The sequence below is a fragment of the Amborella trichopoda genome, chromosome 3 (genome assembly GCF_054954075.1).
Source record: "Amborella trichopoda isolate Santa Cruz 75 chromosome 3, AtrichopodaSantaCruz75HAP2 v2.0, whole genome shotgun sequence".
Taxonomy (NCBI): Eukaryota; Viridiplantae; Streptophyta; class Magnoliopsida; order Amborellales; family Amborellaceae; genus Amborella; species Amborella trichopoda.
In genome coordinates, this window is record NC_142338.1 from 14880723 (window position 1) to 15013693 (window position 132971).

A 132971-nucleotide genomic window follows, 5' to 3' on the forward strand; every position below is an offset into this window, starting at 1 on the left:
TCTGTCTTTATTCACTTTAGGAGGAGGTTTTATTAGGACTGATGTCTTTTGGACTTCCTTCTTTTCTATTTCTTGGGGTATTCTTAACATATTTTCTATTCTTGTAGTTTGTTTTCTTATAGCTTGCATATATAAATTTGTCTTTGGCATTATTGTATTAGACTTTTCAACATTTGTTTGGAAAAATATAGTTTTTCCCTTAGTATCTACTTGTAATACATTAGGGCATAAGGTATTCATTACCTTATAACAGATCCTATAAACTAAGGAAAAATTCTGAGACCCTGGATTCATATTGAAACCTTGAGTTTTCAAATTAAGTGTCAATACTTTTAAAATATTGGGATCACTCAGTGATACTGAGTAATCAGGAAAACAGCTAAAATAGACTGGTCCACTACATAAACTTGATTCTACTATGCCTAATAATGAATCTGAAAATTTATTATGTCTGTTGTCTCTTAATCATATTAATGTGGAATTATTAAGTCCTAATCTAGTTAAAGGTTTTATGGTAGGGTAATCCAACAATGAAATTTTTTTTCTAATGATCAAGATGACTATCTTCTCGGGTAAGTAATCTATAAAAGAAAACATCTTTATACCACTTATAGTGGGATAAAGTAGGATATCTTAAATTGGAGAGCAGATATTCAGATCTTGCTTCTAATAAAGCTGTACTGCCTTAAAAATGGAGAGTTATTGTATATATGAGAGTATTTACAACATCACTTTCGCTATATGGCATATCCTGATTCTGTTCATTTTTTACTACCCATTATCTAGTATTGGTGAGTATTTGATTTTTAATAGTATCATTTAATTAAAATCCCACCATCCTCTAAGCCATCATGTGAATCCACAGACTATAGCTTTTGTTACTTCTATCATGATTACCTGCCATTTTGCAAGCTGAAGCGTACATTGTCATATGTTGCATAGTATCCAATATCTGGTGTTCAGACATCCCATCTATATTCCAATTGACTATTATTCTTCCAGAATAGGAAGTTGTATGAGACACTAAATCTTCTTTGAATTGGATATCTACAGGGGTAGGCCTAGTATGGTACATTCAAGCATTGGCTACATGTCTCCATTTTGTTCCATTTGATATTCTATGAATATCTTGATTGGATTGATTAGTAGGTTGACTGCTTTCAGTAAAAGCAATTTCCATATTTTCGACAATATTCTCTATTACTCGTTCCTCTTGGAGGGTTAATGCCGCAAGTTCCTGAATAATAATTCCTTTATTTCTTTTGTCTTTATTTTTTGAATCTTTTTCTTTGAGCTCTAAATAGGACAATTTTGCAACTAATTCATCTAAAAGCTCTCTATGATCTTCTCTAACATTAAATCTGTCTTTATTCATTTCAGGAGGAGGTTTTATTAGGACTGATTTCTTTTGGACTTCCTTCTTTTATATTTCTTGAGGTATTCTTAACATATTTCTATTCTTGTAGTTTGTTTTCCTATAGTTTGCATATATAAATTTATATAATTATTTTGTTCTATTATATGGGGAATTTGTATAATTATTTTGTTCTATTATATAGAGTAATAGATCTAATTTATTGGTAGATTCTCCAGTAGTCATTTTATAAGGTGCTGCTTTGGTTCCAGAAACTATGGTTGTTTCTGTTTCTTTATCTTTATGAGATCCCTTAATTACAATACTTCTTTCCGGCGGATGTATACGGGTTATATTGTCTCCTTCTACTACTTGAAATGTTTGATATTGTTTTCCTAGAGTCTGTATCTCAAAGTTGGGAACAAGAATTTCTTTTTCTGCAAGTATTGCTCTTAGCCAACTAAAAAATCCTATATTTTGCTTTTCCTCTTTTTGAAATTTGTTATATTTTTTATGTAATAGATCTATTAATCTTTTCTCAAATTTAGCAAGATACCATTATCTGATTTGGGTATTTTCTTCTGCTAAGTAATCATTTTTGAGATAATCTAAGTCTATTTTTCTTTCTTCTTGTACGGTTAAAACTTGGAAATCTATTTCAGTATCTGAAAAGTCTGGATGACTACTTGCTGGCTTATATTGAGGTATATGAACAGTATTCCTGGTTCTTACTAATCCTTGAATTATGGGATTTTGTATATTTGATGTAGAGTGTCTAGCAGGTTCAGATTGTTTATTCTGTGACTTTATGTCAGAGTCATCTTTACTATTTATTTTAATTTTCTTATTATTATCAAATTGGATTTCTATGTCTCCATCTGGGTGTTCTACTATTTGATTAGGATTATTATTAGAGAGAAATTTTTATTGATAAAATTTAAAAACAAATTCCAAATTGGAACATACCTAAAGTTCCTGTATCTGATATTTATAGAAAAGGAAAATTTGAATTAAAAACAGGATATGCGATTAAGACTGTAGAACAAAGTCTATCGGTCACCAGTGACCAAGAGAATTTTCAATTATTATCTAATAAAGTAATTCAATCACACAAGGATAAAGACTATAAGTATTTACATATAGGTTTAATTCAAGTAGCCATAAAACCTTTAAACTAGATTAGGACTTAATAATTCCATATTTATATGTTTAAGAGACAACAGACATAATAAGTTTTCAGATTCATTATTAGGCATAGTAGAATCAAGTTTATGTGGTGGACCACTCTATTTTAACTGTTTTCCTGATTACTCAGTATCACTGAGTTATCCCAATATTTTAAAAGTATTAACACTTAATTTGAAAACTCAAGGATTCGATATGAATCCAGGGTCTCAGAATATTGCCTTTGTTTATAGGATATGTTATAAGGTAATGAATACCTTATGCCCTAATGTATTACAAGTCGATACTAAGGGAAAAACTATATTTTTCCAAACAAATGTTGAAAAGTCTAATACAATAATACCAAAGAATATTGATTGGTCTCAAATAGTATTACCATAATATGAAAAACACTACAAAACGCCTATATGTGAAGTTCTATAGTACTTCACCTATACCTTTATCATCATTTAAAGTTTATCACACGGTCACATGTATCTGATAATATAGTTATGTGTGCCACAGTGAGATGCACATGAATAAAATATAAAACAAATCAATTGAATGATAAAAATTTCAAAAAATTCCCCTATAAAGTTTCAAGGGTAATTTCATCTTATTTTATGACTTATTCCTTCAATATTTTATTTTGGTGCGACTTGGTCATAGACATTCAAATACTTTCTAACATTCAAATACTTTCGGACATTCGAAATACTTTCGGACATTCGAAATACTTTCGGACATTCGAAATACTTTCGGACATTCAAATACTTTCAGACATTTAATACTTTCGGACATAAAAAATAGATGAATCTTTGAAAAATATAAAATAAATATTTTACATGAAAAAATTGACCAAAATACCCATGTAAAATTTCAGGGGTATTTTCATCAATTTTTCTTTTTTACAGATTATTTTTTTTATATTTTTATTAGGTGTGCCTTGATGAGAAGAATATACACCTAAAATTTCAAGTAATTTGGATTTATAAAAAAAATTAAAATTCAAACACAAAAAGAGATCGTGACAATCAGATCGGCTCATATTCAATCTGGGCCATTGGCGTTTATTGTAGTGATCAGCTAGTGGACGTACAGAATCCACACCCATATATATATATATACTACGCAACACCTATAGGCAAAAATGAATAGTGATTTTACCTATGCTCAGGGCCGTCCAAAGTTCATCGCACGGTCACAGTTGTCATGTAGTATTTTATTTTTAATTTTTTTATACAAATCAAAATGATTTGAAATTTAGAGCGTGGGTTCACGAAAAATAGGAGAATCTAATAAAAATATTAAAAAATAATTCGTTAACCAAAATACCTTTGAAAATTTATGGGGGTATTTTGGTCATTTTATATTTTACTACGTATTTTTTTCATATTTTTATTAGGTGCGCCTCACTAAGATATACACACGCTCCAAATTTCATATCATTTTGATTTATAGAAAAATAATGAAAATTGAAACACTACCATAAAATCATATCCGTGCGATGAACTGGACGGTGATGAACATAGGTAAAATCACTGTTCATTTTCGCCTATTGGCGTTGAAAAGAATTATATATATATATATATATATATATATATATATATATATATATATATATATATATATATGGGAAAAGTTTGGGGTTAGCCCGCTCGCGCACCCCTTTGAGATGAGACGAATGGTTGTGATGAAAAGTTCAAAATCAAACGGTTTATTTAGCAACGTCCCCCTTTTACAAAAAAAAAGGAGCGGATTTTGAAAAACGAGGTCTTTTTTTAAATAAACGCTAACCAACAGGTACACTGTCAACGATGTCGCACGCCTCTTGCTCTCTCTCTCCTTCCTAAAAAAGAGAATGCACTCTCTCTCTCTCTCTATCTCTTGGGTTTTTCTTGCTCTCTTCTACTTCCCCCAATTTCCTGACGCCCTCTCTTTCACTCTACATCATGCTCTCTCTCTCTATGCTCACGCCCTTCTCTTTCTCTCTGCTCACACCGTGCCCTGTAACTGTTGTGGTCCTCTCGCTGCTCTCGCCCTCTTGCTGCTCGCGCCTTATTGCTGTTCACCAATAGAAGCCGCTCGCAGCTCTCTTCAGTGTGCCTCTCTGCAGCCTAGCTCTCTTCACTATGCCTCTCTGCAGCCCACCCCATCTGTAAAGGTTCTCTCTCTCTCTGTATTTGTCTGAGATTTATAGTGTTGCAAAAACCCCAAATCTCTCTGCATCAGATCTCATTTCCAGACACACATCCGACCCCTAGTCTATAATGCATACCTAGTGGAAATAAAAAGGGAAACGTGTTATACAATAGACAAAGGGACATGAAAAACCGTCAAATGCTTGACAATAAAAGCATCATTGGAAACTTCAATATAGTATTGAAGGTTTATATTCTATGATGAGAAAAGCGTCAATCTTTTTTTATTTGTATTTCTTGTCTATTATTGATTCTATAATTTTTGCTCTGAAAATGCATAGATTAAGCTTCATTTGATTTTCTGTTTTCTCTGAGGTTGGGATTCTTTTTTTACTTTCATACCCTGTCTATTGTTTTTTTATTGTTATTTTCAATATGATCTTTCTCAAAATTGGATAGAATGAAAGAGATGGTTGAAGTTTTCATGTGTGCTGATGTTTCAAAATTTAGTGCTTTTTTATTGTGTAATACGAAGTCCCTTTTTTATGGCTGATTTTTCTGATTTTTATTCTGAGTTTTCTCATAACATGTTTTTGCTCTTATTTGTGTTTTGAAATTCCAAACTTATTTTTCTCAAAACATGTTTTTGCTCTTATTACCGTCACATACGCCTCCCAAGCTGACCTGATTGTCATCCTTCTCGCATCAAATCCAAAATCAGACTGGGCAATGAATTTTTTTATCGGTCTATAGATTACTGTTAATTGTTTAATTCCCCATTTTACCCTATCCTTACTGAACTCAGGACCATGTTGGGAAGACATAATGGAGCCTCTATCCATACATTCCTTGAGAACAACCCATCAATCCTCTTACCTTTATCCACTTGCTCTACCATGAGCTCCAGTAGGGTATCATTCTGTTGGGGAGTCCATTGGAGTGTCATCATGTTGGGAAGTTCATACATCACAATTTAACCAACAAACTCTCATTCAAATGACATGTAAGTGCTCAATGGTATCATGAAATATCATCAAATATGTTTCAATTAGCATTGGATGGCCTAATGCCTTTGGCAATATTTGTCCGCAGTTAAGTGCAGAGTCATCTATTTTGGCTGCGGTAGATGTGTATGCATGAGTTTTTTGCTCAGACTTATAAGGGGGCTTCTGCTTGCATACGAATATATTTGAGTATATTTGGTCTTGATTTCATAAAACGTAGTCCATGATCCAGAGTATAATCCTCAACATAATATTTGTTTGTTAATGAATAAGGTTTTTGCTCATAATAGGATTTTGCTCAGAATATTTCTTTGTTAAAGAATAGGTTTTTTGCTCAAAACATATCTTTGTTCATAAATAGGTGTTTACTCAAAATATTTCTTTGTTAATTGATATTTATGCTGATTTTTCTCATAATAGGTTTTTTCTCATAATAGGATTTTGCTCGTAATGTTTGTTTGTTAAAGAATAGGTTTTTCGCTCGGAACAGGTCTTTGTTCAAGAATAGGTCTTTGCTCAGAATATTTATTTGTTAATGGATACCTATTCTGATTTTTCTTAGAGTAGGTTTTTGCTCTTATTTGTTGGTTATTGATATTTATGCTGATTTTTGGAGGCTCAATAAGTTGGGTAAGTTTAATTTATTGGTAAATGATTGGATTTTACTAAAAAATGAAAATGAAGAGTGGTAAATGCTTTTACGAATGGAGCAATTTGACTAAATTGGTACTTCTTATTTTTTAGAAGAAAAACCGGTGTTTTGCTATATCACTTGTGTTGGTTCAGCTAGGAGGTAGGTCTTATGGCGTTTGATTTTCTACGTTTTTTTTTTTTTTTTTCCAGATAAGTGGTTTTCTATTTGTTCCACTTATTTGGTTATAATTGAATGGATTTTTGTCATAGCTTTTGAGTTGGTTCTGTGAGAGGTTTTTTACACATAGTTCTTATTGGTTGATAGTTTTATTGCTATGCCCTTTTCCTAGTAGCCACATAATACCGAATATATAAAATTTTGCATGTTTCATAATGTTTTCCTCTAAATCATCAGTTTAAACCCATTCCATTGCTTTGGTCACTTTGGATCCATTTGAAAGTTTGGTATTTTATATCGAAGCTATGATTTGGATCCTTATTGATAAAAAATAGGCTTGTTTAATAGATTTTTGCTCTGTATTTTGTGGTAGAGACGCCTGCATTTTGACAATGGTTAAGCCCTTTTGAGCTCAAGTTATCTTTTAATTACTAGGGAATTTTAGAAGAGAAACTGGTTTTTTGCTATATCACTTGTGTTGGTTCAACTAGAATGTAGGTCTTATGGTGTTTGATTTTCTACGTTTTTTTTGTTTTTTTCCCCAGATAAGTGGTTATCTATTTGTTCCACTTATTTGGTTATAATTGAATGGACTTTTGTCATAGCTTTTGAGTTGGTTCTAAGAGAGGTTTTTGACACATAGTTCTTCTTGGTTGATAGTTTTATTGCCATGCCCTTTTCCTAGTAGCCACATAATGCTGAATATATAAAATTTTGCTTGTTGCATAATTTTTTCCTCTAATTTGTCAATTGTCCTTATCTTGCGTCATACTTTCGCTTTTGTCTCTACTTTCATGGTATATCTTAAGCTGAAGGTTTGAATAACCCATCAATCCTCATACCTTTATCCACTTGCTTTACCACAAGAGGTTTTTGGAACATAGTTCTTATTGGTTGATAGTTTTATTGCCATGGCCTTTTTTTTGTAGCCACATAATGCTGAATATATAAAATTTTGCATGTTGCATAATTTTTTCCTCTAATTTGTCAATTGTCCTTATCTTGCCTCATACTTTCAATTTTGTCTCTACTTTTATGGTATTCTTAAGCTGGAGATTTGAACACATGTACTTTTGTAGTTTGCAGTTAGACATTGGGTAAGTTAAAAAATAGAGATGGATCCTACGAGTTCAGTCAGCGTGCCATCTAGCACATGCCCAAATGTAGGCAGCAATGATGAAATCCCAGATGTTGTTTGTGGCTCAGCCAACATAAGCCAAGAAATAGAAGAACCAAGTGTAGGAATGAAGTTTTGATCAGAGGATGATGCATATGACTACTTTAAGTCTTATGCATTGACCAAATATTTTGGTATTCGTAGGGGAGCACTCATAACAAGAAAGGTAAATGGATCGATAGGGTTTATGTTTGCTAGAAAGAAGGTTTTAAACCAGAAAAACTTAATAAAAGTGGAAGGGTTTACCTTGAGTTAAGGTGTGGGTGCAAGGTTAGGATGAGCATAAGTAGCCAAGAAGACGATGAGTGGAAAGTGACTAGCGTCGAGCTAGATCAGAATCACGATCTAGTTACTCCAAAAAAAGCTCATCTAATTCGCACACATTGATCATTGTCGAGTGCTACAAAGTCATTGATATATTCAATGAGCTCGGCAATGGTTAAGTCTAAACATATTCATAATATATTCATAGAGCGGGCTAGAAGGTTTAGTCATTATAGTTGTCGGTATTCATTAATACTATTCCACCTATATATGAGTAAACATTCTGAACATCACCAGTTATAATGAATAGTAGTATAGGTAGAATCCCAGTAATCAGATCTTCATCATGTGATTCAAGATGCATATTACTATATGAGTAAACCTTCCAAACACTGGCAACTATAATGAGTTGTAATATAGGTGAAATCCCAGCCGTCAGATCTTCATCATGTAGTTCAAAATGCATATCACTATATGAATTTTAATATTTTTTTCTAGGAATCTGATCATAATGAAATTTTAGACATGTCTACTAAAAAAAAAGGCGCACAATTGAAAATATATAAAAATATTTTTCAAAATATAAAATGACCGAATACTCCTAAAAAGTGACGAAGGTAATTTGGTCATTTTAAATTATTGAAAATATTTTTTTTATATAATTTTATACAGTGCAAAATAGTATTAGGTATATACAACCAAAATTTCATCTTAATCAGATTTATAGAAGATTTATAAAAAAATATTAAAATTAAAATAGTGATATATATTTTGAACCACTTGATGAAGATCTTTGCTCTCTCTCTCTCTCTCTCTCTCTCTCTCTCTCTCTCTCTCTCGCTATATATATATATATATATATATATATATATATATATATATATATATATATATATATATATATATATATATATATATATATATATATATATATATATATATATATATATATATATATATATATATATATATATATATATAGTTGTGGTTTCTATAAGGTGGCAACCTTAAACAATTCATTTAAGGCACACTTTCAAATTTTATCATAACATATAATTTTGATGTAAAATACTCTTAAGATTATCTCAAAATTTATTTTCAAATCTAATTATAAAATTTTAAACTCCAAAAATGATTAAAATCAAGTAGATCTATAAACATATGGAAATCTTGAAAATGGACAATCTATATAATATGTTGTCAGATGCATCATTTCTGGGACTCAAAATCCCTTTTTTTTTCCATAGTCATATATCTCGATGTCTAGATGATCAATTAGAGGGTTTTTCAACGTTGAAACAACCTTTACCGATGGATTTTTGAGGTGCATTCATAGTTCTACATTTCTCATTGATATATATATATATATATATATATATATATATATATATATATATATATATATATATATAAATAATTGTGCGTGGAAGATCTAAACCCGATGTGTTTATTTTTGGCAAATAAAGTATGAGAAAAAGAATTGACAAAAAACAAGCAACAAGTGGTATTAGAGCCCTGGTTTAGGGTTTTCGATATGATAATAAAGGTTTTGAATACAAAGTGCGAGGTAGAGAAATTTGATAGTACATACTATTTTTCAACAAAAATAATGAACAAGTTTGTTTTGATAAAAGATGAAGAATTTTAATCTTATCCAATGGAAGTTGGCATGATGAGCCCTTGATTTTGATATTAAGGTGGCGATTGCTTGATTTGATGTTATCCAAAATCCACCCATATAAGAAAATCTCATATTATGTGGGATTGAGATATTCTAATATTATGTGGGATTGAGATTGATATTGATAAGTTTCCTAAATAAATTGAAAATCCAAAAAAGATTAGGACTGCTGGATATATCTCTTTGGTTTGAGATATAAATAACATCTATAGGAAGTTTCTTTTTTTGTATAGATTTCTAACCTTATATATATAAGATGAAAGTGCAGAGAATTAGTGTGCCTAATTTGGGTCACCATATGGGAATGGTGGTTCCTCTAGAGAGAGGGAGGCATAGCCTCCCGTGTATAAGATGCAATTTCCTCTTAGAGAATAGGGCTTCCCATGAAGAGAAACATTGATGGTGCTTCCTAAAAATTCTTGGAGTTAGAGGTTGGTTTAATCTGTTTCTTATAGAGATTTTAGGTTGTTTCCCTTTTAGTTGGAGATAAAAAGAGGTTGGTTTAAAACAGTTCCTATAGAGATTTTGAGTTGTTTCCCTTTTAGTTAGAAATAAAGAGAAAGTCAGTTTCTCCTTGCTCTTACATCTTTATTTATTGTTGATAATAGTTGCTAGAAGTAATCACGTCTTTATTTGATATTGGTAATGGTCCCCAGAAGTAAAGAGAAGAAAGGGAGACTGGTTTATAAGGGTTTGGTAGACTGTATTTTTGTCGAGATTTGTTCCAAAATCTTTGATGGACTTTCATTGGTATAGTAGATTTTTGTTTGTCGTGCCCATGGATATAGCCCTTTTGAGGTGAACCACGTAAATTTTTATGTTGTTGTTGTATGTGTTTCATGCTTTATTTATCATACTTTATTTACCAAATATTAACCCATCGAATTTAGAACTTCTGCGTACAAGTGGTAAGTGATTTTGATATCAAGATGCAGATGTTGGAGAGAGAAATGTTAATGGTGGGTTTGGCTCTAATGTCTCCCCCGATGTCTCAAGGAAAGGTTGTTAGGATAAAATGACTTGTGATCCTACAATCGGCAATCCCAATAAAGAATTGGGTAGTCCCCAAATTGTTAATGATCCAGCATTTGGTAGTGTAGGTGCTGGAGTTGCAGATGAAGCTGGCAATAGTCATTCCAAAATTGATAACTCTCAATCAATTTTTGGGCATAATATGAGTTATTTCTAGTGGGAGTTTTTTTGGGCGGTAAACCACACAAGTTTATTGTTGTCGGTACTCTTATCATGTTTCTGGGCTTTGGACCAGGTTTTATTCTGATTTTGTACCTCGGCCTTTTTGAGGATCTAGAGTTTTGTTGATTAATTACTAGGAGATCAGGTCCCAAGGTTTGTAATGATGTATCAAAGGAAGGTTTTAATTAAGGGGTGCAGTTGGCATACAGGTGCATTCGTAGGTGTAAAGGCAAGGTGCACTTTCAAATTTTATTATGGTATATAATTTTGGGGTAAAATATTTTTAGGATTATCTTAAAATTTATTTTTATATTTAATTATAAAATTTTAAATTTAAAACATTGTTAAAATCAAGTAGATCTATAAACATATGAAAATCTTGAAAATGGACGGTGTAGATAATATATTGTAAAATGCACTATTATGAGACTTAAAATCTTTTTATTTTTCATAGTCATACATCTCGATGTCGAGATGATCAATCAAAGGGTTTTTCAACATTAAAACTACCTTTTCCAATGGACTTTTGAGGGGTATCCGTAGTTCTACATTATAAGGTAGCATCCTTATATAAACTTTTTCCTTAATTAAGAGATGGCCATGTAAAAGGACAGGGTTATTTTTAGTTTTTCAAAAGCTAAAATAAGATAAGGCCATTTTGGCTTTTGAAAAACCGAAAATTAGTAGTTTTATTTTGTTTTTTTTAAATTGTTATAAAATTCAAAAAATGAACATATGTGCAATAACATAAAGTTTTAAATATTTTTATAATAACCAAAAATAGAACCGAAATTTACATAATTTTCTCTATCTTTTAACTTCCTCTATTTCCCATTAAAACCACCGTTTCTCACTCCCCCATTTATCCCTCTAAACTCTGCCGCTCTCTCTGTCTCGTGGGATTTTTCGTGGTAATGGTGACCCTTTTTCTCTTCAACACTTTCACTCCCTCTCTCTCCTCAAATGATCCTTAGAGGTTCAAAGGTTACCAATCTCCTTATTTGCCTTGGTATCCCATGGTTCATTAGGAGATACTTGCATATCGACTCTATACAAGCATAAGATCGTGAAAGATTCGCCATGGCTGCAAATAATCAAGCTCGAAAAGGGAATTTTGTTTTTGGAAAAAGTAAGATTTTTGTAACATGCAACTTTTTGAAATTAATAACCCCAAAATTCCATTATTCATATTGATTGCATTGCAATTCTCCTATATTATGAAAACCCTAACAACGAAACCCAAATTCCCACATGCAAACTCAATATGCCTTACCGTGGATTATTTAAAGGAAAAAGTATATATAAGGTATTGATCTTATAATGTACGAGTAAGGTACACTTAAAAAACCTACTAGAGAAGGTTGTTTCTATCCTGGAAAACCCTTAAATCGATCATCTTGACCTCAAGATTCATAGACATGAAAAAAGGAGATTGCTAGTCCGAAAAATAGTTCATCTTCTAACACATTATTTGGACCGTCCATTTTCAAGGTTTTCAAATATTTGTAGATCTGCTTGAATGTCATCATTTCTCGATACTTCATAATTTGAAGGCAACAATAGATTTTTCATATCTTTGCAATGCAGCACTGAAACTACTGTATTTTCAATGTAGTTTTGAGATACACCTTACTTCAAGAGTATAATAAGGTTGGCACCTTCTACAAACCTCACCAAAAGGAGAAAAAAGGAAAAACAAAAAAAAAAATCTAAACCCCATAAACGTTTGTGGTCACCGCTTCATCCACCGCCATTTAATAAAGGCAAAAATGGTGAATTGGGATGTGGAATTTGGTTTACTCTTAGGGGCCGTTTGGATACCTGGAAATATATTGTATGTGAAATATATTGCTGGGGTAATACATTACTGTTTAATACATTACCTGTAAATGGATTGTCACTGTTTGGATAGTATTTAGATACAACCTGGGAAATACATTGTTACTTTTTGGCTATGTCCAGAAGTATGGGAAATGCATCACCAACAAATTTTTTTTTTTTTTTTTTTCATTTTTGGGTATTTTTCTTTTTTGGCTTTATACCCAAAACATGGTTGAACATACCACCCCTATTAGTATGTAGCTTAAACTTTATAAATGCATCATGCATAAGAGTTAGCCGCACCTTTGGTATGCCTTTGCGTCTTGACTTGGAATCACATATTTTCTAGATGTTAATATTTTGGAATAACATACTTTTATTATGATAAGCCATCATATTTTTTATGTTTTTTTTTTCTTGTGCTAAAGGCTTTCGATCATCTCTCTCCGGAAAACTTTCATGAGCAAATTTAAAAGAAAAAAAAAAGTTAGAGAGAAATTTGGGACAAATTTGGCTGTTAAAGGCTTTATGACTAAATGAGATGTATTAAAGGATAAATTATGTTGGGGCATTAGAGGAGATTAATGAAGTAAATTAATTTTAAAAAATTCTAAAAAAAAACAATTCAAGCACACTACTTTGACAATTCTCTGTGAGTGAACTCAAGTATTCAAATTTATCAGCAAACAATAGCAGTAATAAAGAAAAAAAAATAAAGCCAAAAAAATAAACAGAATGATTTTAACAAATAACCCAAATCTGTTTTTTTTTTTTTTTGGAACAATAACTACAGTTACTTAACCCAAAAAATAAATCTTTCATATCTAGAAATAAACAATAGCTATTAGTAGAAGATGAGGCTGGCGGTTGTACAATGCAATTGTCGGTTGTACAATGCAATTGTGATAAATGAAGATGGTGTTGTCGTAGAAGATGGGGCTGTCGCGTTTTAGCTGTTAGTAATAGAAGATGGGGCTGCCGGTTATTAGCTACTAGTAGAAGAAAATGGGGTGGGGCTGCAGGTTTTTAGCTACTAGTAGAAGAAAATGGGGCGGGGCTACAGGGTTTTAGCTGCCAGTAGAAGAAGATGAGATTGACTGGTTTTAGCTGTTAGTTGAAGAAGATGAGGCTGCTATGTGATTTCTGAGGTTTAAATATATGTAGAATTTGGTTTGCAAGAGAAGCTATTGGTTGGGGAAATGAATCACAAGAGTTTTGGGTAGAAAGAGGCGGAAAGATTTTACTCCGATTACCCTTACCCGTCTAGCACCTAATAGTGATTTTTGGAAAAATATAGCATAATCTTTTTCCATTTTCTTCATAGATTTTTCACTCTTCACCATTTCCTAATTTTTTGGGAAATATCAGATAATCTTTTTTTATTTCCTTACGTGTACCCAAACAATAAAAATATCATATTTTCGTCTAATCTATTATCATGTATTAGATTTCCATGTTTCCAAACGGCCCTCTAAGTTAGGGGTAAAACCACTATTTCGTCACTGATCTTGAAAAGTTTTTCTCGTACTCTTTCCGTGGTTCAATCGTTAAGCAGTTGTCTTCAACGCTTCATCTCGCTAAAAAATAGTACACATCGGATTCAGATCCGGATCCAAATAATTTACATCATATCCATATATATATATATATATATATATATATATATATATATATATATATATATATATATATATATATATATATATATATATATATATATATATATATATATATATATATATATAAATAAAAGTTTAGTATTTAAAAAACTAGATCTGTAACAATCCTAAACTTTCAAAAATATATATATACATATATAAATAAATAAATAACTCTTTATAGTGTGATGGTCCATATAAGTATTATGGTCTTTAGGGTCACCACTTTTGTTAACTTTTCCTTTCATTACCACGTCCTTTAGTGGACGTGGACTTTAAACGTCTCAGGTGTAATATAATTGTCACACTTCATGTATGAGGTGTAACTTAATAAAATAATATAATAAAGTATCTTAAGAATTTAAATAGGAGAGGCGAGGACTCCCACCCTAGAAAAGTTTTGAGAACTTTCTCTCTCTAGTCGAAACGCAGTGAGCTCTTTCTCTCTCTAGCCAAAATTTTATCGGAAGCTCCCTCTCAAATATTTTAGGTAAGTGACTTCATTATCTTGAAAAATAATCCGTTCTTTTTAAAAATGAAATGAAATAATAACTTCTGCATTATCATGAATTTTAGGCGCTATAAATTTTATGCGCAAGCAACTTCATTATTTTGAAAAATAATCTTTTAGATAAAATTTTGATATTTTATCTATGTTAGAAATCTTAAATGTTGTAAATTCTTAGAAAAATAAATTTATTTATTTTTATTGTCTATTGTTAGAAAATTTTAGATACTGTAAAATTATTAAAAATAAATGTGATATTTTTGCTTTTAGAAAAATTGTGAGATTTCTTTCTACTGTTTTTGAATATTTAGACATTGTAAATTTCATGTGCAAATGACTGCCTTATTATTTGAAAACTGATATTTTTGCAATTGATTATAGCATTGTCTGTGAAATGTTTATTTGCGAAATAACATCCCATAAATTGTGATAATTCTGTATTCTTGAATTTCTATAAGAGTTTTTCTATACATATTAGATTAGCAATTATGCTAGAATGTCTTTACGAATTGCTACCTTTCTAAATTTGAGCTCAAAATATTTGATTGGTTATTTTTGAAATGTTATTGAAAGTGACTGTATTAATGGTTTAAGTGAAATTCATATTAATAATTTCAGTGATATGTTGAGTACATGATATTGCTGCTTTCGAATGTTTAAAGAGATTTAGAAATACTTTAAATATGCAAGTGGACTCATCCGGTCCGCCGGTGAGGTATAAGTGGACCTATCCGGTACGTCTGTAGGAATTAAGTGAACTCATCTGGTACGCCGGTGAGGTATAAGTAGACCTGCAGGGATTAAGTGGACCTATCTGGGATGCCGATAGGGATTAAGTGGACCCATCAGAACGCTTATGGGGTATATAGGTGACCTACTTGGGACGCCAGTAGGGTAATTTGTGAAATCCTTTGAATTATGCACTTCCGTTAAAATGTTATATGCATTTCAATTATTCGGATTAGACTTAATTATGCATTTTTTAAAGTAAAGCTATTAATGCATTTCTGTTAATAGATCTCCTTTTTGAAAATATTGATATCTTTCAACCATAATTATTTTTAGGATTATGATGATCACTTACTGAGTAGCCAATTTCATCAAATTATGGTAAACATTTTTTTCAGGATAATTGCGGTTTCATTTTGAGTGCTCGTCAGGATCAACTCTGGAAGATATTGTAATTGTGCTAAAACTTTCTTTTGTTACTTTGTAAGAATTCGTCATTGTAAATTTATCCTATCAAGAGATGTATATATATTTTGACTATCACATCTCAGGAATATCATTATTGTAAATTCTTGGGGCGTGACAATTATAGTATCAGAGCAATAGGTTTAAGATTCTTAGGAAATTTAAAAAGAATGTACTTAAAATCATATTTATTACGTGTACAGACTGGGACGAAGTCAAGATCCAGAATAACTGAAGCTAATATAGAAGGAATTCACAAAGCCTTGAAAAATATGGTTTCTCTAATGCAACATCAGATGGAAAACAACAATTCACCCAGGCAGTTAGTTATGGGAAATAGTGGGAGTAATATCGAACAATTTAATATATTGAACCCACCTTCCTTTAAGGGTGTTGTAAACTCACTGGAAGCCGAGGGATGGATTATGCAATTGGAGAAAATATTCGAGGTAATGGAATGTCTTGATGATAGGAAGGTGGCCTTGGCAGTTTTTATGTTAGAAGGAGAAGGACAACAATGGTGGCGAATGGCAAAAGGAGTATTGGTCAAAGAAAATAAACCCTTGACTTGGGAGGTATTTCTAGAGGCATTTAATGAAAAGTATTTCCAAACTTTATTAGAGACCAAAAAGAAATGGAATTTATGGAATTAATCCAAGGAAATCAGACAGTAGCACAGTACGAGGCCAAGTTCACTGAATTGGCTAGGTTTGCACCACATATAATTAACAATGAGGCAAGAAAGGTGGAAAAATTTGAAAGGGATCTCAGACCAGCTATTAGAAACATAATATCAGTCTTAAAATTGAGAACTTATGCTGAAGTAGTGGATCGAGCCCAAATTGTCGAAAAAGATTTCGAAGATTACCAAAAGATGAAAAATCAGAAAAGTCGGGTTAGACCCACACCATCTAATCGACAACAGCTTGAAAGGGCAAACAAGAAGTCAAGGCTCTTGCCCCTTCAAAGCTCAATAGAATCATGTAAAAAATATGGGAAAAACCATAGATCAAGCCCTTGTTATTGGAATACTGGAGCCTGTTTTAAATGTGGAAAATTGGGGCACCAGATTAGAGAATGTCCTAGCTTATAAATGCAATAGCTCCCAAAGCAGGGAGAGATAACTCAAAAGCCTCAAATGAAGGGAAGAGTATTTACAATCACCCAGCAAGACGCCCAGGCCTCAAAATCAATGCTCCAAGGTACTCTTATTATCTTCTAAAAAGTAGCTCATGTTCTGATTGATCTTGGATCTACCATTCATTTGTGTCACCACGCTTTGCATGCCACTTAAAGGTAGAACCAGAACAATTAGAATACATTCTAGAGGTAGCCACACCGATGGGAAATTCAAGTGACACCAATATAGTGTACAAATCCTGTGTAATAAAGATAGAAGAAAATGAACTGTTGGTTGATCTAATACTCCTAAAAATTCAAGATTTTGATGTAATCTGAGGCATGGATTGGCTTTCTATATACCATACAAGTATTGATTGTTGCAAGAAAATGGTTACCTTTAGTATTTCGAATCAACCAATATTTTTACTTCAATGGTATCAAAGAAGACTCCCAATCATATTTAATCTCCTGTATTCGAGCTAATCGTCTCCTTCGAAAAGGGTGTCAAGGCTTTCTTGCCTATATCAAAGAAGATAGGAAGGAAGAGATAAATTTGGATACCACTCCGATTATCCGAGAATTTCCCGACGTTTTCCCTGAAGAATTGCCAAGATTACAGCCTGACAGGGAAATTGAATTCTCTATTGAATTATTGCCAGGGGTAGCCCCAATTTCTACGGCACCTTACAGAATGGCACCTGCAGAACTTAAGAAACGTAAACAACAATTGAAAGAATTATTAGATAAACGTTTTATAAAGGCCAATGTGTCACCTTGGGGTGCTCCGGTATTGTTTGTTAAAAAGAAAGATGGGTCCATGAGGTTGTGTATCGATTATAGATAGTTGAACCAAGTGACAGTGAAAAAGAAGTATCCATTATCGAGAATTGATGATTTATTTGATCAATTATAAGGATCACAAGTGTTTTAAAAAATTGATCAGCTTAAGATTAAAAGTGAAGATGTTCTCAAGAAAGCTTTTAGAACAAGGTATGACCATTAAGAATTTTTAATCATGCCTTTTGGATTAACCAATGCACCGGCTGCCTTTATGGATTTGATGAATCGGGTCTTTAAGCCCTTTTTGGATAAATTTATTGTGGTATTCATCGATGATATTTTAATTTATTCCAAGAATCAGAAGGAACATGAGCAGCATGTAAGAATGGTATTGTAAATATTAAGAGAAAAAAAATTGTATGCCAAACTTAGTAAATGTGAATTTTGGCTTAAACAAGTGACATTTTTAGGACATGTCATATCAAAGGAAGGTCTATCAGTTGATCCTTCAAAGGTTGAAGCCGTTGTTAACGAGAAACAATCAAGTAATGTGACTGAAGTTCGAAGCTTTTTGGGATTGGCAGGATATTATAGAAAATTTGTAGAAGGAATTTCTCGAATCGCAACCCCATTGACACGATTGACACAGAAAAATGTCAAATTTGAGTAGACAAGTGAATGTGAGGAGAGTTTTCAAGAACTAAAAGTTCGATTAAGTTCAACACCTATTTTAACTATTCTTGAGGGGAGTGAAGGATTTGTGATTTATAGTGATGCTTCACATAAAAGCTTGGGCTGTGTATTAATGCAATATGGAAAAGTAGTGGCATATGCATCCAGACAGTTGAAAGAATATGAGAAAAAATATCCAATTCATGACTTGAAGCTGGCTGCAATAGTATTCGCTTTGAAAATGTTGAGGCATTATCTATATGGTAAGCAATTCGAAATAGACACGGATCATAAGAGCTTGAAATACCTCTTCTCTCAGAAGGATTTAAATATACGGCAGATAAGATGGATGGATTCTTAAAAGATTATGATTGTACAATCCATTATCATTCAGGAAAAGCTAACATTGTGGCCGACGCTCTAAGTAGAAAATCTACGGGAGTCTTAATTTATCTAATGATCCAAAAAATGAGATTGTTAGAGGAAATAGTGGATTGGCATTCTGCTCCGTCCATTAATAGTGTGGTAAGTATGATTGTCAACATTAAGGCAGAACCCCAATTAATCCAACAGATTCGATCGGCACAAAAGAAAGACCCTCAGGTTATAACAATTATAGAAGAGGTGAAGTTGGGAAAGAGAGATGAATTCTTTATATGTAGTGAGGATTTGCTAAGATTCAAAGGTCGAATTTGTGTCCCAAATGATGAGAGTGTGAAGAAAGCCATCTTGGAAGAAGCACATCACTCTCGGTATACGATACATCCCAGAAGTATTAAAATGTATCAGGACCTGAAGAAAACCTTTTGGTGGAATAATATGAAAAAGAGGTAGCACTATTTGTGTCTAAGTGCCTAACATGCCAGCAAGTAAAAGCTGAGCATCAAAGGCCCGCTGGGTTGTTGCAACCTTTACCCGTGCTAGAGTGGAAGTGGGAGCACATCTCTATGGATTTTGTCTCTAGCTTGCCTAGAACAAATTCAGGACATGATAGCATTTGGGTCATTGTGGACCGGCTGACCAAAGCTGTCCACTTTCTACCGATTCGCACGACGTACACTTTGGATCGACTGGCCCAATTGTACATTAAGAAAATAGTGCGGGTGCATGGAGTTCCGGTCAGTATTGTATCGGACTGGGATACTCCGTTTACATCCTAATTTTGGGCTAGGCTACAGTCAGCCATGGGGACGAGACTCACCTTTAGCACTGCCTTTCACCCCCAAACTGATGGACAATCGGAAAGGACCATCTAAACCTTGGAAGATATGATGAGGGCCTATGTCATTGACTTTATAGGAAGCTGGGAAGATCATTTGCCTCTGATTGAGTTTGCTTATAATAATAGGTTTCAAGCCAGTATTCAGATGACACCATATGAAGCCTTATATGGAATGAAATGCAGGTCGCACATCTGTTGGGACGAGGTTGGTGAAAGAAAGCTTTTGAGGCCAGAAATTGTCCAGGTAACCACATATAAGATATCATTAATTCGAGAAAGGCTCAGGACAGCTCAAAGTCGGTAAAAGAGTTATACTGATAACCGAATGAGAGATCTTGAATTTGAGGACGGTGATCGATTTTTCCTAAAAATCTCACCAATAAAAGGCATTATGAGATTCGGCAAGAAAGAAAAGCTGAGCCCACGTTCCATCAGACCATTTGAAATCCTAGAAAGAATCGGATGTGTCGCTTATAGAATTACCTTATCACTCTAATTGAAAAACGTCCATAATGTCTTCCATGTATCATCACTACGAAATATCAGCGCGCCCCCAAACAATGTAACAATCCTAAACTTTCAAAAAAATAATAATAATATATAAATAAATAAATAATCATTTATAGTGTGATAGTCCATATAAGTATTATGGTCCTTAGGGACTATCACCACTTTTGTTAACTTTCCCTTTCATTACCACGTCCTTTAGTTGACATGGGCTTTAAACGTCTCAGGTGTAATATAATTGTCACACCTCATGTTTGAGGTGTAACTTAATAAAATAATATAATAAGATATCTTAAGAATTTAAATAGGAGAGGCGAGGACTCTCACCCTAGAAAATTTTTGAGATCTTTCTCTCTCTAGTCGAAACGTAGTGAGCTCTTTCTCTCTGTAGCCTAATTTTTATCGAAAGCTCCCTTTCAAATATTTTAGGTAAGTGACTTCATTATCATGAAAAATAATCTGTTCTTTTTAAAAATGAAATGAAATAATTACTTCTACTTATTATCATGAATTTTAGGCGCGATAAATTTTATGCGCAAGCGACCTCATTATTTTGAAAAATAATAGTTTAAATAAAATTGTGATATTTTATCTATGTTAGAAATCTTAAATGCTGTAAATTCTTAGAAAAATAAATTTATTTATTTTTCTTGTCAATTGTTAGAAAATTTTAGATACGGTAAAACTATTAAAAATAAATGTGATATTTCTGCTTTTAGTAAAATTGTGAGATTTCTTTCTACTGTTTTTTAATATTTAGACATTGTAAATTTCATGTGCAATTGATTGCCTCATTATTTGAAAACTGATATTTTTGCAATTGATTATAGCATGGTCTGTGAAATGTTTATTTGCGAATTAACATCCTATAAATTGTGATAATTCTGTATTCTTGAATTTCTATAAGAGTCTTTCTATACATATTAGATTGGCAATTATGCTAGAATGTCTTTACGAACTGCTACCTTTCTAAATTTGAGCCCAAAATATTTGACTAGTTATTTTTGAAATGTTATTGAAAGTGACTGTTATTAATGGTTTAAGTGAAATTCATATTAATAATTTCAATGATATGTTGAGTACATGATATTACTGCTTTCGAATGTTTAAAGAGATTTAGAAATACTTTAAGTATGCAAGTGGACTCATCAGGTTCGCCGGTGAGATATAAGTGGACCTATCCGATACGCCGGTATGGATTAAGTGGACTCATCTGGTACGTCGATGAGGTATAAGTAGACCTGCAGGGGTTAAGTGGATCTATCTGGGATGCCGATAGGGATTAAGTTGACCCATCAGAACGCTTATGGGGTATATATGTGATCTACTTGGGATGCCAGTAGGGTAATTTGTGAAATCCTTTGAATTATGCACTGCTGTTAAAATGTTATATGCATTTCAATTATTCGGATTATACTAAATTATGCATTTTTTAAAGTGAAACTATTAATGCATTGCTGTTAATAGATCTCCTTTTTGAAAATATTGATATCTTTCAACTATGATTATTTTTAGGATTATGATGATCACTTACTGAGTAGCCAATCTCATCAAATTATGGTCAACATTTATTCAGGATAACTGCGGTTTCATTTTGAGTGCTCGTCAGGATCAACTCTAGAAGATATTATAGTTGTGCTTAAACTTTCTTTTGTTACTTTGTAAGAATTTGCCACTGTAAATTTGTCCTATCAAGAGATGTATATATGTTTTGACTGTCACATCTCAAGAATATCAGTATTGTAAATTCTTGGGGCGTGATAAGATCAGATCTAGATTTGGATATAGGTTTAATCTGAATTGGATCTTCGATTGAATCCACCTAGATCCGATCCAAATTTCAATTCAAATCTGACTTTTGGGTTGAACCTTGTATAAACTTTTTCCTTCAAAAAGAGTGAATTAACGCTTATACAACTAGAGAGACAGTGTATTTACATAAGATCATTGCCCCAAAAAGAGTGAATTAACGCTTATACAACTAGAGAGACATTGTATTTACATAAGATCATTGCCCCTTAAACTATACCTGTAATTGTAGTCCAAAACTAAGACTTGGAGCCTTAACTTCATATTTTAGACCTCAAAAGTGCATAGTAGGCGCATTTTGCAATAAAAGACTAAAGAAAAGAAAAAAAAAGCAGAAAAAAAGGTATACACACAAAGTCAACGAAGAGAAGTTGCTTAGATGCTTCCTCTTAAAATCAATAAATACTAATAAAGAATGACTCCACCTGCTAGTGCTTGCCTTAACAAAATAGTAGACTTTTTGAATTATTCCATTAATTAAAGGGAAAGCTTTTTATGTTCCCCCAAGTTCTATCTCCCTCTATCATCCAGCTGTCCATTTTTTGTCAAAGAGCCACTCAACATTTGATCTTAGATCCGACATCTCAAAATATGTTATTTTTAATTTTTTTAATATAAATTTTTTGAATATGAAATTTGATATGTACCTTTTTTTCATTTTTATTGGGGTGCACCTATAAAAAAAATTAACAATAATTTTTTGATAAAAAATAATAACCAAAATACCCTTTGAAACTTTCAAAGGTATTTTGGTTATTTTATTTTATTGAAAATATTTTTTTATATTTTTTGTTTGTGTGAGTTTAATAGGGGAATGGATGACCAACATTTGGTGTCAAAATAGTTTATAAAAAAAAATTTAAAAATAAAAAAGTGTAAAGACGTGACATTGTGATTGGGGCAATCTTAGCCCTCCATTAAAAAATGGACGATTGGATAAGGGAGAGGATAGAACTTCTATGTTGTAGGGGCAACATAGAAAGCTTTCCCTTAATTAAATGGCATAACGAACACCTGAGTCTTTCTTGCCATAATTTTTATGTGCATTTAAAAAAGGGCAAAGATATATAGAACCAAAGTTCTAAACAATCAAATTAGAGCCAACCTCAAAACTTTCATTGTAAGAGGCTGTTTTGATGCCCAAATATCCTCAAATTGATCATCTCAACTTCAAGATGCATGGACATGAGAAAAAAATCGATTTTAAGTTTTGGAAATTGTGCATCTTGTGACGCATTTTTCGACTGTCAATTTTCAAGATTTCAAGTTTCATGGATCTGCATAATTTACACTATTTTTTATGCTTTAAATTTTATAACTAAATATGAAAATATAAATTAAGGCTATCACATGACTTTTCAGTATTAAAACTATATTTTTTAATACTATTTGAAGGTGGACCCTAATTAAATTGTTTAGAGCCTCGACTCTATACAAACCGCACCCTTTAAAAATTAGATATGAGGGACATAGCAGCAAATGCATATCATATCACATGATAGAAATTAGGTTGGTACAGATAAAATATGGTCATGAACATCTCTAGCCATTAAATGTAAAATCGAATAATCCAATGTGCCATTGGATGTGCTCAAAGTTTAATAAATGTTTACTCAAACTATGTGAGACATTCTAAATTACCCCATTATAAATTTTAGGGTTAGAGGAATTGTTAACTTCTTTATGGATATAATAGAAGTTTTCAGGATCGAAAACGGATAGCTAGAGCGGTTTTTTTGGGCTGTAATTATGCAAATATTTAAAAATAAAATGTAAAGAATTTTATAAAAAAAAACATGATTTTGAATTCTTGAAAGCCTAGGTCCACCAAATTAATAGCCTATGTTCAGAAAATAAAATTTTCTTCCATTTACCTTATCGCAGATATTATCACAGCAGGCTACCTCTCAAATCAGAGATAAAATATTTTCCACCATATTTACTCAATACAACAAATAACTGATAATATTTTCCACCACATTTACTCAATACAACAAATAATTGATAACCTCTCAAATGTCACAGCCATACATACTGTTAAATAGAAACAGGTAGAATCATTTTTTAAGGAGAAATTTTGTACTAATAATTTTATTATACAAAAAAAATGTTAAATGAACTAAAAAGAGAATTGCCCCGATTGTATTGGGTCTCTGGGGGACACATTATCTGCAATGTCAAGCACAATCATATCATTGGTGTCAGATCTTGCCCCGATTAATCCTTGATGTAGTATAAAATTTATCGGCAAACAACAATGGTAAAAGTAACCAAATTTATCGGCAAACAACATTGGCAAAAATAACCGCGTTTAAAAAAAGAATTAAAAATCGTGAAAAAAATCACACGAAGAAAAACAAAACCCCGTAGATATTTGCATATCGACTCGATACAAGCATAAGATCGTGAAATATTCGCCATCGCCGCAAATAATCAAGCTTGAAAAGGTAATTTCGTTTTTGGAAAAAGTAAGATTTTTGTAACATGCACCTTTTTGAAATTAATAACCCCAAAATTCCATTATCATATTGATTGCATTGCAATTCTCCTGTATTAGGAAAACCCTAACAACGAACCCAAATTCATACCAGCAAACTCAATATGCCTTACCGTGGATTATTTAAAGGAAAAAGTATTTATAAGGTATTGATCTTATACTGTACGAACAAGGTGCACCTAAAATTCCTACTAGCGAAGGTTGTTATGTAGAAAAGCTTAAAAGCAATTAATGAAAACAAAAAGAAAAAACAAACATAAAAAAAAGAGACAACCTACTACAACACAAAGATATACGTAGTTCGGCAACGTGCTTACGCAATGGAGAATAGAGTTATAATAGCTCTTTTCCACACGTCTCTCTGTTCTCTCTTATTACAAAGAAATTTGGGTTTTTCCCTTAACCCTAAAAAACCGTCCATGCAATGTATATAGTCCAAGGTAGATGGTACAAATTACTAAAAATACCCCATGTACGAACATTCCTCTGGGCCTTAAGCCCTTTGGGCTTCCTCATATTACAAGACATTAATCCTCAACATGTTTCTATTCTAGAAAACCCTCAAATCGATAATCTTAACCTCGAGATTCATAGACATGAAAAAAAAAGGATTTTTAGTCTTAAAAATAGTTCATCTTCTAACATATTATTTGGATCGTCCATTTTTAAGGTTTTCAAATGTTTCTAGATCTGCTTGATTCATCATTTCTCGAACTTCATAATTTGAAGGCAACAATAGATTTTTATATCTTTGCAATGCAACACCAAAACTGTATTTTTAATATAGTTTTGAGGTACACCTTACTTGAATGGTATAAAGTGGACACCTTATACAAACTTCATCAAAAAAAGAAAAAAAGAAAAATAAAAAATCCAAACCCCATAAACTTTTGTAGCCACCGCTTCATCCACTAAAGGCAAAAATGGTGAATTGGGATGTGAAATTTTGAGTCACTCTTCATGTGGCGACTATAAGTTGGTGTGTAAAACCACCATTTCCTCACTGATCTTGAAAGACAAACTGGGAATCACATGTAAGAAGGCCCCCTAAAAACTTCATTGTTTGTGCTATTTTTGTTTTTAAAAGTTTTTCTTATTCTTTCCGTGGCTCAATCGTTAAGATGTTGCCTTCAGCGCGTTATCTCCCTAAAAAAATAGCATACATCGGATTTAGATCTGGATCCGAATAGTATACATCGGATTCAGATTTGGATTCGGATCTAGATTATATATATATATATATATATATATATATATATATATATATATATATATATATATATATATATATATATATATATATATTATTTTTAAAAAATTTATATATAAAATAAAAGTTTAATATTTAAAAAACCAAATTAGATCCGGATTTGGATCTAAATCGAATCCTCATCAAATCCACTTGCACCTAGATGCGATCCAAATTTCAATTCAGATTTGACTTTTGGGTTGAACCCTGCATAAACTTTTTCCTTCAAAAATAGTGAATTAACTCTTATAAACCTAGAGAGACGGTGTATTTACATAAGATCATTGCCCCTTAAACCATACCTGGAATTATAGTCCAAAACTAAGACTTCGAGCCTTAACTTCATATCTTCAGACCTCAAAAGTGCATTGTAGGCGCATTTTGCAATAAAAGAAAAAAAAAAGCACAAAAAGGATATAAATGTAAAAAAAAAAAAACACAAAGGCAACAACGAGAAGTTGTTTAGATGCTTCCCCTTAAAAACAATAAATAATATAAGAATGACTCCATCCACTAGTGCTTGACTCTGGACTTTTTGAATTATTCCATTAATTAAATAGCATGTCTCTTTCTTGCCAGAATTTTTATGTGCATTTAAAAAAGGTAAAGGATATATAGCACCGAGGTTCTAAACAATCAAATTAGAGCCTACATCAAAACTTTTACTGGAAGAGGTTGTGTTAATGTTCAAATACCCTCAAATTGATCATCTCAACATCATGATGCATGGACATGAGAAAAAAATGAATTTTAAGTTTTGAAAATAGTGCATCTTGTGACGTATTTTTTGACCGTCACTTTTCAAGATTTTCAAGTTTTCATAGATGTGCTTGATTCACATTATTTTTTATGCTTTATATTTTATAACTACATATGAAAATATAATTTAAGGCTATTACATGACTTTCCAATATTGAAACTATATTTTTTTATACTATCTCAAGGTGGTCTCTAATTTGATTGTTTAGAATCTCTGCTCTATACAAACCGCACCCTTTAAAAAATAGATATGAGGGACATAGAAGCAAGTGCATATCACATGATGGTTGGTACAGATAAAGAAAATTATCTCTCTTATATAAGGTCAATGGCCATTAAATGTGAAATGGGAGAATCCAATGTCCCATTGTTCAAAGTTTAATAAATTTTTACTCAGACTTTGTGAGACATTCTAAATTACCCTATTATAAATTTTATGGGAACTTCTTTATGGATATAATAGAAGTTTTCGTGATCGAAAACGCATAGCTAGGCAGATTTTTTTGGGCTGTAATTATGAACATATTTTAAAATAAAATATAAATATTTTATAAAACAAAATGATTTTGATTTCTTGAAAGCCTAGGTCCACTAAATTAATAACCTATGTTCAGAAAATAAAATTTTCCTCCATTAAGTTACCTCATCGCAGATATTATCACAGCAGGCTACCTCTCAAATCAGATATAAAATATTTTCCACCACATTTACTCAATACAAGTAACTGATAACCTTTCAAATGTCATAGCCATACATACTGTTAAAGAGAAACATGTAGAATCACTTTTTAAGGACAAATTTTGTACTACTAATTTGTATATCAAAATGAAATGAACTAAAAAGTATTCTATAATTGGAATTTATTATTATTATTATTTTTCCAATTCACAATCCATTTTTAGACTATTCTTTGTAACCTTCATCTTTTATCTTTCATTGGGCTTAAGGGAGATACATTACCTGCAATGTCAAGCCCAATCATATCATTGGATCCTATAAAATTTACCGACAAACAACACCGACAAAACTAATCAAATATTTACCACATCCCTCTTAAAAAGATAACCATTACCAAGCCCTCCTAAAAAGATAACTATTACCAAGCCCTCCTAATAGATAACTATTACCAAGCCCTCCTAATAGAATCGATACCTTATTTTTCCCTAATAGATAACTACTCAAAAATATTATCTAAAAGAAATCATCCTAAAAGCCTTAACTGTATCTAATGCTTAGATGAACTTATCTATCACTTAACGAAAGTATGACTTGCTAATACTTACTAAAAAATGACGGACTTGTTTATCATTTAAAAAAAATGAAGAAGTTACTAAAAAATATTAAAGAAGAAATGTAACCTTACCTCCTAAAGTAAATATAATTTTTTAAAATTAATCTAAAATCTACTCCCATCTCCAAAAAAATAAAAATATAAAAAATAAAATTAGATTTTGAATCAACTCATTTTTTAACTGCATCAATCCCCCAAATGTACATTATTATGTGTTGGATCAGGCTTTAATAAGGAAAATAATAATCACATTAGAATATCAAAACACTATGTGTTTACAACGATTTCGAGAATGGCGAGCTTCCCAACCCTTATCTTACTTGGTCAATTCTGAGTTGGATCAGCAACTTTGGAAACACTGAACTCAATTTCAATGTATTTGTTTTAAGCATACAACTAATGCAACAGGTTCCTTGTAGCTTACGCGTCTTATTTTCAGTCCCAATATATATAGGTATATGTACAAACATCTTTCATTAATTTTTTAAGTATTTAAATTACGCAATTTTCTCATAACGAGTATCCAAGCACATAGAGGTAGGGTGGCAATGGACCGGGACTCGGCCCAGGATCCATCAAATATACCCGAATGGATCTAGGTGTGGGTCCAACATTTGGACACGGCGGGTCGGGTCAGGTCTAAAATCTAGACCCGAACACTACTTGGGTCCAGGTCTGGACTCCGTTGGACTCGACTCGTACCCATAAACTGTTGGAGATAAAATACTTCAAGCTCTATTTGTTTGGGTGTATTAAGAATCATATATAATAAGAATTCATAATCATATTTAGCTATTAAACAACAAATAAGGCGGATTGAAATCTAATAGCGAGTTGTGACCTTGTTGCAAATAATTTGAATATATGAAGATAAAAAAAAAAAAAAAAAAAGTTCATAATGAAGGTGGCAATAGACTCAACCAGACTCGAAATATGACGGAAATGGATTTGGGTTCAACTTTTGAACCCAATAGGTCGTGTTCAAATCCAAAATCTGGATCCGAATATATTTGGGTCCGGGCCACCTGTTGGCACCCCTATAGAGGCATAAGGATCCTAGGCTTTTACTCCATGGTGGTCCTTTGTCATTTTAATGAACTTGTGGGCAGTATAGTAAAGTATGCCAAAAATACTGCAACTTGTTGCTTATGTACGACTCAACCCTCACCGTACATCCATAAATATCAGAGTAAAGAAGTACATATTATACCCGTCTTCACAACGTCTTTTACATTTAGTAACCATCTTTTACAGCTTTATTACATTTACAACTTTTCCAAGAATTCCTTTCTCTGTCAAACGCTCTTTTTTTTTTACCACGACCAGAAGGAATTTTACAGCTTTAATACATTTACAACTTTTCGAAGAATTCCTTTATCTGTCAAACGCGTTTTTTTTTTACCAAAACCAGAAGAAAAATTTCCGTGGAATTCTTCAAAAAATTATAAATTGAGGAAACTCTAGAACTATTAATGGAAGAAGAGATGAACCCACTTTTGCATTGTCGGTTTCCTTTCTCTTACACACGATTTGGAGACAAAACCAGAAGAAATCTCAGGAGAATTCCTTATATATATATATATATATATATATATATATATATATATATATATATATTGCAAAATGAAGAAACTGTAGGGAACCTCGAATGGAAGAAGAGATGCACACTGATGTTCACCACCATCCTGCGTATGGTTATCGATTCGATGTTTTTCTGAGTTTCAGGGGTACGGACACTCGAGAGAAGTTCACCTCCCATCTCCACAGAAGCCTGGTTAAGGAAGGTATCTGTGTTTTCTTGGATGATGAGAAGCTAGAGAAAGGAGAGAGAATTGGACCAAGCCTCGACAAGGCAATCGAGGGTTCGCAAATGTTCATTCCTGTGTTTTCTGCTGATTATGCGTCCTCTAGGTGGTGCCTGAGGGAACTAGTGCAAATTTTCCAAACAAAGCGCGTGATTCTGCCTGTGTTCTACCGAGTCGATCGCGAAGATGTTCGAGAGCAAAAGGGAACATTTGCGATTTCATTTTTGAAGCATGAGAAGCGATACAGCAGAGATATTCTGGCGGCATGGAGGAAGGCTCTAAGAGATGTTGGAGAGATGCCTGGTTGGGAGACTGAGAATGTGGGAGATCTGTAAGTTGAAGCTCATCTCTCTCTCTCTCTCTCTGTTTTTTTTTTATTTCTTATTATTATTATTATTATTATTATTTTATTTTATTTTATTTTTTTTCTTTTTTCTTTTTTCTTTTTTGACATAAACTGTTAGAAACTTTATGAAATGGTAATCTATCAAGTATTAGATAGTTTAAAAAATATCATCACCACCTACCTTATTCGCATCATGAACAACATAATTTGCATTCAGGAATTTACAACAATAACACGGTTTTTGTATTTCCATCTTATATTATTGAATTTGCATGATGTATGCCTGTGGCAACGTTAATTATTCATGGATGTCTGTTACCCTGGAAAATTCTTAAAAATTAAACAATTTTACGGATTGTTAGTCTGAATCTATTTGCAAGCTGAACTAAATGTAGACAAATAAGTGTTATTTCATTTGGATCAAAACTTAGATCAGGATATAAAAAAACGCAAGGAGGAATTTTTGCATTCCTGTGACTTTCAAAATGTCATGAAATCGACAAGTGCATCTCAACTAACCAATGTTTCAAGACCCATAGTCCACCTTACAGATCTGTGTTGAATTGTGGGTATGGATCGGTACAAATCGGTAACCCTAAATATATTTAAAATAATTAAAAATTAACATAGGGGTTTGGAGGAGACCTAAGAAGACGTTAGGAAAACCTAAAAAAATAAAAAAATTTAAGAGTGGCCTTGATTGAAAAATTGTTGATCCAGATCCGTGAATCTACTCCCTGCTCCGATGTAATAATCAATCTATAAAAATTAAAACTTTGGAAAGAAAAACAAAAAACAGTAAAAAATAACAAATATAATGTGTAGCAACGGAGCATTCTAATCCGGATCAAGTGGGAACTAGGCAAGTTTATAGGATCCCGGCCAATTCTTGGTTCAACAAGGAATGAGGTCGCCCTAGACCAATTCTTGATCCGGCCCAACTGTTTTTTAATACATGTAGTGCAATTAACACTTTTTAAGTAGGAAAAAGTTTATATAAGGTTACAACCTTTAAATGTAGAATCACATATGCACCTCAAAAATATTTGTCTTTTGTTGGTGATGTCGGTGAGCATATTCTTGGTCTTGGGCATCCTTCAGCATAGTATAAGGGTCTTTGGCTGCATTCGTCTGGATCATCCTCTTCTTCTTCGAGATTAGTTTCTTCCAGTGGGAAGTATTTATTAGTACGGTCAGGTGATGATTGTACGTTCTCTTCTGATGAGACGGGCTTTCTTCCTGCTTCTGCAAAAATCTCCCTCATTTGTTGTTCAAGGGTTTCTTTGGTAGCATTAGGGTTTATTTGCAACATGTTTCGCACGTATGTGGGAAAATCAAAGGAGGTATTGGCAGTATTATATCCTGTTGGATTGGGATTGTATATAGGTTTTTGTGGAGGAATTCTTTTGGGAACTATGGTTGTGGGGTCCATGTTGAAAATGTCCCACCATTTAATGAAAATGGTTTTGCCAAGTCTAGGAATATAAGTATGGTCAGCTGTATTGTTCACAGAGATCGAATATTCCCATTTCATGATCCATGGGAGTTGGTATAGTGCAACAAAGTAAAGGTGAGGGTCTGTATTAATATCAATATTGTTAAATATAGCAAATTGCTCCTGAGCTTTTTGAAACGTAGGAGGCAAAATCTCAGTAGTTGATCCCCATATTAAAAACCAATTTTTAAACCAACTTGGGAATCTTTCGAAAATTGGTAACCTAAACTGGATATACCAGCTATGCGAATGATTTGGATTTTGATAAGAAAATACTTTATGCCATGCTTCTATGTATTCGGTATATTTATAATATTTATATGAAAAATTAGTATTGTTTAACTTTTTTCCATGAGTGGGATTGCAACCCCACTCCTCATAAGAAAGCAACTTCTTAATTTGCATTTTAGAGTATGCAATCACTCTTGTATTTTGTTGGTAATAATGGACAACAGAGATGGACCTTGTTTCCATAAGAATGGCTTCATAGTATTCACGGGTTTTTACTCCATTGGTAGGATTCAAATGGTTGATGAGGTATAAGGGAGCAAGTTTAACTGGATCCATATTTATATGGTGATCCTCTATAGTAATGTCTATGAGAAATGCTCTTTCGATAATGAAGATCGAGGAATATTAAGCCTTTGGGTCGGTCGTGATTGTGCACGAGTAAAGGCTGGAATGGATGTATTAGCTTCTGGATAAGTTATTTGGGGAATGGGTGAAATGGAAGGTGAAAGGGTAGCCGAAGGCGGATTTTCACCTTCAAAAGGTATTATTTCCAGTGGGCGTTTCTCATTGCGGGAAGAGTTGCTACGAGTGCCCATAAGAGTAGGTGGATTGGTCAAAGTATTATGTTTAGTAGCTGCAAAGAGCTGTAGTGCAAGTGAAAGTGGTGTTTCTTCGTCGTTGGCGTCAGTGTGGCCCCCCCTGCAAAAATTCACGGGTTAAAAAATCAGGAAGGGAATTGGCAGAACCGTGAAGGTGTTCAATAGTGAAATCAAAGGCAGAAAGAATGGCCTGCCAGCGAGCAAATATTTGTTTCGAAACAAGATTTTGAACATCTTTTTGCAGAATATCTTTAGCAGCTTTGCAATCAGTGCGTAGAAGAAAATATTGATTCAGAATATCACTTTGAAATTTTGTGACACAGTGGACAATAGCAAGTAATTCCTTTTTTACCGTGGAGTAATTCTGTTAGGTTGGATTCCAGGCTTTAGAAGTATACCTGAGTAGTTGTTCCTGACTATCCACTTGTTGTTTTAGGATTCCTCTTAAACCCAACTCTGTAGCATTACATTCAATGATTTTGAAAGCAGTAGGATGAGGAAGAGAGAGGCAAGGGAGAGTTTTGACTTTCTTTTTAATTATTCGTACTGCATTTGTATGAATGTCTGACCATGGTGGGGGATTCTTTTTTAATCTATTATGTAGAGGTCTTGCATCAATGGCAAGGTCTTGGTAGAAATCAATAACATAGTTAAGACATCCTAAGAACCTTTGGAGTTCTTTTTTATCTAAAATTTGATCAAGAAATTTATCAGCAAATTGTATTGATCTATCTATAAGAATTATTGTACCTTGATGGATATTATGGCCTAAAAATCTACTAGTTGTTTTGAATAAAGTAATTTTTCTAGCAGATACAACTAATCCAGCATGCTGTACTGCATGAATAAAAGTACGAATATGTTTTATATGTTCATCTATGGATTCTGAAAAGATTAAAACATCATGAATATAAACAATCATAAATTGATGGTAAGCATTAAATACATCATTCATTATTTTCTGGAATTCAGATGGAGCATTTTTGAGTCCAAATGGCATGACATTTCATTCCTATTGTCCAAATGGTACATTAAATGTTGTTTTATATTTAGCTTCTTCTTTTATTTGAATTTACCAGTATCCTGACTTCATATCAAATTTGGAGAAGATACAAGCATTTGCTACCCGATCTAATAAATCTTTTTATTAGGAATTAGATATCTTATCCATTGTAGTACTTTATTTAGTGGCTTATAGTTAATAACCAATCTTGGAACTCCTCGTTCCTTTTCAGCATTTTTATTGACATAGAAAGCTGCACAACTCCATGGTGATGAGCTTGGTCTGATCAGCTTTTTAGTTTGGAGGTCAACAATTTCTTTTCTACACATTTCTAGTAGAGTAGTATTCATTTGAATTGGTCTTGCTTTTGTAGGAATATGTCTTTCATCAAATCAAGGTTCATATGCGAGACTGATACTATGTTTCTTTCTTTCCCAGAAAGCATTGGGATGTTTAGTATAGATAGAGCTTTCTATCTGTTGTTGGAGTTGTTCGATTTTTTGTAGTATCAAGGGATTTTGTAATTGTTCTTCCACATGTTTATATTTAATTTCTTGTTTTAAAGTACAAAGAAATTTTTCTTCATTTTGTAATTGGCTTTTAACACTATTTATTTCTTTGAGTTTTGGTTTGCGAATGAATTCAAACTTTATAGGTACATTTTGATACATAGATGTTATTCTTGTATGGTCTATGGATAAGGGATATAATAATGTTAGGAACGGGACTCCAAGGATAACTGCTTGACTGAGTCCTTTGATCATGATAAATGGTGTTTGGATACATTGATGATTATTGCATACAGAAGAATTAGATAATTTATAGTTGATAAAGAGTCTACTGCCATCTGCAGTATTTAAGATTTGTGTTGTTTTATCAAAATATTTTGTAGGTACTAATCATTCATTGATACAGTTTAAATCAACACCTGAGTCTATAAAGGCTGATGTTTGAAACCTATAGTCTTCTGCGACTATGATGGTTACTTGAACAAACCATTTTTGTATTATAATTTTGTCTAAAAGGTTAATAGAAGAAGTATGTTCTGTGATCTGTAGTGGTTTCGTTTCTGAAGTTTCTGGATTATCTTCTGGTGGATCAGGACTATAAGTTGTGACTAAATGATTAAATTCAACTTCATCTGTGTCTGAATTTTGATTGGATATCTGTTGTAATTCTAGAATTTTAATTCTACTTCTTTCTTAACTTCATTTATCTCTTGTTTTAGATCTAAGATAGAAGGTTCTTTTTGTTTGGTGAGATGCTGTTCACTAACTCTCTTAATAATAGAGGCAAAATTATATTCATCTGGTGTTTTACTAATAGGAGGTGTTTTTGCTTTTGTTTTAGCTAAGTCTATAAATTTAGTGATTACAGATCTTTTTTCATCTGGATCTGTAATTTTTTCTATGAGATCTAAAATCAAATTATCTTCTTGTGTTAGAGTGTGAAGATTATGTGAGGGGATAGGACAAGTACAAGTAGATTCTTCCATTGGACGAGGTGATTCTGAATCGGTAGAAGAATCTGAAGATTCTGATGACTCTGTCCATATGAAATCATCATCATTGATATTTCCTATGAGTGAGTTCGTAGAATCTGTAGTGGAAGAAGATGTATTATAATTGATGATATTATATAATTTTGATTTTAATGATTCGTCTAGTTGTAAAGCATTAATTTTCTTTTTGACTTTACATTGGTGTTTATAGTGACCAAGTTTTCCACATTTATAACATACTGGTAGTTTCTTTTTATTTTTACTATTAGGCGAAAACTTTTTTATAAATTTTTGTTTAGACTTCTTATATTTTTTATGTCCTTTATCAGTCTTATATTTTTCGTTTTTATATTTTTTCTTTTTCTTATATAGTTTTTCAGGTTTATTTCTCCTATCTATATGATAACCAAATTGTTCACAAAAATCACCAAGCTCTTTCCGCTTAGTAATTTGTTGTTTATCAAGTTGTCGTTTAAGCTTAAGATCAGTACATAAGGCTAGTCCTTCAGCACATATTTCTCCTGATAATTCTCCAAGTGTATATGCAGAATATATGATAACTCCATTATGTTTCTTTCTAAGTCTTTCTTTGACTTTTTCTGCAAATAAGTAAGGAAGACCAGCTATAAATTTTTCTTTCCAATGGTCTAACTGGCAATCTTCTCTTATTAATAATCTTGAAAAGAATACATCTTTATACCACTTATAATGAGATAGGGTAAGACATCTTAGATTCGACAGTAGATCCTCTGATCTTGCTGCTAATAAAGCCGTACTACCTATATAGTGTAACATAATAGTATAAATCAAAGTGTTTACTGCATCACTTTCCGTATAAATTATTTCTTGATTTTATTCATTTCTGGCTGTCCATTTTCTAGTATTGATACGGATTCTATTCTTTGTTTCATCATCAACATAGAAATCCCACCAACCTCGTAACCAGCTAGTAAATCCATTTACTATTGCTTTGGCAACCTCTTGATCTGGTTTGCCAGTCATTTTATTTGCTGAGGCAAACATTGTCATATGTCTCATGACATCTAATATTTTTAGATTTGATAAACCATCTATTGTCTAATTAACAATTGATCTACCTGAATAGGAAACAGCCTGTTGTATAGCATCTTCTTCTAATTGTACATCAACAGGTGTAGGTCTCTTATAGTATGGTAAAGCTGTGATTGGTTTCCATGTTTTACCATATGCTATCCTATTTAGATCATAGGTTGAAGTATCTATAAAAGCAGATTCTTGATTTTGTAAAGTATCTTCTATAATTGGTTCTTCTTCTTGGAGCATTAAAGTCTCATGCTCCGAAATTTTCATTTTACCTTTATCTGATGATTTGGGATATTGGGTAAAGGTATCGAACTGCTAGGTATTGGTGTAGGAATACTTAGTTTTGGCGAAGGAATACCTTTGATATCTAATTGGGCTAATTTCAATATTAATTGATCCATAAGTGTTTTATTGTCTTCTCCTAAATGAAATTTGGTTTTATTTAATTCTGGAGGAGGTTTAAATAAAACAGCTTTCGGTATAGGAGGCTTACTCCCTTAGGTTGGGGAGTGACTAACCTTTATATTCGTTCAGCTTGTTTGCCTAAAGATTGCATATATAGGTTGGTGTAATTATTTTGTTCCACAATATGAGATATTAATTCTTGTATCTTTCCCATATCCTTGGGTACAACTTTATAAGGTGTTGCAATAATTTCATATAAGGATTGTGGTGGTTCTCCTTTTATACTTGGAGTTTTTGCACCTTTTAAGATAATACTTTTCTCAGGTGGATGTGTACTAGAAGTAGTAGTTCCATCTGTGCTTACATATGTTTTTTCTTCAATTGTTTGAATATTAAACTAAGGAATTTGAATATTATATTGAGTACAAATTTCTTGCAACCAGATAAAGAATCCTTTTGTTACTCTTTCTTTCTTTAGATATTTATTGTATTTTTTATGAAGTAATTCTATTAATCTGGGTTGGAATGCTTTTAGGTACCATTCCCTAATATATATATATATATTATATGAAAATTTATATTGTATGAGTTGGACCGCATTTCTACATATACGGTCCAGAAAATGTAAAGCATCCATCTTAAATATAGATGCAAGTAGGTGTTCCTTCTAAAAAAATGGAAACTAAAGGTCCAAAAGTTTTCTTACTAGAATTACTATTTCTAGTTTTTAAAATTTATTTATTTGTTCTTATTCGTGATCTCCATGTTAGAGATTACATGTCCTTAAAAATGAAGTCTTAATATCCATCTCAAAATTAGGTTTATTAAGAGGCCTGCATTTCTACATATGCAGGCTTGGCCGCATAGAAACTGAGTCCATATTATATTTATCTTGCTATTGCATAGCTATATGCTCGTGGGTAATAGCTTTGGAAACCTCTTCTTTTTGGATAGTTCAGTGGGGAAGAGTCCCCTACTGTGATAGGAATAAAACTCAAGATGTTATGCAATGTCAGTCAACATGCTACAAAGGCCGATGCGAATGCCCATTGTTATTGACAAGGTTTTTTCCATGGCTTCAACAATGAAAAAAGAAAAAAGAGAGGCTTTCCCACCACGGTCCACTCCCCATGAGACATGAAAATTTGAAGAAAATATACCCATGAGCTATAAAGAACGATGACACCACCTTAGGCAGCCTCTTTGTTATAAAAGTAGCATTGGAAGACTTATTAATCCACTAAGCAGAGAGAGAGAGAGAGAGAGAGAGTGAGTGGGGTTATCAATGAGAGAGTTCGAAAGGGCATACAAAAGAAGAGGTTCCTTTGGCTTTATCCATTAAATTTAGTAGTTTACTTGAAGGAATAAGTTTGTAACCTTATACTATTAAAGTAACGTGGACCTCAAAACTTCTCTAGAAGAGAGTGTTGTGTCATTGGAGAACCTTCTATTTGATAATCTAGACATCGGGATATATCAAGGGGAACAAAAAAAAAAAAATCAAATCCTAAAAAAAGTGTATTTTTGTAACAAGTTATCTGAACTGTTTTTTATAGATATACATGGGCTGTATCATTTTTAAAATTTTAAATTGTATAACTTTGAATAAAAATAGATTTTAAAGCTACATCTTCAAACAAATATTAGAGGTATGCCTTTACATCTAGGAGGTTGCCTTATAAAGACCTCACCCATACTAAAAAGACGGGCCCTTTTCAAACCTAGGCTTAGAAACATATGATATCTCCTACCCTCTTGAAGACGATGAAGCCCAGAACCAACTGGTTGATGAGCCCTGTAGACACAGTACACGGTCCACCGCTCATGTTGACAAGAACATGTGAATATTGCTGCAAAAGTCATCCAAAAACATATATTTCTTTGGAAAATTTGACATTTTTAGGTTAGGAGGTGTGGGAATGTCTTGAGTCCTAAGAAAGCTCGTAGGAAGTAAATCGTAGGTTTGAGGAATATTTTTGTGAGTGTGAAAATCCTTACCTTTAGAGAATCATTATTTTGCAGTATTTGACTTATTAAGAAGTAAGATGGTGATGGGTCGTATTTCTCTTTTAAGTAGGAAGATAGAGATGACTCCCATATGATTCTCATTTCGAGTCCTTTTTCCTTTTCTAGAAATAGTGCTATGGAGAGAGAGAGGGTTAAAAAAAGGTATAAAGAAACTTTGGTTGCAAAGACACACCAATTAAGAAGTTGAACTTGTGTTATTTGATTCTCTTAGGTAACAATTATTTTGTAATTTTCTTTCTATTGTGTAATAAAAAGATTGTCGACCAGCTTTGTCTATGGATGTAATCACAATTGTGATGAACCGCATAAAATATTTGTTGTCTATCATTTTTACTTGTTTTGTGATTTTTTACTTGTGCTGCTTGCTTGCTTATGACTATTTGATTTTTCTCACTCTTTACTTACAAAAATGAATTCATCGGGATTTAGAGCTTCTGCCCAACACAAGTGGTATCAAAATCAAGTTTAGTGTTGCCATGAAGGTTTCAAACACGAAGTTCGATGGCAAAAACAACACTAAAAAATCTGGTATGTCAATATTCAGGACTTTCTAACGCAATAAGGTTGGCAAGAAGCATTGAAAGGAAAGTAAAAAAAACTAGAGTCCATGTCAGATGAGGATCGAGAAGATTTAGGTTTGAGGATATAACATCATAAATGAGGATTCGACAACAAGCCTATTGATGCAGATCAAGAATGAGTCGATTAGAAATTTACTTTAATTATTTCTATTTTTAGAAGTTATGGGAGTATTTTATTTTTGTTTTGTTAGGGTCCAATTGTTAGTAATAGGTTTATAGGTTAGTTTGATAAATTTTTTTTTTATGAGTCCGTTTGAAATTTTTAATACAGTGAATTTGTTTTAGAAGGATAAGTCATTTCTTTTTTATAAGACCAATTTCTCCTTTTTGCAAGAGTGGGCGATCTTTAGGGAGGCTCACCATCAAACGGGAGGTTACCAATTTTTTTTGTCATCACGTAGGGACTTATCTTTAGAAGGGTATGTGGCTAGGATTTGTCTTGGAAAGGCTGAGTTAGGAGCTAACCTTAACTCAGCGCTTAGTGCAACATCCAAATCTGACTTATTGTGATGGTGGCAGTGAGTTGGACAATGTTTTCAAGAACCGTTCCAGACACACGTCTGAGTTGGGAGCCTTATGGTCGAGAGATTGATCTAGTTAAGTTTGAAGAAGAACTAATAGGTTTGGATCTTCAATTGGAATTATTATTTCAAAGTGATCTCATCTTTGATGAAGGTCCCATTTTTTATGAAGAACAAGATGAAAGTAGAGAAATTGGCCATGAAGCAGTAAAGATAACTAACTTTCTCATCAATAGATAGATCTATGAGCAAGATATCGACCCAAACCCAGAGGAGATTGAGCTTATACAATATTTGACGAAGAAAAGATGGACTCAATGGAGAATCAATAAGTGAAATTGGTTTGACCATTGAATATGGTGCTCATCTCAAACATGCATATGCGGTTTTCCCTATGGTTAAGTTTGAGTAAGTTCAGCAAGTTTATACTTCTGAACAGGCTCTATCGACATACAATGACCATTTTCTCAAGAACTTCTCATTTTCAATGCACAATCGTTGTGTTTTGATTAGTCGGTAACACACGTGTCAGGATTGTATTTACAATATTCGTGTTGAAGAAGGTTGCGAGACTAATACAAATTCATCTTAGCACATTTAAAATTCGGAGACGAGTTTTATCCAACCAAGGGAGAATGATGCAGATCAAGAATGAGTCAATTAAAATTTTATTATTTTATTTTTATTTTTATTTTTAAAAGTTTTTTAGTGTATTTTATTTTTATTTTTTTGGGGTCCAATTGTTAGAAATAACTTTTTAGGTTGGTTTGATAAAGTGCTTTTTTTATCAGTCCTTTCGAAAATTTTAATATCTTGTGTTTGTTTTAGAAGGATAAGTCATTTCCTTTTGATAAGGCCACCATCTCCTTTTTGCAAGAGTGGGCTTATCTTTAGGAAGGCTCACCGTCAAAGGAAGGTTACCAATTTTTTTATCATCTTGTGTGGACTTTTCTTTAGATGGGTACATGGCTTAGATTTTTCTTGGAGAGGCTGAGTTGGGAAACGTTTAGAGAGTGAATAAAAGAGAACATAAATGTAATGGTTCTTGGTGATGCTTGACGTGAATAAAAAAAAAGTGATCTTCTGTTGATCATGTAGAGAGAGAGAGAGTGGCCCTTTGTAGGTATTTTTGGTTCCCTCTTGTACCCGTGGGTGTGTAGCGAAGGACTCGGATCCACACGTTTTGTTATCTTCTTACTGATTTATTCTCTAATTTTTATTTCTGTCTAAGACACGGTTGTGTTTGCTGGGTGCTGGTCACCGGTAGTTTCCAGTTGCGTCACCTATAGTCAAAGCTTGAGAGCCTATATATGATGAAGTCCCTCACGAATCAACTGTATTTGAAGCAATAGTTACTAAACTCTGTGTATGATTAAAGGTATTGATACCTTAAGGCCTTTAAATCAATTTAATACAATTATTTGTCAATTATTGAGTATTGATGTTTAGATGGAAGACAAGAATAAGGCCACTATCATACTTTCTTTGATAAGGCCATTATCATGCTTTCTGTTCTCTTTTATTTGTATGAGCATCTTGTTATAATGTTGCATTAAAATGTCATAAAGATGGAAGATGTGACCAAAACCCTTCTCTTGAACGATTTTAAGGAGAGACTTATACTGCTAAACTGCGTATAGAAGTTTTTGTGGTTAGAGGGAGGTTGGTAGAGAGAAAACAAAGGAAAAAAGATAAGCCAAATCCCGATCGAAATCTAGATCAAATAAGAGTCATGTTTGATGCTATTAATGTAAGAAAAATTAGCATTAAAGAACGATTGTGAAATGCCCAAAAAGAAGGAAAGTAGAGCATTTGATGCGACCAATAGTGTTGATGGAAACTTGAAAAATAGAACATGTAATGTATTATCATTCTTGACTCGTTTTAATTACTCCAAAGACTCATGGAGTCGTGGATTCTTGATTTGGGTGTTTCATATGTGCCCTCATGGGGACCGGTTTATCACTCATGTGGTCCAATTTTAATGGGGATTGGCATGACTTGTAATACGATTAATATATAGGCAGTTAATGTCAAGACTTATGATAGACTTGTGAGAACATGACTAACATAAGACAAATTTCAGATTTGAAAAGTAATCTTATCTCTTTGGATGCCTGAGGCTCCAATGACTACAAATTTGTTAGAGAAGTTAGAGCCTTGAAAGTTCTAAAGGTTACCCTAGTTTTGACGAAAGACAAGAAGATTGAACCGAATTTGCAAGTGCTACTTGGGAATATTGTCACGAACAAGAGAGATTTGATAGAACTGAACAAATACCAGCTGATCAATGGCATGAAGAAGTGCAAGTTGGACATTTGTGAGCATTGTATCTATGTGAAGCAGTGTAGCGTGCAATTTCATATCTCTATGCATACTATGAAGAAATTTTTTAGTATGTCGATTTAAATGTATGGGACCCTCCATTAGTTATCTCAAAAAGAAGGATCTCTTTGCGTCATTTTCTTCATAGATGATTTCTCAATGAAGGTGTGTACACTTTGAACAAGAATCAGGCATATTTAACACATTCAAAGCATTAGAAAGCCAAAGCAAAAATAGACTAGGAAGGAGATCAAATACTTCAGGATTAATAATGGTGGAGAGTACACTTTGGCAAAGTTTGTAAATTCTTACAAGAATGAAATAATTATTCGTCACTACACTATAAAAATGTTGTAACATAATGGAGCGTGCATGAACATGATAGTTGTAGAGAAGGCCTGTATGAAGGCCAATAGCATGTTGAGTAACGTCAATTTGTAAAATGACTTATGGGCAAAGTAAATTAGCACATGTCATCTCATCAACAAGTCACTATATACAACAACATATTGTGTAGACGCTCCCACCTAAGGGAATTCCTAGATAACCAGACCCTTAAACCATAAGGCCTGGACCCAGTCGCCTTCTGGACTTGGTTGGGACCACATTAGGTTATTTATTCATTGTACTCCCCCAAAGTATCATGGAGCCCCATCTTTAGTCAGACACTCAATTCACCTAACCTGTCTAATTAAGTCAAATCTTGCTTAATTAATTTAAATTCACCCTAAACGTATCTTGAAACCTTCCTAAATTACCTAAACCTAGATTAGTATATTCCCAACCTTAGATGAACTTAATTAGCCCCTAATCTCCCTAATTACCCAAATTTAAGATTAAAGGACATGAATAGAATGCTTTCAAACTCAAATGAGGACCATGTGAAAATTGACCACCCAAAAGCAACCATAACGATCAAAATCTAGCAAAAAATTAACATGCAAGAAGGTGGCAGGACAACCAGCACAATCGAAAGCCCAATCAACGCAACGACACAAAGAGCATCATTAGAGATGCGAATCACGTTGTTAGGTCGTCGATGAGTCATAAAACGATAAAGATTGAGTAATGTAATCCCAATGATGAATATAAATGATTTTGTTTCTAAATTCTATGATTCTTGGCTGATTTTGTGTTTGAAATCCCAGGTATTGGAGTCTTTGAGTCCATGTTGCCCCGTTCACTATTTTACCCATAAAACTAAGAAATTCTTAGCCCTAGTTCCTTGTAGCTTAATGAACTCTAGAGGCCTCTGAAACTTTAGAGGACCATGACCCAAGCCTTCTAAGCCTTAAGTTAATGTAAAACCCAAAGAATCTCACATATATATCTTAGAATGAACCCTAGGATGCACTAGCTCTCTTCGCATGTTCCTAGTCAAGTTCAAAATAACCTTGATTGAAAGTAAATTGTACTTCAAGTCATTTCAAAAGACCTTAATAGGAATCCTCTTTACCTGATCTGAGCCCCAATGCCAAGTGTTGGGCCTAAGTGTCCACCTTAATCAAGTTAGCTCTTTTCCATGCTTTTCATTTTTGCTACTCATAGTTGGTTTCTATTTCTAAGGATGTTCAAACTTCATTTGATTTCCAAAACTCCTTATATGCTTTTCTTTGGTTTTTTAAAGAATATATAGTCGAGGCTGCTAGCAGAGTACAAAAAAGGGGATATGGGGCCAACCTCATGTAGACTATGTTTTGATAGAACCCAACTTCTTTATAATTTTCCAAATTTAATTTAGTTTCACGCAAATTGAGGTTGACACATCGAGCCATCTCCCCCCAGACTTTTACATATGAACAACTGGTAAACCTGCTGATTTTTATCATTTTAGAATTTTTTGTTGTCTTATGTATGTTAATGTGAATGTTGATAACTTGAGTCCGAGATTGAAGAAGTATATTTTTCTTGGTTATGCGGATGGAGTTAAAAGTTATAATTTATGGTATCCAGACATCAGGTTTTGTCATATCAGTTTGATGAATCTATCATGTTCAAGCACAATCATAAGGGTGCAAAAAAAGGCAATTACAACAGTGGTGATGCCTTCGAGGTGGAGCTTAAAGCTCCAAAAGATGCTTTAAAAATGTGCTATAAAATCCTTGTTAAATATTGGAGGAGAATATTGACCCTGAGGATATCGTTGAACCTACTCCACATGAGGAAGAGCCTCCGATTAGAAAGGGAAAGAGATCCAATAAGAGAGTAGATGTGGTACAGTTTTGATGACTCGATAACTTATACATTAATTGTTATAAACCAAGATCCATCCACTTTTGGGTAAGGCACATAAAATGTTAACAGTATTAGGTGGGGGTGATGTTGTAAATCAAGAGTTGGAGTCTCTTCAGAAAAGTCATACTTGGGATTTCTTGAAGTTGCCCAAAAGTAAAAGAGCCATTGGATGTAAATGAGTTTATAAGAAGAAATAAGACTCAATTGTGTTTGGTGGTGATTGGTTCAAGGCACAATTGTTGCGAAAGGCTATACGCAGAGGGAAGGTATTGGCTACAATAGGATCTTCTCTTTGATTGTGAAGTACAAGTCTATTTTGGTATTATTAGCTATGGTTGCATTATTTGATTTGGAGTTGGACCAACTTGATGTTAAGACTGTGTTCTTGCATGGAGAATTGGAGGAAAAAATTTATATGACACACCTTGAAGAGTTTGTGCTCAAAGGAAAAGATAGGATCATATCTGTAAAATGAGGAAGTCATTGTATCGGCTAAACAATCTCTTAAGCAATGGTACAAACGTTTTGATACTTTCATGACTAGACACCAGTATGTCAGACATAAGTATGGTCCTTATCATCATCAACAAAGCCTTTTACCAACTAATTGCGGATGGCTACACCAATCTTAGCCCGCTATTCTGCTCTAGTAAGAGTCATACCCGTACTGAGGCCATAAGTACCCTTACTGAGGCCATAAGTACCCTTATCTTTTCTCACTACTTTCAACCATGTCCTTTTTGACCTACCTCTTACCTTTTTTGAGCTTTTCAGAACTAACTCTGAACTCCTAACAAGTGTACTGGGTTTATGCCACACACGGCTAACCTACCTAAGTCTACTTTCTCTTATCTTATTGCTCAAATATCTCTTATCTTATTGCCTATTAGAGCCACATCTAAATTCTTTTGAATATATTCATTTGAATTCTATCCCTTCATGTCTTGTTGCTTATCCTTCTCAACATCCTCATCTTAGTTATACTCATTCCATAGGCATATTGTTTTTTGACCGCCCAATATTTTGTCATATAAAGAGACGTTGGACCCACAACTATCCTATAGAACTTTCCCTTCAGCTTCATTGGGATTCGATAAAACTCTGGTCGTGCATTTTAAAAGTCAGTCTGATAATTATGTCTATTTTAAGAGATTTTATTGATGGTTTATTTATCGATTTATTGCTCTATATGGATGATATGTTTATTGTTGCAAAGGGTTCTTCAAAATTTTATGGCATGACTCGGCTTGGTTGAGAATTTGAGATAAAAGATTCGGTTTGATCAAGAAATTTTTTGCCTTGGAACTATGTAGAGAAAGAAAGTTTGGAAAATTGTGACTATCTCAGAAGAATTACATTGAGAAGGTCGTCTGATTTAGGATGGAAAATTCAATATTTATAAGTTATCTTATTAAACATTTCACATTATTGGCAACATTATCTCCGTGTATAGACACCGAAGAGGACTATGTGTTCGTGTTCCCTATGTAAGTGCAATTAGAAGCCTCATGTATGCGAGATACTTTACACTAGTGTAGATATTTTGCATGTCGTTAGTGTTGTTAGTAAGTATATGACTAATCCCGAAAAGGAGCATTGGCATATGGTGAAATGAATATTGCATTTATGTTAGATGTGAATTTGGTATTTTAATAGTAGCAACAAGTTCGAGACAAGGTATTTTTGCTACTGATGTTGATTTTGTTGGTAATTTAGATTGTAGATAATCTACTACATGTTATGTATTTACACGTATAAGAACTTTGATCAGTTGGAGGTCAATACTACATGTCCTAGTTGCCTGGTTTACGATGGAAGTAGAATACATAGTATTATAGAAGTACTGAAATAAGTCAATTGGCTTAGAGGGCATGTAAGTAATCTAGGCTACAACAAGACGGAACTTCTAATGTGATAATCAGAGGGTGATGAAGAAGAACATGATCTATTACACAAGGATGAAATATATTGATGTCAGGTGTCATTTTAGTGCGAGAATAACTGATGGTGATGCTTTGTTACGGACCAACACCAAGAAGAATATAGTAGAAGTTCAAATTGTGCTTAGATTTGTTTAATGTGTTGCCAAGGTGGGAGCTTGTGCGGCAGAGGGTTGATAAAGATCTCTTTTGGAATTCAAGCCACGCTAAATACTCGCTGGAATGTCTTGTACCCTAATAAAGCATCCTACATTAGTATGTTCTTGGTTTCCTATTTTCTTGGGGTTGATTTAGGTCTTCAAGTGAATCCTAAGATTTGTTGAACAACTTCCCAATTTTGTGGAATTGGAATCTTAACTTTTAGATAATCGATATTTTATATATTTGACTTATTAAAAAGTTGGATGGTGATAGATGCATTTATATTTTTGATAGGAAAACAGAGAAGACCCATACGTGAGTCCGAATCCTAAGTTTTATGAAACAGCTTCCCAATTTTGTGGAATTGGAATCTTAACTTTTAGGTAATCGATATCTTACTTTTGACTTATTAAAAAGTAGGATGGTGATAGATTTATTTATATTTTAGATAGGAAAACAGAGATGGCCCTTGCGTGAGTCTCTTTTTGGGATATTTTTTCTCTCTATAAATAGCTACTATTGTAGAGAAAAAGGGTTAAATAAGGTGTAGAGAGACTCAAGGTGTAGAGAGAATAAGTGCAAAGAGAGGCTAATTAAGAGATTGAGCTTGTGCTATCTAGTTCTCTCAGGTAAGAGTGATGTTGCATTTTTTTTTTTTTTGCATAATAAAAAGATTGTCATCTATCTTTGTGCATAGATGTACTCACATCTATGAAGAAATAAGTAGTACTCAGATCTATGAATAAATAAGTAAAAACCTTTCTATTCATTTTTTTCTTGATTTGCAATTTTTAATTGTGCTTGTTATTTGCTTTTGCTTTCTTATGGACATTTTTTTCTTGCTCTTTACTAAACATCAACCCATCAAGTTTTGGAGTTTTTGCATATATTAAGAGGCTTCCTAAAGCCTTAATAAGGAAATTAAGTAAGAAATTGACATAGATTCAAGAGAAAATGATTTTGGGGATTAAGAGGAATTTGATGCTACTGATGAGGGACTGGAAGGCTTTCATGCTGGCTGATAATGACTGGGAAAAAATTTATTCAATCAATTGTTCCTAAATGTATTGAACATCAATCAAGATAAAAAGGCTCAAATTTCTTTACTTCACCACCTCTCTGCACGGTCCGTCCCAGCTCTTTTTCCCCCTTTATTTTTCTTTTATTTTCATTATATTCGACCTGAAAAAAGTCATGATTAGGCTTGGGCCAGGGGACCTTTGGCCCAGTCCGAGCCCGAGCTTGCCCCATAAAGACCTGGCCCAGGCTAGTTACTTTTGTTCCTTGCTTCACAAATGACAACTTAGTGAATAAATTACATCAAATCGAATTGTTGCCAATTTTGTGCCAATATTTTTATCGAAATCCAATATTTGGTGAGAACCCTATAAAAGACAACCATTCTTAGTCATCTCCAAGCCTAGCATAAAAAATATTTATCGCTAGTTTATTCTTTCTCTAATAGGAACATAATTCTTTACATTGAGTTTGTAAAAACACATCAAAATAAATAAATAAATAAATAAACACGAGAAAAAGTCAATATAAAGAATTATGTGGTGGCTTAGTTTGGCTTTCTACTACAGTTCTTTAGATATATTATAACTTTCATTACTCCATAAAAGTCAATTTTATTGCTCTAAATGCCTTATTTGCTTAAAGTGTTGCATTTCCTTTATCTGTCCCGTTATTATCTTCTAGTCGATGGTTTGCATTTCTTAGATGGAAGCAACAAAGAATAACTAAAACAGAGGTTGAAATCACAATTATGCCCCCAAAATCAAATACATAGCCAAAGAAATAGGTTTGAGCTAGAAATGTTTTGCCTGCTAGAACGCTATTAATACTTTAGCCTCGGCACATAACTCTGTGTTGTTATAACCTGATATTTTGTTATGGTTGCAGCATGCTATTATGGTTGTTAAAAATTACTTTCTTCTTGTTACAATATTTTTTTTTTTTTGGGTAATTTAGTGGGAAAGTGAGGCCCCTATCCGTTTTTCAAGTAGATTAGGAGTTAGCCTTTTTGAAGGAATTAGTAGAGTAGTATTAGTGGTGAGAATGGAAACCACAACGTGAAATTTGTGATATCAAGGGTTTCATATTCAGGATACTTTCATTAGGCCGGAGGTGTCCTTTATACATGTGTATGGAGAGGTCAATGAAGAAGCAGATGCATTAGCTCTAGGCATCCAGTTGTTCATAGATTCCCTACTCTCTTGATTGCTACTTTGTTTTGTATTTAGCTCATCCATAGTCACCTATTTTTCTAATAAAAGATACATGATATCTTTCAACCAAAAGAAAAAGGGAAGAAGAATAAGAACAGACAAATTCGTCTACTTTCATTTTATCAAATATGATTTGGCGTCTGATTCTTATATTTTCATTTAAGTGCTTTCAGCTGATTAGCCTTTCTATTTGTGCCTCTTACGCCTGATTATAGGCTTAATTATGCTTTTCTTTCTAATTATCGAATTAAAAAATGGTTATAGTTTATTGCATTTGATATGAGGCGACATAGTTCCAGATAAGCACCTTTGTCGTCAAACATCCATCTTCAATATGGATGTAGAAATGTGTTGTTCCCACCAAAACTTAAAATGGAGGATGTTAAAAAAAAGGAAAAACATTATATAATTATTATTTTTTTATACTCACATTCACCATGGTGAAATCTCAAGATTTTTGGATCTGAAATCCATCTCTAAGATGAATTTTGGTGTGAGGACTCACATAAATGGATGACTCGGTGGACTCAATGAAACCTTATTCATAATCAAATGCAAATGGCATGATTTGCTTGGCAAACAAGAATGGCCCTTCTAACAAATGCATGCTTTTCTTTTATGCAGGAATGAAGCGGCCAGGATCGATAAGATTGTCAAGAGGGTTAAAGTTGAGCTCAATCACGTACCCTATCATGTGGCCGAATACCCGGTTGGAGTAGATTCACAAGCTGAGGACATAGTGCAAATGCTTAAATCAAGAGATACTGGAGCACGAATAGTCGGGATCCTTGGGCCAGAGGGGATCGGGAAGACCACCATTGTTAAGGCCGTCTACAATCGCATCGTCAATTTCTTTGACGCCACTTCTATCATCCTAGACATCAGGAAATCAACACCCATAATTCAACTGCAAAACCAACTTTTGCGCGAGATCACAAAGAATGAGAAAATGCAGGTGGCAAACGTAGGCAGTGGAGTCACATTGATCAGAGAGAGAATAAAAGATAAGAAAGTGTTAGTGATTTTAGATGGTGCCGAGAGTAGAGATCAAATCAAGGCATTGGCTTGCAAGAAAGAATGGCTCCATCGTGGGAGTAGGATTATAATCACTTCTAGAAAAAAGGAATTGTTGAATGTAGAGAATGAGATTTATAAGGTGAAAGAGTTGGATGCGGCGCAATCTCTCTCACTGTTTTGTCAACATGTATTTGGGACAGAGGAACCAGGAGAAGGTTTTGCTGATATCTCTGAAGGTATAGCTTCGGCCGCCCGAGGGATACCTGAAGTTATTAAGAAATTTAGCAACCAGTTGATCAACACAAAAAACATGGATGAGTGGGAAGAGATATTGAAAGAAGCGATGAAAATGGATTAATGGTCCACGAATGTTTTGTGGATAAAAGCTATTCATATGGTTTGAAGGTGGATATTTGGAAGATACTAGGGGCTATGACACTTCTTAGTTTGTTGTTGTTGTCATTGTGTTCATTCTTTTACACAAAAAGAGCGCCATTGCCATAAATATACGACCATTTCAAGAGATTCTTCATTCTTTTATACAAAACCGAGCCATTGCCATTGCCATTGCCATAAATATATGACCATTTCAAGAGATTCTTCTTCTTCTTCTTCGCTTCTTAAAAAAATTGGGGCAAAAAAAGAACTTTTATCCAAATGTATTTTAGGCTTCTCTATTTCTTACTGTCATTCTTTACTACTCTATGCGAAACCTCTATTCACTTTCAAAACCCTCTTCAATATCTTTCTCTTACACCTCAACCCCTTTCAAGCTTCATGTCACCATCTAATCCCATGACTTCTTGAATTTATTGCATCATACGTCTTACCCCTTCTCTCTCAACATTTAAGGAAAAAGTTTATGTAAGCGGCAATTTTTATTATATAAAAGTTTGGTACACCATAAAAATCCACTCTAAAAAATGGTTTTGATGTTGAAAAACTATAGCACAGTATTTATTTAATCTGTCCATTTCCAAAATTTCAAGTTTTTTTATATAATGTTCTATTTCTGCCTTTAACCCATGTTCAAAATCTATGCCCCGTTGAAACCCTTCTCTCCGCCACGTTCTCTACCCCTACCTCATTACTCTCCTTACCCCATTCGTCTAGCTCTCTCTCTTCTTGAATGGAGAGAAGGGGTAGGTAGAGATAGGGAGAGAAAAGGTCGTGGTAGAAGGAAAAGGAGAGGGGTTTCAACGGGTCATGGGGTTGTGGATGTTTGAGAGAGGAAAAGACCATGGATCTAGACTATATATTAAATGCGATATGAGTGAACATCAAAGGGTTTCAATGAAGGATGCAGAGGTCAACAAAACGATGGTAGGGAGATTGGTATTAACTAGCTGATCAAGTTGTTCAACAAGGTGTTAAAAATAAATAAAATATCTGACAAATAGATGAAAAATATTGTGGTGCCTATTTACAGGAACAAATGAGGCATACAAAATTGTGTAAACTATCAAAGGATCAAAATGATAAGCCACATTATAAAGCTTTAAGAGAAATTGATTGAGCCATGACTAATGCATAAAACAAGTGTATCAGGAAATCAATTCGGTTTTATGCTAGGGAGGTCAACAACCGAAGCTATTTTTTCACTTAAGAAATTGATTGAGAAGTTTAGGGAAAAGACCTCCATATGATTTTTATTGATCTAGAGAGAGCTTATTATAAAGTACCTCAAGATTTGATTTGGTGGGTGTTGGAAAAGAAATGAGTCTCTAGATACTACATCGACTTTGTAAGAAATATATACGATAGAATGCTAACTAGTATACGAACAACTAGTCGAGAGACAAGTGAGTTTTCAATGACAATAGGTTTACATTAGGGGTTAGCATTTTAAGTTCATACATCTTTATCTTAATTATGGACGACTTAACTAGACACCTACAAGATAAGGTACTGTGGTGCATGTTGTTCGCGGATGATACATTTTTTATTAATGAGACCTGAGATGACATCAATCGAAGTTTGAATTTTGGAGAGATGCTTTAGAAACTAAAGGTGTTAAAATTAGTTGGAATAAAATAAAGTATATGGAATGCAAGTTTAGTAATAATAGAAGTAGAGATGAGGAATTAGTTAAGATTAAGGACTAGAAAATACCCAAAATACTACACTTTCCATATCTTGGGTTGATAATCCAGGAAAATGGAGATATTAAGCACTATGTCGCACATAGAATTAGAGCTAGATGAGCGAAGTGGAGATGTGTAACCGAAATTTTATATGATCGCCACATACCAATAAAGTTGAAGGGCAAGTTCTATAGGATAGTTGTGAGACCAACTTTGCTATATAAGATGGAATGTTGACAGCCAAAAAACAATATACTCATACAATGAGTGTAGCGGAGATGAGGATGTTGAGATGGTTGAATGACAAAACAAGAAAGGATATAATTTGAAATGAATACATTTGAAATAATTTTGTGTAGTACCAACGAGTGATAAGATACAAGAGAGTAGACTTAGGTGGGTCAGCCATGTGTGGTGCAAACCCAATAAAATACCTATTAGGAGTTAGTTTGAATAGAAAGCTAAAAAAAAGCAGGGGTAGGTCCAAAAAGACAAGATTGAAAACAGTGAGAAATTATGTGGGGACTTATGGCCTCACTAATGGTACGACATTTAACGGAATAGAATGGTAGCCCAAAATTCATGCAGTCGTTCCCAATTAGTTGAAAAAAGGCTTTGATGATGATGATGTCGTTGTGGATGTTTATAGGGAAATGGATTAGTAATAAAATAAAAGTTGAACTTGTAATATGGACCGCTAAAATATAAGGGAGGGGTCTAATGCCCTATTATTAAAAGAACTCGGGATGAAAGTTTACTAAATAGGGGATAAGACTCTTTTTTCCCTATTTTCAAAAAAGAAAAAAAATAAAAATACAAGGATTTTGACACTTGGATCTCTTCCTTCAACAATTGGATATCCTTGGTTCAATCTTGAGAGTTTAACATATAATTTTGGAATAAATAATTCTTTGGATTATCTCAAAAATCTATTTTCATATCTAATTATAAAATTTTAAACTCAAAAAATGGTTAAAATCTAGTAGATCTATAAACATATAAATTTTTTAAAAATGGACGGTCTAGATAATGTGTTCGAAGATGCACTATTTATGGGATACAAAATCTATTTTTTTCCATATTCATACATCTCATTGTCGAGATGATCAATTAGATGGTTTTTTAATATTAAAACAATATTTTCTGATAGATTTTTGAGGTGCATATGTAGTTATATATTTTAAAGTTGCAACCTTATATAAACTTTGCTTCCTCCCGGACATGGACATCAGAGGAGCTTCACAACCATATACCCGTGACGGCTCTCAATCTCTTCATGGACTTCTTTCCCTGCAAAAGTTACTTCTCCGTGATATTTTTAATGAAGAAAATCCAAACATAAATGATGTTGATAGATGTATTAATGTTATCCGGAATAGGATTCGGTCCAAGAGAGTTCTTATGATATTGGATGATGCTGATCATGAGAAACAACTCGAGAAATTGGTTGGTAAACGGGAATGGTACTGTCCTGGAAGTAGGATTGTCGTCACCACCAGAAATGAACATGTATTGAATGTGTATAAGATAGACAAGAAGAGCTTAAAGTATTGGATCACACTCAATCCCGTAAACTTTTCAGTAGGTATGCATTTGGGATGGATGAACCAGTAAGGAAATACATGGAGCCATCAGAGGATGTGATATCCAGTGCTGGTGGGTTGCCATATCAAATTTTAGAGCGAAAAACCATATCAAATTCTAGATAGAGAAACTATCTCAAAATTTTTATAAATACACTATCTCAAATTTTGAGTGTTAGACAGAGAAAGCATATAAAAATTTTAGAGGGAGAGAAATTGTATCAAGTTTTCTTACCAAACAATGGACATGGAAGTCATTACAAGGAATCCATGACAAAAATCCTTTATATTGAAAATCCATAGATTTTTTTAGGATTTCACTATCTAAGATTCTTAATTTCCTCCTATCCAAACCGGGCCTAAAGAAAAAAGTATATATAAGGTATTGATCTTATACTATACGGGTAAGGTATACCTAAGAAACCTACTAGTGAAGGTTGTTCCTATGTTGGAAGACCCTCAAATCGATCATCCTGACCTCGATGGATTTTCTAGTCTTAAAAATAGTTCATCTTTTAATACATTATTTGGACCGTCTATTTTCAAGATTTTCAAATATTTATAGATCTGCTTGATTGTCATCGTGTCTGGAGCTTTATAACTCAAAGGCAACGATAGATTTTCATATCTTTGCAATACAGCACCGAAACTGCATTTTTAATGCAGTTTTGAGGCTCACTTTACTTCAATAGTATAAGGTTGATACCTTGTACAAACCTCACCAAAAGAAAAAAACAAAAAGATCCAAACACCAAAAACTTTTGTGGCCACCGACATCATCCACCGCCTTTTTATAAAGGCAAAAATGGTGAATTGGGATGTGGAATTTGGGTCACTCTTCTTGTGGCAACTCTAAGTTGGGGTGAAAAATCACTATTTCCTCACTAATCTTAAAAGAAAAAGAAGCATAGTCATTTTCTAGTACCGGGAAGCACATGCAAGAGGGCCCTCTAGAAACTTCATTGTTTGTTTGTGCTCTTTTTGTTTTTAAAAGTTTTTCTCTTACTCTTTTCCGTTGTCCAATCGTTAAGATGCTGCCTTCAACGGTTCATCTCCCTAAAGAAGGATCATTAAATTACACAGAATAGTCTACATCGGATCCAGATCCGGATCCTAATAGTGGGCACATTTTGTAATTAACAAAAAAAAGCACAAAAATAAGGAAATGAAGGTGAAAAATCAAAAAGTCAACAACGAGAAGCTGCTTAGATGCTTCCTCTTAAAAATAGTAAATAATAATAAAGAATGCCTCCACCCACTGGTGCTTGACTTCACAAAAGTAGCGGTAGACTTCTTGAATTATTCCATTAATTAAATAGCATGACGAACGCTTAGATCAGTCCTGTCTCTTTCTTGCCAGAATTTTTATGTGCATTTAAAAAAGGGCAAACTTTATGTAGAGATTTGGTTCTAAACAATCCAATTAAAGACTACTTCAAAACTTTTTTTGATGTCCAAATATCTTCAGATTGATCATCTAGACATCAAATTGGTTGACATCAAAATGGATGGACATGAGAAAAAAAATGGATTTTAAGTTTTGAAAATAGTGCATCTTGTGACGTATTTTTCGACCGTCAATTTTCAAGATTTTCAAGTTTTCATGAATATGCTTGATTTACACTATTTTTTATGCTTTAAATATATAACTAAAGATGAAAATATAATTTGAGGCTATCACATGAATTTCCAATAATAAAACTATATTTTTTTAAACTATCTATAGGTGGGATCTAATTTGATTGTTTAGAGCCCTGGTTCTACGCAAACCGCAACCTTTAATAATAGATATAAGGGATATAAAAGCAAATGCATATCATGTCACATGATAGAAGTTAGGTTGGTACGGGTAAAGAATATTATCTCTCTTATGTAAGGTCATGAACATCTGCAGCCATTAAATGTGAAATGGGAGAATCCAATGTGCCGATGTACTCAAAGTTTAATAAATTTTTACTCAAACTTTGTGAGACATTCTAAATTACCCCATTATAAATTTTAGGGTTAGAGGAATTGTGAACTTCTTTATGGATATAATAGAAGTTTTCGTTATGGAAAACGCATAGCTAGAAGATATTTCTCTTAGGCGGTAATTATGCACATATTTAAAAATAAGATATAAATATTTTATAAAAAAAAAAAATTGATTTTGAATTCTTGAAAGCCTAGGTCCGCCAAATTAATAGCCTATGTTCAGAAAATAAAATTTTCCTCCATTAAGTTACCTCATCGCAGATATTATCACAGCAGGCTACCTCTCAAATCAGATATAAAATATTTTCCACGACATTTACTCAATACAGTAACTGATAACCTCTCAAACAACAGGTTTCCTTGTAGCTTGTCTTATTTTCAATCCCAATATATAGAGGTATATATATAAACATCTTTCACTAATTTTTTAAGTATTTAAATTACTCAATTTTCTCATAACGGGTATCCTCTCCCTACAAAGGCAGAGTTGGCCAACCAAGCACAGAGTGGTAGGGATCGCAATGGATCGGGACCTGGCTTTGGATCCGTCAGATATACTCGAATAAATCTAGGTATGGGTCCAACATTTGAACACAACAGGTCGGGTTCGGGTCTCAAATCTGGACCCAAACACTATTCGGGTCTAGGTCTTGGTTCGGTTGGAACCGACCCGTATCTTTAAATTCTTGGAGATAAAATACTTCAAGCTCTATTTGTTCTATAACAAGAATTTATAATCATCTTTAGCTATTGACCAACAAATAAGGCAACATGAAATCTAATAGAGGGTTGTGACCTTGATGCCAATAATTTGAATATATGAAGGTAAAGAAATGGCAAAAAAAGAAAAGAAAAAGGAAGCCAATAATGAGGGTGGCAATGAACCCGACCGACTCGAGACCCGATGGGTAGGGATATGCATCAAACTTTTGGATCCAACGGGTTGAGTCGAAATCCAAAACCTTAATCCGAATACATTCGAGTCTAGGTCTAGATCCAGCCGGACCCGACCCATACCCAACCTGATGCTACCCCTATAGAGAGGCACAAGGATCCTAGGCTTTACTCCTTGGTGGTGCTTTGTCATTTTAATTGAACTTGAGGGTAGTATAGTAATTAAGCCAAAAATAACGCAACTTGTTACGTACAAGCGTGATCATACATCCAAAAATATCAAAGTAAGGAAGGAGATATTATACCCTCTTCACAACTTCCAATCCACTGCTTACTTCCTTACATTTAGGAACCATCTTATCGCTTTGCTACATTTACAAATTTTCGAAGAATTCCTTTTTCTGTCAAACGCCTTTGTTTTACCAAAACCAGAAGGAAAATTTCAGTGGAATTCTTCGAAAGATTATAAGTTGAGGAAACTCTAGAACTATTAATGGAAGAAGAGATGAACCGACTTTTGCATTGTCGGTTTACCTTCTCTTACACACAATTTGGAGACAAAACCGGAAGAAATCTCAGGAGAATTCCTTATATATATATTGCAAAGTGAAGAAACTGTAGGGAACCTCTAATGGAACAAGAGATGCACACAGATGTTCACCATCATCCTGTGTATGGTTATCAATTCGATGTTTTCCTGAGCTTCAGGGGTGCGGACACTCGAATGAAGTTCACCGCCCATCTCCACAGAAGCCTGGTTAAGGAAGGTATCTGTGTTTTCTTGGATGATGAGAAGCTAGAGAAAGGAGAGAGAATTGGACCAAGCCTCGACAAGGCAATCGAGGGTTCGCAAATGTTCATTCCTGTGTTTTCTGCTGATTATGCGTCCTCTAGGTGGTGCCTGAGCGAACTAGTGCAAATTTTCCAAACAAAGCGCGTGATTCTGCCTGTGTTCTACGGAGTCCATCGCGAAGATGTTCGAGAGCAAAAGGGAACATTTGAGACGTCATTTTTGAAGCATGAGAAGCGATACAACAGAGATATTCCGGAGGCATGGAGGAAGGCACTGAGAGATGTTGGAGAGATGTCTGGTTGGGAGACTGAGAATATGGGAGATCTGTAAGTTGAAGCTCATCTCTCTCTCTGTTTTTTTTTTCTGTTCTTTTTGTTGTTTTTTTTTCTTTTTTTGACATAAACTGTTACAAACTTTATGAAATGGTAATCGATCAAGTATTCATAGTTTCAAAAATATCATCACCACCTACCTTATCAGCATCATGAACAACATAATTTGCATTCAGGAATTTACAACAATAACACGGTTTTTGTATTTCCATCTTATATTATTGAATTTGCAAGATGTATGCCTGTAGCAACGTTAATTTATTCTTGAATGTCAATTACCCTGGAAAATTCTTAAAAATTAAACAATTTTACGGATTGTTGGTCTGAATCTATTTGCAAGCTGAACCAAATGTAGACAAATAAGTTTTATTTTATTTGGATCAAAACTTAGACCAGGATATAAAAAAGCGCAAGAAGGAATTTTTGCATTCAAGTGACTTTCAAAACGTCATGAAATCGATAAGTGCATCTCAACTAACCAATGTTTCAAGACCCTTACTCGTGCAGTGGATCTTCCACTTTACGGGTCTGTATTGGATTGCCGGTATGGATGGGTACAAACTGGTAACCCAAAAAATATTTAAAATAATTAAAAATTAAAATAGGGGTTTGGGGGAGATCTAAAAAGACGTTAGAAAAACCTAAAAAAAAAAAAAAAAATTAAGAATGGTCTTGATTGAAATATTGTCAATCCAGATCTGCGAATCCAATCCCTGCTCCGATGTAATAATCAATCCATAAAAATTAAAACTTTGGAAAAAAAACAAAAAAGGGTAAAAAATAACAAATATAATGTGTAGCAACGGAGCATTCTAATCCGGATCAATTGGGAACTAGGCAAGTTTATTGGATCCCGCCCAATTCCCTGTTCAACAAGGCATGAGGTCGGCCTAGACCAATTCTTGATCCAGCCCAACTGATTTTAAAACATCTAATGCAATCGACACATTTTAAGTCTGGAAAAAATTATATAAGGTTACAACTTTAAAATGTAGAATCATATATGCACCTCAAAAATCTATCGGAAAGGTGGTTTAATTGTTGAAAAACTCTCTAATTGATCATCTCGATATCGAGATGTATGAATATAAAAAAAAAAAAAATTGAGTCCCAAAAATAGTGCATCTTGCAACTCATTATCTAGACCGTCAAGTTTTATGATTTTCATATGTTTATAGATCTACTTGATTTTAACCATTTTTGGAGATTAAAATTATCTAATTAGATATGAAAATAGGTTTTAAGATAATCCTAGAAATCTTTTAGAACAAAATTATATGTTATGACAAAATTGATAAAATTTAGAGGTGCGCCTGAATTGGATTGTTTAAAGGTGTAACCTTATAGAAACCGCACCCTTTTATGGATGCTCTTATTATACATAACCATTTTCCAAGTCCAACCAGCTTCCACGAAGGGACATGCACATATGTGAACATACCTACATACGCACAATATCCAACAAAGGAAAAATTGTCTAGAGCAAAGATCATTTACTCCGCTTGGGCTCGCGATTTGGGCCATACTGACCCGAGTGACTTGGGCGAGTCAAAGTTGACTCGCTAGTGTAGAGCATAAGCCCATATATAGGCTATAATTTCAAAACATTACAAGAAAATTGTTAAAATTATGAAATAAAGAGTAAGAAACAAATTGTGAATAAAATTAGAAGTCCAAATAAGATGAAAAATCTATTAAAAAAATAGATTAAAAAAAAAGGGATTTATATCTCGAAGCATTTCAAAAGAGTCTAAAAATAAACAAATAGAAATAGAGCATATGACAAGAAAACTTACAAATTGTCATCTAAAACAACAAAATTATATATGAATCATTTATACATTGATTTTATACAACATAAATTTTTATATGTTTTTCATAAATTTTTTATTTTACCCAAGTTTGTACTAAAAAACTTGGATCGATCAAGAACTCAAATCGACAACAGGCGAGTAACAGGCACTGAGCCCAAATCTAGGGAAAATAAGAGATGAGAAGTCATATGAATGTAGGTTTAACACAATGGGCTCGGTTCATATGTTAAGTTTGTTTTTTCTTCTATTTTCTTTTTGCCTTTTTTTTTTTTTTAATGTTAATTCATATGGGAGACATTAACATTATTGCTCTCTACTTCGTGGTTCGGGATGCTTATGTGTAAGCTGGTTAGAAAAGAGATAATGGGTTAAGAGCCTACAACATTTGTGATAAGATGTTTTATAAGTAAGATGGACTAATTCACAAATGCGAATATAGCTAATAGTAGGTATAGCTATTTCATAAATGTGAATAAGCATTTAAGTTTGGGTGCATGCGTGTCTAAAGGAGTCTAGTACCCCAACATAGGTAGCTAGTACAAGAAGGCATTTTCGTACAAGTAGTATTTTGAATAAATTTAAATGTATATATATATATATATATATATATATATATATATATATATATATTTATTATATGAAAAATTATTTCATACGAGTTGGACCGCATTTCTACATATACGGTCCAAAAAATGTAAAGCATCCATCTTAGAGATAGATGCAAGTAGGTGTTCTATCTAAAAATAATGGAAACTAACCGTCCAAATGTTTTCTTACTAGAATTATTATTTCTAGTTTTTAAAATTTGTTTATTTCTTCTTATTTGTGATCTCTATGTTAGAGATTACATGTCCTTAAAAATTAAGTCTTAAAATCCATCTCAAAATTAGATTTATTAAGAGGCCCGCATTTTTACATATGTGGGCTTGGCAGCAAACCGAGTCTATGTTATATTTATCTTGTTATTGCATCTGCCATATGCTAGTGGGCAATAGCTTTTGAAACCATTTCTTTTTTAATAGTCCAGCGGGGAAGAGCCCCTATTGTGATATGAATGAAACTCAAGATGTTATGCAATGTCAGTTAACATGCGATACAAAGACCATTGCGAATGCAAATTGTTATTGACAAGGTTTTTTCCACGGCTTCAACGATGAAAAATGAAAAAAAATGTGGTTTTCCCATCACGGTCCACTCCCCATGAGACATGACAATTTGAAAAAAATATCCACATAAGCTATAAAGAATGATGGCACCAACCTAGACTGGCCTCTTTGTTGTAAGAATAGTATTGAAAGACTTATTAACCCACTAAGTAGAGATTACGGTGGATTTCAAAAGAGAGTACTCCTAGAGATGTAATAGAGAGAGAGAATGTGTGTGTGGGGTTGTCAATGAGAGAGTTCGAAAGGGCATAGAAAAGAAGAAGTTACTCTGGCTTCATCCATTAAATTTAGTAGTTTACTAGAAGGAACAAGTTTATATAAGGTTGCAACCTTATACTATTAATGTAACGTGCACCTCAAAATTTCTTTAGAAGAAAGTGTTGTGTCATCGGAGAACTTTCTATTTGATCATCTAGACGATATCAAGGGGAACAAAAAAAAAACATCAAATCCTAAAAAAAGTGTATTTTTATAACAAGTTATTTGAACCGTCTTTTATAGATATGCATAATCTGTACTATTTTTTAAATTTTAAATCATATAACTTTGAATTAAAATAGATTTTAAAGCTACATCTTCAAACAAACGTTAGAGGTATGCCTTTACATCTAGGAGGTTGCCTTATAAAAATCTCACCCATACTTAAAAGACAGGCCCTTTTAAAAGATAGGCTTGGAAACATATGATATCTCCTACTCTCTTGAATCTGATGAAGCCCACAACCAACTGGTTGATGAGGTCCTTGGCCCCCATGGACACATTACACGGTCCACCGCTCATGTTGACAAGAACATGTGAAGATTGCTGCAAAAGTCTTCGAAAAACATAGATTTCTTTGAAAAATTTGACCGTTTTAGGTTAAGAGGTGTGGGAATATCTTGAATCCCAAAAAAGCATGTAGGGAGTGAATTGTAGGTTTGAGAAATATTATTGTTAGTGTGAAAATCTTAACCTTTAGGGAATCATTATTTTACACTATTTGACTTATTAAAAAGTAGGATGGTGATGGGTTGTATTTCTCTTTTAAGTAGGAAGATAGAGATGACTCCCACATGACTCTTTTTTTTAGTCCTTTTTCTTTTTCTTGCTAATGTGGAAAGAGAGAGAACGTTAAAAACGGTATAAAGAGACTTTGGGTGCAGAGACAAGCCAGTTAAGAAGTTGAACTTGTGTTATTTGGTTTTCTCGGGTAACAATTATCTTGTAATTTTTTTTTTATTGTATAATAAAAGGATTGTCGACTATTTTTACCCATAGATGTAGTCACAATTGTGACAAACTACATACAATCTTTGTTGTCTATCGTTTTTACTTGTTTTTTGTTTTTTTACTTGTGCTTGTTGTTTACTTATGACTATTTCATTTTTCTCGCTCTTTACCTACAAAAAATAAATTCATCGGGATTGAGAGCTTCCGCTCAAAACAAGTGCTATCAAAACAAAGTTTATTGTTGCCATCAAGGTTTCAAATATGAAGTTCGAGGTAGAGAAGTTTGATAGCAAAAACAACACTGAATTCTGATATGTCAATATTCAATACTTACAACGCAATAAGGCTCGCAAGAAGCATTGAAAGGAAAGTTAAAGAAACCAGAGTTCATATCAAATGAGAATTGAGAAGATTTAGGTTTGAGTATACAACATCTTCAATGAGGATTCGACAACAAACTTATTGATGCAAATCAAGAATGAGTCGATTAGAAATTTATTTTTATTTTTATTATTTCTATTTTTAGAAGTTATGGGTGTATTTTATTCTTATTTTGTTAGGGTCCAATTGTTAGTAATAGGTTAGTTTGATAAAGCTCTTTTTTTATGAGTCCGTTTGAAAATTTAAATACGGTGACTTTGTTTTGGAAGGATAAATGATTTCTTTTTTTTATAAGGCCACCTTCTTTCTGCAAGAGTGAGCCTTACCATCAAAGGGAGGTTACCAATTTTTTTGTCATTCTTGTAGGGACTTATCTTATGAACGGTATGTGGCTAGGATTTATTGAAAGGTTGAGATAGGAAAGGTTTAGAAAGGGAGTAAAAGAGGACCTATAATGGTGAAGCTTGACGTGAATAAAAAAAATTGGTCTTTCGAAAATCGTAGAGAGAGAGAGGTCCTTGTGGCTATTTTGTTTTTTATTTCTTGCGCTTGTGGACGCGTAACGAGGGATTCGGATCCATATGTTTTGTTATCAATTTTTTCCCTTATTTTTATTTTTATTTTTCTCTCTAAAATGCAGTTGTGTTTGTCGGGTATTGATTGCTTTTAATTTCCAGCTACGTCAGGTGGTATCAAAACGTTAATCGATTCTTGTGGATCGTAATGTTCATCGATAAGCATTATGGCTTGTGGACATGGTCTATAGTCGAGTATCGGGAATGAGCCCATATAACAAAAACAAGACCTCCTCGAAATTGAAGTAGAATATTTGAGAAGGTAAGTAGAGGAATTAACCCAGCGCTTGTGCAACATCCAACTCTGACATACAATGATGGCGGCAGTGAGTTGGACGATGTTTTCAAGAACCGTTCCAGACGCACGTTTGCATCGGGAGCCTCATAGTCGAGAGATTGATCTAGTTAAGTTTGAAGAAGAGCCAATAGGTTTGAATCTTCAATTGGAATTATCTTTCTAAAGTGATATCTTCTTTGATGGTCTCATTTTTTATGAAGAACAAGATGAAAGGAGAGATATTGGCCTTGAAGCTGCAAAGATAACTAACTTTCTTAGCAATAGATAGATGTCTGAGCAAGATATCGACCCAAACCCAGAGGAGACCAAGCTGCGTCAGGTGGTATCAAAACGTTAGTCGATTCTTGTGGATCGTAATGTTCATCGATAAGCATTATGGCTCGTGGACATGGTCTATAGCCGGGTATCGGGAATGAGCCCATATAACAAAAACAGGACCTCCTCGAAATTGAAATAGAATATTTGAGAAGGTAAGTAGAGGAATTAACCCAGCGCTTGTGCAACATCCAACTCTGACATACAATGATGGCGGCAGTGAGTTGGACGATGTTTTCAAGAACCGTTCCAGGCGCATGTTTGCATCGGGAGCCTCATAGTCAAGAGATTGATCTAGTTAAGTTTGAAGAATAGCCAATAGGTTTGGATCTTCAATTGGATTTATCATTCTAAAGTGATATCTTCTTTTATGAAGGTCTCATTTTTTATGAAGAACAAGATGAAAGGAAAGAAATTGGCCTTGAAGCAGCAAAGATAACTAACTTTCTCAGCAATAGATAGATGTATGAGCAAGATATCGACTCAAACCCAGAGGAGACCAAGCTTATGAAATATTTGACGAGGAAAAGATGGGCTCAAAGGAGAAGTAATAAGTGAAATTGGTTCGACTATTGAATCTGGTGCTCATCTCAAACATACATACGCGGTTTGCCCTATGGTTAAGTTTGAGCAATTTCAGCAAGTTGATGTTTCTGAACAAACTCTATCGACATATAACAACCTTTTTCTCGAGAACTTCTAATTTTCAATGCACAATCGTTGTGTTTTGATTAGTGCATTGATTAGTGGGGTAACACACATGTGTCAGGATTGTATTTATAATGTTCGGGTTGAAGAAGGTTGCGAGACTAATACAAATTTCATCTTAGTGCATTTTAAAATTCACGGACGAGTTTTCTCCAACCAAGGGAGAATGATGCAGATCAAGAATGGGTCAATTAAAATTTTGTTTTATTTTTTATTATTTTTATTTTTAAAAGTTATGGGTGCATTTTATTTTTATTTTTTTGGGGTCCAATTGTTAAAAATATCTTTCTAGGTTAGTTTGATAAAATCATTTTTTTTATCAGTCTGCTTGAAAAATTTTAACATCTTGTGTTTGTTTTAGAATGATTAATCGTTTCCTTATGATAAGGCTACCATCTCCTTTTTGTAAGAGTGAGCTCATCTTTAGGAAGACTCACCATCAAAGGGAGGTTACCAATTTTTTTATCATCCTGTAGGGACTTTTCTTTAGATGGGTACATGGCCTGGATTTATCTTGGAGAGGCTGAGTTGGGAAATGTTTAGAGAGTAAATAAAAGAGAACATAAATGTAATGGTTCTTGGTGATGCCTGACATGAATAAAAAAAAAAAAGTGATCTTCTGCTGATCGTGTAGAGAGAGAGACAGTGGCCCTTCCTAGAAATTTTTTATTCCCTCTTGTGCCCATGGGTGTGTAGCGGAAGACATGGATCCACATGTTTTGTTATTTCTTGCTGATTTATTCTCTTATTTTTAATTCTATCTAAGACGCAGTTGTGTTTGCTGGGTGTTGGTCGCCGGTGGTTTGTAACTGCATACGTATAGTCAAAGCTTGAGAGCCTATATATGATGAAGTCCCTCACGAATCAAATGTATTTGAAGCTATAGTTATAAACTCTTTGTATGATTGAAGGTATTGATACCTTAAGGCCTCTAAATCAATTTAATACAATTATTTGTCAATTATTGAGTATTGATGTTTAGATGGAAGACAAGGATAAGGCCATTGTCATGCTTTCTTTTCTCTTTTATTCGTATGAACAACTTGGTGTTGCATTATGGAAAAGATGTCATAAAGATGGAAGATGTGACCAAAACCCTTCTCTCGAACGATTTTAAGGAGGGACTTATACTGCTCAACTGCGTATGGAAGTTTTAGTGGCTAGAGGAAGGTTGGTAAAGAGAAAATAAAGAAAAAAGGATAAACCAAATCCCAATCGAAATATAGATCAAATAAGAATCATGTTTGATGCTATTAATGTAGGAAAAATTAGCATTAAAGAACGATTGTCAAAAGCTCAAAAAGAAGGAAAGTAGAGCATTTGATGTGACCAATATTGTTGATGGAAGCTTGAAAAGTAGAACATGTAATGTATTATCATTCTTGACTCATTTTAATTACTCCAAAGACTCATGGAGTCATGGGTTCTTGATTTGGGTGTTTCATATGTGCCCTCATGGGTATCAGTTTATCACATATGTGGCCCAGTTTTAATGGGGATTGGCATGACTTGTAATACGATTAATATATAAGCAGTTAATGTCAAGACTTATGATAGACTTGTGAGTACTTGACTAATATGAGACAAATTTCAGACTTGAAAAGTAATCTTATCCATAGTTACTGGAATCTCTCCTTGGACCCCGCAATTCCGATTCCAAAACCCGTTTCCACGTTTCCGTTAAGGAAACTCCATGGAAACCGTTTTTTTGAACCGACGAAACTTGATTCCTATATTTCGGAATCTCGATTCCATATTTAGGTGGAAACCTTTTTTTTGCAACATAAGAAACTCGATTCCTTAATTTCGGAATCTCGATTCTTTACATATGTGGAAACCTATTTTCGGAACCAAGAAAACTCGAGTCTTTAATTTCATAATCTCTATTTAACACTTATTTTAAAAATATTTTTCGGAACTAAGGAAATTCGATTCCTTAGTTTTGGAATCGCAATTCTTTAATTTCAGAATCTCGATCCAACAGATTTAGAGAAACTTGGACCCCCTAATTGTGGGTAGACGCCCCAAATAGATTGAATATGGCTTCTAGCGAGGTTTAAATCTTGATTCTATATTAAATGATACACGATTCTACAAGTAGTGGAACTCATTTCGTCAAGGTTTTGAATCATCTACACCGTATAAAATATTAGTTTCTTGTAAATAATAACCACAAAAGTAATGTTTTATTTTTTGGTGGATATCATGCTTTAAGGTCCCAAACAATAGCATTAGGCAACATGTGTACTCGAAAGGGGTATTATTATTTATAAAACATGTATTTTAAAATGAATTTAATGAGATTGTGTTGCTTTTTTAGTTATATTTATTATGTTTATTATATTTGCGTTAATGTAAACTGCTATAGTTTCTTTACCTTGCTCATAGTGAACTGAATTGTTTAAGTGAACTTGCATGACGTCTCGCCTTGCAGCATTGCTTAGTATTGTGCTACTGATTGCAAAATTGTTATTAGTAATGTTATTTTTTTCCTGATTTAAATGCCTATAGAATAATGTTCTTTCTATTTCGATGATGTAAACTGCCTTGGTTTTTTATGTGAAATTATTTAAATGCCAATAGAATAATGTTTCTTATATTTGCGGTGATGTAAACTGCCTTGGTTTCTTAATTTTGCTCATATGTTATTTGAAAAGACTGCTTAAGTGATCTTATACCATGTGTAGCCTCACAACATTGCTTAGTATTGAAATACTGAATGTGAAGTGGTTATTAATAATGCTAATTTTATTTATTCACCTCTAATTTAAATGCCTATAAAATATTGAAATCATGTAATAACATATAAAAGCAACACACACGGACGATTCTACACAACAACATATCTATGTACCACATATGTTAGAAACTCGAATCAAGTGATGTCAGAAACTTGATTCTGCTATTGTAATTCTCGATCTCAAACCAGCATGGATCTCTGATCCATATACTTCAGAAACTTGATTCCAAATATGTGAGAAACACGATTCCATAGATGATGGAAACTCGATTCCAAATATGTTAGAATCACGATTCCATAAATAATGGAAACTCAATTCCGCATATGTCAGAAACTCGATTCCATAGATGACAGAAACTCGATTCTGCATATTCATAAAACTTGACACTAGGAGTGTCGAACCCAGGGGGATGAGAATCTCCATTCCAAGGAGGCCAGAATCTCGATTACATATGTGGATGAAACTTGGACCTATTTCGATTAATACTCAATTCCTGAAAATTAGGAATCTTGTTCCCAACGATTTCTATTGTACGAATAACGATTCCTACAATGGGAAACTTCTGGCCAAGCGCAATTCCAAGATTTCGGTTCTTGAAACGATTCGGGTTCCTAGGCGTTTCCAACAACTATGATCTTATCTCTTGGAATGCCTGAGGCTCCAATGATTACAAATTTGTTAGAGAAGTTAGAGCCCTGAAAGTTCTAAAGGTTACCCTAGTTTTGACAAAAGGCAAGAAGATTGAATCCAATTGGCGAGTGCTACTTGGGAGTATTGTCACGAACAAGAGAGATTTGATAGAATTGACCAAATACCTGCGGATCAATGGCATGAAGAAGTGCAAGTTAGACATTTGTGAGCACTGTATCTATGTGAAGCAGTGTAGTGTGCAATTTCATATGTCTGTGCATACTATGAGGACATTTTTTAGTATGTTTTAAATGTATGAGGCCATCAGTTATCTCAAAAAGAAGGATCTCTTTGGCTCATTTTCTTTATAAATGATTTCTCAAAGAAGGTGTGGATGTACACTTTAAACAAGAATCAGGCATATTTAATACATTCAAAGCATTACAAAGCCAAAGCGAAAATAGATTGGGAAGAAGATCAAATACTTGAGGATTAATAATGGTGGGGAGTACATTTTGGCAGGGTTTGTAAATTCTTACAGGAATGAAATAATTATTCATCACTACACTATAAAAATGTTGTAACATAATGGAGCATGCATGAACATGATAGTTGTAGAGAAGGCCTGTATGAATGCCCATAGCATGTTGAGTAACATCAATTTGTAAAATGACTTATGGGCAAAGTCAATTAGCACATGTCATATCATCAACAAGTCACTATATACAACAACAGATTATAAAATAGCACACGATGTACGGGATTGTGTAGACTCTCCCACCTAAGGGAATTCCTAGATAACCAGACCCCTAAACCATAAGGCTTGGACCCAGTCCCCTTCTAGACCTGGTCGGGACCACACTAGGCTATTTATCCATAGTACTCCCCAAAGCATCATAGAGCCCCATCTTTAGCCAGACATTCAATTCACCTAACCTGCCTAATTAAGTCAAATAATGCCTAATTAGTTTAAACCCACATAATTAACTTAAATGTACCTAGAAACCTTCCTAAACTACTTAAACCTAGATTATGATATTCATAGCCCTAGATGAACTTAATTAGCCCCTAATCACCCTATTTACCCAAATTTAGGAATAAAGGGCATAAATAGAATGTTTTTAAACTCAAAAGAAGGACACATAAAAATTGACCACCCAAAATCAACCATAACAGTCAAAATCTGACAACAAATGAACATGCAAGAAGGTGGTAGAACAACCTGCACAATCGGAAGCCAAATCAACACAGCGACGCAAATAGCATCATTGGAGGTGCGAATCACATTGTTAGGTCGCCAGTGAGTCATAAAATGATAAGGATTGAGTAATGTTATCCCAATTATGGTTATAAATGATTTTTTCTATAAATTCTCTGATTCTTAGCTGATTTTGTGGTTAAAATCTTAGGTATTGAAGTCTTTGAAGCCATGTTGCGCTTTTCACTATTTTACTCCTAAAACTAAGAAATTCTTAGCCCTAGTTCCTTGTAGCTTAATGAACGCTAGAGGCCTCTAAAACTTTAGATGATCATGACCCAGGCCTTTTAAGCGTTAAGTCAATGTAAAACCCAAAGAATCTCACATGTATGTCTTAGGATGAACCCTAGACTGTACTAGCGCTCTTCACATATTCCTATTCAAGTTCATAATAACTTTGATTGAAAGTAAATTGTACTCAAGTAATTTCAAAAGACCAAGGAGGAGGTCAATAGGCATCTTCTATGCCTGATCTAGGCCCCAACATCAAGTGTTAGGCCTAAGTGTCCACCTTAATCAAGTTATCTCTTTTCCATGCTTTTCATTTTTGCTACCCATAGTTCTTTTCTATTTCAAAGGATTTTCAAACTTTATTTGATTTCTAAAACCCCTTATATGCGTTCCTTTGGTTTTTCAAAGAATATATAGTCGAGGCTGCCGGCAGAGTACGAAAACGATGTTATGGGGCCAACTTGATGTTGACTATGTTTTGATAGAACCCAACTTCTTTACTAATTTTTCGAATTTAATTGATTTTCATGTAAATCAAGGCAGACACTTTGAGCCATCTCCCCCTAAACTTTTACATATAAACAAGTAAACCTGCTGATTTTTATCATTTAAGAATATTTTGTTGTCTTATGTATGTTAATGTGAATGTTGATAATTTGAGTCCAAGATTGAGTAAGTATATTTTTCTTGGTTATGTAGATGGGGCTAAAGGTTATAAGTTATGGTACCCATACATCATGTTTTGTCATGTTAAGTTTGATGAATCTACCATGTTCAAGCACAATCATAAGGGTGCAAAACAAAACAATTACAGCAGGGGTGATGCCTTCTATGTGGAATTTAAAGCTCCAACAAATTCTTTAAAAATGTGCTATAAAATCCTTATTAAATATTGGAGGAGAATATTGACCCTGACGATATCATAGAACCTACTCCATAAGAGGAAGAGCCTCTAATTAGAAAGGGAAAGAGATCCAATATGAGAGTAGGTGTGGTACAGTTTTGATGACTCGATAGCTTATACATTAATTATTATAAACCAAGAGCCATCCACTTTTGAAGAAGGTACATAAAAAGTTAACAGTATCAGGTGGTCATGATGTCGTAAATGAAGAGCTGAAGTCTCTACAGAACAATCATACTTGGGATTTTATGAAGTTGCCCAAAAGTAAAAGAGTCATTGGATGTAAATGAGTTTATACAAAGAAATAAGACTCAATTGTGTTCGGTGGTGATTAGTTCAAGGCACAATTTGTTGCAAAAGGCTATGAGCAAAGGGAAGGTATTAGCCACAATAGGATCTTCTCTCTAGTTGTGAAGTAAAAGTCTATTGGGTATTATTAGTCATGGTAGCATTGTTTGATTTGGAGGTGGACCAACTTGATGTTAAGACTGTGTTCTTGCATGGAGAATTCGAAGAAAAAATTTATATGACACACCTTGAAGAGTTTGTACTCAAAAGGAAAAGATAGGACAATATATGTAAAATGAAAAAGTCATTGTATAGCCTAAACAGTCTCTTAAGCAATGGTACAAACATTTTGATACTTTCATGATTAGACGCCAGTATGTCAGAAGTAAGTATGGTCATTATCATTAACAAAGCCGTTTACCAACTGATTGGGGATGGCTACATCAATCTTGGCCCGCTAATCTGCTATATTAAGAGTCATATCCTCCTTGAGGCCATAAGTCCCCGTATCTTTTCTCACTATTTTCAACCATGTCCTTTTGGGCCTACCCCTTACCTTTTCTGAGCTTTCTAGAACTAACTCGTACCTCCTAACAAGTACACTAGGTTTATGCCACACACGGCCAACCTACATAAGTTTATTTTCTCTCATCTTATTGCTTATTAGAGCCACATCTAAATTCTTCTGAATATATTCATTTTGAATTCTATCCTTTCTTATCTCGTTGTGTATCCGTCTCAACATCTTCATCTCAACTATACTCATTATATAGGCATGTTGTTTTTTCCCCGCCCAACGTTCTATCCCATAAAGAAAAGCTAGACCCACAATTGTCCTATAGACTTTTCCCTTCAGCTTCATTGGAATTACATAAAACTCTGGTTGTACATTTTAAAAATCCGTATGATAATTATGTCTATTTTAAGAGATTTTATTGATTGTTCATTTATCTATTTGTTGCTTTATATGGATAATATGTTTATTGCCGCAAAGGATTCTTCAAAATTTTACGGGATGACTCGGATTGGTAGAGAATTTGAGATAAAAGATTTGGGTTTGATCAAGAAAATTTTTGCCCTAGGAACTATGTAGAGAAGAATATTTGGCAAATTGTGACTATATCAGAAGAATTATATTGAGAAAGTCCTCACTAGATTTAGGATGGAAAATTCAATATTTATAAGCTATCTTATTAAACATGTCACATTATTAGCAGCATTATCTCCGTGTATATACACCAAAGAGGACTGTGTGTTTGTGTTCCCTAAGCAAGTGCAATTAGAAGCCTCATGTATACGATATACTTTACACTAGTGCAGATATTTTATATGTCATCAGTGTTATTAGTAAGTATATGACTAAACCCGTAAAAGGAGCATTGGCATATGGTGAAATGGATATTGCATTTATCTTAGATGTGGATCTGGTGTTTTAGTAGTAGCAACAAGTTCGGCGACAAGGTTTTTAGCTACTGATGTTGATTTTGTTGGTAATTTGGATTGTAGATTATCTACTACATGTTATGTATTTACACGTATAAGAACGTTGATCAGTTGGAGGTCAATGCTACATGCCATAGTTGCCTGGTTTATAATAGAAGTAGAATACGTAGTATTACAAAAGTACTTAAGTCATTTGGCTTAAAGGGCATGCAAGTAATCTAGGCTACAGCAAGATGGAACTATCGTCTAATGTGATAATTAGAGGGCATGGACGAAGAACATGATCTATCATACAAAAACGAAATTTATTGATGTCAGGTATCATTTTAGTGTGAGAATAGCTTATGGTGATGCTTTGTTACTGAAGACTAACACCAAGAAGAATGTAGTAGAAGTTCAAGTTGTACCTTAGATTTGTTTAATGTGTTTGTCAAGGTGGGAGCTTTTGTGCAAAAGACGATTGATAGGGATCTCTTTTGGAATTCAAGCCACGCTAAATACTTGTTGGAATGTCTTGTATCCTAATAAAGCATCCTGCATTAGGATGTTTTTGGTTCCTATTTCTTGGGGTTGATTTAGGTCTTCAATTTAGGCAGAGAGTGAATCCTAAGATTTATGGAACCACTTCCCAATTCTGTGGAATTTGAATCTAAACTTTTAGATAATCAATATCTTCCATATTTGACTAATTAAGAATTTGAATCTAAACTTTTAGATAATCAATATCTTCCATATTTGACTAATTAAAAAGTTGGATGGTGATAGATGCATTTATATTTTAGATAGGAAAATATAGAAGACCCCCACGTGAGTCTGAATCCTAGGTTTAATGAAACAATTTACCAATTTTGTGGAATTGGAATCTTAACTTTTAAGTAAGCGATATCTTACCATATTTAACTTATTAAAAAGTAGGATGGTGATAGAGGCATTTATATTTTACATAGAAAAACAGAGATGACCCCTACGTGAATCTCTTTTTAGGATCTTTTCTCTCTCTATAAATAGGTACTATTGTAGAGAAAAAGGGTTAAATAAGGTGTAGAGAGACAAAAGGTGTAGAGAGAATAAATGCAAAGAGAGGCTAATTAAGAGATTGAGCTTGTGGTATCTAGTTCCCTGTAAGAGTTATATTGCATTTTTTTTTTCATGCATAATAAAAAGATTGTCAACTATCTTTGTGCATATATGTACTCACATCTATGAAGAAATAAGTAAAAAAATTTATATTCTTTTTTTCTTGGTTTGCGATTTTTCATTGTGCTTGTTATTTGCTTTCTTATGTCCATCTTTTTTCTTGCTCTTTACTTTACCAAAAATCAACCAATCAAGGTTTGGAGTTTTTGCATATATTAAGAGGCTTCCTAAAGCTTTACTAAGGAAATTAAGTAAGAAATTGACATAGATTAAAGAGAAAAATGATTTAGGGGATTAAGAAGAATTTGATGCTATTGATGAGGGACTAGAGGGGTTTCATTCTGGATAATAAGGACTTGGGAAAAAATTTATCCAATCAATAGTTCCGAAATGTATTGAACATCAATCAAGATAATTGTTGCCGACTCCTTGATGGTAGTGGTGAAGGGGAGGGAGACAGGGTACGAATTGCAGAGAGAATTCGGCTTCTTGCATTCTAGTTGAAGAGAGAAGGCAGAGGTGGTGAGGTAAAGAAATTCGACCCTTTTGGTTAAAGAGAGAAGTGGGGCTTGAGAAGACCTTCTTAGTGCGGGTAATGGATCTGTTGGCCTGGCCTGGCCCAGTTGACCGAACCCAGCAGACCCTACACGACAAAATGTTGCCAGAGGACTTGGTCACCATGGCTAGAGGCCTGGTGACCCTATACATGGTGCGTCCCAGCACTTTTTTCCCCCTTATTTGTCTTTTATTTTCATTATACTTGACCTGAAAAAGGCCATGACTAAGCTTGGGCCAGGGACCTTTGGCCCAGTCTGAGCCCGAGCTTGCCCCATAAAGACCTAGGCCAGGCTAGTTACTTTTGTTCCTTCTTTCACAAATGACAACTTAGTGAATAAATTACATCAAATCGAATTGTTGGCAATTTTGTGCCAATATTTTTCTCGAAATCCAATATTGGGTGACAACCTTGTAAAAGACAACCATTCTTAGTCATCTCCAAGCCTAGGATAAAGACTATTTATCCCTAGTTTATTCTTTTTCTCGAATAGGAACATAATTCTTTACATTGAGTTTGTAAAAAACACACCAAAATAAATAAATAAAAAAACACAAGAGAAAACGCGAAAATATATACACAGCAGTTTGAGGTGTATCTTATATAAATGCCAACCACGGAAGGGTACACCTCCTCCAAGTGGTGGCTTAGTTTGGCCTTATACTACAGTTCTTTAGATATATTATAAATTTCATTACTCCATAAAAGTCAATTTTATTGCTCTAAATGCTTTATTTGCTTAAAATGTTGCATTTCCTTAATGTCCCATTATTATCTTCTAGTCGATGGTTTGCATTTCTTAGATGGAAGCAACAAAGAATAACTAAAACAGAGGTTGAAAGCGCAATTATGGCCTCAAAATCTAAATACAAAGCCAAAGGAATAGTTTTGAGCTAGAATTGTTTTGCCTGCTATTAATACTTTAGCCTCGGCACATAACTCTGAGATATAGCCTGATATTTTGTTATGGTTGCAGCATGCTATTATGGTTGTTAAAAATTGCTTTGTACTTGTTACAATATGTGTTATTTGGAAAAATTACATAAATATTTAATTTAATTTTTGTTATTATCAAAATATCAAATACTTATCGTTATTAGTCATATGTCTGTTTTTTGGATTTCATAACAACTTTTTTTAAAAAAGATGAAACCCTCCATTTTCAGCTTTTTCAAAAATTGAAATCAAGCCAATTTGGGTTTTTGAAAAATCCAAAATTTTAAAATTTATGTTTTTCAAGAATCAAAAACTTTTACATCTATTCAGAGCTCCCCATACTTGGTTTCTTGATATTGGATGAAGCAGTGGATGAGCATGGAGCAGTTTCTCTCTCATCTCTCTTCTCTATTTCCATTTTTGGGCTTGAGGCCTGTTTTGATGAAAAAAAAGTTTTGACTTTTTAGTGGCGAGATTTTTGTACAGATAGAAAGCTGGTTTTCGAGAAAGTAGCCGTGTTTCTTGGCCAAAAATAATTTGGTTTCTCTCATTTGAAAATGGAAGACTAGGAGGATCACCAGGAAAACTAAACTTGGTCCACTAAAAACTGCAATATTTGAAGACCAGAGATCAATAATTTACGGCTTGGTGATCACCAGGAGGATCCAGTCTAAGCTCAGTCTCTCTTGCTTTTCCCTTTGCCCTTTTCCAAATTTTCAAAAATCCAAAATTGGTGTGATTTGGTTTTTGAAAAACCGAAAATGAGTAGTATTGCCCTTTTTAAAAAAGTTATGAACTCTAAAAAATGGATATATAAGTAATAAAGAAAAATATTCAGTATTTTGGTAATAGCGAAACCTAAAACAGATATTTACATAAATTTTCTCTTTTTTTTGGATAATTTAGTGGGAAAGATAAGTTCATACCCGTTTTTCAAGTAGATGAGAACTTAGCTTTTTTGAAGATATTAGTGATGGGAATGAAAATCACAACGTTGAATTTACGATATCATGGGTCTCATATTAAGGATATTTGCATCAGGTGTCCTTTACACGTGCATCGAGAGGCCAAGGAGCAGATTCATTAGCTCTAGCCATCCAGTTGTTCATAGATTCCCTACTCTTTCTTGATTGCTGCTTGGTTTTGTATTTTGCTCATCCACAATCACCTATTTTTTTAAATAAAAGGCACATGACATCTTGCAATTAGCTCATCCTTAATCACCTTTTTTTTTTTTTAATAAAAGGCACATGACATCTTTCAATCAAAAGGAAAAAAGGAAGAATAGACAAATTCTCCTTCTTTTATTTTATCAATATGATTTGGCGTCCGATTCTTATATTTTCATTTATGTGCTTTCAGCTGATTAGCCTTTCCATTTGTGCCTCTTACCCTGATTATAGGCTTAATTGTGCTTTTCTTTCTAATTATTGTATTAAAAAATGGTGATATTTTATTTCATTTCATGTGTTAGGCGACGTAGTTTTAGATAAGCACCTTTGACATCAAACATCCATCTTAAATATGGATGTGGAAATGTGCTGTTCCCACAAAAACTTAAAATGGAGGATGTAAATAATAATATATATATATATATATATATATATATATATATATATATATATATATATATATATATATATATATATATATATATATATATATATATATATATATATATATATATATATATATATATATATATTTATTTATTTATTTATTTATTTTTATTTTTTATTTTTTATTTTATTCACATTCACCATGGTGAAATTCTAAATTCTTAGATTTTTGGATCCAAAAATGGATGTGAGCACTCACATCCATTTTTGGGTGTGAGGACTTGCATAGATGGATGACCCGTGGACTCAATGAAACCTAATTCATAATCAAATGCAAATGGCATGATTTGCTTTGGCAAACAAGAATGGCCCTTCTAACAAATGCATGCTTTTTCTTTTATATAGGAATGAAGCGGACTTGATCAATAAGATTGTCAAGAGGGTCAAAGGTGAGCTCAATCGCATACCCTACCTAGCGGCCGAATACCCGGTTGGAGTAGATTCACAAGCTGAGAACATAGTGAAAATGCTTAGATCAAAAGATACTGGCGCACGAATAGTCGGGATCCTTGGGCCAGAGGGGATCGGGAAGACCACCATTGTCAAGGCCGTGTACAATCGCATCGCCCATTTTTTTGACGCCACTTCTATCATCCTAGACATCAGGAAATCAACACCCACAATCCAACTGCAAAACCAACTTTTGCGCGAGATCACAAAGAATGAGAAAATGCAGGTGGGAAACATAAGCAGAGGAGTCAAAGTGATCAGAGAGAGAATAAAAGATAAGAAAGTGTTAGTGATTTTAGATGGTGTTGAGAGTAGAATTCAAATCAAGGATTTGGCTTGCAAGCAAGAATGTCTCCATCCTGGGAGTAGGATGATAATCACTTCTAGAAAGAAGGAATTGCTGACAGAAGCGAATGAGATTTATGTGGTACAGGAGTTGGAGGAAGCACAATCTCTCTTACTGTTTTGTCAACATGTATTTGGGACAGCGGAACCAGAAGAAGGTTTTGCTGATATCTCTGAAAGCATAGCTGCGGCCACCAGAGGGATACCTTCAGTTATTGAGAAATGGGGCTCCCAGTTGATGGACACAAGATGCAAGGATGAGTGGGAAGATACGTTGGGAATGCTGGAAAGAAGTATGAATTCTGGTGAGAATCGATCAATGCTCCACTAGTTATTGTTAAGGAGAATGATATATCATTTCGTTTGTGGATAAAAGCTATTCATATTCAATTGTTCATGGTTTGAAGGTGGATATTTGGAAGATACTAGGGGCTATGACACTTCTTAGTTTGTTGTTGTTGTAGTTGTCATTGGGTTCATTCTTTTACACAAAACAGAGCCATTACCATAAATATATGACCATTTCAAGAGATTCTTCTTCTTGAAAATGGATCCATGGTCCACTAGTTATTGTAAGGAGAATGATATATCATTTCTTTTGTGGATAAAAGCTATTCATATTCAATTGTTCATGGTTTGAAGGTGGATATTTGGAAGATACTAGGGGCTGACACTTATTAGTTTGTTGTTGTTGTCATCATTGTGTTCATTGTTTTATACAAAACAGAGCCATTGCCATGTATATACGACCATTTCAAGAGATTCTTATTTCTTTTAGACAAAACCGAGCCATTACCATAAATATATGACCATTTCAAGAGATTCTTCGTCTTCTTCTCTTCTTAAAAAAATTGGAGCAAAAAAAGAACTTTTATCCAAATGTATTTTAGGCTTCTCTATGTTTCTTACAGTCCTTCACAACTCTATGCAAAACCTCTTTTCACTTTCGAAACCCTGTTCAATATCTTTCTTATACACCTCAACCCCTTTCAAGCTTCATGTCACCCTCTATTCCCATGACTTCTTGAATTTATTGCATCACACATCTTACCCCTTTTCTCTCAACATTTAAGGAAAAATTTTATTTAAGGTGTCAATTTTATACTGTAAAAGTTTGGCACACCTTAATTAAAAACCCACTCTAAAAGATGGTTTTGATGTTGAAAAACCATATCACAGTATTTAATCTGTCCATTTCCAAAATTTTAAGTTTTTATATGTAATGTTCTATTTTTGCCTTTAACCCATGTTCAAAAACTATCCCCCGTTGAAACCCCTCTCTCCACCACTTTCAGCACTCTCCATCTCTAGCTGCCCAACCAATTGCCCCCTCTCTCTCTATATATATATATAAAGAGAGGGAGGAAGATACTACAAAATGATGATTTCATCTATTCTCATCACCGTCCAAAGTTCATTGCACAGTCACGATTGTTTGGTAGTGTTTTATTTTATTTTATTTTTTCTATAAATCGGAATGACCTAAAATTTTGAAGCGTATGTTCATAAAAAAAAAGCGAATCTACGAAAAATATGAAACAAATATTTTACATGAAAACTTTGACCAAAATACCCCTGAAAAGTTTTAGGGGTATACCCCTGAAAAGTTTTAGGGGTATTTTGATCAATTTATTTTCACGAATTATTTTTTTATATTTTTATTAGGTGCACCTCACTAAGATGTATATACGCTTAAACTTTCAGGTCATTCTGATTTGTAGAAAAAAAAATGAAAAATGAAACATTATCGGACAATGGTAACCGTGCGATAAACTTTGAACGGTGATGAGAGTAGGCGAAATCACTGTTCATTTTTATCTAAAGGCATTGAGAAGACTTTTCCAGATATATATATATATATATGGAAAAATTTATATAAGGTTACAACCTTAAAATGTAGAATTACAGATGCACCTTAAAAATCTATCGGAAAGGTTGTTTTAATGTAGAAAAACCCTCTATTTGATCATCTCGACATCGAGATGTATGAATATATAAAAAAAAAAGTTTTTGAGTCTCAGAAATAGTGCATCTTGCAACACATTATCTAGGCCGTCTATTTCAAAGTTTTGATATCTTTATAGATCTCCTTGATTTTAATTATTTTTGGAGTTTAAAATTTCTAATTAGATATGAAAATAGATTTTAAGATAATCCTAAGAATTTTTTACAACAAAATTCCATGTTATGATAAAATTTGGAGATGCACCTTAATTGGATTGTTTAAGGTTGCAGCCGTATAGAAACCGCACCCACACACACACACACACACACACACACACACACACACACACACACATATATATATGGAAAGGTCTATATATATATTCTCCTATTTTTTTGATATTTTTATTTGATTATATCCTATTTTTGAAGAACACACGTTTAAAATTTCAAGTGATTTAGATTTGTAGAAAAAAAAATTAAAATTCAAACACGAAATGAAGTCCTGACCGTCAAATCGGCTCTGATTCAATCTAGACCGCTGGGCTCATATCTTTCTGTTAGCCCACCGGCTAACAGAAAGATTTTCCTATATATATATAGGCCCACACCTTTATCTCTCCCCCTGCCGTCGTTCACATCTCACACCTTTCGTGACAACTCTCATCTCACACCTCTTGACACCACTCTCTGTTCCATTATCTAGACATAATCTTTCTCTACCCCTTCCTCATTACTCTCCCTACTCTAGTCTTCAAGCTCTCTCTCCTTGAATAGAGAGAGAAGGGTGACTGGGGAGGTAGGTATAGATAGGGAGAGAGAGGGTAGTGGTAGAGGGAGAGGGGTTTCAACAGGTTATGGGGTTGTGGATGTTTGAGAGAGAAAAAGAACATGAATTCAGACCATATTAAATGCATTATGAGTGAACATCAAATGGTCTCAGTGAAGGATGAAGAGGTCAACAAAAGATGAAAATTTTATTTTAAAAAGTTACTAAATGATGAACACAATGAGAATATAGTGGTAAAATGAACCATTGGCATAAATGAGGGCAAAGGTCATAGATATATTCATAAGATTAGGATATTGGAAGTGAGGAGCCCTAAAAATAATGAAGATAGGAACGACGTTAGAACGATGGTGTCCCGATGGAGGTTTGGAAGTACATAAGGAGATTGGCATTGACTAGCTGACCAAGCTGTTCAACAAGGTGTTAAGAACAAAGAAAATGCTTGACAAATAGATGAGAAATATTGTGGTACCTATTTACAAGAACAAATGGGACATACAAAATTGTGCGAACTATCAAATGATCAAAATGATAAGCCACACTATGAAGCTTTGAGAGAGATTGATTGAGCCACAACTAATGCATGAAATAAGTGTATCAGAAAATCAATTCGGTTTTATGCTAGAGAGGACAACAACCAAGATTATTTTCCTACTTATGCAATTGATTGAGAAGTTCAGGAAAATGACCTCCATGTGATATTTATTGTAGAGAAAGCTTATTATAGAGTACCTCAAGATTTGATTTGGTGGATGTTGGATGAGTCTCTAGATACTATATTGACTTGGTGAGAGATATATATGCTAGAGCGCTAACTAGTACACGAACAACTAGTGGAAAAACGAGTGAGTTTTTAGTGACAATAGGTCTACATCCGGGGGTTAACATTTGAGCCCATACCTCTCTATCCTAGTTATAGACGACTTAACTAGACACCTACAAAATGATGTACGTGGCGCATGTTATTCGCAGATGACATAATTTTATCAATGAGACCTGAAATGACATCAATCAAAGTTAGAACTTTGGAATGATGCTTTAGAAACTAAAGGTTTTAAAATTAGCTGGAATAAAACAAAGTATATGGAATGCAAGTTTAGTAATAATAGAAGTAGAGACGAAGAAGTATTTAAGATTGCGGACTAAGAAATACCCAAAAGAGTACATTTTTTATATATTGGGTTGATAATCCAGGAAAATAAAGAGATTAAGAAATATGTCGTACATAGAATTAGAGCTAAATGAGCGAAGTAGAGATGTGCAACCGAAATTTTATATGATCGCCGCATACTAATAAAGTTGAAGGGCAAGTTCCATAGGATAGTTGTGAGATCAACTTTGCTATACAGGATGGAATGTGTCACACCCCAAGAATTTACAATACTGATATTCCTGAGATGTGGTAGTCAAAACATATATATACATCTCTTTTTAGGACAAATTTACAATGGCGAATTTTTAAAAAGTAACAAAAGAAAGTTTAAGCACAACTTCAATATCTTCCCAAAGTTGATCCTGACGAGTACTCAAATGAAACCGCAGCTATCCTGAAAAATGTTTATCATAGTTTGATGAGTTTGGCTACTCAGTAAGTGATCATCATAATCCTAAAAATAATCATGATTGAAAGATATCAATATTTTCCAAAATGAGATCTATTAACCGAAATGCATCAACAGTTTCACTTTCAATAAATGCATAATTAAGTATAATCCAAGTAATTGAAATGCTTATAACACTTTTAACGGCAGTGCATAATTCAAAGGATTTCATAAAATACCCCACTGGCGTCCCAAGTAGGTCACCTATATACCCCATCAGCGTCCTGATGGGTCCACTTAATCCCTATCGGCGTCCCAGATAGGTCCACTTAATCCCTGTAGGTCCACTTATACCTCACCGGCGTACCGAATGAGTCCACTTGCGTACTTAAATTATTTCTAAATCTCTTTAAACATTTGAAAGCAGCAATATCATGTACTCAACATATCACTGAAATCATTAATATGAATTTCACTTAAACCATTAATAACAGTCGCTCTCTATAACGTTTCAAAAATAACCAATCAAATATTTTGGGCTCAAATTTAGAAAGGTAGCAGTTTGTAAAGGCATTCTAGCATAATGGCCAATTTAATATGTATAAAAAAACTCTTATAGAAATTCAAGAATACGGAATTATCACATTTATGGGATATCAATCCACAAATAAACATTTCACAACAATACTATAATCAATTGCAAAAATGTCAATTTTTAAATAATAAGGCAGTCATTTGCACATGAATTTTACAATGTCTAAATATTCAAAACAGTAGAAAGAAATATCACAATTTTACTAAAAGCAGAAATATCACATTTATTTCTAACAATAGACAAGAAAAATAAATAAATTTATTTTTCATAATTTACAGCATTCAAAATTTCTAACATAGATAAAATATCACAATTTTTATTAAACAGATTATTTTTCAGGAAGATGATGTCACTTACACACAAAACTTATAAAATAAAGATCCTGGACAGAAATATCACTATTTATTAAAAACAGACTATTTTTCAGGAAGACGATATCACTTACACACAAAACTTATAAAATAAAGATCCTGGACGGAAATATCACTATTTATTAAAAACAGACTATTTTTCAGGAAGACGATGTCACTTACACACAAAACTTATAAAATAAAGATCCTGGACGGAAATATCACTATTTATTAAAAACAGACTATTTTTCAGGAAGACGATATCACTTACACACAAAACTTATAAAATAAAGATCCTGGACGGAAATATCACTATTTATTAAAAACAGACTATTTTTCAGGAAGACGATGTCACTTACTCACAAATATTTGAGAGGGAGCTTCCGATAAAAATTCGGCTCGGGAGAGGAGTTCACTGTGTTTCGACCAGAGAAAAAATCTCAAAAGTTTTTTAAGGTAGGAGTCTTCACCTCTCTGAATTTAAATTCTACTAACATATTATTTTATTCTTTTATTACGTTACAAGTGTGAGCGTTAGTTTACGCTTTAAACACCTCAAGCTTTTATTACGTTACAGGTATGAGCGTTAGTTTACGCTTTAAACACCTAAAGCCCACGTCCTTTAGTGGACGTGGCAAGAGCAAGGAAACACAAAGCTTTTAAACGAAAAGCTTTGAAAAGTAGCGATGGTCCCTAAACACCATCATGTTCAAACGAATCATCATGTATTAAAAGTTTATTTTCTTTTTTTTTGAAAGTTAAGGATTGTTACAGAATGTTAGTGTCAAAAAATCATAGAATGAATGTAGTGGAGATGATGATGTTGAGATGGATGAATGCAATGACAAGAAGGGATGAAATTCGAAATGAATACATTCGAAAAAATTTAAGTGTAGTATAAATAAGTGATAAGATGATAGAGAGTAGATTTAGGTGGGTTGACAATGTGTGGTACAAACTCAATACAATACTTATTAAGAAGTGCGAGTTAGATCAAATGGAAAGCTAAAAAAAAACAGGGGTGGGCCCAAAAAATATGGTTGGAAATAGTGAGAAATGATATGGGGACTTTATGGCCTCACTAATGGTACGACCCTTAATGGAATATAATGGCAGCCCAGAATTCGTGCAGCCGTTTCCAATTAGTTGTAAAAAGGCTTTAATGATGATGGTGCCGCTGTGGATGTTTTTAGAAAAATGGATTAGTAATAAAATAAAAAATGGGTTGAAATTGTAATATGGACCGCTAAAATATAAGGGAGGGGTCTAATGCCCTATTATTAAACAAACTCGGGATGAAAGTTTACTAAAAAGGGGATAAGCCTCCTTTTCCCCTATTCTCATAAAAGAAAAAAAAAATTGAAATACAAGGATTTTGATACTTGGATCTCTTCTTTCAACAATTGGATAGCCTTGGTTCAATCTTGAGAGTTAGTTTGATGTTTTTCTATTTAAGTTAGTCCATAGGTTTAAGATTGGGAAAATTATGTATATATCCGTTATAGTTTCCGTTATTGCGAACTACCAAATAGTTTTCATTATTAATTGTCGGTCCATTTTTTTCACGTCAACACAAAAATATTTAAAAAAATACAACTTTACTTTTTTTTTATTGTTGAATAACCGAATTCATAAAATTCTCCATTGTCCAACAACCGAAAATAGGCCAATTTCGGTTATTCAAAAACCAAAAAGTTTGCTTTTGTATTTGCAAAGTGCTCCTCCATAGGCCAGCTACAAAAAGAGCCTGACCCGCTTCACTGCGGAACTGGGGCCTACTGCCAAAAGGGTGGCCCAAAGAAAGATCCAAGCTGCTGCTCAAGGACAAATTGCGGCATGCCTAAAAGGTATACCTTCAACTGTACCCCTTCCCAGTCAAATTTCTGACCAGTTTTGGATCCTTGAGTCCCCTCAACGACTTTCCGGTTATGCAACCCCTCTTCAATCAACTTTCTGAGCGTTTGCCGGCCGCACCCTCAATAACCAATTTGTTGGCCATTTGGCAGCCAACCAGCCCCCTCTTCAATCAAACTTTTGCCCATTTTCTGGCCAGTGGACCTCCTTAACCCCATCCCAACCAACCTTTTACTGACCAAATTTCTAGCCTTTTCCTCGCTACCCAAACCCTTCACGTTCAATTTCTCAGCCGTTTTTCACCCCCTCCATCATTATAACCTTCCCGGCAATTTCCTACCAATGCAAGCCCTTTTAGATATAGAGGGATGAGGTAGAGAGAGAGAAAGAGAGAGATGGTGGATGGAGGAGAGAGAAGGCAAGTAGAGAGAGATGGTGGGTGGAGGAGAGAGAGAGGGTTGTTAGAGAGATAAAAAGAGAAAGTGCGAGAGGGCAGGTAGAGAGAGAATAAGAGAAAGTGTTGCCCATATGTAAATACAAAAGCAAAATTTTCAGTTATCGAAGGATTGAAATTGATTTATTTTCGGTTGTTAAACAACTAAAAATTTTATGAATTCAGTTGTTCATCAATTTAATAAAAGTAAAGTTAGCTTGTTTTAAAATTTTTGTTTTGATGTGAAAAAAACGGACAGATAAATAATAACGAAAATTATTTGATAGTTTTGTAATAACGGAAAGTGTAACGGACATATACGTAATTTTTTCCTAAAAAAGTTATATCAAATTTAAGGTTATTTGAGTTTTACGAAAGGGAGTAATAGATGGTATACACCCGGGGGAGTAGAAAAGCTTTTGACTTTACTTTAATATGCTCATTTCCAAAAGCTAGCATCTCTCTCTTCCGAGAGTGATTACGCCCCAACCTCGGAATCACCATTGAATTGGATTTCGTCCTCGGCAATGAAAGAAAGAAAGCCTCTCTGCAACTCGCTTTCCTCTCTCTAGAGAAAGAAAGCCCTCGACTCTTCCCCGATTCCTACCCTCCTTTTCTCCCTAGCTGTCACTTCCTAGAGAGAGAAACCCCACCATGAAAGAAGTATTTTTGAACTTTTGTCACAGAGACACAGGAAAGGGCTTCACTGCCCATCTTGATAATGCTCTCAGGGATTCTGGTATCTCCACCTTCTTCTTGTACACACAACAACACCACCAACAAGATGGTGATACTAATGGCCAAAGAGGAGAGGCCGTATTACCTGATGATATAAAGAGAGCCATTGAAGAGTCTCAGGTCTTTATAAGCATCTTTTCCTGTAACTATGCTTCCTCTGTGTCCTGTCTTGAGGAGCTCTCTTGTATGGTGAGGGTCCTTCAGGTGAAGAAGAAGACCATTTTCCCTGTGTTTTACGACGTGGACCCTGCAGATGTTCGCAGGCAAATGGGGTCTTTCAGGGTGCCTTTCTGGCGGCATAGAATTTGGTATGATGGGGAGAAGGTGGAGAGGTGGAGAAATGCTCTCAGAGTTGTTGGAGAGGTTTCAGGTTGGGATCTGAAGAATTTCGGAGACGGGTATGAGCTGGCCTGCATTTTACTCTCTCTCTAGCTCACAAACAAGAGATTATAATTAAAAACTCCATTAGTTTAAGTTCCTTTTTGGCTCTGGACTTAATTATACTTTTTCCAATCATAATTACCACCATTAACTAAATCATGAAGTAAGGGGTAATCCTTGGTGTACAAAAGAGCTTACAATACAATTGAGGGTAATGTGCAAGCAATGATCTAAATATTTACACATCACCGATACAAATATAAGGACACGCTACGCGGCTTCCTCAACATCCGCAGTCAGAGCAACAATTTGTAGTGAAGCTGCTATGGATTTCCCCGATTAATTCTTTGGTAGAAAAGAGTTTGCTACTTGTTGTGTTTTTGTTGATTGTATATCATTGCAGAAGCCATCGGCTAGCCTAATTTCTCTAATGATAATCTACCTTAATGTTGATAGATTACCATCATTTACATGGAAAAAAATAGGTGATAATTTACCTTATGTATAGAGCCTTTCCACAAAACATGGCTGCTATCTGGCGCTAATATTGTCGCCATGAATAGTTGCAGGTATTCTAATGTGAACTCAGGTATCAACAAATATGTCTCAACGCTGCCTGATCTCATTGGCACTCCTGAAATAGTTCTGTTTTCCTCTGCACTGGACTTAGATATTGCATTCTATTATTTGCTGCGTAAATGATTGTGTACCGCTTTTCATTGGATGTCTAGCTCACTCCGTGTAGGCAATGCCAACAACAAACTTTTGTACACCATATGGGGTAATATGTGAGTATTTGATGGCATGTTGAGTTCCTTCATATGAGAGGTGTATGGTGCACGCTCATTTCCTGTAATGTGTGAGTATCTCCAGCCTTTATGGTTAATGAGGTCATTGAGGAGAGTACCTACAATTGAGTTGTTTTATGCAGTAGGATCATGGAGGAGCTAACTTTCACTTATCAAATACTTGAGCTCAAGATGGGTTTTAACTCCTTCGAACTTGGTCAATTGGGCCTAGGAAACAATGTTTTGTTTTTACATACATTGTGTTACTATAATCTATTACAATGATCTAGTACTTTCTCGAGTCTGATGAAATACAACAAATGTACCCTATCTTTCATCCAGAAATTGCTGCTATAAATCATCCACAATTTGTGATATTGTTTTGGTGCTGTTTCCAATGATAACAATATCATCCATCTGTAAACAAGGTATAATGATCTGATCGCCAGTGCAACTAGCAAAAAGATAGGGATTGATTGATAAATAGACCACTGCTTGTAGACTTCTTCCTATAGTTCACAACCTAAAAGGCATTTGCCAAGTTATAATTGTTAAATGGATCCTGCTTCAGGATGTTAAGAAATAGTATGTAACATGCAATGGTCATCAATTGGTGTAGATATCTCTTTATACACCTTGGACTTTGTACGCTCAAAAATACTATCCACATGGAATTTGATTTTGTAGACCCACTCCACTAACGGGGCATTTTTTATGTGGTACTTAGTGTGACATCATGTATTCTTATGTTGAAGAGCATTAATCCCATCAAGCGTCGCTTGTCACCATCTAGGCCTCTTGTAGCCTCTGCAAAAGAATTAAGCTCTCAATGAACAAGCTAAGTAGAATGGTCACTAGAGATGAGGTCAAATAGGAAAAAATGCTTTCACTTGTTTTCAATATGAGGAGTAATGGGAAGAATGGACAGCACACCTGAACTTGGGGATGGGCAATCATGAGAGAGAGAGAGAGAGAGAGAGAGAGAGAGAGAGAGAGAGAGAGAGAGAGAGAAGAATTAGTCTGCCTTTCATATTTTTACTGTTTCATTTTAAGGCTTGCAAATCACTTCCCTAATGCATAATGGATTAAGCCTTGCACATCACTTCCCGAATGCATAATGGATGATGATCAGGATGTGGGAGTGGAAGTGAACCACTGTGGGAATGGATGCTTTATTCACTACCTAGCCTGACTCCCTATCTTCTCTTCTTTTTCCCTTAATGTGGTTCCCTCTCTTTGAACCTCTCTCTCTCTCTTCCTTCCTCTCCTCTCTCTCTTCTCTAGATCCTCTTCTCCCTCATTCGTCTTTACTGCTTTATATTTTATCTCTTCTTGGTTTTTTAAGAATTACCAAGGATTCACTAAGAGCTCCAAGAAGATTGGAAAGAGGAGTACGTCGGATCTGGGGAATGAGAGTGACGTGTGCGGTTTTGAGAACGAAGAGGTATCTTTTGGATTTAAGCTAGTAGGGAGGTGCCTGAGGTTGGGGGATATATATTTTTCATTTTTATTTATTTTATTATTTTTGGAGTGCTTTCATTAAAAGGACTTGGTCGTCCCAATTTGAAGGTTATGTTATTTTGGACTTAGTTTTTTATGAAAAGAAGAAAAGAATGCTTCTTTCCTTTTGGGTTGTTTACAGTCATACATCTCATTTGTTGAGTTGTGTGTGTTTCATGATCAAAAGAGGGCAGTTTAACTTCTTACCCTGAACGATTTTTTAACTTAATAGTCATATACGAGTCATTTAAACCACTTCGGAAAAATCGTCCACCCTTTTCCTGGAAACCCCAATTTACCTTTTTCTCCTTGAGTTTTCCAATTCTTACAATTTCTTGGTTTTGGCTGAGATCTGATGTGGAATATCTAGCGGCACAGAGTTTTTCTTTGCTGAACCAATCAACTCTCATTGCCTTCGGATCAGGAATCGGGCTTGGGTCAAGGCGGTAGTAGCTGGGTTTTCATAGCGCTACGTCTCAAGTTCCTTTCCTATGTAACTTTGTTGGAAAAAAAAAAAAAAAAACTCTCATTGCCTTCAGATCATATATGAGCCAGGCCACTAGTGCAACTTTTTTGAGTCTGTTGTTGTTGGTTATGCTTTGAATAGTTTTATCCTCTGATGTACCATAGATCCTGTAATGATAGTATTCATTTATTTGCTTTTTACCAGTGACTAAATTAGGCAACCCCTGAGCCAGCCGAAAATTTTGTCTCAACTATTTGAACAGATTATATGAATTGTGCTTAAATGATGCTTAAAAGGGTCACCATGATATAATCCTTGTGTGCTTGACATAAAACCATTGCCATCGCATAACCATTAAATTTGATGTATAGTCAGGTTGTCTTCTATATCATTCATGTTTTGTTTATTTATTTCTCACTAGACAAGCTACTTTAGTTCTCTCTTTCTGAAGGAGGAATGCCTGCAGGAATGAAGCAAACTTTATCTCTAAAGTTGTTGAGAGTGTGTTAGCTGAGTTGAATTACACACCACTCAATATTACCGATCACATCATTGGACTAGATTCTCGGGTTGACGATGTTATGAGACTCTTAGATATCAATGCAGATGACGTCCGATTGATTGGGATCTATGGAATGGGTGGGATTGGTAAGACGACTCTTGCCAAGGCAGTCTACAACAAATTATATTCAAGCTTCAAAGGTAGTTGCTTCCTTCCGGACATTAGAGAAGCTTCACAACCATATACCCGTGAAGGCTCTCAATCTCTTCATGGACTTCTTTCCTTGCAAAAGTTACTTCTCCATGATATGTTTAATGAAGAAAACCCCAACATAAATGATGTTGATAGAGGTATTAATGTTATCCGGAATAGGATTGGGTCCAAGAGAGTTCTTATGATATTGGATGATGTTGATCATGAGAAACAACTCGAGAAATTGGTTGGTAAAAGGGAATGGTACTGTCCTGGAAGTAGGATTGTCGTCACCACCAGATATGAGCATGTATTGAATGTATATAAGATAGACAAGCATCATATCTACGAGCTTAAAGTATTGGATCACACTCAATCCCGTAAACTTTTCAGTAGGTATGCGTTTGGGATGGATGAACCAGTAAGGGATTACATGGAGCTATCAGAGGATGTGGTATCCATTGCTGGTGGGTTGCCCCTAGCTCTTGAAGTTATGGGATCATATTTATCTGATAAGACAACCATAGAGGAGTGGGAGGATGCAGTGAGTAAGTTAAGAAAAATTCCTGAAGATGATGTTTTACAGAAGCTGAAGATAAGCTATGATGGCCTGATTGAAGAGGAGCGGCACATGTTTCTTGATATTGCATGTTTTCTCATAGGAAAGGACAAGGATTATGCAATTCACTTTTGGAAAGGTTGCGGCTTTCCTAACTTGATTGAAAATCTCTTGCAAAAGTCGCTCATAAAGGTCGATGAGAAGAATAAGTTGCGGATGCATGACCAACTTCGTGACATGGGGAGACGAATTGTTGAAATAGAAAAGTTGGAAGAACCTGGTAGGCGTAGTAGGTTGTGGTTTAGAGATGATGTCTTTGATGTGTTGAAGAATCACAAGGTCAGGTCTTTCTATCTCACAGTTCACTTATTTTTCTTATGCTGGAGAAACCTTGTAATGAATGATACAGTTGGCTGAAGTTATATTTTGTTTCATTGAAGATCATATAGTTAGATATTGTCCATTTTCTATTATCTCACTGCTTTACTGACATGCATGTCCACTGTTTCTCAGGGAACCAAAAAGGTTCGAGGCCTAATCCTTAACCTACAGGAAAATGATGAAACTTCATGGGAAACTGAAGCATTTCAACTTATGACCAATCTGAAACTACTAAGCATCAATGGCACATTTCTTGATGGACTTTTCAAAGTTTTTCCAAAAGAACTAATATGGCTACAATGGGAAGGATGCCCACTTCGGTCCCTCCCAAATTATTTATGCTATAAAAATCTTGCCGTTCTTGATTTGTCATATAGCAGCATCAGGCATCTATGGAGGAAGGAATCTCAAGATCAGGTCAGTTACATAGATTTAACCATGCATCTTTTCCTTTACCATCTTTGATATTCCCATTTTTTTCCCTTGACTGGTCTCTTCTGGACAGTTGATTCAAAAGTTGAAGGTTCTTGATCTTGCATATTGCGACTTATTGAGAACTCCCAACTTTTCTACATGCCCAAACTTAGAGAAGTTGAACCTTAAAACATGCATGGAGCTTGTTGAGGTTCATGATTCCATCAGCCTTCTTGGAAAATTAGTTTATCTGAATTTGAAGAACTGCAAGAACCTGAAGAAATTGCCTGACAGTGTTTCCGGGTTGCATTCTCTTCAAAAGCTTAATCTATCTTGTTGTATTCAGCTTGGTGAGCTACCAGAACAGTTGGGCTCCTTGGAGTCTTTAACAGAGCTTCTCCTTGATAGGACTGCCATAAAACAACTTCCTGAATCTATTGGAAGATTGAAGAAACTCAGAAGGCTATGCCTAATTGCATGTCGAGATCTGGATGAATTACCCATTTCAATAGGTGCTTTGCAATCTTTACAAGAGCTTTTGGTTGACTGGAGTTCAGTGAGAGAACTGCCAAACTCCATAGGATCGCTAAAAAGGCTTCAAATTTTAAGTGCAAAATCATGCAGATCACTTACTGCATTGCCTAAAACAATTGGTGATCTGGCATCTCTAGGAGATCTTTTCTTGGATTATACACCCATTTCTGAACTGCCAAGTTCATTCTGGAAACTGTCAAATTTGAAAAGGTTATGGGTTAGAGGTTGTAAATCTCTTAGTGGAATACCTGATTCTGTTGACATGCCCAAGATGTTGGTTAGGCGTTGTTTGGATAGGACAGAGATGATGGGATTAAAGATTTTGGTCGAGCATCATTTCAATAGCACAGAAATGGTAGAAGTGCCTGTTTCTGTCACAGCCTTAAGTCAGCTTGAGGAGCTAAATCTGAAGGGAAGCATATTATTTGGCAAATTACCTGATTCAGTAAAAAATTTGGGTAATCTTAGAACTCTTATCCTTGATAGAACAATCATAAAAGAACTTCCAGAGTCGATAGGTTCATTGGTCAACCTTGAGAAGTTGTCTCTGAGTAACTGCAAGGTACTCAGCAGATTACCAGCTTCAATGGGAAAGATGAAGTCTCTTCATCATCTAAACATTGAGGAAACTGCTGTAGCTGAATTACCAGACGACTTCGGACTGCTTTCGAACTTGGTTGTGTTGAAAATGGCACATTGTCCTCACTTCAAAGAGCTCCCCGAAGGTTTTGGAAGTCTTGCAATGTTGAAGTTTCTCGACATACAATACAATGGTGAATTGAAAAGGTTTCCATCTACTTTCCCTGGTCTTTGCTCCTTGCGTGTATTGAATGCAGATCATTGTAACCTCCAAGGGACGATTCAGGATGAGTTTGAAAAGTTATCCTCATTGACAACCTTAAATCTTAGCTATAACAAAATCCATAAGCTGCCCAGTAGCATGAGTGGCTTTTCTCGGCTTACAACACTGTGTGTCTCTCATTGTGTGGAGCTGCTTTCCATCCCTAAGCTTCCCACCAGTTTGGCTTATCTGGATGCTAGCAACTGCACAAAAATGCGAACTATATCAGACCTCTCTAACCTTTCGAAGCTAAAAGAATTGGGTCTCACAAACTGTGAGAGGTTGACTGAGATACAAGGTCTTGATAAATTGAAGTCCTTGACATACTTGTACTTGAACGGGTGCACTCATCCATCAAGGAGTATAGCAAAGGTATCTTACTTACTTGATAAGAATACTCATTTAGTTCACTTTATTAATTAGATTTGTTTTCCTTTTTCTTTGTTCTTTGTGTTTTTCTTTAACAGTTGATCTTAGTTTGTGTAATATGATATACAGGAAACATTTGAACATTTACGTTGCTTTGGTGTTTCTGGAAGCAATGTTCCAGACTGGTTCATGTGTCAGTCACTATCATACATGATATCTGGGATGTCAGATCATGGTGTTGAAATCCGAGGAGTGATATTGTGTCTTGTTATTTCTCTAGACAATGAGATTCCAACTGAAATTGATGATTGGGGCATTCCTGATGTTGAACTTACGATCACAAGGGATGGTATTGAAAGATTTAGTTCTACACTAAGATTAGAAATGCTTCCAAAGGCTCGCCAAGACCAAGTTTATTTATTCCACTTTCAAGAGGGTGATGATGTTCTGCTTATGTTAGGAGATGGGGATCAAATAGAAGTGTTAAACAGGTCTCCTCCAGAATTCCCTTGCGTTCAAATGAAGAAGGGAGGGATCCATCTGGTTTACAAACCAGAAGATACCCACGAATCCATTCAAGAAAAGTTGGCAGATTTCTTCAATTCATTGAATTGTCATGACAGCTCATAGTCCCACAATTTCAGAAGGTGCTGATAAAATTTTATGGAGCTGCTTATAAGAGATATATGTATATTTTTGTTTCAATGTCATTAGTCCATGCGAACAAAAAGCTCAAATGAAGATGCATGTATTTTGTTCACGTCTCCTTTATTTCTCAATGCCTCCTTTTTTAAACTGAGTTTCAACATACCCATCACCTAAAACATTGGAATTCTACCAGCACACCTGATGTTTATAGAAATTGAAGGGTTACTTTATGATTGAATGACTCTCTCTCTCTCTCTCTCTCTCTCTAGCGTGCAGTTCTGAGACCTACAGGTACCCCGTACTATTATTTGTGTGCTTGTCACCTATTATATGTGTTTGTATGTGCTTGTACAACTTGCTGGTTATTGCATACTATTGGCATAGATACTTTCCTGTTTATACATCACGGTTTTTCTATATACAGAAACAGTTGACGACTTTTGTGCTTGTGTTGTAGGATGCGAGTTGGTATTTTGTTATTGCCTTTGGTTCCTTTTCTTTTTTACTTCTTTATTTGCATGAGGTAAGATGACCAAGAAATTGATGAGAAACTCAAAAAACCAAAAAAGTAAAGAAAAGGAAGAAATGGATTTCAGGTGAAATTCTGATGACTTACGATCTTTCGTGGCCTTCTTTTATGACAACCTACTGCACTCCATGCCCAGAATGGCACATGATCAAATTTTTATTCAAGTGTATTTGTCAATTACTCATTCTCTATCTGTGCATGTGTCTTGAATTAATTCAATTATGAACAGCGCAAATTGAGTGTGATAGTTTAGCAACATTTACATCAATAAATGCATATTGTTCATTTGATAATTGTAAGTCTATCTATTGTTGCCCCTTTATGTGAGTTGTATATAAACATTTTTTTCTTGAATTATGGAGGAAATGTTAGATTGCAAAACTAGGTAACCATGAAGAGAAATGAAACCAAGATATGCTTTGGAGGGAAGGCATGGCAATCTTTGAACCATCTATTACGGTGCAATTAGTGAGCGGTTTTTTGTTTACAGAAATAGATGCATGCAATAAGCTCACCTCATAAGCGAGGAGCCATGGACGACACTTTGGTTTATGTCGGACCATCCGTTGTAGAACGAAATTTCTAGTGGAGAGACTGAGGACCTTCTTGAGGAAGGGAGTTTAAGATTCAAAAGATTGAGAATTCGTCTAGGTCCCTTGTCTGTTGAAGGTGGAGCAACATAAGTTGGCTTGTCAACCAAAACATTACCGGAAGAAGGATGAGTTCTCACATGTCTTATTCCCCTGGATGCTAGTACTATCAAAGCAAATTATCATAAAAAGCAACCCATGTGATGGAGCAGCTTCTCTCCAAATGCTGCCATTCAACAATAGAGAAGTGTTGGCAAGTTGACGATACTTTTTGAGTACATAAATCCACTGGTAAGAGATAGTGCAAACTCTCTATTTTTAGCTGTTTTTTTGAAGGTTAACTAATATATTCATAAGTAATAATTTAAAATATTGGTATACAGGACACAAAATCTGTATACCAATGACACTATGAAGTATGAACTTTACAACAATTTTTTCTAAATGTGTGTCAAAAAGTACAAAATTGGACAGACTGGGCCGCAGAGGCTTTTCAAACTAAGTGCTTTCAAGAATTAAAAAAAAAAGAAGGAAAAAGTGCCTGGAGGTTCGTTCTCATGCTGTTTTGCCGCTTGATTTGATTCCAGCCACGTTTGTTGACATGAAACCATTCCGCCTTTCTAATTCTTCCCAAAATGCGTGACATAGACGCTATAGAAATCTTGCCTTCCTGGATGCCCCTTGGATTGCATTGATAGAACCACCCTCATGCCCACAATCCTTATTGTATTGTTTGATACCATGGATTAGGGCAAGGGCTTTGGCTTGTGTAGTATCATTCACCCCTACATTACCTAAATATAGGAAAATTATCATCCCAATTGGCCCCTGAATATGCCACCACAACCAGCTCGACTGTGATTGCCTAATGAACATCCATCAAAGTTAATTCGACGGAGCCCATGGGAGGAGGGACCCAATTTTATGCATATTCATGAGACCCTCAAGTTTTTGTTTTTTGAAATATTTTTTCACTGAAGAGTGGAGATGTACAGCCAAATAGCTCTAAATTTAATTCTTGCAGTGGCCCAATTTATGATGGTATTTTTCATGTTATCAATGAAGCTATATGATTCTTGATGTCTCCTGCAAATACTCCAATTTTGTTCGAGCCAGACTCCTCATAATATTCCCATGATCGAATTGCACCATAGTAGGCTCCCTTGTCATGGGATTCGAACGGAATACCAGCTGGTAAACAGTTGTTCCACTGACCAAGAAGGTTCCTTGACTCCTCATAGTATTCTGATCGAATTGCACCATAGTAGGCTCCCTTGTCATGGGATTCGGACAGAATACCCGCTGGTAAATAGTTGTTCCACTGACCAAGAAGATTCCAAGGAACGTTGAAAAGACACAAGAAAGTAGGTACATTTTTTCTACATGAACTGGGAAAGCAAGAGGAGATTGGGTATTGATTCTGCATTTGCTTTGTTGAAGTAATGGCAGTTTTTGAGGATGGTCTATTGTGGGCAACATGTCATTGATGACTAACCAACCAAAAGCTCTGGTTTTATATGGTGCTGGTATGGAGCTGACCTTGCTGGTACCTGTCTTGCTATACCTTGACTTGCAAGTATGTTATAAAAGGATTTGACAGAGAAGTGGGCAGATCAGTCGGGGATCTTGATAGCAGCATCCCCTTCTTATTGTTAGGTGGATATCATGAAGCAAGGGCATGATTTACTGTAAACATTTGATCTCCAGTTCTCTGACCCTCAAGACCCAAAAAAAAAAAATAAAAAAATAAAAACTTTCATAGGCTTCAATCACAGTGATCTTCTTGTTAACTTCCAAAGCATACAGCCTCGAAAAGGTGTCCTTTGAGACCCACACACATGAGCAGCAGCGAGGTTAAAGCGATAGAAGAGTAGTACCCTTTTAGGGGTTTTAATGGATTTTTGCTTGCAGTAGGTTGGGGAGAAACCGGTTTGGGGGGTTTTAATGGGTTTTTGTTGGTTGGAAGTTAGCCTTGGGTTTGGAATATTTGTAGAGCTTTGAATGGGAGGAGTTTTTGTATGAAAGACTGGGAGGGACAGGCCGTGGAGTTGCTGAATAGAGGTTTTGGGAAGATGGTGGCTATGATGCTATTGGCACTGCGAAGATGACGAGTTTGCTCTAATGAAGTAGCCGCCTAAAGTGCTTGTGGAGAGTAATTTTGTTGATGACACTAGGTCTCGAACTAGCTCTGTAGTGGTGGGGTCTTTTCTCCACCATCAAATGATGTTTTCGGCTTGGGAGACTGAGCGAAGAGGGGATGTGGCCTCTCTTATCAGCTGGAAGTTCATTCACCGGGAGTTAATAAAGTTATGTTTTTTCTCAGATCTACATATGAGGTTCTGTGCTTTCTCTCTCTATATTCGTCAGGATTCATGGAAAGCTTCTGTCGTTGAACTCTTGGTGTCCTTCTATTCATGGCTTCTTCGTGGAAAAGGAATGTGTGTGGGTTCGTTTCTGGGGTATCCCTTGACATGCTTGGAAACTGACCATTTTCCAAAAATTGGCAAATGTGTGGGTTTGATTGTGATGTCGATTGGAACTTGCTGAAAATGGGTGCACTAGACTATGTTCATATTAAACTTTGGCATATGGTGAAACACCCCTTTCCTTCTAAGATTCACCTGGTGATTCGTTCTGATAGCTTTCTCATTGAATCTATGTTAGAAGATAATGGTCACTCCCCTGATAAGCAAGCTCCCCCTCCTAAAGTAGTCAACTCTACTAGTGATGAGGGCTGGACCGTTGTTGGCAATAGAAAAGCATAAGAAGAACTACAATGGCGATAGTGTGCCTTTGCACGTTCACAGTCAGCACCAGTTTAGGCGTTTGAAGAAGATACGTGGACTTCCGTCGGGATCTGAGAATTTGAAATTAAAAAAAAGGTGGATAATGGTGGGCCCCTTTCCTAGCAATTCCTGTGATTACCTTTCATCCGCACCCAACGTTGTGTTCAATTCGATAGATGTAGATTTCGATGATGATCCTGAGGGTCCACCAAAAAAGGCGTGGTTTGATAAAGGGGATAAGACGCCAGGGTGTGCAGAGGAGATCCCAAAATTTATGGCGGCATACTACTCCCATGATGGATTGGACGTTCCCCAGTCCTCACGCTTCCCTTCGGTGGTGTTTGAGTAGGGGTTACAACTCCCTGTGCCGGTGGGAAGTTCTTTTTGGTCGAAGTATGTGCCGATGGGTAGGTCCTATGAAAGCCCTATTGCTGCTCTGCGCAAGTAGTGAAAAACTCAAGGTTCCCATTGTGCAATCATAGCGCTTCTCTGGTGGAGCTTGCTTCTGAATATGAGGATACTCCCCTTTTGTTGAGCCGCTATGAAGAAAAGGATGCTGCAGTGTGGGCCGGCAGAGCCTGTCAATCCTTTGGCTCTGATTATGATTGATGAAGTAGACGACAAGGATAACCTGGAGATGGCGGATGGTGAAACCTCTATGAAAGCTGTTAATGGTTCTATGTTAGAAGGGGAGGGCTTGGAGTTGATGGAAGTAGGTTGGGAACAACCGATTGAAGTGGTTCCACAACCCGAGCCTATGCTCCTTCACTTCGTCCAGGATGGGGATGCTGCGAGTTTGGAAACATTGGAGTTGATGGTTGAGGGGAAGGTTTCCGGTGAGTTTGTTGGCTCTGTTACTTCTAGCTTTGCTAGGAATGTCCGGGAAGCCATGAGCCTGGGACCTTTGGAGTTGATGACTGAGGAGACGAAGGCGTCAAACGTGATGACTAGCTCTAATGCTCTTGCCTCTGTCAGGATGTTGAACTCCCCGGAATTTCCAGACGCAAATAGTTATGGTGGAGAGCGAGAGGATATTACTGAGGATTATTATTTGGCATCGATGATTGACGACTGTGGACTCTCGTTTGAAGTTCCTCTAGCTGCGGTGGTTCAAACCCTTAAGGCGAAAATGAAGGCCACGAAGAAAGCGAAAATGGAGGCTACGAAAGTTTCCTTCTTGACGCCCTCTAAAGGAAAAAAGGCCATGCCAGAAGCAACCAAAAAGGAGAAGCATTCTGTCAGATTTTCAGCATGGCTTGCTACTAGGAGCGAGAATTTAGCCAATGGAGGGTATCAGAATCAAGGAAAACATTGTGATCGGGGTTAGCAGTGCATCCTTTAGCTCCTGCGACAACCAGGACGAAGATGAGGCCATCGTTGCTGCTGTTGACTATGGAGGGATCAGGTTCTTCTTCTAATCCCTAATGATAATTCTCTCTTGGAATGTTAGAGGTCTGGGAAACACTAGACGTAGAAGTGATATTAAACTGCTTATTAAAAAATATAGACCTGATATTGTTATTTTACAAGAAACTAAAACAATTGCTCCAAATTTTGTTGTCGTCAGGGAGTTATGGGGTCTAGGGGCAGTTAAGTTTGAGGGTTTTGATGTTGTAGGGGCTTTTGGCGGTCTATGGGTTCTCTGGGATCCCATTTCTTTTCATTGTGTGGGTGTTGAGAGAAGGGATAGAATTTTGGCTATTTCCTTTCAAGGGTTGTCTTCTGAAATGTCTTGGGGTATTGTTAATGTCTATGGCCCTGTGATTCCTTCTCTCAAATAAGGTTTTCTTATTGAATTTGGAGATGTTTCGCTTTCTCATAATGATGTGCCTATTTGTTTTGGTAGTGATTTTAATTTTATCCAATGGCCAGATGAGACCTCCTCAAAGATTGCAATTAACTCTATGATGCGATTGTTTAATTCATTTATTAAGCGCTTCCAGCTTTTTGATTTGTCTCTGGTGGGGGCCACTTTTACTTGGTCCAATAGCAGTGTTAATATTTTGATAGTGTTCAAATTGGATCGATTTTTGACCCAAGATTGGATGGAAGCCTTTCCTTTGGCAAATGTTAAAGCCTTGTTGAAACTTTCATCTAATCACATTCCCCTATTGCTTGATACTGGCGATAAGAATAATGGAAGTAAGCCTTTCAGATTGGAGCTAGTTTAGTTAGAGGGGCTTTGAACCTAATTAAGTCCACTTGGGGGAATTCTATTAGTTTTGGGTCCGTCGATTTTCAGCTACATAAAAAGCTTCTCAATGTTAAGCACAAATTGCCTGTTCGGAAGTCTGAGAACTGGTCCTCGATTAAAGCAAAAATTGATAATATCCTTGGTGAAATCCAAAGGTGGGATCAAGATATTTAACAAGCGAGAATTATTTCTGAATTTGATCTAGGTGTGAGGAATAATTTGCTTTTGTCTTTGAATGCCCTTACTAGAATAGAAGAGATTTATTGAAAGCAGCGATTAAGGGTGAAGTGGTTAAAAGAAAGAGATCGTAATACTAAGTTTTTTCATGCTATAGCTAGTGGTTGTAGGAGACTGAATGACCTGTCTGGTTTGGTGATTCTTGGTATTTTGAAGATGATAATATAGCTTGGGAGAACAGTATTGTGTCTCATTTTCATAAGGCTTTCTCTACTGAAATCCCGTTCAAGCCTAATTTGATTGGGTTGACTTTCTTGACAAGTCCCCCCTCAGTAGCAGACACTTTGGAAATAGGGGTTTCAATGGAAGAATTAAAGTGGGTAGTATTTAAACTCCCAAGAGATAAGGCCCCCAGGTCCAGATGGTTTCCCCTTGGCCTTCTTCCAATGGTTCTGGCCATTGCTCAAACTAGAGTTGTTGGAGATGGTTAGGGATTTCATGGAGACACGGGAATTTTTTAAAGGTGTTAATCCTACTTTTATAGTTGATTCCTAAGAGGTCGGTGATTTCTTCTCTCTTTGATATTAGGGAGATCAGTCTTTTTACCAGCCTATATAAAATTATCCCTAAAATCCTTGCTGAAAGATTGAAAACAGTCATCGTTATGCTAATTGCGGATACACAATTGGCCTTTATTCAAAATAGATTGATTTCAGATAATGTATTAATTGCTCAAGAGTGTATTCACTCAAGATTGTTAAGCAGAGAACCAGGTGTTGTGATTAAATTGAATTTGGAGAAAGCTTGTGACAGGGTGGAATGGTGCATACTGTTAGATGTGATGAAACGAATGGGTTTTGGTCATAAGTGGAGAAAATGAATTTTTGGATGCCTGTCAACTGCTCATTTTTCGGTTCTCATTAATGACAACCCAGAAGGCTTTTTTAGGGCCTCTAGGGGCCTGAGACAGGGTGACCCACTATCACCTTTTCTCTTTACATTGTATGCGGAGTGCTTTAGTAAAATGATTTGCAATATTGTGTCTCATGGGTATTTTTCTGGATTTAAGGTATCTCAAAATGGCCTTCCAGTTACTCACCTACAATATGCTGACGACACACTCATCTTTTGTGATGCTGATAGGAAGCAAATTGATAAGATTGAGAGATTCTTGATTTGTTGTGAGGTGTTAATGGGTCTGAAAGTTAATTTTGGAAACACGGTAATGATTGGGGTGAATTGTGATGAGGAGTTAGTTAGAGATCTAGCATTGAGATTTGGTTATAGAGTGGATAAATTCCCTTTTAAATATTTGGGCCTGCCAATCTCCGATGGGCGCCTACCCATTTCTATGTGGGATAATGTCATATAAAGGGTGCAAGTTAAACTAGACCTTTGGAAGCCTAAATACTTATCCTTGGGGGGCAGAGTCACCTTATTAAATTCGTGCTTAGCAAATCTCCCTATTTACCAAATGTCCCTTCTGCGAATGGCAAGGGCAGTGATTAGGAGTATTGAATGTATGATGCGTAACTTTCTATGGGGCTCATTTGGAGAGGAAAAAAAATGCCACCTCATTCAATGGTATAAGGTTTTCACACCGAAGAGAGACGTAGGTCTAGGGGTCAGAAAATTGTCGCTTATGAAAGCTGCACGGCTATATAAGTGGTGGTGGCAGAGTCTCACTTGCAAAGAGCAGCTTTGGTATAAAGTGCTGCTATCAAAGTACAGAGTGGATGGATTTGGGATGTAGTTAAAAACAAGAGAGGGAAGGGAGAACACCTCCCCTTTTGGAAAGACATCTATGCCCTCAAACAGATTTTAGGTCGCAATGTACGAGGCTGCTTGGATCGGGATCCATCGTTTCCTTTTGGCATAAATGACTGGGTAATGAACCTTTAAAGTATGTCAATCCCCTCCTGTTTGATAAGGTTAGTTTTCCCTAGGCTACAGTGGTAGACTTGTTGGAAGTTAGAAGCGACAAGGCTTACTGGAATATCACATTCCCTTATGACAGACTTCAGAGTTATCTCTTTCTTCCGCTTCATAATCTGCTACAAGAGCTTGAGCAAACTTTCATTAGGCAGCATGATGAGGATGAAGTGGTATGGGAAATTGAAAATGATGGTCAGTTCTCTGTTAAGTCGGTCTACATATTACTTTTCTTTGATAGAGTACACTGATCTCTTCCCAAGATAAAGCAAATATGGAATTGGCCTATTCCACATAAAATGCAGGTCTTTCTTTGGTTGGCGGCCGAAGATAAAATTTTAACTGTTGACAATCTGATTAAAAGAGGGAAGTTCATCACTAATGTTTGCTTGATATGCAAGGACGATGGTGAGAGTGGGGCGCACCTATTTATCCATTGTTCGTTTAAATCCAAAATCTAGTGGTGGTGCTTTCAATTGTTGGAGATGAACCTAGCCTTACTTAGCATGTGCTGGATTTTATCACTCAATTGGAGATGCCTTTACCGAAAATTGGGAACTCTATCTGGAAGATCCTTCGCGCTGTTGTTCTATAGGAAGTATGGTTGGAGAGAAATCGAAGAACCTTTGAAGGGAAAGCCTGTTGTTTTGACAAGGTATTAAATAATATTAAAATCTCCCCTTGGTCATGGCTAGCTGTTATCACGGAAGACAAGGGTTTATCCGAGGTTGACGTTTTTATTAATCTCTCTAACCTTTTTCAGTTGGATGTGCCTAAAGTTAGACCTTGTACTAGATGGAAGCCACCTGATTGAGGAGTGCTTAAGCTGAATTTTGATGGAAGCTCGTCGGGCAATCTAGGTCTAGCTTGGCTACGGTGGTGCAATACGTGATTGCCAAGAAAATGTCTTAGCTGCATATGCTGGCCCGTGTGGAATCACTATGACAAATCATGTGGAACTTCTTGCGATTTTTCATGGCCTGAAAATTCTAGTGGCTAGAAATACAGTGGCAGGTGTTATCATTGAAGGAGATTCAATGAATGTAATTAAATGGTGTTTGAAAGAGCAATGCTTTCCTTGGCAGCTTAAATCCATTGGGTTTCAGATCTTTCAGCTGATGTACTCTTTGACCTTATCCTTAGCTCATGTGTATATGGAAGCCAATGATTTGGCGGACTCTTTAGCTAAAAGGGGTGCTTCTCTAACTGCGTTGGTGATTTCTGATGATGTATATGCTATATTGTAACCTGCTTTGATATCAATAAATTCTGAACTTCGTCAATAAAAGAAAAGGTATCCTTTAAACCTTACTAATAAAATACATGTCCGATGTACGTATTATTAAATATTAATCACGAAAATATATTTATTACTGAAAGTATGTTCAATAAAACACAGTCTTTAAGAGAAAAGAAATTCAAAGAATTCATGAATTCATTTTACACAATAGAATATTTTATCAAATAATTATATGAAATATTATTTTACTTAACATATATCCATTTGATATACGATTATCATAAAAAACAATTTAAATAAATAATTTTAACAAAAATAATAGAAATTATATAGGGTCTTTCTAATGCCAATGTCCTATATATTTGTTCTTTAAGATATAAGGTTTTATGCCAATATCATATATAGTTCGTTAGGCGTACTTCAAAACCACTGCAAACAAAAAAAGTGATAAGAAATTCAATCAAAATTCAATTTAAAAAAAGAAAATTTATTAATCCATATAAGGTTTTATGCCAATATCATATATAGTTCGTTAGCCGTACTTCAAAACCACTATAAGCAAAAAAAGAGATAAGAACTTCAATCAAAATCTAATTTAAAAAAGAAAATTTATTAATCCCTATATTTATGGAATTAATAATTTTAACTTCCTTAGGAAAGGGGTTGAGTCGTGGTGGTGGCACCCTACACCCTACTCACCATGTTATGGTTTTCATTCCCACCACCACACTAATGCCTTCAAAAAGCTAACTCCTAATCTACTTGAAAAGGGGTAGGGCTTGTCTTCATATATATATATATATATATATATATATATATATATATATATATATATATATATATATATATCAAGGAAAACTCTTAAAACGCCTATAGGTGAAATTGAATAGTGTTTTGCCCTGCTACGGACATGCTATGTCCGTGACAGTTTTACCTTAAAAACCGCTACGAATCTACGAGAGCCGTGGCGGTTGTCCATGTTTTGCGTGAAAAAATATCGCAACTGACCTACTATGTCCGTTGCGTAATCGCAACGGATATAGTAGGTTAATCCATGCCTTTCGAAAAAATCAGACGACGCAGAGCCTATGGGCAAAAACATTGTTCATTTTCGCTCATGGGCATAGCATAGTGGCTTCCATATATATATATATATATATATATTCATAAAGAATAATGAGTAGCATTCATACATAATAACATTGATTTATAATAACAGATACAGAGGTGCAAGATTTACAGAAGCAGAATAGAGATAGGCACTTACATGAAAACTCGAAGCATTTGTGAGTGGTAGAAAACAGACTTGAAGTACTCACAGTAATCACTCAATCTTACTACAACAATAACTCAGAAAGCACTTACTTACAAAATATTAAAACCCTAGCTATAATATTCACAAGGGAAATCCCAAGGTGTCTACTTCTGCATGATCCTCCTTTTATGGAAGAGGGGAGAGCGGACTCCAAACGTTCTTAAGTCCGCACCGACAAGGTAAGATGCATTTTCTTTCAAGTAAAAGTAAAAGGTAGGGTAAAAGCAAAGGTAAAGGAAAGATTCTTGTCGGCTTTTTACTCTAGCAACATTGTTTTTTGTCGGTAATAATGTTTCTTTTACTGTAGCAATAGTGATTGGTGTGTTGATAATCTTCTTTTACTGTCATCTTTATGACACGTGTCCTGAATGGTGATGGAGTCGTATCGTCCCTAATATTTTGTCTAATTTATTTGGAAAAATATTCCCATACGTTTATCTTCGTTTGGAGGATCCAAATCTTCGATTGTTGTATCATTTGAGGAAGTTGTTATTTTAACTTATACTTCTTCTTCCAGGGCAAAGAGTAATTTTTTCTTGAGCTCGGCTTTTGATAGAGTAGGGTTTTTCTATTGCATCAAAACAATATAATCGGAAAACCCTATATCTGATTTTGTTGAGGAATACAGAATTGTCTTCATATAGATTTTATCGGGATCTAGAGAATTATTCTTAGAATTATCTCACCATTTAATTGAAATATGTCTTTGTAGTTCTGAAATATAATCCCACCGGTCTAAATCATCTTCAGAAATTTGGTATGACCATTTTAAAATTTTGAGAATCTGATATAAAGCCATGAAATATATGTGATAGTCTTGTTTTAGACTAGCTCTATTATATTCAGAGAATTTTCTTTATGATATTTGGAATTTTTCTGGAAGAATTTGGCTTAATGATCCCCATGACAGGAACCAACTTTTAAACCAGTTTGAAAATTCTGTTGGCTCAGTTCTTTTAAACTGCACATACCAGCTGTATGTATTTTTGGTATTCTGGTAGGCAAAGACTTCGTCTCATGCCTTGATATATTCAAAATAATGGTAGGATTTGATTTTAAATCCTTTGGTAATGAATGCCCTTGGTTTTAAGGGATTCAGGCCCCAGTCATTATAAGAGATAATTTTATGTATTTGGAGTTTTAAGTATGCTATTTTCGAGTCATTGTTTCTATAGTGGTGTACTATTGACACCGACCCGGTTTCTATTAAAACAGCTTCATATCATTCTCTACATCTTTCTCCCATATTAGGATGTAGAAGACGACGTAGATATATGGCGGCTATGTCAGCAGGATCTTTTTCCCTATATTCATTTTCTAGTATGATCAGCGGGATATAAGCTGTATCAAGAAATGAAGTTCTATCAGGGTTTGGACTATTAGAGCTCAAAAGGGACTGCTGGAGAGATATTTGAATCTCTTAAGCTTGCTTTCTTATTAAAGCATTTGGATTTGATGAGGAAGCCAGGGATTTTCCTGGGCTAGAACTATTTGTAGCCATGTGTTTTCCAGGGCTATCATATAAAATCAGGCATTTTCCTGAGTTAGGGACTATTTCCATCGGCTGTATTCTCGGCTGTTGGCTTCTCCTTTCCTCCTTGCAAAAATTCTCTAATAAAAAAGTTAGGAATATGGTTATTTTTCCCTTGAATATGTTCAATATCAAAATCAAAAGCGAAAAGAATACCTTGCCATCGAGCGAAAATTTGCTTGGCGACGAAAATTTTGACATTTTTTTCTAAAATGTCTTTAGCTAATTAAAAATCAGTCCGTATGAGGAATTTTTTGTTAAGCATGTCACTTTGAAATTTCGTGACACAATGTATTATTGCTAAGACGTCCCTTTTAACAGTAGAATATTTCTGTTGTGCTGAATTCCAGGCTTTAGAGGTAAAACATATAAGTTGTTCCTCATCTAGGATTTTTTGTTCAAGGATTCATACTAATCCTATTTCAGAAGCATCGGTTTCTATAATTTTAAAAGCTGTAGGATTGGATGGAGCTAAACAAGATAATTCTTTGGCCTTCTGTTTTAATTTTTTAACTTCAATGGTATGCTCATTAGTCCAATCTGGAAGATTCTTTTTTAGTCTTTAGAATAAAGGTTTAGCATCTGAAGCTAAATCTTCATAAAAATTTGAAATATAATTTAGACGCCCTAAAAAATCTTTATAATTCTTTTTTTATCTTTTATGATGTCAGGGAATCTGGAAGCAAATTCAATTGCTCTATCGATAGGAATTATCCTTCCTTGAAAGATATTATGCCCAAGGAACCTAATTTTTGTTTTTAAAAGGTTTATTTTTCTAGCAGAAACAACCAGACCGGCATTTTTTATAGGTTTAAAAAATATATTTAAATGTTTCCAATGTTGGTCAATACTATCAGAATATACGAGGACATAATCAATATAGACAATAATGAATTTAGTATACGGATTAAAAATATCATTCATAATATTTTGAAATTCTGAAGGGGCATTTTTTAACCCAAAAGACAACATTCCATTCATAATGTCCGAAGGGAACATTAAATGTTGTTTTATATTTATCTTTTTTCAATATTTGAATTTGCCAATATCTTGATTTTAAGTCAAACTTTGAGAAAATACAGGCATTGACTAATTTATCAAGGAGATCCCTTTTATTTGGAATAGGGTAGCGAATCTATATCAAAACCTTATTCAAGGGTTTATAATTTATAACAAGGAGTGAGGCTCCCCTTTCAATCTCCGAAGCTTTTTCTACATAAAAAGCTGCACAACTCTAGGGTGAAGAACTTGTCCTCATTAGTTGTTTGTCAAAAAGTTCTTGTATTTCAGTTTTACAAATTTCTAGGAGTCTGCTATTCATTGGTATTGGTCTGGCTTTAGTTGGAATTTTCTGTTCGTTAAAGCCTGGTTCATAAAGAAGTTCCACAATGTGTTGCTTTCTATTCCAAAAAGCGTTAGGGATTTCTGCACAAACTTTTTTATCAAGTATTGTTTTGAAATTATTAATTTTATTTTGTATTTGTGGTGATGTTAATTTTTCATCAATAGTCTTATACTTAACCTCTTCTTTTAAATGAAAGAGAAATATTTTTTTGGTAGAAAACTTATTTTTTATACTATTTATTTCATTAATTCTTGGTTTATCAATGAAGTCAAATTTTACTTCATATCCTTCAATATCAGCTTTTATCCCAGTATTATCAATTCTAATGGGGTAAAGTATGTTTAAGAAGAGAGTTCCAAGTATGACAGGCGGGCTTAATCCTTTAACTATTATAAAAGGAAATTTAAAGCATGCACCATTATTGCAAACTGCTGCATCAGATAGTTTATATTTTATTATCATTTTACTACCATCAGCACTGTTCAAAACCTATGTTGTTTTGCTGAAATGTTTGGTTGGAACTAGTCCTTCATTTATACGGTTTAGATCGGCTCCTGAATCTATAAGAGCAGTAGTTTGAAAAGTGAACTCTTTTTGTACCACTATTTTTATGATGGTAAATCATCTTTGGGTTATTACTTTATCTAGGAAGTCGACATATTTATAATTTTGTATTTTTCTCGACATATTACAGTTATTGGAACTTTGTGGATCGTCTACCACTTTTGGGAGTGTATCTTCCATTTCGGGTGGTAACATATTTTTATTATAATCATGCATCAGATTATTAAATTCTTCTTCAGGACTTTATTCCTCATTTCCACTTTCATTTTTAGTGGTTGCTATATCAAAAATTTGTACTCTAGTTTTTAGAGTTATCAATTCATTTCGAACCTCATTTATTTCATTTTTTTTATCATGAATCGTAGGTTCTTTTTGGTTGTGAGTTTTTTTTTGAACTCTTTTCAAAATATCACTAAAGCTATAATCTTCATTAGTAGGAACAAGAATCGGTTTAGGAGCAAGAGAAGTTGAAGGTTCTTTGGTCATGTTGATATAATGAATTAAGGCTTCTCTTTTAGGTCAATTATGAGATTTTCTTTCTTGGTCAAAGTATTTAAGTTTAGGCCTTTCAAGAAATTACACTGACAATTTATATCTTCAGAATCTGTTTTAGAATCTGAACTGGAGAAAATCAATTTTTCATCATTTATCTCTTCAATGAGCATTTCTTCATCGGAGTCAGAATGTTCTTCAAAATCATCTCTTTTAATTAAGAGGATATCAAATAATTGCTTCTTTATTTCAAGGTTTATTTCTAAATCATTTATTTTCTTTTTCATACGACATTTATTTTTATAGTGTCCTACTTTTCCACAGTTATAGCAAACTGATATTTTTCTTTTTCTATTTTGTTTAAAGGAGTGATCTTGTAAAAAATTTGCAGGAAAGGCATTTTTCTTCCCTTTTGAATATCTAGACTTTGTATTTCTAGAATCTCTAGAGTCTTTATATTTATGTTTGTGAGAGGGCTTGGAAGTATGTACTGTGTTAAGGCTGAATTGCTCACAAAATCTCTCTATTCCTTTTTCCCCGTCATGCTTTGTTTCTCCAATTGTCTTTTCAATTTTAAGTCTGTGCATAAAGCAAGACCTTCAGTACAAATTTCTGTTGATAATTCTCCTAGAGTATACAAAGAACAAGGAATAATTCTTCCATACTTATTTTTCAATCTTATCTTAACTTTTTCCCAAACAAATGAGGAAGTTCAGCAATGAATTTTTCTTTTCAATGGTTAATTTTACTATCTTCTCTAGATAGCAGTCTGGAATAAAATACATCTTTATACCATTTGAAATGTGAGAGAGTTGGACAACGAAGATTTGAAAGTAAATCCTTAGATCTAGTTGATAAAAAGGTTGTATTTCCCACAAAGTGAAGTGTAATGATATATATTTGAGTATTTACTGCATCTGCATCAGTAACTATATTCTCAAAGTCCTCTCCAAGTCCTACCTCATTTTTAACAGCCCATTGTTTAGTAGCACTTAAGATTTGATTTTTTGCTTTTTTGTCCATATGAAAATTCCACCATCCTTTAAGTCATCCAGTAAAACCACATATAATGGTTTTAACAATTTCGTGGTCTTGGTTTCCACTTGCTTTACATGCGGTAACATATGTAGTCATATGTTTCATGAGATCAAAAATTTAATTCTCAGATATCTCATCTATATTCCAATTTACTATGGATCGTCCTGAATAAGAGACTGAAGTAGTAATGAGGCCATCCTATATTTGTAGATCTACAGGAGTGGGCCTAGGATAATACATTCTTGTTGGGGCTACATGCCTAGTTTTTCTCCCATAGTCATTCTTATTAAGCTCTACGTTTTCTTGTTTAAAAGCTTCTTCTATTTTAGTTACTTCAATATCAGAAAAACTTGTATCTTGTTGAAGTACTTGGAAATTACCTGATTTTCCTTTAATATCTAATTTTTCAAATCCTTTCATCAACTCATCTAACAATTCTTTATTGTCTTCTTTCTTTTTAATTCCTTACAGGTTAAATTTTCCTGCAGTAATACTTGGAGGTGGTTTGAATAAAACTGCACTCTTTTGTTTATCTTCCTTTATCTATTGAGGTTTTATTTTATTTAAGACATTTTTTATTCTAGTGGTCAGTTTTCCTATAGTCATTAGGAATAAATTTGTAAAGTTATTCTGTTATATTATATGAGGCATGGTTTCAATTTTAGTCGTCTGGTTATCATAATCTTTTAATCCAATTTTGAAAGGTAAAGATTTTATTTCTTGTTTTTCTCTTTTCAGGTTTAGACTAGTTTCAGGATGATGGATAGCTTCAATGCTTTCTCCTTTTACTCTATGAAAGGTTTGAAAGGTGTTTTTGATAGTATTAATATTCTGGATAATATTATCCTGAAATTCTGGGTATTTTATTCCTTCATTTTTAAGGATATACCTAAGCCATTTAAAGAATTATATATTTGTTTTATGTTGTATCATGAATTTATTAAATTTAATATGAAAGAGATCTTTCAGTCTTTCATTAAATTTTTTGAGGAACCATTCCCTTATTTGTCTATTTTCTTTAGACAAAAAATCTGTTTTTACCCATTCTTTATCTATGACAAACTTTTCTTGCGTTTCAATTGTCAGAATTTCGAAATCAAATTCAGACATGGTTGGCTCATCAGGCTCAGTCTGAGAAGAGTTGAGAGTATTTACAATATAAATTGGATGTTGTACCTGTTTTTCATTTTTTCTTAATCCTTCTAAAATGATTTTGTCATCATGCGCTTTGTCATAATTAGATTGAAGTACCGAAGAAGTTGAAATTCTAGAAGAAGTATAAGTTGAAGGTACAATATTCTTGGTAGGCAGCCTAAGAGCTAAAACAGTATTTGGAATATTCAATCTGGTTCTTCTAAGGGGTGGAAATCCGATTTAAATTTCTTCATTTGGATATTCAATTATTTGTTCTGGCTCTTTATTTTTGGGAATAGGTAAACAAGCCTCAGTTTGTAGAGACCAATTTTCAGGTAAGTTTACCTGCTTCCAACATATAGCTTTTGGCGTGACAAGATTGGATTTTTTCATATTAGCTTGAAAAAATATTGTTTGCCCTATTTTATCCATTAATCATGTATTAGGGCAAAGAGTGTTCATGACTTTATAACTAATTCTATAAACAAAAGCCAAGTTCTAGGATTCAGGGTCCATGTCAAAACCTTGAGTTATAAGGTTAAGAGTTAGATCTTTTAATAAATTTGGATCGGATAAGGACACAGAAAACTTTAGAAAGCAGTTCAACGATCCCTAAAAGAGAGTCACTGAATCTTCTATGTCTACTATCTCTTAAACAGAGTAAAACCGAATTATTTAGTCCTTCAAACCGAATTATTTAGTCATTCTCTAGTTAATGGTTTTACTGCTATTTGTACAAGACCTATATGAAGATAGTTATAACTCCGTTTAATATGATCTGCAATCATTGTAGTTGAACCAACTTTTAAACCAGTTGGAAATTCTGCTAGCTTAGTTCTTTTAAACTGCACATACCAGCTATGTGTATTTTTGGTATTAGAGCCAGTTTATTTAGTAGTAAACTGAACCAATTTGCACATTTTTTCTTGTTAACATACCTAAAGTCGCTTTGACCCAAAGACCACTGTGGGCCACGAAAGCTGTAAGGTGCATGGACTGTTTTCGATTGACTCAGGGAAAACTAAGATAAAATGGCAAATTTGTTTAGAACACTATCGAATAAAACCGCTTCTGGTAGTTCTAGTAATAATACTCTACGAGTAAATAATAGAGAAGAAATAATAATAGATAATATTGAGAAACATTTGTAAAACTGGAACATCGCAAAGTTCCCCACAAATGATATTTATAAAAAGGGAATATTTGAGTTTAAAAGCATTTTTTCAATAAAAACAATTGAAGAAACTCTTTCAGTTATGGGAAATCAAGATAGGTCTTGTACAAATGGCAGTAAAACCATTAACTAGAGAAGGACTAAATAATTCGGTTTTACTCTGATTAAGAGATAGTAGACATAGAAGATTCAGTGACTCTCTTTTAGGGATCGTTGAGTCGAGTGTCTGTAATAGACTTATATATTTGAACTGCTTTCCAAAGTTTTCTGTGTCCCTATCCAATCTAAATTTATTAAAAGTTCTAACTCTTAACTTTATAACTCAAGGTTTTGACATGGACCCTGAATCCCAGAACTTGGCTTTTGTTTATAGAATTAGTTATAAAGTCATGAACACTCTTTGTCCTAATGCACGATTAATGGATAAAAAAGAACAAACAATATTTTTTCAAACTAATATGAAAAAATCCAATCTTGTCACGCCGAAAGCTATTTGTTGAAAGCAGGTAAACTTACCTGAAAATTGGTCTCTACAAACTGAGACTCGTTTACCTATTCCCAAAAATAAAGAGCCAGAACCAAAAAATTGAATATTCAAATGGGGAAATTTAAATCCGATTTCCATCTCTTAGAAGAACTAGATTGAATATTCCAAACACTGTTTTAGCTCCTAGGTTGCTTGCCAAGAATATTGTACCTTCAACTTATACTCCTTCTAGAAGTTGAACTTCTTCCGTACCTCAATCTAATTATGAAAAAGCCTATGACGACAAAATCATTTTAGAAGGATTAAGAAAAAATGAAAAACAAGTACAACATCCAGTTTATATTGTAAATACTCCCAGCTCTTCTCAGACTAAGCTTGATGAGCCAACCATGTCTGAATTTGATTTCGAAGTTCTGACAATTCAAACGCAAGAAAAGTTTGTCATAGATAAAGAATGGGTAAAAAGGGATTTTCTGTCTAAAGAAAATAGACAAATAAGGGAATGGATCCTCAAAGAATTTAATGAAAGAACTGAAAGAACTCTTTCATATTAAATTTAATAAATTCACAATACAACATAAAACAAATATAAAATTCTTTAAATGGCTTCGGTATATCCTTAAAAAGGACAGAATAAAATACCCAGAATTTCAGGATAATACTACCCAGAATATTGTTATTGTCCAAAACACCTTTTAAACCTTTCAAACAGTAAAAGGAGAAAGCATTGAAGCTATCCATTCTCTTAAAACTAGTCTAAACCTAAAAGGAGAAAAACAAGAAATAAAAGCTTCACCTTTCAAAATTGGACCAAAAGATTCTGATAACTAGATGACTAAAATTGAAGCCATACCCCATATAATAGAACAAAATAATTATACAAATTTATTCCTATAGACTATAGGAAAATAGACCAATAGAATAGAAAACGTCTTAAATAAAATAAAACCTCTAAAGAAGAAAGAAGATAAAGAAAAGAGTGTAGTTTTATTCAAACCACTTCCAAGTATTGCTGCAGGAAAATTTAACCTGCAAGGAATTAAAAAAAAAGAAGACAATAAAGAATTGGTAGATGACTTGATGAAAAGAATTGAAAAAATAGATATTATAGGAAAATCAGGTAATGTCCAAATACTTCAACAAGATAAAAGTTTTTCTTATTTTGAAATAACTAAAATAGAAGAAGCTTTTAAACCAGAAAGCTTAGAGCTTAATATGATTAACTATGGGAAAAAAACTAGGCCTGTAGCCCCAACAAGAATGTATTATCATAAGCCCTCTTCTATAGATCTACAAAAAGAGGATAACCTCATTACCACTTCAGTCTCCTATTCAGGACGATCCATAGTAAATTGGAATATAGATAGAATGTCTAAGAACCAAATTCTCGATCTCATGAAACATATGACTATGTATGCCACCGTATGTAAAGCAAGTGGAAACCAAGACCATGAAATTGCTAAAGCCATTATATGTGGTTTTACTGGATGGCTTAGAGGATGGTGGGATTTTCATTTGGACGAAGAAGAAAAAAATCAAATCTTAAATGCTACTAAACAATGGGATGTTAAAAATGAGGCAGGACCTGGAGAGGTCCTTGAGAATATAGTTACAGTTGGAGATGTAGTAAATACTCTAATATATACCATTACACTTCAGTTTGTGGAAAGTACGACCTTTTTATCTACTAGATTTGAGGATATACTTTCAAATCTTCGTTGTCCAACTCTCTCACGTTTCAAATGGTATAAAGATGTATTTTATTCCAGACTGCTATTGAGAGAAGATAGTAAAGATAACTATTAGAAAGAAAAATTCATTGTTGGACTTCCTCATTTGTTTGGAGAAAAAGTTAAGATAAGATTGAAAAATATACATGGAGGAATTATTCCTTATTTTTTGTATACTCTTGGAGAATTATTAGCAGAAATTTGTGCTGAAGGTCTTGCTTTATGCACAGACTTAAAATTGACAAGACAATTGGAGAAACAAAGAATGCCGGGGAAAAAGGAATTGGGAGATTTTTTAGAGCAATTCGGCTTTAACACAATACCTACTTCCAAGCCCTCTCACAAACAGAAATATACAGACTCTAGAGATTCTAGAAAGACAAAGTCTAGATATTCAAAAGGGAAGAAAAATACTTTTTTACAAGATCACTCCTTTAAATAAAAGGGAAAAAGAAAAATATTTGTTTGCTATAACTGTAGGAATGTAGGACACTAAAAAAATAAATGTCGGATGAAAAAGAAAATAAATGCTTTAGAAATAGATCTTGAAATAAAGAAGCAATTATTTGATATCCTGTTAATTAAAAAGATGATTATGAAGAATCTTCTAACTCTGATGAAGAATATTCATCGGAGAGATAAATGATGAAGAATTGATTTCTCCAGTTCAGATTCAGAAACAAATTCTGAAGATATTAGTTGTCAGTGTAATTTCTTGAAAGACCAAAACTTAAATACTCTGATCAAAGTAAAAAATCTCATACTTGACCTAATTGATAAAATAAGTGACCCTGAAGCTAAAAGAGAAGCCTTAATTCATTATATCAACATGACCAAAGAACCTTCAACTTCTCTTACTCCTAAACCGACTCTTGTTTTTACTAATGAAGATTATAACTTTAGTGATATTTTGAAAAGAGTTCAAAATAAAACTCACAACCAAAAAGAACCTGCAATTCATGATCTAACAAATGAAATATTGAGGTTCGAAATGAATTGATAACTCTAAAAACTAGAGTACAAATTCTTGAAATAGCAACCACTAAAAATGAAAGTGGAAATGAGGAAGAAAGTCCTAAAGAAGAATTTAATAATCTGATTCATGATTATAATATACTATGTTACCACCCAAAATGGAAGATACACTCCCAAAAGGAAGATACACTCCCAAAAGTAGTAGACGATCCACAAACTTCCAATAACTGTAATATGTTGAGAAAAATACAAATTCATAAATATGTCAACCTCCTAGATAAAGTAATAACCCAAAGATGGTTTACCATCATAAAAAAAGCGGTACAAAAAGAGTTTACTTTTCAAATTACTACTCTTATAGTTTCAGGAGCCGATCTAAACTGTATAAATGAAGGACTAGTTCCAACCAAATATTTCAGCAAAACAACACAGGTTTTAAACAATGCTGATGGTAGTAAAATGATAATAAAATATAAACTATCTGATGCAGCAGTTTGCAATAATGGTGCATGCTTTAAATTTCCTTTTATAATGGTTAAAGGACTAAGCCAGCCTGTGATACTTGGAACTCAATTCTGAAACATACTTTACCCCATTAGAATTGATAATACTGGGATAAAAGCTGATATTGAAGGATATGAAGTAAAATTTGATTTCATTGATAAACCAAGAATTCATGAAATAAATAGTATAAAAAATAAGTTTTCTACCAAAAAAATATTTATCTTTCATTTAAAAGAAGAGGTTAAGTATAAAACTATTGATGAAAAATTAACATCACCACAAATACAAAATAAAATTAATAATTTCAAAACGATACTTGATAAAAAAGTTTGTGCAGAAATCCCTAACGCTTTTTGGAATAGAAAGCAACACATTGTGGAACTTCCTTATGAACCAAGCTTTAACGAATAGAAAATTCTAACTAACGCCAGACCAATACAAATGAATAGCAGACTCCTAGAAATTATTAAAACTGAAATACAAGAACTTCTTGACAAAAAACTAATTAGGAAAAGTTCTTCAACCTGGAGCTGTGCAGCTTGTTATTTAGAAAAAGCTTCGAAGATTAAAATGGGAGTTCCACGCCTTTTTATAATTTATAAACCCTTGAATAAGGTTTTGAGATGGATTTGCTACCCTATTCCAAATAAAAGGGATCTCCTTGATAGATTAGTCAATGCCTGTATTTTCTCAAAGTTTGATTTAAAATCAAGATATTGACAAATTTAAATATTGTAAAAAGATAAATATAAAACAACATTTAATGTTCCCTTCTGGCATTATGAATGGAATGTGATGCCTTTGGGGTTAAAAAATACCCCTTCAGAATTTCAAAATATTTTTGAATGATATTTATAATCCGTATACTAAGTTTATTATTGTCTATATTGATGATGTTCTCGTATATTATGATAATATTGACCAACATTGGAAACATTTTAATTTATTTTTTAAATAAAAAATGCCGGTGTGGTTGTTTCTGCTTGAAAAATAAACATTTTTAAAACAAAAATTTGGTTCCTTGGGTATAATATCTTTCAAGGATGGATAATTCCTATCGATAGAGCAATTGAATTTGCTTCCAGATTTCCTGACATCATAAAAGATAAAAAAGAATTAAAAATATGTTTAGGATGTTTAAATTATATTCAAATTGGCTTCAGATGCTAAACCTTTATTCCAGAGACTAAAAAAGAATCCTCCAGATTGGACTAATGAGCATACCATGGGAGTTAAAAATTAAAACAGAAGGCCAAAGAATTACCTTGTTTAGCTCTATCAAATCTAAAGGTTTTAAAACTTATAGTACCCGATGCTTTTGAAATAGGATTAGGAGGAATCCTTAAACAAAAAATCCTAGATGAAGAACAACTTATACACTTTACCTCTAAAGCCTGGAATCCGGCACAACAGAAATAGTCTATTGTTAAAAAGGAGGTCCTAGTAATAATACATTGTGTCACGAAATTTTAAAGTGACATGCTTCACAAAAAATTCCTCATACGGACTGATTGTAAATCAGTTAAAGACATTTTAAAAAGATGTCAAAAATCTTGTCGCCATGCAAATTTTCGCTCGATGGCAAGGTATTCTTTCCGCTTTTGATTTTGATATTGAACATATTCAAGGGAAAAACAACCATCTTCTTGACTTGTTTAGAGAATTTTGGCAAGGAGGGAAAGAGAAGCCAATAACCGAGCATACAACCGATGGAAATAGTCTCTAGCTCAGGAAAAGGCCTGACTTTATATAATAGCCCAGGAAAACACTTGGCTACAAATAGTTCTAGCCTAGGAAAATCCTGGCTTTCTCATCAAATCCAAATGCTTTAATAAGAAAGCAAGCTTAAGAGATTCAAATATCTCCCCAACAGTACCCTTTGAGCTCTAATAGTCCAAACCCTGATAGAACTTCATTTCTTGATACAGCTCATATCCCTTTGATCATACTAGAAAATGAACACAAGGAAAAAGACCATGCTGAATTAGTCGCCATATATCTGCGTCGTCATCTACATCCTAATATGGGAGAAAGATGTAGAGAATGGTATGAAGCTATTTTAATGGAAATCGGGTGGGTGTCAATAGTACACCATTATAGAAACAATGACTCGAAAATAGCATACTCAAAATTTCAAATACATAAAATTATCTCTTATAATGACTTGGGCCTGAATCCCTTAAAACCAAGGGCATTAATCACCAAAGGATTTAAAATCAAATCCTATTACTATTTTGAATATATCAAGACATGGGATGAAGTATTTGCCTACCAGAATACAAAAAATACATACAGTTGGTATGTGCAGCTTAAAAGAACGGAGCGAACCGAATTTCCAAACTGGTTTAAAAGTTGGTTCCTGTTATGGGGATCATTAAGCCAGATACTTCCAAAAAAATTCCAAATATTATAGAGAAAATTCTCTGAATATAATAGAGCTAGTCTAAAACGAGACTATCAAAGATGACAGTAAAAGAAGATTGTCAACACACCCATCACTATTGCTACAGTAAAAGAAGCATTATTACCGACAAAAAACACTGCTGTTATAGTAAAAAGCCGACAAGAATATTTCCTTTACTTTTGCTTTTGCCCTACCTTTTACTTTTACTTGAAAGAAGATGCATCTTACCATGTCGGTGTGGACTTAAGAACGTTTGGAGTCCGCGTTTCCCTCTTCTATAAAAGGATGATCACGCCTCAGAAGTAGACACCTTGGGATTTCCCTTCTGAATATTATAGCTAGGGTTTTAATACTTTGTAAGTAAGTGCTTTCTGAGTTATTGTTGTAGTAAGATTGAGTGATTATTGTGAGTACTTCAAGTCTACTTTCTGCCACTCACCTCTGTTTTGAGTTTTCATGTAAGTGCCTATCTTTATTCTGCTTTTGTAAATCTTGCACCTCTGTTTCTGTTGATTATAAATCAATGTTATTACGTATGAATGCTACTCATTATTCTTTTGGGAGTTATATATATATATATATATATATATATATATATATATATATATATATATATATATATATATATATTAAATAGAGTAATTTGTTTGTTAAAAATTCTATTTTATCACTTATTAAATAACTCTTATTGAATATTATATCAATAATTAATAAATTCTATTTATTTTATTTAATTAATTCATATTAAATGCTATTAAATATTAATAAATATGCATAAGCCCTTATAAAAAGGTAATTTCGAAAAAATGGAAAAAAATTGTTTGGTGCAGATTATCTAAAAAATAAAAAATAAATATAAAAAACCATAAAAAAATTTGTGCAATATATTTTTTTTAATTTCATTTTGTATTTTGGAAAATGCATAAAATTCCAAATAGAAAACTTTAAAAAAAGAGAAAATTATTATATTATTTTTATAATAACTCTTTTTGTATAAACAAATCTTCATAAATGTATGGATAAAGCAAAAATCTTTCTATTTGTATCTTTAACTCAATCTTTTATCTTGAAAATCTTGGCCAGTAACTTTGTATTGAATTTTCATGGAAAACATTAAAGAAACAATAATATTATTTGTAATTTAAATTATTTTAAATTTAGTATTTTATTGGTAATCTTTTAGATTGTAATTCTATGTTAAAAATCTCAAATTTTTTAGTTAACAATTTTCTTAATCATTCTTGTAATTACAATATATATTAAACATATTTTTTGTATTTTAAATTTCTATTTTCATTCTCATAATTTTAGTGGAGAGATTTGTCATGATATTGTGAATGTGGTGAGCGTATACAGGTCACACCATGGTAAAATTATTACAGTTAGGAATAATCTAAATAATGATAACATAAGTATAATTTTTTTTAATAATAATTAAAATTATTGTCATGCATTTTATAGCAATATAAATTATTATTTTTAGTAGGAATTGTGATACTCGTATAGTATTACAAAAATTTAAATTAAATATTGTTTGTTTATTGTAATAATGTAACTGACAATTGTATAAATTTACATATAATTTTAAGGGATTGTCTACATAAAGATCATTTATCTTCTGTATATGGAGATGACAATCATTCTCACTCATTAGATGTCAAATTGGATGGCTTAGGATGAGTCACGAAGTCCGAGATTTTTTTATTTTTTTTAACTTTATGTCTATTCATTGACACTCTTACAACCACCCATTTTTAAATTTAAGAGACAAGAATGATTGTGACTTCCATGTACAAAAGATAAATGATATCGTTGCAGATAATCACTAATTTTAATACTCATCTCTTTATGTTTGTTAATTTTTTGTGTTATCTCAAAATATCACATAAATAATTTACTTACTTTGCTAAATAAATTTCCACTATCATCCGAGCCTTAAGAAGCATGAAATCTCATAAATAAAATTTCAGAAAATTTTATTCCAAGAAAATGACCATATCTTTTTTACTTGTCTGTTTTGCTTCATTTTTGTATTGGATACAATTTCTATGCAAACAGTCATATTTTTTTTTTTTTTTTTTTTTTTTTTTAACAAGATTCCATCATTTTATCAATCAAAAGAGATTACAATATAATCAAGTAATCAAAACATCTGAAACAACCAAATCTCGCATCACACCTCCTCTCTTAGCTAAAGCATCTGTGATTTCATTCCCATCTCTATAAGCATATTGGAAGGTCACAGTCATATCCCGACTCAACTCTATTACTTCCATCCATTCCGACCTCAACTTTCAAGGAGGTTTAAAGACACAATTACACCAATTAACCACATTTAGGGAATCACATTTTATCACACGTACTTCATGTAAGCCTCTATCTTTTAAAGTTTAAAGCCCCTTTAGCATCGTAATCAATTCCACTTCATTGGTTGTTTTTATGTCACACAGACCTGCAAAGCAGATAATACACTATCCAAGGTGATTCCGTATCACACCTCCAAAGCCTGCTGGCCCTAGATTCCCAAAGGAGCTCCCATCACAATTCAATTTTATACTTCCTAATCTGGAGCAATCCATCTTCCCTTGTGCCTCACCTTCATCACGATTTGCATCATTAAATTCCTCACATTCACTTCCATGTCAACCTTCGAGACCCCAAAACCTTCCTTCGTAATAGAGAACCAACTCCAAATTGTATGTTGAATAATCTTCTTCAACAAATCCCTCTCCATTACCAGCCCTTCAAACACTCTTCTATTCCTTTCCAACCAGTTCTTCCAAAGGATTGTTGCCCTTCCAATCATGAAGATCAAGTTTCCAACCTTTGGCAGCCCATCAACAGACATATATTCAATAATATTGATGTGGCTTTGGGGCAATGGTCCTACAATTCCTATAATGTGAAGAAACCAGCACCATATATCATAAGTGAAAGAGCACTGTAAGAATAAGTAGTTACAACTTTCATCACACTCCTTGCATCGCAGACAAATATTTGTCATTATCCTCCCTCTCTTCATAAGCTTATCAACTGTCAAGCACTTCTCTTGAAACAGCACCCAAGAAACACCTTCACTTTTTATGGAATCCTCTAAGATCATATTTTGCGCAACGAGTCCCTATTCCACCTTATCCTATCATGAAATAGAAGATTATATGCTGATTTCACAGAAAAGACCCCATCACTTTCATCCTCCCACACCAAGTCATCAGGAGAGTCTTGATGTAACTTCACATTTTTCAGCAGTCTAAGTAACTCTTCCATCTGCAAGATAAATTCATCACTGACCCTATTATGCCATACTTTATATCCCAGATTCTCCTCTCCCTGCAGTATACCGCACCTACTTTGGCCCTAGGGTTAGATGATGAATTATAGATAAGAGGAAAAGAATACCTTAATGGAGTCTCCTCAATCCATTTCCTGTGCCAGAATGGAGTCCTAAGACCATCCCCTACTTCATATTTCGAACAACTCAACATGAACCTTCTATTCTGCATAACACCTGTCCAAACCCTTGACTCCAACCTCGAACTCCTATTATTCCCCAACCACAAGCTATCTCTATCATCTCCATACTTATCCTTAATAACCGCTTTCCATAGTACTTCCACACCATCCATAGATCTCCACCACCATTTTGCTAACAAGGCATAATTAGCATACTTTACTCTCCTAACTCCAAGGCCTGCTTCAAAGACCGGTGTACACACTCTATCCCAACTCACCAAGTGGTACTTCATTCCAAATTCACCTGATCCCCAATGGAAGTTTCTCGTCAATCTTTTAATAACCTTTGAGACCGAAGTTGGCATCATTAGCAAAGGCATCTGAAACACAATCAAATTAGAGAAGTAAAGCCTTAATAAGAGTGGTCTTGCCATCAAGAGATAAATTTTTTGACTTCCACAAATCCAATTTGGCATGCATCCTTTCAATCACTGGATCCCAAACTAACCTTAGTAGCCGACAGTTCGAGATTGACAATCCCAAGTACCTAATGGGAAATGCCTCCATTTTATACCCCAAAATATTAGCTAATTGGTTCACAATCTCATTCTCACATGCCACACCAATAATAAAAGTCTTCTCAAAATTCACCTTGATACCTAACCCCACTTTACAGCACAAAACCATTCTTCTAATGTTCATAATTTGTTCTACAGATGCATCACAAAAGAAAAGCAAATCATCAGCATACTGAAGGTCCGTAATCTGTTGACTATTAACTGAGACCTTGAACACCTTAAACTGGCCCTATTTACCACATTAGCAATGCTACGGCTAAAAGCCTCCCCCATTATGGTGAAAAGAAAAGGGGACAAGGGATCACCTTGTCTTAGCCCCCTCGATGTTTTAAAAAAGCCTTTCGGGTTTCCTTCCACCAGGATTGAAAAATGGGTGCTCACTAAACAACCCCTTATCCAACCGCACAACTTTTCCCCAAAACTCATGCATCTCAGTACTTTTAAAAGCACATCCCAGTCCACCCTATCATATGCCTTCTCCAAATCTAACTTTTACAAAACACCAGGTTCCTCCAATAAATACTTTGAATGAATGCATTCATGAGCAATGAGAACCCCATCAATAATAACTCTCCCTTGAATGAACGTTGATTGTGGACCCACCACAGCTCTATGCTACACCTTCTTCAATCTTTCAGTTAGTATCTTAGCAATAATTTTACAGATACTTGTTAACAGGCTGATAGAGCGAATATCCGATATCCCTAAGATAGAGCCACTTTTTGGAATGAGCGTTATATATGTTAAATTTATTGCTTTATTGAGAACACCCCTTTCTAAAAACTTATTAACCATCATCATCAAGTCTATTTTCATAATATCCCATAATATTTAAAAAAAACCTAAGAGGGAATCCATCAGGTCCTAGAGCCTTATCTCCTTGTAAAGCAAAAATGGCTCGCTTCACCTCCTCCTAAGATGCCCATCCTTCTAATGATCTAGCTGCCTCGAAGGACAACATTTGAAAATTCAACCTATGCAATGTAGGAGTAAAAACCATAGCCTTGGTAAATAAATGTTGAAAATGGCTGACAAATTTCATCTCCCATGCGTCTCTATCCCCATCAACAATCCTGAAATATCATTTTGTCTTCTCCTAGAGTTCGCAATTGCATGAAAATATTTTGTGTTCAAATCACCTTCTTTCAACCATTTCACCCGAGATCTTTGCCGCCAATATATTTCTTCTGATCTCAGCATCTCATGAAGAGAACTTAGGAGAACCACGTTTTCCTCTCGAAGACCAATTATTAAATTACACCCATTTTGAATCTGAGCTTCTCCACCCTCCAAATCTAACATGATCTTCTGAATCATTTTTTTAATTTGGAACTTCGTCTCTTTCTTCTATTGAAGTAACTTATGCTTGATACTAACAAACTTTTTATGCACGCGAAAACCATACCACCCCAAAATAATAGAATTTTGCCACTTGTGCTTAATAATTTCAACAAGCTCCTTTTCATCTAATCAAACCAGGTCTAACCGAAATGGTTTAGGACCAAAATGACAGTTCTCAGTATGTAGATATAATGGGATATGATCCGAAGAGAGCTTGGTAAAAGCCACAACACGAGCCAACAGAAAATGTTGCTCCCATTCATTAGAGACCAAAAAGCGATCAATCTTACTGTGAATAAGATTGTCAATGCCATTATTCGACCAAGTATAATATGGCCAATTAATAGGTAAATCAATAAGCTGATGGCGTAAAATGAACTGATTAAATAGCCTCATAGATAGATTAAGAGAAGTAGAAGACGAAATTTCAACTGGCCATCTAATCACATTAAAATCACCACCAATACAAAACGGCAAATTCACATCAGCAATCAGATTGGATGAGATATATAAAAAATCTTCTTTTAATTCATTTGTATTTGGTCAATAAACATTGCAATATTCAGACAAACTCATCCACAACCCCTTCCAAAATCACCATAACAAACCTTTCAGTCAAGAGGGAATCAACAAGTTTAAAGCAAGTGGGGTCCCACAAGGACCACAAACACCCAACCGCACCTGTAGACTCAAACCTACAAAGGCCACAGGCCCTACACCCCATATCTCCCTAACTGTATTAATTGTCGGTCTTGACAATTTAGTTGCCTACAACAACAAAACTTTAGGCTTCAAGGACGTGACCGAAAGTAGGATTTCACTTTTTCTGCGAACACTACCAAGACCTCTAACATTCCAACTACAGATCTTCATTAAAACGTAATGAGGAACCTTTCCTGGCTGGACCAGGACCACTATCAGAGCTAGTGGAGGAGGAGCTGGATTCAGTCTCCTCAATGGCATCGTTACCTCTCTCATTATTAGCAATAGGAAGCTTTTTAGGTTGAGGTTCATGCCTAGCCACCAACCGAAGCGAGAACCTAGTCGAAGTTGTAACAGTCTGTCCACAACCAGACATGACTTCCCCCACATCAGTAGCTTTCTTGCCTACACTCATCTCAGCTTTTTGTTTACATCTCTCTTTAACCTTCTTAACCCTCTCTTTAATCACTTCTAAAACCTGAGCAAAGGGGACATTGGACCCCAGTCAAATATCATCCCACATTATAAATATTTCCTCCAAATTATAATCAGGTACCCCAATTGGAATACCCTACCCTGCCCATTAACCCCTACTTCAACATCAACAACACCCTCTAAGTTTCCACCGTCTACGATCTCCTCCTCTTCCCTCTCTTCATCTACCCCGTCAATTAACAGTGGCTGCACCTCTGCTAAATCATCACCAACAGTTCCCTCACCAACAACTTCACTATCTGCTCCATCGCCATCCACAATAGCAAGCATACTTTCATCTTCTTGATCTTTCTCCACAACTGCCCCCCTCAGCAATGGAGGTAAAAGCTCGCGATTATCCAGCCCCAAAGGCATTGGAGGTGGCAGAAGCTTAACTTCGTTTTCTAAGTCACTGTCCTCCACTCCTGAAGAGAAGGTAAATGACTTAGCGACCGGAAGCATTTGAATTGGTACAATATCATTCCCCACCCGTTCTTCGATAACCATGATCGGCAGGCCTTGGTCTTCAGTTGTAACCCTCAGGCCCCGTATCAGCCCCCTTCGAGCAGCCCTACCAAAAGCCAATAACCTTTCCATGCTCCACCAAGTAACCGCAAGCACTGTGGCAATAATCTTGTGGAGTTTGAATAGATAGAACAAAACAGCCACAACTTCCTCTAGAGAGAAAGTCCTCTATCTCTTCCTACCTCCTAAGGCATGTTTTCTTGTAGCAGGTTCATTTCCTTTTATACAACGAGAGACCTCCCTTATATTATAGAAATGAGGGCTTGGCAATTAATATATTTTTTAAAAATAATTTGGTCCTAATTTTTAGAGGATATATAATCTTTAACATGGAGATCATGAATATATATATATATATATATATATATATATAATTGAAAGCTAAAAATAATAATTATATTAAGAAAACATTTGGACCGTTATTTACAACTGTTTTTAGATGGACCACCTATTTGCATCCATCTTTAAGATGGATGCTTTATACCTCTAGACCACATATTGTAGAAACATGGTCCAACCCGCATGAAACATTTTTCCTTTTCTTTTTATTCAATAATTTTTCTGTGTATTCTGTATACGTTACCTGTTGCTTGTCCATTGATAGGTTTTATAGAAAATTGGTGACTATAGGTTGATGATTCGAAGGAAGATGGCATTTTGAATATTTTAAATTTGTAATAAAAATAAAATTAGCTATAAATAATTTAGAAAGAATAATGCTTCATAGCTAAAATGTTGAAAGCTTAAAGTATTGTTATGCCAATTTTCTAATCATCAAACCCATTACTTTGTATTAGTTTATTATACTTGATGACTATTTGACTAATAATATAGCGCATAACATTATTTAATCGTATTTATATTTAGTTATTGGTAATATAACTATGATCGGTTGATTTTAAATAAATATAATATTTTTGGGCCTATTATCATTAATAAAACACATGTTTATTAATGAGGGCTGTACATGTTGATTGGAGGTGGCTTTAATACGATATGCATGAGGAATTGAATCTGCAGCTAGATAGAGAAAGTAACATTCACATTTTAAATGTTTATAATGTTTGTAATAAGCGATCAAACTGTTGAATGTACATGTCATATTTGGGAAATTAAAGGCCCAGGTTTGAGCTTCGAAAATTAAGGAGTAAGCCTTGGACCTTTACTAAGGGGCCGTCATTTGGTGTGATGGTAAAAGGCTCCGGTAGCCAATGTAAGAGCGTGGGTTCGAGTTTTGAAAGTGGCCACTTTGTGCATAAGCCAAAAGATATGACCGTTTCCAACCTACCCCCCGCCCCCCCCCCCCCCCCCCCGAGACCTTGCTTAGGCGAGACCAGCACCGGATTACGGCCCTTTACAGTCTTGGGCCTTTAACCGATAGAGTATAGCTTGGGCCTTTACTCGATCTAAGGCTCTGCCTAGCGACTGCGGCAAACCAGAAATGAAATGGTCCCCTTATCTCAACCCTCTCAAACTAGGGAAGAATCCACATGGTACCTCATTAATTAAGATAGGAAAGCTTGTAGTTGAAATCAATGTTCTAATATGCCCTCTCTCGTTCTCCCAACTACCATGACACCATTGAGGAATTGACAATGTGTATTGTTGTAAGCTTTTCAAGGTTGAGCTCAAGGACCAAGCTAGGAGACTTATAAGTAAAGGTCGCTGCCCCAAATTTGGCACCCTTTAACAAAGGTCCTTTGAGGCTGGGCAAGGACTTGGTCCAGGACCTCTCACAAATAAGAAGTGAGTGCATTATGATTATTTTGTAGCTATTAGTGAGGATGTTGATAATGACAATAGCCATAGATGTCGTCTGCTCCAGCAAACTTTAGGGCTGGCATTGGGTTGGGACTAGGCCAGGCTAGCCTCAGCCCAAGTCCTTACAATTCGGGCCCTAGCCTGGCCTTGTATTGACCAGGCCAAAGAGGCCATGGTTCAAGCCTGTCCCTGGCCCTGATCACACCGTGCCGGGCCGAGCTAGCCCTGTTGGCTCTGGCTTGCCCAACTTGTCCTAGCCTGGCCCTCGAGCCACATTTTGTAGCCCAAGCCCTAGTTTTTTAGGGTCTGGCATGGCTTGTTGGTCTATTGCCAGCCCTAACCACCTTAAGATCAAATAGATAAAGGTTGCATTCGTTGCTTTGTGGATGATGGCTCTCTTATGGAACTCATTGAAAGATATTGAAGAAGTCGCCTTTCATATCCCCACAAAAGCTTTGAAATATTGCAACTTACTTTTGGACCTGGTGCTTCATTCCTTGTTGATGTAGGTAGTTTTGTAAGTAGCATGCCTTCGACATTGGATAACTTTTTACTCGTAGGTTTATTGGTACTTTACCAAAAGCTCTTTAAGAGCTCTACGATGTCCAAACCCGCTCTGCTGGTTGTGGACACCAATTTTGTCAAAAAAAGGCCTCTAGAAGTGGCCTTTCAAAGTATATACTGGTAGTTTTTCCTTTTTTGGTGAGTGGGCTAGATTGACTTTCCCTACTTTCTTGCATTTTGTTTATGCCTGTGACTTAGAGTTTGTAATTGATGGTCTAGATTGTATTTTGGCTAGGACTGAGGATATAAATATGTTACGATGTCGGGGTGAAGTCAGGTTTTTACTTCAATCCTTAAAGTTCCCCAATTTATCCGGAGGTGTGGCTATGGAGCTTGGCTTGTACGGTCATTTTACTATTTCGATTGATTATCAAGTTTCTCTTGTTTTCCTTGCTTGATCCTCTTTTCCACCATCAACTGGTATCAGAACAACTCGACTCCCACAACACCTTGGATGCGACAACTGTGCACGATGGCTATTAGAGATACTCATGGAGGCCACGGACATGATGGTGGTTTTGGGCTTACGGGGGAGGATTTCGATGACCTATTGAAGCAATTTGGGGAGCTGTTAGGAGGTGCACCAAACCTGTTCCAAGAGGGACTCGATTGTCCAGGAGATTGATAAATCGAAGAGAACCATTTCCATAACCAGGGAAGGGATGAAGCTCTACTTCCTAAGGATGAGTCCCCACCCTAGTCCTCGAGGAGCGTTTAGTCTAAGCCTTGGAAGGAGCGAACAGAGGCATCTGGCTAGATGTGCTTGAGTTCTCTGGTCGGCAGAACCAAATGACTTAGATGGTCTTGCCAATTTAGAGATCTTTTTTGAGGGGAAGGAGCTATCCGAGCATAAGAAAGTAAAGTTTGTGGTGACTTGGATGAAGGGGTATGCCATCATCTGGTGACTTGCTTACGAAGAGTTAAGGAGAAATCTCGACCTGGTGGACAATGAAATCATGTCCAAAGGGAAAGGTCGTCCTGGTCTATGATTGCCATGTTCCATAACTTATGCCAGGGAAAGAAGAGTTTGCCAGAATGTATAGAGGTGTTGTACCTACTGATGAACCAAAATAAAATTCACTCAGCTCATAGCCCACTACATCAGTGGCTTGAAACTCTAGATTCAAGCTGAGCTAATCCTACACTGAGCGATCAATCTTGATGAAGTGTTTCTGTTTTCTATAAAGGTTGAAGCTGAATTAAAGAAAAACAATGGTGTTCTCTTTTTTATATTTTTTTTTAAAAAAACCAATGTTGTTTGCTTTCTGACCAAGGGTATTCCTTAGTCACCAAAAGACGTAGTGCTAATCTAAGGTAGTGGGAACTGACAGACCCTAGTTTTCGGCGCTGGGATGGAGGAAAATGGCAGAAGAGCACGCTAAGGTAGTGGGAACCGATAGACTCTAGTTTTAGGGCCTGGGATGGGGAGAAATGACAGAAGAGTGCGGCCATGGATAAGTCTCCCAAGCTCAGGATCAAAGTGTTAAGTATTTCAAGTGTGTTGACCATGGGTACCACTCTTTTGAGTACCCTAAGAGGCATACTAGCACACACCTTCATGAGGTCGACGAGGGTTATGAGGGGATATTGAAACAGAGCCTATCTATGATTGCAGGAGTGATGATGAACCAGAAAGAGGGGCAACATAGTTGTATCTGAATGAGGGAGAGTTGCTCATAATTAGGCAGCTATTGTCCACTTCCATGGTAATGGAAGAGTCGTGAGCAAATATCTTTCACACTGATGCTCTGATCGAGGTAGCATTTGCACCATCATCATCGACAGTGGGAGTTATGATAATATGGTGTCGTAAGAGTTGGTAGACAAGCTCAAGTTGAATTGCAAACAAGACCCTCAGACCTACAAGATGTCCTAGATTATGCAAGGTAACGGGACCCCAGTTAACTGCCACTGTTTGGTCAATTTTACGATTAGGAAGTTTTATGAGGAGTTTGCTTGGTGTCACGTGCTTCCTATGGAGGTGTACCACATTTTGTTGGCCCGCCATGGCAGTTTGACCGATTTGTCATACACCATGGGAAACACTAAAATGGTGTTAAAATTACCTTGCAACCTTTGAAAGAAGATGCCCAACCAGAACCTAAGAACAGGGAAAATGAGGTCATACTCTCCATGAATCATGGGTGACGGTTGGGAGCTGGGTATTATGTTTGCCTTAGTAGAAAAAGAGCAGCCATCTCCTTCTACTCCTAATCCCACAATGGGCGATGATTTTACGGATGTTATGCTAGAGAAGTTGCCCAGTGGTTTAAATCCTATGAGGGATAAACAACGTTGTATCGATATGGGTGCCAGTCTCACAAATGTACCTTACTATTGCATGAGCCCGAAACGATATGAGAAGTTGCCTGGCAAGTCTCAGACTTATGATATAAGAGACTAAATACATTGAGTATGAGCCCTTGTCCATTCTTGACTTTCTAACTTCCAAGATGGATAGATCTTGGCAGATGTGTGTGGATAGCAGGCCAACCAACAAGATAACCATGAATGTTGCTTCCCTATACCACAACTAAATGTTCTTGATATGCTGACCGGCGAAAGGGTCTTCTCTAATATTGGCTTTCGGAGTAGGTGTCGCGAAATTAGGATTCGCTTTGCTGACGGATGGAAGACTGCATTTAAGGCTTAAGAAGGATTGTGTTAGTGGCTATTGTGCCGTTTGGACTGTCCAATGCCCCAAGCACTTTTATGAGGGTGATGACCCAAGTACTTCAGTCCTTTATTGAGAAGTTTGTAGTAGCGCACTTTGATAACATCCTTGTTTGCAACTCCATTAATGAAGAGCACTTGGGCTATTTGAGGCAAGTATTTGAAGTTTTGTAAAAGGAGAAACTGTTTGCGAATGTGAATAAGTGCTTCTTTATGATGGATAATTTGATATTGTTTGATGGATAGTTTGATATTGTTGTCATTTGTGGTGTCAGCAGAAGGGGTCAAGGTGGACCAAGCCAAGGTGCAGGCTACTATAGAGTGGTCAATGCCATAGACCGTAGGGGAAGTAAGAAAGGTCCATGGCCACGCCACCCTTTATAAGAAAGTTATAAGGACTTTTACCATTGTTATCATCTCTATGACCAATTGTATAAAGAAGGCATATTTCAGTGGCCTATGGCCGCTGATGAGAGCTTCAAACTCATTGAAGAGAAGATGACTAATGCCTATGTGCTGTCATAACCAAACTTTGAGAAGATCTTTCAAGTGGAGTGTGATGCCTCCCATGTAGGCATTGAGGTTGTCTTTAGCAAACAAGGAAAAATCCTTCTACAACAAGAAATTAGATGAAACCACAACACAATATTCCACTGATAATGTAGAGTTCATTCGGCATCACTGGTTGCATTTTTCAACCCCAAGAGTTCATTCTATTCTCATATTGTGAGGCGTTGAGGTTCATAAATGCCCTATATGCCATTGAGCCCTATTTGCATAAAATTGTTGATCAATGTGCAGGAACGAAGGTTCCATCCTCTGACTTCGTATTGCATGATGACATCCTTTTCAAGTAGAATATACAATTCATCCCAAAGGAATCACTCACACCAAGATCATCACCACCAAAATGCATGTTGAATGCTTCAGTGGCCAATTAGGTTTAGATAAGATAACTATGATTCTGGAAGATAAGTATTACTGCCCTTGACTCAAACGTAATGTCTGCCAGCACAAGGGTCAAACTTACATAATCCAAACATATAATCCAAAAACATAAAATAAAATCCTACTACACCCTAAGGATCCACTCTTACTGCCATAAAAAAAAAATTTGATTAATAAAAGATGAATTACAAAAACAAACTTGAATCAAGAACAAGGGAAGCCTTATTACTAAAAACAAGATACCTCAAGATCACCTCTAAAGGAATCTGTTAGACCCACTCCTGATCACCAAGCTCAATGGTGCATTAATCTTGATCCCTGTTAAATCCCTTTAAGATGGGAGGCTTTCATGGCAAACCTAAAACTAGTTGAGGCAAGAGAGCATAACCAAGAACGAAACAATGTGGATTAGGATCAGGCAACCCGCCCCGTTTCCTTGGGCGGGGCATACCAACCTTTTTCTTTGGATCGTGCATGCCACCCTTCTTTGCTTTGGATGGTGTATGTGACATGTACTTAGATTTGATAGTTTTTGAAGTGTTTTGTACTTTTGCCTATAAAGTACAGTATTTTCCCTTGTCTCAAATTCTAAATATTAATTTGTTTGATAGTCCATTTGTTCGTAGCAATCTAAGATTGCTTCTGAGAAGCAAGATGCTTATAAGTCCGGTCCATGCAAACTTTGGGATGTATGCTTCAATGAAGATACTTGGGCTGAGAACTTGCCTAGTTTGGATCTGAAACCCGATTTTCGGATCATATCTGGATCCAGAGGATTGGTTCCAGATCCAAAATGTGGATCCAAATAGTAATTCATATCGTATCTAGCAATGTTATCAAATTCGCTTCGCTTTGGCCAAGACGTTCATATTTTAGGCATAAATTGAAGAGAAGCGAAACCTAGTGATGTCGCTTCGGTCAGATTCAAACCACTCCGGATTGCTTCGGTCAAATTCGGACCACTTCGGGTTTGCTTCGAGTATGCTTCGAGTATTCTTCAATCAGCAAAGAAATAGCTACATATATTTTTACTTATTTAAATTTTTTTACTTTTTTTATTTTTTATTTTTTATTTGTATTTTTTCTATTATTTGTATATATTATACATAAATATCTATTTTATTTATATTAAATTAAAAAAAATCCAAAGTCTTCCTCTGAATCAGCCAAAGCATCGAATTGCTTCATTTTGCTCACGAAACCGAAAAAGACTCTGAAGTGAATATGACAACATTGGTATCTAAGTACAAGTGGATCCAACCCAGTTCTTAAAATATTATATATTATTTTAAAATCTTGTGGTTATAAAAGTGTTATTAACTAAACTCAAAATTTAAAAAAAATTGTCAAAACTTTGTGACACAGCCCAAATATATCTAATTTGATATCTAATGACTATGAGTGATTGTGACTTCCTTGTAACAATAATATATGGTCTCATAATATATAATCTCATATGTTAAAATAGTATTTTTTATATATTATTTTATATTTCTTTATAGATATAAAATGGGAAAAATATCTCCATACCCTTTATTTTTAGGTTTCATATCTCAATAGACTTAATATTTCAAAATATATTTTGAAATCTTAAGTTTTATATCTTATAACATTTAGATTAACGTTATCTACTTTAATACTAATTTTTTAACCCAAATAAATTGTAGAAAGATTCATTTCTAAATCGATCATTTCTCTCTCTCTACTTGTCAATCCCCACGTTGAATTAGGTAAAAGAGAACCACCAAGAGAGAGATGGAGAGGAGAGAGAAAGCATGGTGGGTGGCTTATTGAGTTTTGCTCATGGGAAGTGAGCAGTGAAGCCATGTATGAAAGGAATGAGGAGGGTAGAGAAAGGAAAGAGAAAGAGAACAAAGAAAACGAGTGTATGTTGGGTGATTCTATGGGGAAGAGAGAGATGGTTAAAGACAAAAAGAGGGGAATTAAAGCGAGCGTGGATGTATAGAGAGAGAATGAAGATGCTTTCTATATTGAAAACCGGTCAGCAAACTTTAAACTTAAAAATTTAAAGAGTTGTTTGGTATTTTGAACACCAGATATTATTGAGTAGAGGCAACTTGAGAAAAAAAAAAAAAAATGCAGGGAAAAAGGAGGGGTGCCCCCTATAATTTGAGAACAACTTGTTCTTATTTTTGTAATTTACCCCAATATGATATGTGCGTAATTTTCTCTTCTTTTTTTGTTTTTATCTATCGGCAAATTGATGCAGGTTCCATAATTAATAGAATTTACTAATGATCTTATGTTTTGTGACCTATGACTAGGTCCAGATATCAGTTGACCATAATCAACAAGCAGTTTGTGCAGTAAGAGAGAGAGTGTATGGGCCAGCACCTGAACCATTGAATATTCCAATGGTACAAAGGGGTGATCCCTACTTCAATCAGATCATATTGCGTCTCCATCGAGGCCCAGTGTATAGCAACAAAATGAACCAACAGTTGCGATGTTACTAGGAGGCAAAATGGGCCGGCAAATTCAGATAGAGAATATAGCTCATCAGCTTGTTCAATTGCAGATGGTGAAAATGGGCCAGTAGGTGGTGCAATATCGTAGCCCCTTATTCAAATGCGGAGGGGACAAATTGATGCACATAAAATTAGGGTTTAATTTTTATTTTATTTTTTAATAGAAATTGTCTTAGGATAAGTCAAGTTAATTTGGGAGGAGGGAAGATTTTATGAGTAATGTATTATTAGTGAATGGGAAAGATTTTGTGTGTGATGTATTACTGGTGAGTGGCGATTCTAAAAAATAGAAGTATAAATATGATAAGGTTAAATTTGGTTAGTCTAGGAGTATAAATAGGATAACGTTCATTTTAAGGAGGTTTATCTTTTCAACAATAGGTAAAACGAGGGTGGCACGTGAATTTAAGATTAAGAGAGAGAAGATATGGATGAGATAAAATAGATTAAGGCAGATAAAATAGGAAAATAAGTTGTTTATCTTCTTTTCTTTTTTAGTTTATTTAAAAGGACATTTCCCTTCAGTATAAAGAGGTGAATGAGTTAATAAAATTTGGTTTTGTAAAGAATGGAAGTTTCCCTTCATTGTAAAAAGGTGAATGAATTAATAAAAAGAGGTGAATGAGGTAATAAAATTTGGTCTCATGAAGAAGGGACGTTTCCCTTCATTGTAAAGAGGTGAATGAGTTAATAAAATTTGGTCTCGTGGAGAGATTATTTTGGGGTGGATTTCCTCGTAAACCTTAAGAGAGTGTATATTCTCTTATGTTTTTATTTTTATTTTTTTGGTTTTATTTCTCCCTGCATCAATTGGTATCAGAGAAAGTTAGGTCCAGAGTTTACAATGCCACCAAAAGTGAATCAATTTAATTCTGCTCCGACTATGGATGATCGTTGGGGAGAAATTTTGACTAAAGCTTTAGAAGATTTTTGAACTGAAGTACGTGAGACGAATCAGATGACGTAACATCTAGAGGATTTTCGAATTGAAGTATGTGAGATGAATTAGGAGATGAATAAGAGGATGCAAGAGGTTGGAACAGTTAGAGAACAATTTTTCTCGTGAAGAAGGAACTCACAACCATATTCATCTTGCACCAGTAATTCCACAACAGACCCATAATATTGATTTCAAGTATACTGAAGAAATTTACACGCCTTATTCGCATCTTATAAAGTGACCACGAGATTTTAGTATTAAAATCGATCTCTCAAAATTTCATGGTCAATGGTGTTCATCAATTGAATATGGTGCTTCTTTGGTGGTAGACCCATTCTTAGTTAAGAATAATCAACCCAAGCTCATATTCAACAATTACTCTTGGGACACATATGCAGGCAAATAGTCTTACATTAGTCTTGAAGAAATTGAAGAAAATGTACCGAAGCACATAGTGGGATTACATCACCAATTAGTGATTGGCTTTAGGCTTAAAGCTCGAGGTCTAAGTTTTCTCAGGGAGAATGATGCAAATAAAATTGGGGTTTAGTTT

The 132971-nt window shown here is 34.7% G+C and overlaps 3 protein-coding genes across 3 annotated transcripts; all 3 read left to right on the forward strand.

The window, feature by feature from the left end:
• Nucleotides 1–29478: 29478 nt before the first annotated feature.
• On the forward strand, nt 29479–49868 carry LOC18430825 (TMV resistance protein N). The gene is made up of 2 exons (XM_006840966.4): nt 29479–30015; nt 48953–49868. The coding sequence occupies exons 1-2, from the start codon at nt 29528–29530 to the stop codon at nt 49701–49703; spliced, it is 1239 nt and encodes a 412-aa protein (XP_006841029.3). The 5' UTR covers nt 29479–29527; the 3' UTR covers nt 49704–49868.
• A 2782-nt stretch (nt 49869–52650) lies between these two features.
• LOC105420379 (disease resistance protein RUN1-like) lies at nt 52651–53043 on the forward strand. The gene has a single exon (XM_011623804.1). It carries the CDS (start codon nt 52651–52653, stop codon nt 53041–53043), a length of 393 nt encoding a protein of 130 aa, XP_011622106.1.
• Nucleotides 53044–56499: 3456 nt separating this feature from the next.
• Nucleotides 56500–92067, forward strand: LOC18430829 (disease resistance protein RPP2A). The gene is made up of 8 exons (XM_020665183.2): nt 56500–56999; nt 75560–76339; nt 82964–83090; nt 84141–84652; nt 87856–88981; nt 89156–89440; nt 89529–91184; nt 91311–92067. Exons 1-8 carry the CDS (start codon nt 56512–56514, stop codon nt 91809–91811), a joined length of 5475 nt encoding a protein of 1824 aa, XP_020520842.2. The 5' UTR covers nt 56500–56511; the 3' UTR covers nt 91812–92067.
• The last annotated feature ends 40904 nt before the right edge of the window (nt 92068–132971 follow it).

Excerpts from the sequence above, each read along its gene's own strand:
- LOC18430829 (XM_020665183.2), top strand. The coding sequence starts at position 56,512 with ATGGAACAAGAGATGCACACAGATGTTCACCATCATCCTGTGTATGGT. Across the intron at positions 84,653-87,855 it reads CTGAAGAATTTCGGAGACGG|GAATGAAGCAAACTTTATCT; the intron begins GTATGAGCTGGC and ends GAATGCCTGCAG. Across the intron at positions 89,441-89,528 it reads GGAAGGAATCTCAAGATCAG|TTGATTCAAAAGTTGAAGGT; the intron begins GTCAGTTACATA and ends TCTTCTGGACAG.
- LOC18430825 (XM_006840966.4), top strand. The coding sequence starts at position 29,528 with ATGGAAGAAGAGATGCACACTGATGTTCACCACCATCCTGCGTATGGT. Across the intron at positions 30,016-48,952 it reads ACTGAGAATGTGGGAGATCT|GAATGAAGCGGCCAGGATCG; the intron begins GTAAGTTGAAGC and ends TCTTTTATGCAG.
- LOC105420379 (XM_011623804.1), top strand. The coding sequence starts at position 52,651 with ATGGACATCAGAGGAGCTTCACAACCATATACCCGTGACGGCTCTCAA.